The 144,179-nt window shown below is 42.8% G+C and overlaps 1 protein-coding gene across 1 annotated transcript; it reads left to right on the top strand.

Annotated features, from left to right (window-relative positions):
* Positions 1–42,777: 42,777 nt before the first annotated feature.
* On the top strand, positions 42,778–135,022 carry PICK1 (protein interacting with PRKCA 1). Its single transcript, XM_075182907.1, has 13 exons — positions 42,778–42,872; positions 48,804–48,866; positions 62,026–62,137; positions 72,090–72,218; positions 97,149–97,215; positions 97,326–97,415; positions 98,299–98,352; positions 101,470–101,532; positions 111,862–111,995; positions 114,889–114,981; positions 117,967–118,017; positions 123,269–123,413; positions 133,883–135,022. Exons 2-13 carry the CDS (start codon positions 48,826–48,828, stop codon positions 134,101–134,103), a joined length of 1,200 nt encoding a protein of 399 aa, XP_075039008.1. The 5' UTR covers positions 42,778–42,872; positions 48,804–48,825; the 3' UTR covers positions 134,104–135,022.
* The last annotated feature ends 9,157 nt before the right edge of the window (positions 135,023–144,179 follow it).

Below are 144,179 nucleotides of genomic sequence, written 5' to 3'. Positions count from 1 at the left end.
CTGGACAATTTCTCCTTTTGCCCAATCCATGATGGGGTTATGGCAGGATAGCCAAGGGTGGCCCAGAATTAAAGGAACCGATGGACATTCGATAAGGCGTAAGACTATGGATTCCGAATGGAGAGCGCCAACGTTCAACTGTAGTGGTGGGGTCTCCCAAGTAATCTTGCCTCCTGGCAATGGACTACCATCTAAGCCACATACCGTAATGGCAGATTGGAGTTTAATCCGCGGAATCCCAGCAGAGCGGGCAAACTCGATGTCAAGGAAGTTGCCAGCAGCTCCACTGTCAATGAAGGCTGATAGTTTCGTAGAACGAGCACTGAACGTGAGCTGTGCAGGGACCAATAGTGCATTTTTCTGGGAGACAATTTGTAGACCTAAGTGAACTCTCCCCTCGTTCCTTAGGCATGCTCGTTTCCCGACTTGTTTGGGCAAGAACGGGAGAAGTGGCCTCTTGCGCCACAATATAAACATAAGCCTTGTGACCGTCTCCTGTCTCTCTCCTCAGCGGAAAGACGGTATGCTCCCAATTGCATTGGTTCCTCACCATCCTGGGAGATAGGAACGAAGGCGGATGGAGGTGATGACGTTTCCTTTTCAGTTTTCCGCTCTTTATATCTCCTGTCAATTTTAATGGAGAGGTGCATCAGATCCTCCAGAGAGCTAGGAGACGGGTATTGCACTAGCGAATCTTTAATCTGTTCAGATAGGCCGACACGGAACTGACTACGTAAGTGTCACTCACCGGACTGTGAGTGCTTCTTCCCGGACTATTAGGAACCGTGGACGTCCTCTATCCTGAGGGACTGCGCATGCGCAGCCCTTTCCAAACCTTCAGTGTATGTTCCTTTAACTTAATTGGCAGATCAGGCAACCTCCCTATATTAAGCACCTGTGGTCAACACCACGTTGCCTGATCTTGGAGTCTCATTCCCCATGAGTCTCTGAAGGTGTTCCTGTGTTTCCTCGTTTATTCAGCCCAGCTGATTCCTGTGGTTTCCAAACCACTTCTACCTCTGTGGTTTCCAAACCACTTCTACTACTGTGGTTCCCATACCACTTCTACCATCTACTGTATCATCGTGACTGTGAGCTGATTCCTATCCGCTGCCTCCGTGCACTACAGTCTTCAAACCACTTCTCCTACTGTGGTTCCCATACCACTTCTACCATCTACTGTATCATCGTGACTGTGAGCTGATTCCTATCCGCTGCCTCCGTGCACTACAGTCTTCTAACCACTTCTACTCTACCATTTATTATTGGGACTGTTAGCTGATGCCTATCCGCTGCCTCTGTGCACTACAGTCTTCAACCTGCAACTCGTCTGTGTTTCATCATCGTGACTGCTAGCTGATTCCTATCCGCTGCCTCCGTGCACTACAGTCTTCAACCTGCAACTCGTCTGTGTTTCATCATCGTGACTGCTAGCTGATTCCTATCCGCTGCCTCCGTGCACTACAGTCTTCAACCTGCAACCCGTCTGTGTTTCATCGTGACTGTTTGGCTGATTCCTATCCGCTGCCTCTGTGCGCTTCAGTCTTCAGTCCTTGTCAACGCTCCCGTGTTTCCTTGAGTCTGCCTCCACTATTGCTACCCGCTATTCTCCGTGATCAACAGTGCCTGTTCAACTCTGCTCTCCCGTGTCCCATCGTTACTGCACCTGCTGGTTGCTATTGGCTACCTCCGTGTTCCCGCAGAGACCCGCTGCTGCTACTCCTCAGCACTACTCATCCATCTACTGCTGATCCGCTCTCCACGCTTTCCTGTGTTCCCTGCTGGTCTACCTACCCGTGCGCTGCACCTACTAGACCACCGCTTCACCCATCCAGGGACTTCGCATCCTGCCGGCCTCCTGCCGTTCAGGTATCTCTGCACTCCTGTCTGACTGCCTCCTGAACCACGGTATGCATACTTCTCATTGACTGTGCTGTGTATTGCATACCTTGCTGGACTGTGTTGGTTCTCCTCTGGAGTGTGCTATCCGCTGAGTCTATTGCCATCATTGACTGTGTTATCTTATGCTGGACTACTTCAAGAGACTTTCTATATTGGCAGTATTGTTCAGTCATCTATACATTTATATTGTGCATATCACTGTGGTTCAAAGTCAAGGTGCCCGTGTATATCTTGTGTTGCAGTCTCTCCCCGTGCACCTCCTCACATATATATTCAGTGGTACAACTTGCTGAAGGCAGACCACTGATCCCTGTTTCCTGTATCACCTGCTCCAGTATCCTCTCACATAGCAGTGGTACAACTTGCTAACGCAGACCACTGACTCCCCGGATACCTCCACTTGGATTCCATTCCTTCACTCAGACAGCGGTACAACTTGCTATCCGCAGACCGCTGACTCTCATCACCTCCTCGTTTCTGTTGGACATTCCTCCTCACTATAGCAGTGGTACAACTTGCTACCGCAGACCACTGACTACCTTCACGTGTCCTTTGTCCATACAGTTCCTCGTGTATTACTACCTCCATATTGCCAGTGCTGCTAGTCATAGACTTTCCTGAGCATCTCATCATCTGCTATTTCCTGTTCCGTGATCACCCTGCTACCAGAGTACCATATTACCACCTATACTGCTCTGGTAAGCCTATCACCTGGTGATCCCTGGGTAAAGACTCCTAGTGCCCGTGACAGTAAGATCAGGCAATGACAGACCCAGATACGGAACCTACCGCTAAAGAGATGCTGCAGCATCTGGTCAGCCGTGTGGAGCAACAGGATGCTCGCCAACAGCTGTTACTTCAATGTTACCAATCATTAACCTCCCAAGGAACATCTGGACAGACTGTTACAGCTAATATTGAAGCTCCTGTGCTTTCCTCCGTTTCCCCAGTGCCATCCCAGGTGTCTACAGCTCCTACGCTTCACCTGCCTACTCCGTCAAAATATGACGGGGACCCCAAAACTTGTAGAGGTTTCCTTAACCAATGTTCAGTCCATTTTGAACTCCAACCTCAAAATTTTGCTACCCATCGTTCCAGAGTGGCCTATCTTATCTCATTGTTTTCGGGACAAGCCCTGGCTTGGGCCTCCCCCCTGTGGGAAAGAAACGATCCAATTCTACAAGATAGTGCCAAATTCATTTCCACGTTCCGAAGTGTGTTCGATGAACCAGGTCGTGTGACCTCCGCTGCTTCCAGCATTCTTCGTTTGCGACAAGGCTCCCATACAGTAGGACAGTATGTCATTCAATTTAGGATCTTAGCCTCTGAACTTCAGTGGAACACTGAAGCATTAGTTGCCGCCTTCTGGCAGGGGCTCTCCGATAAAATTAAAGATGCACTGACTACCCAAGAGCTTCCTTCGTCACTAGAAGATTTGATCTCTCTTTGCCATCGTGTAGATATGAGATTTCGTGAAAGAGAGTCTGAGAAAACAACAGCTGTCAAAGCACCTCTTCGTTTAAACCCTCAATTTCGTCCAGCTCCATCCTCTGTGATTCCCATGGAGATAGGACGTTCTAAATTATCTTCAGAGGAAAGGAAACGAAGAGTAAAGAATAGACTCTGTATCTATTGTGCTGATTCCACGCATATGCTCAGCTCTTGCCCTAAGAGATCGGGAAATGCCAGGCCCTAACTAGTTCTGGAGAGGTGAAGTTAGGGTCCCTGGAGTCCTCTCCATTGTCTATGAAATCTAAAGTCTGCGCTTTTGATGTTACGATTTCCTTTGCTACCAAATCCTTTGAGTCACAGGCATTGATTGATTCCGGAGCAGCAGGAAATTTCATTTCTAAATCACTAGTGAATCAATGGTCCCTACCAGTGATCACTTTAAAAACACCCATTACTGTGACGGCTATAGATGGATCACGCCTCATCAATGGTCTCATCACCCAGAGTACGTCTCCAGTAACCCTTCAGATTGGTGTACTACACCATGAAGAAATTTCGTTTTTAATTCTTCCAGTTACGACAAGTCCGATTGTCTTAGGCCTTCCATGGCTTCAATGTCACTCTCCCCAGATTGACTGGCGCACCCCTCAAGTTACGTCTTGGGGGTCTGAATGTCACCATCGTTGTCTCTCTCAAGTTATTCCTCTTAAAGTACAGCAATCTTCCATCTCATCTTCCTCCCCGGGACTCCCTCCTCAGTATGCTTCATTTGCCGATGTGTTTGATAAAGCTCAGTCTGAACGTCTTCCTCCTCATCGTTCTTGGGATTGTCCGATCGACCTTCTACCTGGCAAGACTCCTCCCAGGGGTCGGGTCTATCCTCTCTCGTTACCTGAAACTCAAGCCACATCTGAGTACATACAGGAGAATCTCCAGCGTGGGTTCATTCGACCTTCCACCTCTCCCGCTGGAGCCGGGTTCTTCTTCGTCAAAAAGAAGGATGGATCATTACGCCCTTGTATAGATTTTCGTGGACTCAACGCCATTACTATCAAGAATCGGTATCCCATTCCGCTGATCACTGAGCTATTTGATCGCATCAAGGGAGCTCGGATATTTACTAAGTTGGATCTTCGTGGTGCCTACAATTTAATTAGAATCCGTTCCGGTGACGAATGGAAGACCGCGTTTAACACCAGAGATGGGCATTACGAATATTTAGTAATGCCCTTCGGGCTGTGTAATGCCCCCGCGGTTTTCCAGGGTTTCATCAATGAGATCTTTCGGGACTTATTATATGTATGTGTCGTTGTCTACCTGGACGACATATTGATCTTCTCACAGGACCTGCCTTCTCATCACCAACATGTGGCAGAAGTCCTCTCCAGACTACGGAAAAACTCGTTGTTCTGTAAATTGGAAAAATGTTCATTCGAGTTACCCCAGATTCCATTCTTGGGGTATATAGTTTCCGGAGTTGGCCTGAAGATGGATCCAGACAAAGTAAATGCTGTACTACATTGGCCTCAGCCAACTACTCTTCGTGCCATCCAGCGTTTTTTAGGTTTTGCCAATTACTATAGACGCTTCATTCAAGACTTTTCATCCATTGCATCTCCCATTGTGGCCCTAACTCGGAAAGGGGCTAATACTAAGCAATGGTCATCTGAGGCTCTCCAAGCCTTTCAAATCCTCAAAGAGTCCTTCTCGTCTGCTCCCATTCTGCGACAACCTGATGTGACACTCCCCTTCTTCCTAGAAGTAGATGCCTCTAATGTGGGCTTAGGAGCTATTCTCTCCCAACGCTCGGAGCAACAAAAATTACATCCTTGTGCCTTCTACTCTCGGGGTCTTCTGCCCGCAGAGAAAAACTATACTATCGGGGACAAGGAGTTGCTGGCCATCAAAGCTGCATTAGAGGAATGGAGATACTTGTTGGAAGGAGCTCGCCATCCGGTGACGATCTTCACGGATCATAAGAACTTGTCATATTTGCAATCTGCTCAATGCTTGAACCCTCGTCAAGCAAGATGGTCTCTTTTCTTTTCCCGTTTTGAATTAATTATAACCTTCAAACCAGCTGCTAAGAACAAGAAAGCTGACGCTCTATCTCGAGCTTTTGTGACGTCCTCTGATGTAGAAGAGGTTCCCAACCATGCTATTCTAGACCCCAAATGTATTTCTCTGGCTGCTTCATCCACCAAAATGCTACCATTTGGGAAGACCCTTGTGCCTCCTACTCTGAGGAGGAAAATCCTTTCGTGGTTCCATGCCTCTCGTTTTTCTGGACACGCCGGTGAACACAAGACCTTTGAGATTCTCTCTCGTAGTTACTGGTGGCCTTCAATGAGGAGAGACGTCAAAGAGTTTGTTGCTTCCTGTGATTTATGTTCTCAGTTCAAATCCTCCCGCAGAACTCCAGCAGGGTTGCTGCGACCACTACCCATTCCGTCCAAGCCTTGGACCCATATTAGTATGGATTTCGTTACTGATTTGCCACCAAGTAAGAATCACAATACTATTTGGGTAGTGGTAGACAGATTTTCGAAGATGGCTCATTTCGTCCCTCTGTCCGGTTTACCTTCCTCGTCTACTCTGGCTGAACATTTCATTAAAGAAATCTTCCGCATCCATGGATGTCCGTCTGAGATTGTGTCAGATAGAGGAGTACAATTCGTTTCCAGATTCTGGCGGGCCCTTTGTAAAACCTTGGGCATACGATTAGCACTCTCATCGTCTTACCATCCGCAATCTAACGGACAAACGGAACGAGTCAATCAAGATCTTGAGACTTTTATTAGGATGTTCTCTTCAGCCAACCAAGACAACTGGGTAGAATTGCTCCCTTGGGCTGAATTCGCCCATAACAACATGTACCATGAGTCATCATCCAAAACTCCATTCTTTGTGGTCTACGGTCACCATCCGTCTTTTCCGGAATTTCCTGCCCTCCCGCCCACCCAAGTTCCTGCTGTGGAGACTGCTTGTCAGACCTTCAAAAATATCTGGTCTCAGGTCAAAACCTGTTTAAAGAAGACATCTAACAAATATAAGTCTTTCGCAGATAAGAAGAGGCGGGCTATTCCACCACTAAAAATTGGAGATCGTGTCTGGTTATCTACCAAAAATATTCGTTTGAAGGTTCCATCTATGAAATTCGCCCCTCGTTTTATTGGTCCATATAGGATCATTCAAGTTATCAATCCAGTATGTGTTAAACTTCTTCTTCCTAAGAATCTTCGGATCTCCAATGCCTTCCATGTGTCCTTGCTCAAACCTCTCATCATCAACCGTTTCTCGACTCCTCCCTCAGCACCGCAGCCAGTTCAAGTTCATCAGGAGGAGGATTTCGAGATTACTGAGGTATTGGATGCAAAAATTTCGCGAGGAGTCCTCCGTTTCCTCGTTCATTGGAAGGGCTTTGGTCCTGAAGAGCGTTCATGGATCAAAGCTGAAGATCTTAATGCTCCTGCCCTTCTGAAGAAGTTTTATTCCAAAAATCCGGACAAGCCCGGTTCCAGGCGTTCTGTGCCCACCTTTAAAAGGGGGGGTACTGTCACTCACCGGACTGTGAGTGCTTCTTCCCGGACTATTAGGAACCGTGGACGTCCTCTATCCTGAGGGACTGCGCATGCGCAGCCCTTTCCAAACCTTCAGTGTATGTTCCTTTAACTTAATTGGCAGATCAGGCAACCTCCCTATATTAAGCACCTGTGGTCAACACCACGTTGCCTGATCTTGGAGTCTCATTCCCCATGAGTCTCTGAAGGTGTTCCTGTGTTTCCTCGTTTATTCAGCCCAGCTGATTCCTGTGGTTTCCAAACCACTTCTACCTCTGTGGTTTCCAAACCACTTCTACTACTGTGGTTCCCATACCACTTCTACCATCTACTGTATCATCGTGACTGTGAGCTGATTCCTATCCGCTGCCTCCGTGCACTACAGTCTTCAAACCACTTCTCCTACTGTGGTTCCCATACCACTTCTACCATCTACTGTATCATCGTGACTGTGAGCTGATTCCTATCCGCTGCCTCCGTGCACTACAGTCTTCTAACCACTTCTACTCTACCATTTATTATTGGGACTGTTAGCTGATGCCTATCCGCTGCCTCCGTGCACTACAGTCTTCAACCTGCAACTCGTCTGTGTTTCATCATCGTGACTGCTAGCTGATTCCTATCCGCTGCCTCCGTGCACTACAGTCTTCAACCTGCAACTCGTCTGTGTTTCATCATCGTGACTGCTAGCTGATTCCTATCCGCTGCCTCCGTGCACTACAGTCTTCAACCTGCAACCCGTCTGTGTTTCATCGTGACTGTTTGGCTGATTCCTATCCGCTGCCTCTGTGCGCTTCAGTCTTCAGTCCTTGTCAACGCTCCCGTGTTTCCTTGAGTCTGCCTCCACTATTGCTACCCGCTATTCTCCGTGATCAACAGTGCCTGTTCAACTCTGCTCTCCCGTGTCCCATCGTTACTGCACCTGCTGGTTGCTATTGGCTACCTCCGTGTTCCCGCAGAGACCCGCTGCTGCTACTCCTCAGCACTACTCATCCATCTACTGCTGATCCGCTCTCCACGCTTTCCTGTGTTCCCTGCTGGTCTACCTACCCGTGCGCTGCACCTACTAGACCACCGCTTCACCCATCCAGGGACTTCGCATCCTGCCGGCCTCCTGCCGTTCAGGTATCTCTGCACTCCTGTCTGACTGCCTCCTGAACCACGGTATGCATACTTCTCATTGACTGTGCTGTGTATTGCATACCTTGCTGGACTGTGTTGGTTCTCCTCTGGAGTGTGCTATCCGCTGAGTCTATTGCCATCATTGACTGTGTTATCTTATGCTGGACTACTTCAAGAGACTTTCTATATTGGCAGTATTGTTCAGTCATCTATACATTTATATTGTGCATATCACTGTGGTTCAAAGTCAAGGTGCCCGTGTATATCTTGTGTTGCAGTCTCTCCCCGTGCACCTCCTCACATATATATTCAGTGGTACAACTTGCTGAAGGCAGACCACTGATCCCTGTTTCCTGTATCACCTGCTCCAGTATCCTCTCACATAGCAGTGGTACAACTTGCTAACGCAGACCACTGACTCCCCGGATACCTCCACTTGGATTCCATTCCTTCACTCAGACAGCGGTACAACTTGCTATCCGCAGACCGCTGACTCTCATCACCTCCTCGTTTCTGTTGGACATTCCTCCTCACTATAGCAGTGGTACAACTTGCTACCGCAGACCACTGACTACCTTCACGTGTCCTTTGTCCATACAGTTCCTCGTGTATTACTACCTCCATATTGCCAGTGCTGCTAGTCATAGACTTTCCTGAGCATCTCATCATCTGCTATTTCCTGTTCCGTGATCACCCTGCTACCAGAGTACCATATTACCACCTATACTGCTCTGGTAAGCCTATCACCTGGTGATCCCTGGGTAAAGACTCCTAGTGCCCGTGACAGTAAGGCAGGGTCGTTCCATCCACTGTCAGGTGACCATCTACGGAATTCCGCGCAGTATTCTTCTGCCGACCGTCTGCCTTGTTTCAAGGACCGTAGGTGAGCTTCCGCGGAGGCCACTCGATCCGGGTCATCATACAGTAAACCCAATGCCTCAAAGAAGGAGTCTACGGACTGCATGGCCGGACTGGTCTGTGGCAAAGAAAACGCCCAAGACTGGGGGTCACCCTGTAGAAGGGAAATAATAATCCCAACTCGTTGCTGCTCTGAACCGGAGGAGCGGGGTCTCATCCGAAAATAGAGCTTGCAGCTCTCCCTGAAGTTCCGAAACAAGGTTCTATTTCCGGAGAACTGATCCGGTAAATTCATTTTGGGCTCACAGATGGGATCTGGAGGAGATTGTGAAGCTTTTGTGGCTTCTTCTTGAACAGACATACGCTCAGCCAATCCCTGCATCATCTGATACAAAGACTCAACATGGCCTGCTAGGGTTTGTGCCGGAGACGGTGTGGATCCACTTGCATCCATCCTAATCTTGTCTCCGTGAGTGGGCCGGTTATAATGTTAGGAACCCCTCCAGCCGGCACAACACAACCCGGAGTCTACTCTGCCAGTCAGGTGTTCACTGGAGCCCCTGATGGTGGGGACAGACTGGGCTGCAGACTGACAGAGGGTCGTGAAGTGTGTACCGGCTGGGGAGAACCCAGGCAAGAAGAGTCAGGTCCACGCAGAGGTCAAAGGCCGGCAGCAGGTAACAGTAATGATGAACAAGCTGAGGTCAGAGGTCACAGGCAAAGTAGCAGAACGGGTAAACAAGCCAAGGATCAGGGTCACAGGAAACACAAGCGAAGTCCAATACGAAGCCAAGGGTCATACACGGGAAGTCAAACGTAGATACAGGATACAGGAACTGGAACAAGCAGGTCAGCAGACTGGAGCACAGAAGCTATAACCGGCAATGAGGCAGCAGACCTCATTGCCTTAAATACCCAGCTGAACCAATCACAGGTTGAACACACTCCTGCAGGTTAATAGCGCAGTCACTAATAGAGCCAATCAGGGCTTGCCCCTGGCCTGCACAGTTGCAGGCTAATGCCTGTAATTGCCTCCTATAATCTGCCCCTATTAATTAGCCCACAGGCTGTAGAATCGCTGCGCCCGGCTTCCTCCTATTGCCGGGACGCAGCTCTGAAGCGTCTGCTGGTTGCCCCGGCAACGGCCGGGTTATGGCCGGAAATGACGTCCCGGTCGCCATGGCGACGGCCGGGACGCGGGTAAGTGAGTCGCGGCGGCTGGGCACTGCCGCGGCTCGTAACAGTAACTACATACTTCTGTAGAAATATATCAACATATTCCAAGACGTGTGATGTTAATGAGTCAATCCCGGCGATAATAGGCCGTATGGGCGAGTTGATAAGACTCTTGTGTATTTTTGGTAGAAAATTAAAGAGACAGTTTCGTAGTTGTTTAAAATGCCTTGGTCCTTTCTTACAAAATAGATTACAAGGAAGGGAAGCGCACTGCAGGATAAAATAGGTCAGCAGCGGAATATCAGGGAAGTCCAACCTGTAAACATATAAATACACAGAAATATTCTGCGCTAGACCTAAATACTGATTATTGATTGATTGGTATGATTGAGGGGAGCATGTGTCGTGAAAGATACTTTTTATAATGGTTCTAAGCACATAAATACATGAAAATACAATGTGAACAATAAAAAGTATATATTTGTACACAAATAATTGCTGTAAAAACACATTGATTGCTGTAAAACCAATTCAAGTATTCTAGCAGTCTTATAAGAAATAAAAGTGTTACATAAAATTTAACTATCCCGCCGATAAGGGCGGCGGGATAGTCGTGCTCAACAAACAGGACTACATTACAGTAGCTACTGATATTCTGAATGACTCCACAACATACATTAAACTCAATACAGACCCCACCATCAGTTTTCAACAATCACTTACGAAATTATTTAAATCTGGGTTAGAACAGGGAATTCTCACGAACAAAGAATTTGATTTCCTATCCATTCCACATCCCACCATCCCAGTTTTCTATTATTTACCAAAGATACACAAAAACGCCACCCAACCTCCAGGTAGACCCATCATCTCAGGGATCAACTCTATCACATCCAACTTGTCACAATATATTGATCACTTTCTGCAACCATACGTCAAATTACAGAAATCCTGGGGGGGGCGTGGCTTGGCGGCCATTCGAGCTGGACGTGTTGGGAGTGAGCTCCTGCTCCAACGTGTAGTGTACCCCTCGGTGCTTCGAGTTGGGGGTGCGCTCATCAGCTGTGTTCGGACGGAGCTGCACCGGGGAGAACCTGGGCTGCATTTTGAGCCCTCGGACGCCTGTGGACCTGTCGTGTAGCCGAGTGTCGGGAGTGCGGCCTGGATCTCCACGTGGCTATCAAGGAGCCTCCACCACATCCCCACCCCCCATCCTAAGGTTGAACATCACAAGCGGGTCCATACATATCCGGATCTGGGGCTTACCTATTTGGCGGGCATCCAATCGTCCCCGCTTGTCAGGACCCCTCTTGGCGGGGCAGCTTAGCGGACGCGGCAGCCTGTCAGCCACAAGCGGACGGAGAGCTCCTTCTGCACACAGGATTGTGTCTGGAGGTACGGAGGAGAGATTGTGGGTGGTTGCGGCGGCGCCGCTGGGAGTCCCCAACGTCAATCAGTGGTCTGGATTAAAAGGGGCAGCCCCGGCCCCCCCCCTGCATACTAGCACTCAAATGCTCGTTGCAGCACAAAACAGATCCCTCAGCTGCTGACACTTTGGCCTCACTGACGCCGCGAGACACCAAAATAAGGTACAAGCTGTTTGTATGTCTGGGATGCCTGAAGGAGAGAAGTTGGCTTCCTACAGATAGAAGGGCTGTAATATAGAACCCTTACAGAAAGGAGTAATCACCTGCTAAATACCAGGCTACATCCAGTGGAAATATTTCTGTTCAGATTTAACGTGTAACAGACCTGGATTGAGTCTTTCTGATGTAGCAACACTGACATCCGGTGGCAGACTCTCGCTACTACACTACATTATTCAACCTAAGTTTACAAAGTCAACTAGTATATAAATTCTGCCCTTGGGAAGCTGGCTCTTTGGCCAGAATAGGGCCGCACTGGACACATGGTAATATTCCTTTAAACAGACCACGGATCGCGTCCTGCGAGATGGCCGCCTAGACCAATCATGAGGAGGGGTGAATAGCGGCAGTCTTACCTCAACATTATGTACTACCTGCAATGAGTATTATACCTTGAACAAATTGCTGAACACACATAGAATCGTCTTGATGGGCAAAGACCGTAAAAACTCAGCTAAGAAAAATCAAGGAAAATCCCAAGAGACCCCTCAACGTTCTGACCTTCGCTCATATTTAAAAACCCCTGTGGCCACGGAAGAACCAGAAATGGCATCTCCTTCCGTTGCTTCTGGATCAACATCACCTGACCCACGACAGGACGAAACACGTCGCCAGAAGGGGACTGGGATAACAGAGCAACCTGATTTGTCACAAGTCTTAAGGATGCTTAAGTCCCTCCCAACTAAGCAAGAGCTACCCTCTAAAAAAGACTTTGAAGCGTTAGAAGCAAAATTACAAGAGATTGTACACCAAGAAGTGGTCACACTGCAAGCAGATATCGCCCACCTTGGCCATCGATTGGTTGCACTCGAGGAACACAAAGAAAAAGGTGATGAACGTGTTACAGCTCTAGAAAAGACGGTGGCGGAGCAGGCAAAGGCCTTGCAGGGATTCCAGCAAAAGATGGACGATCTAGACAATCGAGGTCGCCGTAATAATTTGCAGATACGGGGTTTGCCAGAAGACGTCCCCCCACAGGGCCTTATTGATGCTTTGACAAAGATGTTTAATGAGGTCCTAGAATTACCATCCGACAATATAATCGTATTTGACAGGGCGCATAGAGCATTACGCCCAAGGGGGTCCCCAACGGAAAGGCCTAGAGATGTTATATGCCGTCTCCACTATTACACACAGAAGGATGAAATCGTCCGCAAGCTAAGGGGTCTCCAAGGAGTGGAATTCAACGGTCAGGAAATCCACATATTCCAAGATCTATCTTGGCAAACCCTACAATTTCGGAGGTTACTTAAACCTCTTACGGAGGAGCTCCGGAAAAAATCGATTAAATACAGATGGGGCTTCCCGCTCCAACTGCAAGTTACACATGAAGGGAAACTGACGGTCCTCAGGATTCCACCAGACTTGCCAGACTTCTGTACCACTCTGAACATTCCTTTAATCACTCTAGCTGAATGGCAGGAGTCCCATCAACGTTTGTATCCGGTAATGGAGTCCCAACACAATGATAGGTTCCAATTTCCAAGTAGATCCAAGCAGTCACCCCAAAAGCGTCTGAATCAGCAGGCACAAGGGAACACTTGAATACGCACAAATGAGTGCGAGACTTCACCCTTAGGAGGAGAACCTCTCATAAGACCCAACTAAAGACCTGCTACCGTGAATAGCTTCCCTTGGGCGTGAATATTCCTATCCTACCTTTGCCTACTTTATCCCCTTCATCTCTGATATGCTATTTACAACTGCTAGTGTTCAATATAGATCTGCCTAGCTCATCAATATTTTTCTAAAAGTTTTTCTATAGATTTCTAAGGTTATAGTGTTATAATGTTTTCCAATATTATAATGTTCAAGTATTTTCGATTAGCTGTGTGTTCATGCATAGTTGTTTGTTGTTCTCTTTACAAAAATTGAATATGTTAGTACATATAAGTAACAGAGGTCCTACACCTCCCTGGAAGATAGGGACCTGGGCTGAGAATACCCGGGACCCTGCTGAGGACGAGATGCGGACCATCTATCTATGTATGTTTGATTGTCGCTGTTTACTGCCCTCCTCAGGGCTCCAAGACCGAGTGCTATATTCCGGACCATGTTTGGATCACGATCCTATATGGTATGCCGGAACGGTCTTACAAAATTGCCAATGATTAGTAGCTCTTTGCTGATACTGATACTTCAGTCTAAGCACTTATGGCTTCCTGACCCTCTTCCCTCCCCCCTCATTCCTACTTTCTTCAATTCCCCCCCACTACAATTCACCTATGGGTTCATACACACTTTCCCCTTGTGGTGGTACACAGGTAAATACCTAGAACTGCTTGGTAATGGTGGGTAGACTTAAATGCGTTACCCTTAACGTTAAGGGTCTAAATGTCCCGGAAAAGCGGTCCCGTTTATTGCGCGACCTTATGGCCAAAAAAATTGACGTAGCCTTTTTACAGGAAACTCATTTCAAGCAAGGTTCTGCTCCTAGGTTGAGCAACCGCCAATTCCCACATGTCTTTATGAGCAACAATGCGGAAAATAAGTCCCTGGGAGTGGCAATTCTCATGTCCAGTTGTTTGCCTGTTCAGGACATAGACACACATACATTACAGGAAGGCAGAGGTTTGGTAGTGACATGTATGATATCCACCCAAATGTATACCTTTGTTAATATTTATGGTCCGAACTCTAATCAACCTGTATTTCTAGAAAAGCTTCTGGACAAAGTGGAATCGATAAAGAAGGGCATCACTGTAATAGGCGGAGATTTCAACTGGGTTCTACATCCTCCGACGGACTCATCTTCGGGATCCGCTAGACTGGCCGGTAAGCTGTATCGAAGGGTGAGACGTACTATGCACGAACACCAGCTGGTTGACGCGTGGCGTCTTAAACATCCCACAGACCGTGACTATACTTTCTTCTCGCACCCACATAACACGTATTCGAGACTGGACTATTTCTTCCTTACCCATAACCATTTGCCCCTGATTTCAGAGGTAGCTATAGGCCAGATCACATGGTCAGATCATGCGCCGGTGTACCTGACGCTCTCTATTTCTAAGACAGTTAAGAGACCTTTCACCTGGAGACTAAACGAACTCCTAATTCAAGAAGCGCATAACAAGACAATGATAGAAGAGGCCATCACGGATTATGTCCAAACCAACGACACACCCGACATTTCGAAGATTTCCTTATGGGAAGCTCATAAATGCGTTATACGGGGTAAACTTATTCAAATGGGTGCGGTTAGAAAGCGAGAAAAAATTGCCCATAGGGACTCGCTCCTAGAAAAAATAAAGACACTTGAAACGCGTCACAAATCAGACCTGGATCCCTCTGTTATGACAGAACTGACAGAAACCAGGAAGGCCTTAAATCAACTAATGTCAGATAAAATTAAATATGACCTCTGTAGATGTCAGAACCAATTTTATCAGTGGGGAGATAAGCCAGGGAAGCTTCTGGCCCGTGCTCTGCGCAAACAGAGAGCTCAACTATATGTTCCCCAGATCAAGACAGACGCAGGGTCCACACTAGTTCACACTTCTGATATCGCTGGGGCGTTCCGGGACTATAACACCAAGCTTTATAATCTGTTTGACACATCTAACACATCTAGCCTCCCGACCAAACAGACCCGCATAGCAGAATACCTTGAACGCATAGATTTTCCCACGCTAGATGAGGATTCTGTACAACTGTTAGAAGAACCCTTTACGACTGAGGAACTAGAGGAGGCGATCAAGACGACGCCATCAGGGAAGAGCCCGGGGCCGGACGGTTTTACCACTCTTTACTACAAAACTTTCAAAACACAATTAGTACCTCTTTTGCTCCAGGCCTTTAACTCTGTCTCTGCCCAGAAACACTTTTCCCCTCAAACACTAGCTGCCCAGATTACCGTATTGCCAAAAGAAGGGAAAGATCCAGCTTCATGTGCTAGTTATAGACCCATCTCTCTACTTAATGGGGACATTAAACTTTACGCTAAACTGATTGCAAATAGATTAAAACCATATCTGACCCAAATCATTCATTCTGATCAGGTGGGGTTTGTTCCGGGAAGGGAGGCAAGGGACAATACCACTAAGATAATTAATTTGGTACAATACGCACACACCGCCAACATCCCTACGGTTTTACTATCCACAGATGCCGAAAAGGCGTTTGATAGAGTGGACTGGGAATTTATGAGGGGGGTCCTTAGTCACCTGGGTTTAGGCCCTTTGAGTATGGCCTGAATAGAGGCTTTATATATGAAACCAACGGCAAGAGTCCGGGTTAACGGGGAACTATCAGAACCCATTGTAATATCCAACGGTACCAGACAGGGATGCCCCTTGTCTCCGTTGATCTTTATCTTGTGTATGGAAGCATTGGCTCGATCCATCCGGGCAAACCCTGATATCTCTGGTCTACGGTTAGAAGACAAAAGCTTTAAATTGGCGCTTTTCGCGGATGACCTCCTGGCAATCCTCACTAATCCTGTGGTTTCAATTCCTAACTTAGTGTCAGAATTTCAGCAGTTTGGCGAGCTGTCTGGCTTTAAAATAAACTATTCAAAATCGGTAGCACTCAACATCTCTGCGCCCGAGACAGTGGTTGAAGGCCTGAAGCCAGCATTCTCATTCACGTGGCATTCCTCACGACTTAAATATCTGGGGGTGTTTATCAATAAGGATAACAAAAAGATTTTTGAGGACAATTTTATCCCCATCACCAATACAATTAGTAGAGACCTGAAAAACTGGTGTCCAAAAGAGTTACGTCGCAGGCAAGGCCCTTAAGTTCTCATCATGGCTACACTCACTCCCTAAAATCATCCACCCGACTGTTTCGCCAACCCTAGCTAGATGGGCCAAATTACGCGTGGCTCCTCATATTTCCTCACGACACTCGCCTTTGACCCCGATATTTGACAATCCAGAGTTTCCTCCAGGACTTACTAGACAGACATTCAGATGTTGGATTGGGGCAGGACTCCGCAGGGCTGGCCAGCTGGTGGACGCGTCTTGGGTCTTACCCTTCACCATTCTCCAAGCTAAATGGGAACTACCAAATGCGGAGATTTGGCGATATATACAGCTCCGCCATTTTCTGGGGTCTTCGGAGGTCCGAGAGTCGGTGGGGAGGTCGCTTACCCAGTTTGAATCTATATGTACCACTGCATTATATCCTAATCATACTTTGTCTCTCATTTACAGTATTCTCATTGAACATGCTTATAACAAACAACCTACCTTCATTAGAGAGTGGGAAAGGGCTTGCACGATTCCTGAGCAAGATTGGAAAAATATCCTCTTACGCACTCAGTCAAGCTCGGTCAGTGTACGGGTGGTGGAGACACAATATAAAATTTTGACTAGGTGGTATAGATGCCCCAACCTGCTGGCTAAAATGGTGCCTGGGATGTCAAACTTGTGTTGGCGATGTATGTCAGCACCAGGTACTCCGTTGCATATATGGTGGGAGTGCATAGCTCTTAGAACTTTTTGGGACGCAGTTCTTTTGATTTCAAAAGAAATAATGGGCGTTGAACCACCTAATTGCCCCAAATACTGGTTATTGAATCTTAATAAATTGACCATCTCAAAATATAAAAAATCAACAATTAAAAACCTTAGCAGCGCGGCAAAGGCAAAGATCCCGGTGCATTGGAGATCACAGAATATTCCTACCATCAAAGAATGGTTTGCCCGTCTAGAATCTTACAGAATAATGGATGACATACTCTATTCATCAAGAGACAAATATAGGGAGTATTACTATATATGGTTCAAGTGGCTTGAATTTAAGGATTCGCCACTATATTCTCAGTGGAATAGGTGAACCCCCCCCCCCTTTTCCCCTCTCTCTCATCTCTGATCTATCCCTCCTTCCCTGTCCGTATTCCTCTTGACCTTTCCCCCATCCCCACATGATGTATTATAGTATACTAAATGGTACTTTGTTTTTTTTATACTGGTGCAATGACACACCTCATTTGTGTAACTGTTTCTTTATATGCAATGTTTATTAATGACTTTAATGCATCGTTCAATGCAAAACAGATATATTTGTAAAAGCTGTTTAATTTTCTTTTCAATAAAAAAAAAGAATTAAAAAAAAAAAAAATACAGAAATCCTATATTCGCGACACTACTCATATTCTCAATATTCTGACCAGTGTGGAGTGGAGTGATGATCTTTGGCTCATTACCAGCGACGTCACTTCCCTCTACACAGTCATTGCTCACCACCAGGGATTACAAAGCATCGAACATTTCCTTTCGAATGATCCTACTATACAACCACTACAAGCCTGTTTCATTTTAGACAGTATACAATTCATACTCAATCACAACTACTTCTGGTTCCAAGATACCTTTTACTTACAGACCACAGGTACAGCTATGGGGACCAGGTTTGCCCCAAGCTACGCTAATCTGTTTATGAGCAGGTGGGAGGACCAGTACATATGGTCGAACCACCAGCATGGGGCAAACCTGGTCCTGTGGCATAGATACATTGATGATATCGTCGCCATTTGGAGAGGCGATGAGACATCGCTCAATTACTTTCTGCAAGAGCTGAACACTAACCCATTCAATCTCAAATTCACTACCAAATATAGTCGCACAGAAGTAGAATTTTTAGACCTACTCATTTTCATACAAGATAATCACTTAGAAACCAAAACATATCAGAAACCAGTTGACGTGAACAGTTACATCCTTGCCACAAGCAATCACCATCCACAATGGCTGGACAATATCTCTTTTGGTCAATTCACAAGAATACGCAGGAACTGTTCACAACTCTGTCATTTTGTCGAACAGGGACAACAACTTAAACAGCAATTTCTAGACAAGAACTATTCATTAGACACCGTTGAAACTGCATACACTCAAGCTGAAGCTAGAGATAGACTATCTTTGTTACAACCAAAGAGTCTTCATACCAGTACAACACAACATGAAAAAATATGGTTTATTACAAATTACAACAATAAAGCATTTAAAATTCAGAAAATCATTAATTCACACTGGAATATACTCAAACAAGATCCCGAACTGCCCCAAATCCTTCCACCAAAACCTAGCATTATATTTAGGAAGGCTCCTGACCTCTGGAAGAAGCTGGTTCACAACCACCTTCCCCCAAGAACCATGATACAAACAACCCTAACTTCACAACCACAGAATACCGGATTCTATAGTTGTGGTAAATGCATAGCATGTAAGACATGTGGCATGAGAAGCACAAAATCAGTCTGCAACTTTCAATCCATCAACACCAAACAAACTTACAAAATTAAGGACTTCATAACCTGCGATACTAAAGAGGTAGTATATTTACTCCAATGTCCATGCCCATTATAGTATGTGGGACGAACAATTCGACCACTCAAAACTAGATTAGCAGAACATGTACGTAATATCAAACGGAGCCTACATACCCACAGCGTATCACATCACTTTCATCTCAAACATAACAGTGATCCATCCCTACTAACTTTTATGGCGATTTCCAAGATCAAGAAGAATTGGAGAGGTGGACACCTCACCAAAATTATCAACAAAGAAGAACACCAATGGATTTTTGAGTTAGATACACAGACTCCGAAAGGCCTGAATATCGAGTTCGATGTATGTAGTTGTCTGTGATTGACATCACGTACGGCAAGGTCAGATACGCACGGTGCTGGCACACCACCCAGTCCATGCCCGATCTCATTCCGAACTCGGAAGCGATACTGGGTGGGCCTGACAAGTACTCAATATGCGAATGTTGGGGAATATCAGGTCTAGCACGGTGCGTAATCTGGAGAGTTGATCTCCCTACCCAGTGATGGAAAGCAGACACATACTGACAACCAGACCGATGTTTATACGCTTTTGTGGTATCTTCACACAACATAATTGACCAATGATAAACCAAAGTCACTCACAATGCTATCATTACAGTATACCATAGACTATCAAGTGGCTATGTTAACCTAACGGTAACCTAAGTTCAGTGACAACACCACCCACTATACCACATGAGGTCATTAGAACTAGGACATATAAGTGACCATCAGGATATATATATGTACCCCAGATCATTACACTGGTATTATTCATTATAATTTCCAGTTTGCCTTTCCTTTCACAATGATTAGACAGTAAATACATGGTCCTTGGACCTATCCTCTCTACAAGTTTTATTAACCAAGTTAACAACAGTATCAACAGTAACTTCACTCCCTATGCGTCCCCAATAACTATTCACCCCCACGTCAAAATGTATCCAATAAATGTTAAATGTTGTAAAATGCTGATTGTGTTAAATGTTGATTGTGTATCATACATGATGTTTAGTATTTACTTTTATTCACTGCTTTTATAATGCATTAACGTATTGACTCATTAAGAATCCTGTATATATTTACCACTATATATAGGACAACCATTTTTTACTGTAATTTACATTTATATGCCTCATCACAAGTCAATGTACGTAACCATATATAGCACAAGAAGATATTATATTGTCTCACAGATATGTTTTATCTGCTACAAATCCGGGATAACCTGCCAATCATCGTCACATCGATTATAAAAGGCACACCTCCACACATATACCAACTACAGCCTTGAAAAAGTCACTCCTGTGACGAAACGCGTCGGACAATCACGAGCTACATCCAGTCTCTCCACATCCGGTTTGTCATATCCGGTAGCAGTGCGCTCCAAGGTGGAACGCACGCCAATAGTACACTGAGCGGTTGGATCACCGTCCCTCCGCAGACCTCCGCGATAGTGTACTATGTACTAGTACCATCTATACCCCCTACTAATGACATTCACCCGCAGATAAGGACGACATCTGGACCCGTCTGGACTCGTCAATTCACCTCTGAACGCTGCCAAGCGCAAGTATACTGGTCGGTATATTGATCAGTTTTCCATTCTATAATAGCCAGGACAAGCTGGACTGCATAAATATCAGGACTTTAGTTATATCTACCGCATTTGGACTATCTAGCTTCTAGTATTATTGGGTTACACATCAGTGTACCCTTACGGATGGAATACTTAAATTTTATGTAACACTTTTATTTCTTATAAGACTGCTAGAATACTTGAATTGGTTTTACAGCAATCAATGTGTTTTTACAGCAATTATTTGTGTACAAATATATACTTTTTATTGTTCACCTTGTATTTTCATGTATTTATGTGCTTAGAACCATTATAAAAAGTATCTTTCACGACACATGCTCCCCTCAATCATACCAATCAATCAATAATCAGTATTTAGGTCTAGCGCAGAATATTTCTGTGTATTTACCTTCTTACAAAATGCCTCTTTAATGTTACCTTTCTTGTGAATTTATTAATATCAATATATAATTTTAAAAAAAAATTGTGGGAGCAAAGGACAACCCTTTGTTAAGAACAGATATTTCTGGGTCGATTAGTACATGGTTAGATAGATTGAATATACCATTTCGTTTTAGTCTATCATTCCCCTTTACACATGTCTCCTTTTTTGGAATTTTGTTGCCACCTCGCTTTCCTCTACTTATATCTGCGTTTGAAAGGAGAAGCTACCCTTATATTTTCCCTGAGTGGGTGTTTGATGTTTTCTCGTATTAGTGGGTCCCAGATGGTGTTATGACCTGAAGATAATGGAAGGTCGACAATAAAGTCCATAGACAGATGGCTCCAAGGTCTGCTTGGAATCGCCAAGGGTAACAGTTGACCAGAAGGACGATTTCTAGAAGATTTATTTTTTGCACAATCTGGGCAGGCGCGTACATAGTTTTCCACATCAGAAGATATGGTGGGCCACCAAAGCCAACGGGAGAGTATTTCAATGGTTCTATGGATTCCGGGATGACCTGCTGAGCGATTGTCGTGGCATTCGATGAGCACAGACTTCCTCAGATGAATCGGGACAAACAATTTATTAGCGGGTGTCTGAGCTGGAGCAATTCTCTGGAAGTGGTGGAGTGTGGCCCCAAGGTCCTGGGTTAGACCAATATGAATGGAGGTCGAGGAAACAATAGGTTGCGGGTCAGGAGGCTGAGGATGGCATGCCAAAAAACTGAGACAGAGAATCAGCCTTGGTATTCTTAGAACCTGGATGGTAAGTGATGAGAAAGTTGAACCGGGTGAAAAACAAAGCCCAGCAGGCCTGCCGAGGATTTAGAGTTTTGGCGGTCTGAATGTACTGAAGGTTTTTGTGGTCAGTGAAGATGCTTATAACATGAGTTGCTCCTTCTAACCAATGTCGCCATTCTTCGAGGGCCCACTTGATGGCCAATAACTCTTGATTTCCAACATCGTAGTTATTTTCAGCAGATGAGAATTTCCTGGACAGATATGCGCATGGGTGCAATTTCTTGCTTTGATGGTCTCTTTGAGAGAGAACGGCGCCTCCTACTACAACTGAGGCGTCTACTTCTACAATGAACGGAAGATCTGGGTCTGGGTGCCTGAGAACGGGTGCAGATGTGAAGGCGGCTTTAAGGGCAGAAAAGCTCGCCAGCGCCTCTGAAGACCAATTAGCCGGGTCTGCTCCCTTCCAGGTGAGAGCAGTAATGGGAGCCACCAGGGAAGAAAATGAGCGTATAAACCTCCGATAGTAGTTGGCGAAGCCAAGGAACCTTTGGATTGCCTTGAGGTTAGTAGGAAGAACCCAGTCTTGGATTGCTTGGACTTTAGTGGGGTCCATGGAGAAACCAGATAAAGAAATGATGTATCCTAAGAAGGCCACTCTGGGGACTTCGAACCCGCACTTCTCCAATTTCGCATAGAGGTGGTGTTGACGTAACTTCTCCAGAACTTCCCGAACCTGTTGGCTGTGCTGGGACAAGGACTGAGAGTAAATTAAAATGTCATCCAAATAAACCACAACAGTCTTACCTAGGAATTCTCGCAAGACGTCATTGATTAAATCTTGGAAGACTGCCGGGGCATTACACAATCGGAATGGCATCACTAAATATTCATAATGCCCAGAGAGGGTATTAAAGGCCATCTTCCATTTGTCTCCCTGTCTGTTGCGGATGAGATTATAAGCACCCCACAGGTCAATCTTAGAGAAGATGGCAGACTTGAGCTAGTCAAAGAGAACAGAGATCAAGAGCAGCGGGTAAGTGTTTTTGACTGTGATTTTATTCAGGTCACGATAGTAGATGCAGGGTCTCAGGCTGCAGTCTTTTTTGGCACCGAAGAAACATCAAGCACCTACAGGGGATTTGGAGGGATGGATAAATCCTTTCTTTAGATTCTCCTCCACGTACTGTTCCATAGCTTGAGTTTCTGGGGCAGACAAAGAATACAGACGCCCTTTGGGCAATTTAGAACAAGGCAAAAGATCGATAGCGCAGTCATAGTCCCAATGAGGCGGGAGAGAGTCAGCCTTCTGTTTATAGAACACGTCACTGAAGTCCTGGTAAGGTGCAGGCATTCTGGTGCATTCCGGACTAGGCTGCAGAGTTCTGAGAGGCAGGGTTAAACAAGATGTAGAGCATTCTGGACTCCAACGGATGATCTCCCCTCTTTTCCAATCAAGGGGATTATGACTTTGCAGCCATGGATACCCCAGAATCAAAGGAGCGGTGGGATAGGTGATCGGGAAGAACGTGCGCTCTTCAGTATGGAGAGTGCCTACTGTCGAGGTCAGCAAATTGGCTAAAGTCATTTCAATTAATATTGAGAAAACTTGATTGTCTTTGTCTGAAATTATGCGTAGAGCACGCTACGGCATGGAAGGGCGTATCCAGCCGCAACACGTGGCAATAACAGTTTTTACACTTTTGTATACATTCGCACAAACACACACATTTGTAAATAGTACATATTAATCGTAGTGGCAACACATAGTTATTTATGTCAAAATATAGTAGTGTTTATATGTAATATTATAAGTTATATGCATATTAGTGATACATATGGTTCAGGTTAAAGGAAACGTTTCATGTCTGATATATTGATCCCCTTTACATCAGCAGCTGTCTGGTGCATTCGGCGAAGAGATCGCACATTGCATACTCTAGTTATTGATGTTAGGGAATAAACCTTTAATATGATGCTGACTGTAAAATGCTAATGGACTGGTTGTAATTGGAGTTGTGGCGGGAAGAACAGAGCTCATCCCCTGGAGAGATGACCCCCACCTCTGGATTCCTTAGATTGAACCAACCTATGATCGGCAACCCATTGGACCTTCCTGAAGTCTGGACCAATAGAAGCAAGCCATACCATCTGCATTTTTTCACTGTATTTCTGTTTGCATATAAGCAGGAGCTTTTCATCCAGTGATCAGACATCTTGTCCACAGACTTCAGGACTGAATGACTGTTCACTGGATCCAGAGCGCCTGCGATAAGTAACGGCTGTACTTATTATTATTTCGCTTATATGCTACTTTTTGAGAATAAATATTTGTGCGTTGGAAACACAAATCGAGATTCGACAATCGTTATTGGATAGTGACAAAACGTGCATAACAATTTGGGGGCTCGCGGTGGATTTTTCGTTGCCGGACGAAACGCAAGACCAACGGATTTCGGTTCCCCAACAAAGAGTGGAGACGCGTCATATACGGGTAAGAACGCAATGTGTTCAAAACCTGAATATTACTCTGTGTTGTGAAACCGAATGTCCGTTTTGCGTTATCTAAAAAGCGCTAACTTGAATCTAGGGACAAAAGAGAAAACTTTCTTTTTATTGTCATATTGTGTTTTAACTGTATTGCATTGCTTAGCGTATGTGTACTTCCTGCTTTGCGTATGTGAACTTCCGGTAGCTTTGCCACGTGGTTAAACAATCAGTTTGATAGTTTGTTATAATTACATAGTATAATTACTTGGTAAAACCTCTGAAAATATATTACTGTTGATTGGGAAAGTTATTTTCTGCGCAGAACACTAAGGTGTATGTTAATTTTGAAGTGAAAGTTGGTTTACTGTTGAAAAGACAGGGATATCGGTTGCCGTCTGACGAGGCGGGCTGGACAACCGAGGTTAAGTATACACGGCAGGTATATTGGCAGCAAAAGCACTGTTAAAAGAGGCTTTTGAAACTTTCTTCCTAATAATAATCTCAAGGTTTAGCGCTAATTACTAACGCTAAGCGGCGTGATCAGACCGCATGGTTTATTGTGCAACCGTGCTTGTGACTTGGGTTGAACGGCTGGAGGAATTACTCTGGTAAGGTGGGTAAACTCCGATGCTACCAGTTCAGTAATATACTCAACAGATTTTGTGGTGGAGCAAGGGTATCGAGGAGCTGATAGCCCTGTGGCCCACAGTGATATTTCTGGATTAGGAGGTGTGTGTGGGCGTAGCCTGTGAAACCGTCCACAAATAAATAAATAGATTCTCTAGTTGGTTCTGTTTGAAAGGAGAACAGGTAAAAAGGCCCTGTTTGTGTAGCGTTGAGAAATAGGTTGTTTTCACAATGGGTGCGAAGCAAACGCTAGAGATGGTTGATGTTGTGCTGCCTAAGGAAGGTCCGCTGGGTTCGGCGAGGTACCTTATGTTTAAGAAGTGTGATGCATACGCCACGGCGTATTGCGACACGTGGGTCAAGATGACCAAGGATTGTGTTAGGCCTTTCCCAACAATAGGAAGTTTTAATTCAGAGGTACTGCATAATGTAAAAGATAAAGTTGGTTGATTAAGTCAACAAAAGTGAGAAATAAACATAATGATTGTTTAAAATTGTGGAAAATGGAAGGCAACACGTGGCAGAGCAGCGAGTGCACAGCGAAAGTAGGTGTGGCAAAAAGCACGCGCACAGCGGAAGTGGCTGTTGAGAAGCGTGGGGAACTCAGTGCAAGCGCGCCCCCGCCACCCTATGTGGCGGGAGGAGTAAGTACAGCCATTATTAAAAATGAAAAAAAAAGAAATTGCTAAGTTATATCCTGTTTTAAGTCAGTTTAAAGCAAGTGTTTCTGAAGAAGAGGATGAACCCACTGTAATTTCAGCCATTGCCCATGCTGTTAATATGCTAGAGGTTCAGCGTAAGTATGGAAAGGGGGGAATGGCTGAGATAGGTAAGAGTAGTGTGACCACTAGGAGAGATAACATCCAAAGTACTGAAGTAGTTAATCCTGAAGATAGTGAACCGGTGGGTACGTATCCAGTCCGCACAATATCAGTTCCCAATGGGAAGGCGGATAAGGATTGTGTAGTTCCTTTAAGAAATGTTACAATGCATTTTCCCTGGACTAGACCAGAATTACGTTCCATTATGACTGAATTCCCAGATCCTAGAAAAGAGTTGGCTAAGTGTCAGAAGTTTGTTAAAGACTTAGGAAATGCACACGAACCAACCAATAAAGATTAGCGTGTAGTGTTGAGGGTGTGTCTTCCTCCCAATACTAACATACAACAATTTATTAAAGATTGTTCGTTGGAGGAAGACGACACCTTGACAGATGAGATTAATCAAGAGAATATAGAACAAATTGTCAGACATTTAGCCATCTTTATTCCAGTAGTAGTAAATTGGAGTAAGATTTTCACCATAAAACAAAAAGATAGTGAAACTGCAGCTGACTATTTTGCTAGAGTTCTTACATCAATTACACAGTTTACTGGGATATCAGATATAAAGGAGAATCCACATCATAGGGAAGTAGCTGTGATGGATGGTTTCAAGGAAAATCTAAAGACAAGGGTACAAACCTCAACACCAGGTTGGAGGAGCAGCATGGTAGATTCTCTCAGAGAGATTTCCGTGGAACACGACAAAAATATCTTTAGAAAGAGGGAAGAAAAGAGTGACAGGTTGATCATGGTAAGTATTCAGGCTTTAGAGGGAATGCACACACAACCACCAACATACCACACATACAACCCAAGTAATAAGGTAGTGGTATGTTTTCGCTGTCATAAAGAGGGACACATAAGGAGATTCTGTCCAGAAGCAAGAAAAGAAACACCAAGGGGGGATCACATAGATACCAACCAAGGAGAAACACACATAGGCAAGAGAACACACAGCTACCCGCACATGTTATAGCAACAAATATTGCTCGGGAAAATGATAGCCAGCGCTAGGGGTCAGGTCATACCTGTAGTCTACAGCCAGTGAGGTTAACTGAGAGTCTGAGAGAAGAACCAACAATGATAGTTGACATAGCTGGTAGGAAACAAACTTTTCTTGTAGATACAGGGGCGGCCAGATCTGTGATAACCTCTCCTTTTAATCTACAGGTGACCAGTAAAACTATTCCAGCTATGGGGGTAACGGGAATAGTGTTACATTATCCTTTAACTAAACCCACAGAAGTTACTATCGGGCCCCTGCATACTAAGCATTCGTTTCTCTTAGCTGCAGCAGCTCCTACTAACTTGCTAGGGAGAGACTTGTTATGTAAATTGGGTTGTGTCATATACTGTACCCCAGATGGTGTGTTCTTAGATATACCAAAGAAGGTCGCGCATGAGGTACAGGATATATTGGACACCCCTCAAAGGTTAATGTTACACTCTACCGTTATAGAACAAAGTCCATCTCAAGTAAAGGGGATGTTGCTGGAAATACCGGGTTCCCTATGGACCAGAGATGGACAGGACACTGGATTAATGGCAAACGTAGCTCCTGTGATGGTAAATCTAAAAAGTGGTAGGATAGCTCCAAAAATCCCACAGTATCCATTAAAACCGGAGGTGGAACTAGGGGTATATCCTGTTATTGAGAGGCTGTTGCAACAAGGGATGTCCCATTTTCCCTGTGAAGAAAAGTGGGGGGAGGGGCTATAGATTAGTCCAGGACTTACGGGGAATTAATACAGTTGTTGAGAGCCAATTCCCCGTAGTGCCCAATCCAGCTGTCATCCTCATGCAGATTCCACCGTCTGCTAGTCATTTTACTGTCATTGATCTATGTTCTGCTTTCTTCTCAGTCCCTCTTCACCCTGACTGCCAATACCTTTTTGCATTCTCCTACCGGGGGATGCAATATACATGGACCAGACATCCCCAGGGGTTCATTGACAGCCCCAGTATTTTCTCTCAAGCTTTACATGACTGTTTACAAACTTTCCAGCCTAGCAATGGGTCTGTTCTAATTCAATATGTGGATGATTTGTTGCTGTGCTCTGATTCTTTTATGTCATGTTTACATGATACTAAATTGTTGTTGCTCCATCTCTCAAAAACAGGGCACAAAGTGGCAAAGGACAAGTTACAGCCATGTTAGACTAAGGTCAAATACTTAGGACATTGTCTCACCCAGGGGCTAAGACATTTGACGGCCGACAAAATTGAGGCTATACAACACATGACTCTGCCGCAGAGCCAGAAGCAAATTCATACCTTCTTGGGGATGTGTGGATACTGTAGATCCTGGATCCCAGGTTTTTCTATTCTGGCATTACCATTGCAGGAACTAGTCTCTTCCTCGAAACCAGAATGTGTCGTACACACAGAAGAGTCAGAGCAAGCGTTCTTTAATCTTAAAGATAGTCTGACTAGAGCACCTGTATTGGGAATACCTGATTATGAAAAGCCTTTTGAGCTATACTGTACGGAAGCTGATGGTTGTGCAGCAGGTGTCCCCACACAGAAACATGGTGACGTTAGCAGACCGGTAGCATACTACAGTGCACAACTGGACACTGTGGCAAGATCACTCCCAACATGTCTCAGAAGTGTAGCAGCAACAGCTCTTCTGGTAAGAGCGAGGACGTAGTATTAGGACATAACTCAACTGTCTATACACCCCATGCTGTATCAGCTCTGTTAAATTCAGCTCATAATAGACATGTTTCTTCAGCTAGATTCACAAAGTGGGAACTAGCTCTGATGGCACCCTCAAACATCACCATCACACGATGTAGCACCTTAAATCCAGCTACATACCTTCCATATGTGTCTCTAGAGACACAAAGGGTTGGAGGTGAGGAGACACTGGGTGATGAGTTTGGCAAGAGTACTGAAACGCATGACTGTATGGAATACCTGAACCAGACCTTTACTGCGAGGCCCGACATACGTGACACCCCCTTAGAAAATGTAGATTTTACGTTTTATACAGACGGGAGTTGTCATAGACAGACAGAGTTGGGAGAACTATGTACTGGTTACGCTGTTGTAGATGATCAGGATGTTGTAGAAGCTGAACCCCTTGGCCCACCTCACTCAGCCCAGGTGGCGGAACTAGTAGCATTAAGGAGAGCTTGTGAGTTGGCAAAAGGTAAATCAGCTAATATATATACTGACTCTGGGTATGACTTCGGGGTAGTGCACGATTTTGGGGCCCTTTTGCGTCTTAGAAACTTTACGACAGCAGCAGGCACGCCAGTGGCACACTCACAACACATAAAAGGACTTTTGACAGCGATACAGTTACCCAGGACGGTAGCCGTCATAAAGTGTAAAGCCCATACCTCTGCAGAAAACCCTGTGCTGCTAAATGGGCAGCAGGGCAACCTATGATTGTATCGACCGAGACTATGATGGTTTTTCAAACATTAAACATGCAGAAATTAATTGAAATGCAAGATTTGTGTTCCCTGCAGGAAAAGGCAGTCTGGAAGGCAAAGGGATGTGGTCAAGAGTCCTCAGGACTCTGGAGGGATGGACAAGGTAAGCCTGTAGCTCCCCGAACATACTATCCAAGCCTGGCTGAAGCAGCACACGGTCTGACTCACCTGGGTAAAGAAGGTATGTGCAAACTGGTGAGAGCATACTGGTGTGCTCCTGGATTTTCCTCTCAGGCTGGTAAGAAAGCAATGTCATGTCTTACTTGTTTGAGGAAAAATGTCGGGAAAACTATTCCAACTGAGCCATCCCACATCCCTCCTACAGACGGACCTTTTCAGGTAATACAAATTGACTTTATCCAATTACCACCTTGCAGGAATCTAAAGTATGTTTTAGTATGTATTGATGTGTTTTCCAGTTGGGTAGAAGCATATATGGCAGCCACTAATACTGCTGTGTTCACTGCAAAGAAAATTGTACAAGAGTTTGTGTGTAGGTTCAGTATCCCTAGAATCATTGAAAGTGATAAGGGTACCCACTTTACTAGTGATATCTTCCAAAATATGTGTAAGCTCATGGGAATCAGTAGCAGATTAAACACCCCTTACTGACCACAAGCCAGTGGTAAGGTGGAAAGAGTAAATGGTACTATTAAGAACAAGCTTGGTAAGGTAATGGCTGAAACTGGGTTAGCGTGGCCTGAAGCTTTGCCACTAGTCCTCCATAGCATCCGAACCACTCCTAGACCTCTTCTTAATCTGTCCCCATTTGAGATACTGTTCGGCCGACAACCTCATTTGATCATGAGTCCGCAAGACGACTTAAAGTGTAATAATGAAGTGACTGTACAATATCTTATCAAAATGAGCAGACAGCTAAAACAACAACAAAAACTCAAAATGCTGTCACCTGGTATGCCAGAAATGAACTGTCATGATGTTGAACCTGGGGACTATGTTATGATCCGCAATTTATTACGCTCAGGTTGTTTAACAGACCGTTGTGAAGGCCCGTACCAAGTGCTGCTGACCATACCACATCACTGAAGGCTGCAGAGAGAGACACTTGGGTCCATTCCACCCACTGCAGGAGAGTCCGTAACCCAGAGAAAGTGCAAGATAAAACTGAAACCGACGACATAGATTTGTCACTTGTGAGTCTGTTCCGGGAGACCTAAAGCCTGCAGTCGAGACACCTGAACCAGAGACGTTGCCCCAGAGCTATCTTTCCAGAGATGGAGTGGCGGTTTTTGTTTTTCTTTTGTTCCAGGATTTTCCTTGTTTTTACTTTTTCTAGGACATTCTATTTTTGTGAAGGAGGATGGAGGACGGAGGAGGGTTCTGGTAGTGATGCGGATGAGATGGAGGCAGAGGAAAAGTTATTAGAATACTCAGAGCAGTCCATTATCAAGCTTGGTCCAGGGGTTATGAAAAGGTCTGCTAGCTCAGGAACTTGGAGGCAGTGTGAGGGGCTATTGTCTGATAAGTATTGTATCTGCAAGTTCTGCGACTCCCTCGTTGAAGAGAGATGCATCCAGCGATGTCAGTCCACCAGTAATCTGAAGGTGGGCGGGCATCCTTTGGAGGATTATCACTCCCTGGTGGGTAAGGTGCTAAACCAAACCGAGTGCTGGGTGTGCTCTCATGTGCCACAGGGGCAGCATAATATAGGACTAGTGCCATTTTCTCTAAACATATCCGAAGTACTCAAATTGAGGGGTGGGAGGCCCATAGACGGGAGGTACAATAACACTAGGTCCCCTAGTCTGACGCTTCGACAATACTCCGTAGACAGATCTTTGCTGTGTCTAAATATCTCTCATGCAAAACGTCTGGAGAATTGGGAAGCTGACCCATCAGATCAGACAATGGCTCGCCACACTCATTTTAGAGGGAGACTCACAAGGTCACCAATAGGCAGGAATGTTGATGGAAGTCACAAATTAGGGCGTATAACCAAACATAAGGTATCCATTGGAAAAGTCTCTATAGATCATTGTAAGAATGTCATCCATGCGGACACGTGTCTCGATCAAATGAAGAAACGGGGCATGGGTAGTTTTATCAAAACTCTGTGTGATATAATTAATGGGCATACCGTTCCTTATGTTCTCCCTGATGATGTGTATTTTGTTTGTGGAAGGAAAGCTTATTCCTGGGTGACTCCAAGTTCCAAGGGTTTGTGCTTCTTAGCTAAACTGGTTCCTGAAATCATGACCATTACTCATGAAGAAATGGTTGGTATTCACAAGACTACATCACCACCATACATACACACACAGTATGAACACCGTGGCAAGAGAAATATGATTCCTGATGAGGAACCCATAGCTACAAAATTGATTAGTGAAACTGCTGGTTTTCAAGTTATGGTTGCTCCAGATCTCACTAGGACCGCTCGGAGAACATTAAACTTTAAATATATCCAAGACCTAGCTAAATTAATAGATAATATCACCGAGATGTATGATGACACTTTCAGGTATACTGGAAGGGAGCTACAAGCGTACAAGAAGGAGTTGGTGCAACATAAGCTGGTGCTAAATTATCTCACCTCTATTACTGGTGGGTACTGTGTCACACTGGTCACCCAGTTCGGTGTCAAATGTTGCACGTACATCACCAATAATACAGATGACCCTAAGGAGATTATAGACCGGAAGATGGATGAAATTCTGCAACTGAAATAGGAATTTCGAAAGAACCATAACTCTTCGTTATATGAGGTCGGGGAAAGGGTGGCAGGCTGGTTCTCGTGGTTGAACAATGTGAAATGGTTCTCCGGTCTGGGGGAGTGGGTACAGGAAATGGTTGCTAGTGTAGGTAAGCTCCTTCTCTTTATACTGGGTGTCATCTTAGCGATTGGTTTATGTGTCAAATGTGTTCCTACTGTGTTGAAGTGTGGAAAATGGTCTCCTAGGAGTAACACTGAGAAAGAGACTGAAAGGGTGGTACCAGATACAGAGATCATTGTCTGTGAAGAAGTACTGTATAATCCTGAACTTGAAACGGTGATTGGGTGATAGTTTATTACACTATCAAAGGGTGGTGCTGTCGAAGTCAGCAAATTGGATAAAGTCATTACAATTAAAATCGAGCAAACTTGGTTGTCTTTGTCTGAAAAGATGCATACGGTACGCTACAGCGTAAAAGGGCACGCTACGGCGTAAAAGGACGTACGCATCTGCAACACGTGGCAGCAACAGTATTTAGCCTTTTACATACATTCGCACAAACACGCATACTTGTAAAATAGTACACATTAATGGTAGTTGCAACACATACTAATTTATGTCGAAATGTAGTATTTATGTTATATATTATAAGTTATATGCACATTAGTGAAATATATGGAACAGGTTGAAGGAATCATATCATGTGTGGTATCATAATAAACCTCTTAACATTTGCTACTGTTTGGTTCACTCTGCGGAGGAATCGCAGAGTGCATACACAAGTTATGAATGATAGGGAATTATGAACTACTTAAGACTAAGGAATCTTGGCGGGAAGAGCAGAGCTTACCCCCTGGAGAGATGACCCCCTCCTATGGATTCCTTAGGATGAACTAGCCAATGATTGACAACCCCTTGGACCTTCCTGAAACCTGGACCAATAGAAGCAAGCTATACCATCTTCATTGTTTTACTGTATTCCTGTGTGCATATAAGCAGCAGCCTCTCATCTAGTGTTCAGACATCTTGTCCCCAGACTTCAGGATTGAATGACTGTACACTGGATCCAGAGCGCCTGCGATAAGTAACGGCTGTACTTATTATCACTTCGCTTGAATATATTATACTATTTATTGCAAATAAATCTTTGTGCGTTGGAAACACAAATCGAGGTTCGACAATCGTTATTGGTTAGCGACAATACGCACTTAACAAGGGAGAGCAGAATCTGACACAAACCAGGTGAGTACAGATGCAGGGACAGCAAAAGTGGAGCTGCTGGGCAGGGAGTAGAGGAGTCAGGAAGTGGCCGTAAAGCAGGAGGGGACAAACAATAACTGCAGTGGAGGCCAAACAGTGCGTGGATGGACGGATCTCAGGGGTGCAACGGGCAGGAAAAATGATCCAAAGCAGGGAGGAGCATGTGGAAGACCGTCAGAGGCAGGCAGGAACTGAGGAGTGGGAATAGGCAACGGAGTCCGGACCAGGAGGCATCAGGAAGCTGGAACAGGAGACCGAATCAGGAGAAGTAAAGAGGCATTAGGACTAGAGGAACATTCCGAATTGAAAGTGGGCCAGAGCCACCTCCTGAAGTAGGAGGTTATGGCGGCGGAGGGAAGCCAGAGCAGGAACAGCAGGTGGCATCAACCAGGAAACAGCAAGCAACAACGAGGCATATGGAGCCAGGGACAGCTGGAGGCAGCATGACCAAGCCCAGTGAGAAGCCTAGTCAGAGACAGCAGGAACGGGGGTTATGGAGACCAGCTGGATAGTAGGCCCAAGCTGCAGCCTGTAGTAGGTGGAAGTTGCGGCGGCTGGGAGTCAGGTCGGGCAGGGTAAGAGGAGGACGTGCCCATGGATGAGGCATACGAAGTCAGTGGTAGGCAGCGTGTTGAGGCATCTCCAGATGAGAAATTTGGAACCCAGATGGATATCCAAGAGGGGCTCCAGCGGAGAGCTCAACCGACACATCTGCACACGTGTTGGCACATATCTGAAACAGAGGTTATCATCTCCCTTCAAATCTCCCCACAATCTGCTTTGCTCTTCACATCTAATCTTTTTAGTAGAACTGTCACTTCCACAATATTGCTGAAAATACGTCCTTTTTAACCCAAGATGAATCTAGTTCCTCTATTTTCTCATAATCTCCTATCTCAACTACTGCAACCTTCTCTTATATGGCATTCCCCTAACCTATCTTTCTCCGCCTCACTCTGTCCTAAATGTTACTGCAATAGTTCCCCTCTCCTGAGGTCCACATCTGGTGCACCACTCTACATATCTCTACCCTGGCTCCCCATACCTTCCAAACTCCAATTCAGAGAACTCAAACCTCGCCTACAAAGCCTTCCACAACATCATCCCTCCAGTCTCAAAACTTTTCGTGAAATAATCTCTCTTACACCCTCTTAGATCTGCTTCTGACCTGTGCTTCTACTCTGACAACTAGTTTTCTCACTACAGTCTACAAGACTTCCTCTGCAGCTACCAGCCATAAACAATTTTACACTATTTTGCCTATTCCCCTTTATATACATATATATATATATATACACCCCACAGCCACTTTGTTAGGAACATAAGATGTTGAAAACATTCCTTAGATTCTGGTTCATGTTGATAATAGCATCATGTAGTTGCTACAGAATTGTTGGAACATGCATGCTGTGAATCTCCCAGTCCACCACATCCCAAAGATGCTCTATTGGACTGAGATCTGTTGACTGTGAAGGCCATTAGAGTGCATTATAAATCAAAGCTTCCGAGCCGGGAAGAAATACTGCTGGGGGCCTCAAGAGAAGATCCCAACTCGAAGCATGGGGAAGCCTATTTAAAATGGACAGTATTGCCTCTGTCCTCCTATCAAGTGCACATGCGCGAGTCAACTCATGCATGCATAGAGGGACCCTTCACTGGCCAGGTGAGCGGTAAGACTCTTCAAAGGGGCTGAGGGGCCAAAACTGTAGCTAGCCACCATAGCTAGATATGGATTGACACGAAATACTCAAGCAGCTGGAAGGGGGGCGGGGGGGGGGGGGCGCACTTCCCCCTTTCACACCAGGGGAATAAGAAAGCCAGTGAGAGACTTACTAGGAAAAACAAGTGGGGGAGGAAGGAAGGATATGGCCAAGTCCACGCCAATCCCAGCGGAACTCTAGCAGCTCAAAGCTGCATACCTGGGGCCACATCCAGCCCAGCCAGCGGGACATCAGCGCATATCGCATCGAGATAAGAGCTTGCACAGGGGGAATGCCGGTGCCACGTCTAGAACCGCAGCAAGAGACGAATAACGCCAAGTCCACGCCATTCCCAGCGGGACTCCAGCAGCTCAAAGATGCTCACCTGGGGCAACATCCTGCCCAGCCAGCGGGACATCATCGCATCGAGAGAAGAGCTCACAAAAGGGGAATGCCGGTGTTGTGTCCAGCACCACAGCAGGAGAAGAATAACGCTAACTCCACGCCAATCCCAGTGGGACTCCAGCAGCTCAAAGCCGCCCTCCAAGTGCCAAATCCAACACGGTCAGCGGTACAACAGCAGCAGCAGCTGACATCAGGGCCAGCACAGAAAAAAGACAAGAAATCTTTCACTACTACCAGCGCAGAGATGAGTGTCTCAGCAGGGACCTGTGAGTATTCTAATGATGATGCTAACATTAATAATATATATATGGGTGATCCCTGTAATGTACACGGAGCAGAGGACAGCTCAGGGTTAGATAGTTCTTGTGAATTGGATGGTGCAGCAGCATATAAGGCTTTTTAGGAGCAGTAGAGTGTGCTGAGGAGGGCCCGAAAGTTGCGTAGGTTAACAGGTCTTGGGATGGATGCAGCTATAAATCAATTGGGGTAGGCTTAGAAAATAAATAAATAAAAAACAATACAAAATCTACAGCTTTTGAACAGGCTGAGGTAACCTTAGGCTGCAATCTGGGCTCAATGACAGCTCATGTGCCAAAACAAACAAGGAGGGATATCGAGAAAGGCACATTTATAGATATATACTCCCGACAGAAGCAGGGCTAAAGAATAAGAGAAAAATTAGTGAAAGAGGAGTGGCGCAGACTAATGCATATGAAACGATGGATAATTGGCTAAGCGGGAAACTTGTCTACACAGGATGTTACTTAGAGGCTTTCCCAGGGATGGCTATGAGTAAGGTAAATTACACAAATTTTATTCTCTCAGTCTATAAGAGGATCCAGGGGACCGTCTAGAGAAAATACGTAGAGGCCTTTTGGCTGAAGTCGCAGGGTCAGAAACCAATTAAGTTTGGGTCAAGGGACATAGAGCTCAGGTTAAACACCCAAGGCAGCGATGCAGGCATGGCTGGACATGTATCCTAAGCTGTACGAAGCAGAGCTACTTTGTGCGGGATTTATGGAAGAGTTTAAAATGCTTGTTAGGAGGTCAGTTTCTCAAATAATAGCGAGTAAAAAGTCCATCAACACACAGACAACAGTGGTTAGAGATAAGAATGCAGAGAGGCTAGGAAGGTCACGCTAGTACAGTTGCAGTTTGCTTGCCGGGTGATTCCAATGGGCCACATATGGGTCATTCCACATCAGATCACCCAAAAAAACATGAAATGTCCACAACCCATCTCAGATTTTTTTGCGAATTTTTTAGTTAAGATAGAATGTCAAAGCAACTATTTCGGCCAAATATCTCGACTGACAATTAGTTGATTAAATATTGATTTTTCAATTTATTAAATAATTTACCTATCACAGTTTCTTTATCCAGTTTATTTGAAGTATCATGAGTGTTTATTAAAGAATCACCACAAAATTTGAACCTCTAAGGCAGGGTTGTCCAACCCTCGGCCTGCGGGACGCATGCCGCCCAGCACGCCTGTAAATGTGGCCCAGAAGGAGTTTTGGTTGTGGCAAGGGGGCAGAGTTCTTAATGGAAAAAAAAAATCCTGCAAAAAAAAAAAGAAAAGAAACTACTTACCTTGTGGTCACGTCAGCTGGTACTCCAGCTCCCTCCCTTGTCTCCTCCTCCATGCGGCGCTCGCAGTGAATGTCGGGCGTGATGTCATCACGCCTAACATCCATTGCGGAGCGCAGCACAGAGGAGACACCCGCGCGAAAAGAACAATCAGCAGCACAGAATTGGAGAAAAGAAGAGAAGAGGACAGGAGAACAAGCCGATTAAAAGGTAAGTTAAGGGGGATTTTTTTTATTATTTCAAGGGACGCCTACAAATGAATAAAAGTCACCTGCTCCTGGAGCATCATGGACCTTATCTCCCTGCTACCAGTTGCGCACGCAGGGGGGGTTTCTGAGTCTCTAGAAACCCCCCCCCCCTGCGCTAACTAAGTGGCCACTGTCCTATACAGCAGCCACGGCGCTGTCAAAGAAGCGTCCGCGGCATTGCTGTATTGTATACAGCACCGCCGCAGACGCTTCTTAGACAGTGCCGCGGCTGCTGTATAGGACAGCGCTGGCGAAACGGAGCTGCTGCGCATGCGTAGCTCTCTCTCTGGTTTTTTTTTTTTTGGGTCGGCGGGGGAAACCCCCCCCCCGACAATCCTCTGTGCGCCGCTGGCTACATACTTCTACTTGTATTACTAATGGGGTATTATATATTATCACTTTTTTTCTCATATATACATATATGTTAACTATGTTTTCTATGTTTTTTTGGATGATCAGCTATCGTTATTGTTAGTGTATTTTATGTGTGGCCCAAACCAACTCGTTGTCTGCCAATGTGGCCCAGGGAAGCTAAAAGGTTGGACACCCCTGCTCTAAGGTAACTCTTCCTCCCAAATCCAAAAATCCAGACCAATTTACTTTATCTGCCTCATGTTTTGCGTTACGGCAAAAACACCCGTTTTTCAAATAGAATAAAAATCACTAGGTTCAATTGACATTAGGGAACCCCTTACTACCACAAAAAAAATCAGCAGGGTACTCTGTTTCATAGTGGAGAAAAAAAATAATGAAGTTGATGTTCGATTACTGTTGTACCGCATACATAATTTACACATTGTTAAAAACCATACCAAAAAAGTGAACTAAACTGAGACAATGGGATAAAACTCCCATACAGGAAATGAAACAAACAGAAACTGATGGGAAGGGGATTCCCTTTAGAGAGACCAAAACTGAAACTTTCCAGAAAAAGAGAGAGGGAGGCACAGAAAGAGTCAATCATGGCAGCTGCTCATTTGGTAGTCTTTTAAATACGCCATATTACTATCTACTCAAAAACCATCGGATTACATAGCTGGGACCACTTTACAGATGAAGAAAAAGAACTTTTGATTCTGACAACTGAAGTTTAAAATGCAGTAACCAATGATCCTGAAACCTCAGTCTGCTACTATCATGAAAAGCTTCTGCTGCTAAGATATGAAGAATTTCAGAAAACATGCTGTAATCCTTTCTTGTCTCATAAAAAAAGGAGCCAGAAAAAGCTTAAAAGTTATGTTACTGAAGTGGACCAAAGAACATGGCGACTGTCAGCTTGTTGTATATTTTAGGTAAGATGATTGTGACACTTCAAACTGTGTAAGCCTGTACGTTATTAGCGATGCCCATGACCATGTAGCTATAACTGTGTATGCATTCATTACGGTAGTTATGCAACACTTTGCGAAACTATTGTCAAAATTGGAGTATGTTTACTACTTTAGTGATGGTGCTAGTGTACAATACAAGAACTGCAAAAACTTTTTTAACTTATGCTTCCATATAGATAACTTCAACATTTAAGCAGAATAAAATTTTTTGCCACATCGCATGGTAAGAGTCCATGTCATGGTATTGGAGGGACAGTTAAACGTCTAGCCACTAGCACCAGTCTGCAAGCAGTGGAAACCCATCACATCTTGACACCTTTGGACCTGGGCAAATGAAAATGTACATGGCATAAAGTTTTTTTTTACGTGTCACAAAACGAAATACAAGACTGCAAAACCAAGCTGCATAGCCGTCTAAAAACAGCAAACTCTGTGGCAGGAACACGTTCTCATCACAGATTTCGGCCTATTAGTAATGATGAGCTACACATATATCGATTGTCATCAGACGACATAAAGACAGGAGGAACCAAAGTTAGTGTCACTATGACCACCGTCACAAAAAATGTGGACAAAATTGATCTGCAATTTGGAACATACATAGCAGCAGGGTATGATAACATCTGGTACACTGGGTATAATGAGGAGGAACAAGATGTGTTGATAAACTTCATGAAACAACAGCAATAAACAAATGTGCTGTCCTGGCCTTCAAGAGACAAGTGTTTTGTTCCTTTTATTCACGTCCTCTGTGTAACGGAAGTGCCTACTATCCAAGGAAGTACTGGAATGCAGTATACACTTTCTGCTGACACTTTAAGGACAATTACAGACTGTTACAACAAGTTCCAAACAAGGGGAAAATAATGACATTGTTGACTCAACTTCAGTTAAGGACTTAAGTTATGTTAAATTTCATGGTTTCTTGTGTTAATTATGTATGCGGTACAACAGTAATTGAACATCAACTTCATTATTTTTTTTCTCCACTATGAAATATAGTACCCTGCTGATTTTTTTGTGGTAGTAATGTATACCTTTTTAAAACACCCCCCAAAAAATGGGATCCCTAATGTCAATTGAACCTAACATTTTTAATTCTATTTGAAAAAACTTGCTTTTTTGCTGTACCGCAAAACATGAGGCAGATAAAGTAATTTGGTTTGGATTTTTGGATTCGGGAGGAAGAGTTACCTTAGGGGTCCAAATGCTGTGGTGATTCCTTAATAAACACCCGCGATACTTCAAATAAACTGGATAAAGAAGCCGCGATTAGTAAATTATTTAATAAATTGAAAAATCAATATTTAATCAACTAATTGTCAGACAGTCAAGATATTTGGCAGAAATAGTTGTTTTGACATCCTCTCTTAACGATTTTTTTTTCGGAGAAATCTGAGATGGGCGGTGTGCGAAACGTACGTCGGGGTTTAGTGACGTCATTAGGACGCCACTCACACCCGACAACATAGACAGGCACTGATCTCTCGTCTCAAGTAAACGCTCCAACGCTTTACTAATGGCGCGTTTTGTGCGCTACATTGTTATTATATATACTTATATGCAAGGGGAAAGGGGGTCACTATAACTATATATGCAGTCCAAGGGAATAATAGGAATAAATCTATGGACTAAGCCCACGCGAGTAGCGCTATTACACGCTCATGCAATACTGAGGTTATGTGACATACCTATGACCCTGTGTGTTTGGGAGAAGTCTCCTTTGCGTTAGAGAGTGTGGGACTTATATGAGTAGTGATCAGAATGATATATTCAAGATAAAGTTATACAGCGCTTTATATATATTTGTCAGAGAAATCTATGACATATGTTTTCAGACTGCGTGATGTGATTCAATTAAATCTATAATACACAGCAATTGATGCTTATTGAGATCACTTCTTTATCTCTCAGAACTACTTTGGAGATTAGTTGTATCAGTATATACTACATCAAGAGATTTTGATGATTAATATCCTATTAGGAGATTAATAATGAAGGGAATTTTCTCTTGATGTCTTAAGAAGGATCCTTTTCCCTGTACTGTTCTCAGGTGTTTTTGTTTTAACACAACACATACACACAATTTACCATTTTTAATATTTCGCATTTTTAAATATTTACAATAAAAGTCAAGTTTTATATTTATATATAGAATTTATTTATAAGGGACTGGAGTGCCTCTTATGTTTTTTCTTTTCTCTCTTTATATGCTCTATGCTTAAAATTATTGAGAGTGCACTAATTTTGCCATAAATAAATAGATAACGAGTCCCACCTGTGTGCGACCACATCTCTATGTTACTTTGGGTGGTGGACAACCCTGGTTGAACTGACATGAAATGACCCATATGTTAAGAGGAGGCTGGAGAGAGCTACAACAGGATTCGCATTAGCAGCGAGATCATAATGGATCTGTTGGTATGGGATCATTTCCTACACGAGTTTAATTGGGTGCGTTTATGGCCGCAACAGAGCAGCCTAACCGTGAGCTGCAGCTGTTCACAGAAGCAGCAGGGGCAATAGTTTTTTTGAAGTATATATGCAGGGGGAATGGTGCGCACAATCATGACGAGACGAGTGCGTCGCTAGTGGTCTCACTAAGAGACTAGCTGTGCTGGAATTGTTTCCAATAGTGGTAGAGTTAGAAATTTGGGGTCCATATGTGGTGCCAGGCGGATTCTTCGATTTTCCCTGTGGCTCCAGTGGAATAATATCTCAAGGCCAGAGGGAGGGGAAGTCTTCCAGGTGCACGGGGGACACATCCCCTTTAACAAGGTTCCAGTTCACAGTGGTTTTAAGAGATGCGTGCAAGCCTTAGGTTGGGATGAAGTGATATTCAGGGCACACTCATTTACGATAGGCACGGCTAGATAAGCAGTGAGGGGCGATCTGTCAATTATATCAAGAGGCTGGGTGGCTGGAGGTCAGACAGTTACAAATCTTATGTCAGGCTGGTAAAGCGGAACAGCGGGTCAGCCTTCATTGTGCGTGAATGAGAAGTTTGTACCCGCGCGTCCACCAACCCAGAAAGACTTCTGGAGTGATGTTACATTTGTATGATCATATATCATCCCAAGACTGTCCTCGATAGGTGCGAGGAAGGGAGCGGGCATTGACGGAGCTGATAAGAGGATGAATTCAGCCATAAGTAGACTCATTTCTACGTGTGGCGGCATCAGCATACGGCATGAAGACATTAGCATGAAATGCATTGACTTTATAGAAGAGACAGGGTACAACTGTCAGAGGTCGCTCTAGACCTGTTCAATAACACGATACAGGAAGTGTGGGAGGTGTTGGGCGGTTGGTATCACAGCATGGTGGTGGGGGCTTCGGCCTCATGAAGAACACGCCCCAGAAATTCCAGGGGGGGGGCATGTTTGCGATGCCCAAATGGTGGACTGAACACGCCCCAGCAATTCCAGGGGGCGTGCTTGCGGTGCCCACATGGTGGGCAAAACACACACCCCAAAAGGTAGAGGAATTGGAAAAAGGAAAAAGAACCTTGCGCACTGCTTTCCCTGCATTTGTTGTTCATTTTAAATAAAACTGTGACAGGTATTTACGCCAACACCAGCCTGTGTATTTTTATTTCAGAAAGAGTTTGTTTCTTTCTGCGGGATGCCAACAGGTAGACATATCCTCCCTTATCACAGCCAGCATTACTTAGCTACACCCATTACCTATTCTTGTTAAATTGGGTAACAGAAGATAATGAAATTTGAAAATCTTCAATATAATATTAGACCCTTGGCGCAGATTCAATTGTAGAAAAAAATCGCTGTGTAGTGTTCCAGAACTGGCGTGAGATACTATGCGGTGCTTTTTTAAGTGGAAAAAAGAGACGCGGGAAAAAGTGGCCGTAAAGTTACTTTTTACTGTATAAGAAGTAAAAATGCCCAGCATTGCGGCTAATTGAATTTGCACCTTAGTATTTCAATTTCTACATCAGTGTTATCATTTAGTTTGCAGAGCTAAACTTTATCATTACACTTTCCGGTCTCCCACTCTTCGACAACCAGACACTGGACTAGTTAATCATATCAATGTCAGGAACATTTGTAACTGCTTCTTCTGCCACAAACTCAGTTTAAGTGACACTTAGCAGACGGGAGCAACAAGTAGACATTCGGGGACAGAAGAGCAGGGGTGGTACTGTTTCGGAGGTAAATCATATTAGTCGGGACATAGGTGTGGAGAAGGGTTAATGTTTACAGCTGTGAATAGCACTCCAATGTATCGTTTACGACACCAGACTTTCTAGTTACCATGAAAGCGCACTCACTGGCAGGAAATGCGCAAATAACCTGGTTCAATAGGACCCATGAAGAGTATAATACAGGGGACATCTAAATTAATCACGATTAGTCGCGCACATGCGCAAACAAATCTTCGTGCCACAGCGCTTTTTGATGACGCTAAACTATAAGATGCATGCGCACATGTGATGGAAACATTCGCGTCACCTGTAGACTCTGACGAAGCCAAACACCGTAGACGCATGCGCGGTCTTTATGGTGAGTACCGTCAGGTGTCGGTATTCGTTCTTGAGTACCAGCAGTAAAGAACAAATCAAATAAGGCTACTTATCCGGTGTATGTGTGATTTGAAATATTAGTAAACATTTGCCGTTTAGGAAGACAATGGGAAACATTTTAATTCCTATTGAGCGTAGATGTGCATTATTGACTGCTTCTCTGCTGTTGTAATTTATGTTATTGTAGTCATAAGATTTGGTGCTCTGAGTCACGTTTTTTGGTGCTTTTTTACCCTATAAAAGAACTAACACGGATATCGTAATGTTCGGTTTCTAACGTTTGAAATCATTTGTCGGAGATAATGCTGTTGGGCAAATACATGATGTATACACCTTGCATACAATGACACGCCCAACAAATATCCTCTCAACGTAACATGCACACTGAATGTGGTGATACAGGTGTGGATAGATTAATTCAAGATCCAGTCTGTCAAATATTTGAGCTTGCAGGATATTTTAAGGAACTAAGGTAGGTATGCAGCTATTGACATCATTAGAAGTGACTCAAAAAAAGATAGGCACCAGTAACAGTTGTTTCGATACTTTGTTCACATGTCTCCTGAGAGCTGTCCAGTCCTATTTTAGTCTTTTCCTTTAATAAATATTATTATAAATATGCAAAGTATTAAGTGATATAGTCAGCAATCAAGAAGATGGTCACTGCTGTTTGTTAAAATTAAAAACTTATGTTAGAGCCAAGATGGTCAACCAATAGATTGCAATCTACAAGTAGATCATACCGCGTTAGCTGGTCCCTTTTTAAAGCTAAACTTACTTGGTTGCACATAGTGAAAATCATTTGCTGAGATGAAAATGTGTAATGGGATCAGGGCCGGATTAACCCTAGGGCTAACTGGGCTATAGCCCAGGGGCCTCGGGCATCCAGGGGGCCCTTCAAAGTCCTCAGCAGCATTATTGATCGGTCTGGGGACAGGGGCGCCCCCATCCCGATCAATGCTGCTGAGCACTGTCAGTGCAGTCCTCAGTCCCCGTCGCCGCTCAGTAATCTGCTTACTGAGGAGATTTCGCGAGATCCCTGAATGGGATTGACATTATGCACTTCCCCCACGCACTGTCCATTTATACCAGATGTGTTGAGCATGTATTCTGCCTGTTGAGTACGTTTTATCCTCTTGCACCAGTGCGCTAACCCAATTTAACCCGACAGAATCATCTCCCTCACCTCAGAACGTTCAGTAGAGATGCCTATTTTGTGTCCCCGCTGCTGACTGCCAGAGATTCATGGCAATATAGAAGGCCCCACTTAATCTGAAACACTCCTCTTGACCCCCAGCCCACCGACTGCTGGCACGACAGGACTGTACCCTGCACCTAACGCCAAGAGCCACATCTATTAAACCCCATACACTCTTGCTCCTGAGGCGTTGCCTAGCAATTACCAAAGGTGATCTGCCCTCTTGAGCCTTTCAGACAGCATGTCGGCACTCATTTTGGAGCCCCCAGTGCACAATGCATTGGTTTCTGCGATTGGGGATACAGGCTGTGTCTGTACTACACTGCTCATTGGTGCAGAAAGGTGAGCTTTTTAACTTGTGTCCTCCCCTGACTTGCACACCCAAGAATATGCAAAGCAGTTTTGCTTAAAATTTATTATCAAACATCAATTAACAACAACAGATAGATATGGTCTAGTTTGCAAGGGTAGAGACATAATGTTAGAAGGAGACTATATTCCTATATGGAGATGGTTGTTAGAGAACCATAATTTTACAATCCAAAAACATATTATGGAGATAACAAGAACAATTTAAGATAAGTTTAAATCCCAATTGCTGGAGCAGTATGAGGTTTTGATGGGAGGTGGGGACTAAGTGAGATCAGTAAATGTTTCTTTAGATGTTAGCCAACTGAGCAATGTAGCTGGGAACAGTAAACTTCTCATGGGCTGGAGCGATTAAGTCCTCCATGTTCATATAGAAATTTATTCTGCTGATCCACTTTTGCAACAAGTGTTTGTTTCAGCAGCATTTTATTATATGTGGAAATAGGAATTATGGTATGAATACTATGCCAGAAGCACGGGTCCAGTGGGACTTCAGTGCCACGCATTTGTGCTGATGCACTAAGGACATTTTGCCAGAAGGAAGTTATATGCGTACATTCCCACCAAACTCGAAATGAGGTACAAGTTGCAGAGTGGCATCTCCAACAAGTGAGATTCCTCTAGAGCGGGATAGTGGTGCACCCCATTAGAGTCCACCAGCTGACCATCCCTCAGAGAGCCTCCAGTACACCAGGTTTTAAGTGACTGAGAGTGCAACCCAGGTGGAAACTTTGTGTGATGGATATTAGAGGAGAAACAATGGATGAGATTAATGCGCGTGTTCTGAGCTAGTGTTCCTATTGTCAGGTTATGTACAAAAGGGATGTCTTGCGACCATGGGCCAATATATCGTGGTGTGGTGACAAAACAATTTTCTGTGTTCACCCACTGCTTGGAAATAGCGTTTCTGATCCACAACTCTATTTATCATGATTGCATAATAGTAACTAAGAAACCAAGAGAGTTGGGCCCCTTCTTAAACATGGCTTGTTTGGTATGGAAAGATGGCTATTTAACATATGAACTGTTCAAATGCTGTCTGGACAGTGTCTGTGCTCCACTAAACAAACTGGTCTTTATATTTTTGAGTAGTAATGTCTATGACTTTGATTCCATAATGCGTTAAACTGCTCATGGTTTTTAGTTCATATTGCATATTTATAAATAATGGTTATGTATTTTCATAAATTTTTATTGGTTCGTTTATCATTTAACTTTTCCTATAATTAATAAAATATAATTTAAAACTTAACAAGGAGATCAATGAATCTACTTAGAGCAGATTATTATAATTATATATTTTTAATCAAATAACTTGTTCCTTCTACTATGCGAAAGGTATTCCACACTGTTGCTAGCAAATCCTCCTTTTGTATTTTAATATATATCAAATCCTGTGTACTAGAAGCATTTATACTTGGTCACCCAAAACCTAAAAGTTTGTTTTAGGTGGAGTCCATTGTTTTAAGCTTAAGAACAGTTTTTCTTACCTGGGGAGCAAAGTTTGATTTATTATTAGTCAAGATGTGGAAGCTGCTTATACTCTCAACCAGAGTCCACGCAATAAGCAGGAGCCTGATTTGTTAAGGATCTTAACTTGAGAAACTTCTTATTTCAGTCTCCTGGACAAAACCATGTTACAATGCAAGGGGTGTAAATTAATATTCTGTTTTGCACATAAGTTAAATACTGACTGTTTTTTCATGTAGCACACAAATACTTGATAGCTTATTTGTACACTGAAATTTAAAGTTGATATTTGTGTGCTACATGAAAAAACAGCCAGTATTTAACTTATGTGCAAAACAAAATACTAATTTGCACCCCTTGCATTGTAACATGGTTTAGTCCAGGAGACTGAAATAAGAAGTTTCTCAAGTTAAGATCCTTAATGAATCAGGCCCCAGGTACTTATCTTTTAAAAGTCAGAGACCTGTCTTATGGTTGGTAATCTCCTTTCAATGATCAAACTGCAGAGTGGTAGTAAGAACCTTAAAAGGGCTGGGTCCCCTTCCCACCACATATATCCCAGCCCCTATAATGGGTTACACCTTGTCCCTCCCTTGCCACATACTGTTGGTGGGCCTGACAAATCGAGAACTCGGGCAACAAAGAATAAAGTAGGAAGCTATAAACCAAAAAGTTAGTTTAAAGTCAAATAGTGGAAAAGACCAGTTGCTATCTTAGCAATGAGCAGTGGATGGAGCTGAAGATTAGAGTGCTTGATTTAAAATTCTAAAGGGGAATGATCACTAAAATGCCTATTTGTTTGTCTACAATAAAATATTATTGAAAGTGAATTTCCGTAGAAAACCTTACATTTTTTTTTTTGTATGCTCTATTATATTTAGAAGGAAAGTGCACCCATTATTGTTCTTTATTATTTATCAAAGCCAGTGTATTACTATGCTAAATAATGGACCTGAATTATCTGAAGTGTTTTTTACTTTGAGGCGATGTTTGTGTTCTAATAACATGGTTTTTAAACATTTAGGGCTCACTCACACCTATCTGCTGTGAATATAATTTCAACCACCAGAAAAAAATAAGATGGATGGTTTCTTATGGGCTTATTCCCACCATTTAATTCCAAAGTTTGTATGCCACATTTAAAAGTAAAAAAAATTATATCATGACCTGATTGTTATCAGTACAAAGTATTGTATTGCTAAAAGTGCAATGCATGAAAAGCATGCTTTCATTTTTACTAATGTTCCCTGTTAACATGTAAATGAGCCCTCATAAATGCTCAAATATGTATGTTTGTAAATAAGGCTACCTGTTAGGATACCTGCTACTATGTAGCTTCCAAGTGCTGTCTCACCTGTGTTGTTTAAATGATTCCATAGGTTGCTTATGGAAATCGGCAACCTCTGAGGCAGTAAGCTGGTAGACACTCCCATTTACAGCTGCTGCCTGGGTAGGTCTACAGGCTTGCTGTCTCATGGACCCCTATGGTCCCAGTAGGAACCTGTAGAAATGTTTTTCAATCAGACAACAGTTAGAAGCTACATGGCAGTTAAAGTATTGTAGACCTGTACATCATTTATAAAGATGCACGTTTGGGTGTTTCTAGATATTTAAACAAAATTGTTGTTTTTTTTGTTTTTTGTTTTTTTTTTCTTCAAATAAGTGTATTCATAGACATGTATATGACATGCATTGCAATTTGATCTTTTTTGTACTATCAGCAGCTTTGTGACGTTAATCCACTCAGAGCTGTTGCTTAAATATAGTTGTTAAACGTGTCACAATATTCATAAATGAAGCAAAATACGCTGTCAAATCTTAGCCCTTGCTGCATTGTTTTACTAGTATTTTTACCCCCTCTATAAAAAAAGCACAAAGTATATAGCATCAATTATACAATGGTCACAAGGCTGCTGTCTGATGTTTTTAGTGTTTGTAGTAGAGGGGGTGGATATATTAATAAGTCAATGCTACAGGGGCCTAGACTGAACAGTTTGTTTTGCTTCATATGTCATCACCATTTATTTATATAGCGCCAGCAAATTCCGTAGAGCAATTGGGAACGTACACTGTAATAAAACAATACTGGATAATCAAGACAGGCAGAGAGGTAAGAGGACCCTGGTTGCAAGCTTACAATCTATGGAATATATGAATATTTTTTTATTTTATTTTTTTTGTTTTATTTAGTTCTCCTTTAATATGTGAAATGTTGAACATTTTTGCCTGAGCTCGCTTTGTCTAGCTGGTGAAAAGCAACTGTCTGTCTGCATTGTTTCAATCACAGTTCTAAGTTGCATGCACAATTTAAAGAATAATTCCAATTTTAGTTACTCCTACACCTACACCCTTTCTGCTTGTTTACATAATCTGTAAGGGTCCCTGTTATGGAACCCATTGTCTTAAGTATTTATAAAAATTGGTCCTCCACAAAGGAGGGTCACATGTGGAGTAGACCAGCATATTGCTATGATGTCCTTGCCACAGTCATAACACCACTTTATTCCTCCATGGCAATGGTCTTGGAGTACTAATGATTAGCATCCTATAGCAATGGAATTATGGTGCATGAATTGGCACCTACATAGTAATCTTCTGTGACCTAATCAAAAGCAGGCCCTACTTTGTGGGGGCCACTATCCTGTATCAACCCTAACTGTACAGAAGATTGGGACCCTACATTTCAAGCAGGTCAGGAAAAGAGGTGGGGGATAATTGTTAAATTTCCCATCCAAAAAATGGAATTATCCTATACCATTAGTAATGTCTTTATGGTATATAAAATGCATACAGTGATTATTTGATCAAGGTGAGGTTGTTATCTACATAGGTCTATCTAACCTTCTCAAACATTTGTATGTTTTTCTTCTACAGAAAGACTGACTAACGCATTGAGATGTTTTCAGAGTTGGACTATGATCTTGACGAAGACAAACTGTGAGTAGTGCACAAATAATTAAATTACTATTCATGTTAATTCTTATTTTTAGGGGGGGTCCACCTGCTCGTACCTTTCCTGAATCCTTACCTATATTCAGGACTCTATATTGCTGGTAATTTAATTCCTTCCAGTCGTCCTCAGAGGAGCTCCATTGAATCTGTTCATATGGACAAGGCATATAGTAATACTTTGTAAAGCTTTGGATAGTGGTCAGTTTTGAGCTTCAGTTACTAGTTGGGTCTCGAGGAAGGTCCACTCACTTATTTGCGACATGGTGGAAGGATATGATAAGTAAAGGCTGTCCAAAAGTGGATAACCTTTTTAAAAAGGATCTAGAACAAAGTTTGATTTCTGTAATCCGCTGACCTCTAAATATGGCGGTTAGTGTATAAAATACATCTTCAATGTGGTGGCTATTGTATAAAGCAGATCTCTAATTTGGTGTCAAGTGATTAAAACAAACCTCAAATCTGTTGTGTATCTGCCATGTTATTACTTCATTTCTCGCCAACTCAAACTCAGTCTTTCAGAAACTGATTTAATAATATTCCCACCCAAAAACGGAAGCTTCCTGCCTAACCTTTCCATTTCTGTTGATAACATGACCAGAAATCCCACCCGCAAGCTCGCTGCCTAGCTGTAATCCTTGACTTACAACTATCCTTTGTTTTCCACATCAGCTCTATATCTAAATCATGTTACATACATCTAAAAAACATTTCCATAATACACACATATCTCGCACAAGACACTGCAAAAACCTTAATTCATGCACTCATCATCTCCTGCATCGACTATTGCAATTTCCTCCCTACTGGTCTTCCCAAAATCAGACTTGAGCTCAATCAATCTATCTTGCACGTAGCAGCTAGATTGATTTTCCTTGCAAACCATTCTTCCTCTGCTCAGCCACTCTGTTAGCCTCTACATTGGTTGCCTGTTCTTTAACGAATCCAATATAAAATTCTTCAAATAACATACAAGACCGTCAGCAAAATTGCATCAACATACATCTCCTCGCTTGTCTAAAAATATCTCCCAACTCGACACCTCCGTTCTGCACAAGATATGTGTCTCTCTTCCACTCTCATCACATCCTCCAATACCCAGTTACATGACTTTTTTTGGGCTGTACCAACTTTGTAGAATTCCCTCCCTCGCACAATAAGACTTTCCTCTAGTCTTGAAACCTTTAAGGGTTCTCTGAAAACCCACCTTTTCAAAAAAATCTTATGATATCCCTCAACCACCCTCTTTCTTTATCCCCCTAAGTTACTCTATTACCACCCTCTACACAGCTAACACAAGACAACAACCCTCTGACCAACATTGCTGTGTACTGATCACACAGTTCACTCAATACTTTTTACCTTTGCATTCTAGCTGGTCCATTGTGCAATATGATGTAGCACGTTCCCTTGTGTTTCAAACTCCCATTGTCCCACAGATTGTATGCTTGCGAGCAGGACCCTCTTACCTCTCTGTCTGTCTGTATTACCCAGTATTGTTTTATTAATGTTTGTTCCCAATTGTAAAGCGCTACGGAATTTGCTGGCGCTATATAAATAAATGATGATTTTATGACACACCAATGTTAAAATATTGCAGAAAATAAAAACACATAGCAGCATGATTAACACCTACAGTCATGACCAAAAGTTTTGAAAATGACACAACTTTTGGGGGGGCACTGTTACCATGGGTTGTGACAAAGTGGAGGTGGAGTTGGCACCTAACAGGTTAACTTTGTTAATGTATCAAAGCTGACAAACCCCTCCCCTCTGCAACCCCCTGTACCTTTTCCAGTCTTGGTTAAGTGCCCAAAGGAGTTGGGCTTACTTTTATGGCAGGAAGAAATTATTCTATTTTTTTCTCCTAAAATGTAACCTAATTTTTGCAGCAGTGTGCTGTTTTAGCTGGCAAAGCACACTTAGACAGTGCCAATACAGATATATTGTGCACAGATGATAATGTCTGGATGGTAAATGGCAAAAAGCAACAGAATAAAAATTGGTAATATCTGGTAGAACTATATAGCAACATCTGATCCAGATGATATGGAAAATAAAAACATGGAAACACTAATGGATGATCCTATTAGATAGCCAGCCGTAAAATTCGCTATTAATAGCAGTAGAAGCTAAATATTGGTTGATTGAACAGAGAGGCAGATAGTGAGATACAAAGCGAACGCCGACGCGCGTTTCGCTTGTATGCTTTGTCAGGGCAAGACGAGCAATATAGGATTGGCCGTTATTACTGCCGATCATCCCCATAAGATCGTATCTCTGCCTCTTTTGAAATGATGTCCAATGATACCCTTTGATAGGCGGAACTTTAATAGGATAGCCAGATACTGCCGTCGATCATCCTTACAAGCCTGAACACCTGATTGGCTTGCTCATAATGACGCTTACACGGGGGCTTGGCTCTGATGATTTAAATAACCAGTTAATACCATTGCTCGTCTTGCCCTGACAAAGCATACAAGCGAAACGCGCGTCGGCTTTCGCTTTGTATCTCACTATCTGGCTCTCTGTTCAATCAACCAATATTTAGCTTCTAGTGCTATTAATAGCGAATTTTACGGCTGGCTACCTAATAGGATCAACCATTATATCGCCGTTACAGCCGATTTCGGAGCTAGCCTGCAATATAATCAAGCCTAGATAGCTAACTATTTACCAGCAGGACGATTAGATTTAGGCACAATATACACTGATCCTAGATAGCACTACTACAGGCACAGCTGCCATATTAGCTAGTTTTGTAATTAGGTGCTTTTCAATGTTATCTCAAGGAATAAAGACTGCCTAGAATTTTGAGATTATTATAGAAACATTGATACTACCTATTAAATTTGATACAATGTATTATCTATTTACATAGATGATTTTGAATGGATCAGGATATAGCAGAGAATATGATCCTAGTTAATTCTGATATATGATAGTAACAGTGGCAGATTTTAATACACAAATAACGGTGCTTAAATTTATACAGTGAGATAGCAAAAGTGCCTGCAGCTGGGACTGCATTTTATCTCACATTGCACTTATTTTCATTTTTTAGTTTTTATATTTTCGCTCAATGTATGGAACAAGTTATTTTTAATAAAAACTAATAAAAGGTATTCTTTTAGATATAATTTGCACATCCTGGAGTGCCTCTATATATACTTTTCTTTCTTTCACTTTTTCCCTTATACTACATATAAGTAATAGGGAGCACCCTCCAGAAAAATATATACATACAAAAATATCTGGAATAAACTGCATAGTCAGTAATATTGAGGATGTATGATAGAAAAACTTATTTATTGACTTAGTGCGGCTATTTCTTTACAATCACAATGGCAAATGTGCCAAAAATTACTATGATCCCTTCCGATAGGATTCAATGATTAAACATCCAGGATTTAGCAAGATATACTGCATATAGTTACCGTTTAACATACTGTCTCCTCCTGGTCTCCAGCGTGTTCCAGCAGAGAGTGATCTCGTCCTTTAGAAGGAAGACAGTATGCTGCCGTAAGTTGAGTCCGAAACCTCCGGAGTTAACTGATCAAATTGTGGATAAGGTCTGGGATGTAATCTAAATGATGTTGGAGATATAATGCACATGGACCTGTACTGTAGCCACAAAACACAAGCTGCACGGAGCAGTGTCGGCTAATCCCATCTAACGCGTTTGATCACCTAAGGGTGATTTCATCAGAGGTAATGACATTACCTCTGATGAAATCACCCTTAGGTGATCAAACGAGTTCCTATTCCAGAAATACGTGTAGCACTATCCATTAGTGTTTCCATGTTTTTATTTTCCATATCATCTGGATCAGATGTTGCTATATAGTTCTACCAGATATTACCAACTTTTATTCTGTTGCTTTTTGCCATTTACCATCCAGACATTATCATCTGTGCACAATATATTTGTATTGGCATTCAACATTGCTTGTAGTTCTATTTGTTGATATTATATTGTTATTTATTCATTTGATCATTATCTACGTGATGTGGTTTATTAAATAAACATATATTTTTTTCATATTTATCCTACATATTTTTGAGTGGTTAGTTGGTTTTGTTTTCCAGCGCTGTTATTTGTCTTATGTCTGGTGAGACCCCACAGGTCTGTACAGCTGCAGGTCTAAAACCACCATCACTCTTTTGAAGGTCCTCATTCCATTGCGCCAGGAGTTTGGTTTGTTTGTCTTTTGGATTTTAGCTGCTGACAGGCTGCTAAAACACCTGGTTACCAGCGCTGCCAAAAGAGCACCGATTAAATCGGAGCGTCAGGGGCTGAAATATCGGATTATACCAACTCCCCTCCTCAACAAAGGAGTTGGAGAGGAGTACTTGTTCAATAAGAAAAACGGCCACTAGAAATCTGCTAATAGCGACTGCTACATAATATAAATGCAACAAATCACCCTCTTTAACAGCAGAAAACTTGAGGAGGAGCAGGAAAAAGGACAGAGTCCCCCCCCCCCCCCCCCCCTCCCCTTCCCCCTCAGGTCTGAAGCAGGTGGACTGTTCCAAGAGCGCTAAACACTGCCTGGGAAAGGAGCTGCAGACATTCTCTGAGACACTGAATTGCTGACAGACCTCTCCTGTGCCATAAGAATCTTAGCCTGTTTGGAAGGCTAAGTACCACTTTTCTTATTTCTCTATACTATAGAAAGGGCTATATTGAAATACAGTTGTTGTTTCAATAGCATTTTTTTAATAAAATTTAGAATACTAATTGTATAACACATAGTCTTTGCAAGAGATACTAATTTTTGACTCATAGATTAGTTAGTATCTTTCTGTTTGCTTGTGAGTGATTGCCTGCATTTTATTCTTTTACTGTTCTACTATTCCCTTAAAAAAATGTCTGATAAGGGAAAGGCACCTCGCGCAAAATATTATACGTGTTTAGAGCTCTCCCATTTGGCCTTTTGACAGCACCGAGTGTTTACAAATATAATGGTAGTAATGACAGCCTGTCTTGATTCCAGATTAGTGCAAATAGTGCCCTATCTGAATGATCTGCCCGTAAAAGCCTCCTCAGCTCTCCAGCTGAATCAGCACCTGGTCCTCACTATCAGGACCCTGGAGACGCACGGATGGCTCATAAATCGAGAAAAGTCACAATTGATTCAATGCCAAAAAAGGACCTTTCTGGGATTAATCATGGACACAACAAACAAAAGGTTTTCATTTCGGAGGACAAATCTCAATCCCTGAGGAACCTGAATGCTCGGGTTATGACCTGCCGCAGACCGTCGGTCCACTTGTTCATGCGTCTTTTAGGAAAGATGGTATTGACTTTCGAGACCATTCCATATGCTCGGCTGCAGTCGAGCTGCTTCCAATGGGACCTCTTGAGGAAGTGGTCAGAATCCCATCTGGGATTGGAGAGACAGTTGATACAATTGTAACCAGAGGCGATGCTTCCCTCAGATAGTGGACAGTCCAAGACAATCTGACAGTGGGGAGGTCCTTTTCCCCATGGGTCTGGATCTTAGTAACCACAGAGCCCAGCCTGACAGGATGGGGGGCTGTGGTACTTCAGTTACAGCTTCAGAGACTCTGGACCGTTCGGAATGCTTCATTCCCCATCAACATTCTGGAGCTAAAAGCCATGCTAATGGCCTCAGAGAGTGCCCAGGCGATACTTCACGGACACCCAGTCCGTCTGCAGTCCGACAATGCAAAGGCAGTGTCTTATGTCAACAGACGGGGGGCACCAGGAGTGCGGGGGGCAATGAGGGTGGCTGCTCAGATCTTGACCTGGGCAGAGAACCACGTCCCCACAATATCAGCAATTTTTATCCCAGGAATCCAAAACTGGGAAGCAGACTTTCTCAGCTGGCATGCAATATTGCCTGGAGAATCCCATCTCAACAGGATGGTGCCTCAGTTTTACTTTCTAGAAAGAGACCCCTTGGCCGTGGCCTTTGAAGTAATGACGATGCCATGGGACTTCAGGTTGGGATACCTGTTTCCTCCCATCCTTATGATTCTCAGAGTTCTTTGACGAGTGAAGCAAGGGGGACGGCCAGTCATTTTAGTGGCTCCCTCTTGGCCAAGGCGTTTTTTACGCAGAAATTCTGAGGCTATTGGTAGGTCATAGTGTGAAATTACCTCTTCGAGAATTACCTCTTCAAGGACCATTCACACATCAGGAATTGCCTTGGCTCAATTTAACGGCATGGTTGTTGAGGCCAGCCTGTGGAGGTCCAGAAGGTTCCCTCCACGAGTAGTGAACACCCACCTTTTGGGCTAGAAAACCAGTTTCGGCACGTATTTACCACTGCATCTGGAAAACCTACATCAGATAGTGTAAAAACCGACCATGGCACGCGGCTGCCTTTCGTGTTCCAAGGGTTCTGGCTTTTCTCCAGGGTGGCTTAGATGCGGGCCTTCGTTTAGGCTCTCTGAAAGTACAGATATCGTCCCTTTCGGTATATTTTCACCTGCACCTGGCAGACATGCCGGATGTCAGGACCTTCTTGTAAGGAGTCCTACATATCCAGTCTCCATATGTTCCTCCAATGGCCCCCTGGGATGTTAATTTGGTGCTAAATATGCTTCAAGGGCCTCCTTTCAAATCATTACGCACCACAGAATTAAGGTTTTTGACTATGAATGTTGTATTTCTACCAGCTATTGCATCGGCTTGTAGAGTTTCAGAATAGGGCGCTCTCTCATGTCGTGAACCATATCTTTCACAATGATATGGCAGTTCTTAGAACAGTTCCCGCTTTCCTACCAAAGGTGGTGTCCAGCTTTCATGTGAACCAAGAAATAGTGGTTCCGGTATTTAAGAGTGGCCCCACAGTCTTCAGGGACAGGTTTCATTGAGTCTATGGATGTGGTCAGGGCTCTAAGAATTTGTCAGGAGAACATCAATAATTTTCTGCACAGATTCGTTATTTGTTTTGTTTGACTCCTCTAAACAAGGATGGGCGGCCTCTAAGCAATCGATTGTTAGGTGGCTCAGTGTCGGACTGGGGCATGAGGGGCCCACCGGGGAACTGCAACACTAGGGGCCCACCAGAGGGGGTGTGGTCAGCCATCATAGAGGCGGGACCTGACACTAGAGGGGAAGTGGTCAGTCCGCGAAGAACAGCTAGCACCTTGGTGTAGTATATAAAGCATAGAGTGTGTGAATAAAGAATACACAGTCTTGACCTGCGTATTTCCCTTCTGCTATTTATCACTATGCTGTAGCATTGTGTGTGCAACTTTCTTTATAAAGCCTAAGTTCCAGCTCAGCATTAACACAATTAAATAAAAATAATGTTGCCTGTCGGACAGGAAGTCATTGACTAAGACTCAGACTCTCACAAAAGCAAATCAGTGGATGTTAGCCTAATAATGTATGGATTTATTTTATTAATTCAATGGGGAAAAAGTTAATGAAGTCTTAAAATTAGAGACCTGCTTAGTCCTATAGCAATATGCAAAATCATATTCCCTGTAAATATATATATTTGCGAAATGTGCTAAACATACTTGCATGACAAAATGTTTCTTAGCTGACAACTGTAGAATTTGCATTCATTTCTAACAGTGTAACTGAGATTTTCTGTTTTGGAATAATAAATGCCCAAGCACGTTGCATAACATACCTCTAACAGAATTTAGGATCTCAAATAAATTACTACTGGTTTCTAATGATGGGTCAACTGAAATCCGTTAGCTGCATTTTACAAAATAAAAAGGAAAAGCGAAAAAGAAATAGGAGGAGTAGTTTCACTGCAATGAAATAAGATTATCGTGTCCGGACAGGCAGGGTGCAGACCTCTGCCCCGTACCCAGAATCCTCCTAGGGAATAATCAATCACCAGCTCCCAGGTACAAGGGAGAGAAGATGCCCCCTAATGCAAAACATCCCCAGGCAGTCGGAGCTATATGATTCTAAACAACACCCGAGGGCATAAAACAAAAAGCAGATGTGTTTTCTAACATTCTGCATTCTCAATTTATTTAATACAGTAAGCAATATCCATTCTCCTCCTCATCGAGCCAGTCCTATGACAAACCGAAATACATTATGAAGTACATTAGGCAGCATACAGTCTACTTGGTAACTGGGCACTAAGCAAATACACCTGATAGTTGTAGCGCTATGCAGAGCTGTAACTAGAGATTTTAGTGCCCTGGGCGAGAGAGAGCAATGGCGCCCCCCCCCCCCCCCCAACCCAACCCGATCTTGTTAGGTGTAGGTTGCCTTTCTCTGCCGTGACAAACGCTCTATATTGCGCCCTGGGAGGTCACACTGCCCTAATTACAGCCCAATGTGTATAATTAATAAACACAAAACAAGAAAAGATTCTAACAATAATTAATATTAGCTATTACAATAGCAAGCCTGCACAACCAGTGGCTCATCTCTATGACTGTTCCACAAGTGTATCACATCCTGTAATTACAAGTGTATTTTATTATAATGGGACAGTCCCGTAATTAGCACTCTATGCTTGTCCCGCGGGTGGGTACATTGGAGGAGGGAAAATGCTAATGGGCAGACTAGCGCTTTACAAAATCAGGGTTATCGCTGTCAATAAACCTTTGATGTTTAAAGTGAAAAGAAAAAACTATCTTGGGCAAAAACTCAAATTTTTACTGGTAATGGGCCTTTTCATGTGGAGTTTTTAGGTTCTCGTGGGTTATCTCCCACAATCCCAGAACATACTGGTAGGTTAATTGGCTGCTATCAAATTTACCATAGTCTCTCTCTCTCTCTGTCTGTCTGTGTGTGGGTATGTTAGGGAATTTAGACTGTAAGCTCCATTGGGGCTGGGACAGATGTGAGTTCTCTGTAAAGCGCTGCGGAATTAGTGGCGCTGTATAAATAAATGGTGATGATGAATTGTAGAACTCTTATTTTATTCAAGTGTATGAACAGAAAATACTTTATATAGGTTACTTAAGTCATTTCTTAGAACCCCTCATGTGTTTGGAGAAAGAGCAACACTGTGCAGACATGACACAGTAGATAAGTTTTAGTGGCTGCTGCTGTACAGCATGTTTTGATGATGAGACTGGCCATATCCTAGTTTGTAAGTGGGACAGACTGCTCCATTTCACATGGTCTTCCCATACTGACTGCAGAGGTCAGGTCTCAGTGTCATGAATCTCCTGAATTGCAGAGCTATATATCTGCCTAGAACAAAGTAAAGGTATTTAACAGTGACCTCTCTTCCACGCTTCATAAGTCAGACACTGGCATTCTCTGCTTGCATTATAGCGTTATTGGTCATTAACATGATAATGGATGGGTTACCTCTCACTGCCAATCTTGTCTGGAGAAGAAGTTGCAAGATACGAGTCCATGTAAGAACTAAGAAAAGTACACATACACCCAGAAAAGGAGGGGGGAGAGGAAAGACCAAGAAGAGACATGGTGATAGATAAATAAAGACAGACAGGCAGACACACGGTAAGGGAGAAGTGGAAACAGACAGCAGAAAAGCAGTGGCAGGAGCCGTGCACAATGTAGAGGAGGAGCTGAGAGGTCAGGGGGCGCCTGTGTGACGAGTGGTCGCATGCTGCTTCTATACAGAAACAGGCAGCATGCGGCCACATATACAGAGATACGGGGGCAATCCTGATTGTGAACAGCTGAGTAAACGCATAGTTGTGTACAGCAAAGAATGGGCGGCCGTTGCGCCCCCCCCTCGGCGGCCGCACCACCCTCGTTACTGCCCTGGCGCTATGAGACCCACCTAAAAGAAGAGAAGCGTTCTGTGCCGGGCAGTGCAGCTCTGTTGTGCCAAGGTTCTGTGGCAGTGATCAGTACACTGTAAGACTGGTTTTCTCTCTTGACTATAACTTCCGCCTCTGTTTTATATCACTGGTGTTCTCTTCCTCTGTCTACCTCACACGGGGACTGTCCACTTGCATATTGCTGACTAGGGAGGGGGCGATCGCAAGCAGCTCGGACGCCGGTGAGGACCTCCAGGTAATCTCCGCCCACGGGGAAAGGGGGTGTGGCCATAAGGTAGCCGGGCCTACCAGTGATTTAACCGGTAGCCCGCTGGTCCAGTCCGACGCTGAGGTGGCTTACTTCTACTATTTAGCACGCTTATGTCAGTGCTAACAGACCTGTGCCAGATCGTATTGTAGCCCATTCAGTGGGGGCGTCCTGGGCTGCATGAAATGGGGCCTCAGCTGACCAGTTGTGCAGAGCAGCCATGTCGTCCTCTGTCCATACTTTTACTAAATTTTATCAATTCAATCTGTTTGCGCCAGCAGACACGGCCTTTGCAGTAGTGCTCTACGTGCTGGGCTGTTAGAGCGGTCCCTTCCTTAAGGGGGCTGCTTTAGTACGTCCCCATGGTAGCAGTGTTTTTTTATACTTATGATAAATCCGTTTCTCTGATTCCATCTGGGGACACTGTGTTCCCTCCCTTCTGCTCTTCTGCTGTGTGGTCTCTGTTTGGTTGGGGCTTTATACCTGGAATGGAGAAGCAACAGGAGGTTGCAGAGAGAAGGGGATTGTCAGCTTTGATACATTAACAAAGTTAACCTGTTGGGTGCCAACTCCACCTCCACTCTCACAACCCATGGTAGCAGTGTCCCCCAGATGGAATCCGAGAAACGGATTTATCGTAAGTATAAAAACCCTCTTTTTTCACAAAGTCTGCTTCCGCAGTTTTTATGATGGCAATTTGCAAATACTCCAGAATGTCATGAAGAGTGAACAGATGACTTGTAATTAAGTCCCTCTTTGCCATGATGATGAACTTTTATCCCAAAAACATTTCCACTGCATTTCAGCCCTGCCACAAATTGACCAGCTGACATCAGGTCAGTGATCCTCTCGTTAACACAGGTGAGCGTGTTGACGAGGACTAGGCTGGAGATCACTCTGTCATGCTGTTTGAGTTAGAATAACATCATCCTCATCACCATTTATATAGCGCCACTAATTCCGCAGACTGGAAGCTTTAAAAGGAGGGTGGTGCTTGAAATCCTTGTTCTTCTTCTGTTAACCATGGTTATCTGCAAGGACACACGTGCAGTCATTATTGCTTTGCACAAAAAAGGCTTTACAGGCAAGGATCTTGCTGTTAGTAAGATTGCACTTAAATCAACCATTTATCGGATCATCAAGAACTTCAAGGAGAGAGGTTCAATAGTTGTAAAGATGGCTTCAGGGAGCCCAAGAACGTCCAGCAAGTGCCAGGACTGTCTCCTAAAGTTGATTCAGCTATGGGATCGGAGCACCACCAGTGCAGAGCTTGCTCAGGAATGGCAGCAGGCAGGTGTGAGTGCATATGCACGCACAGTGAGGCAAACACTTTTGGTGGATGGCCTAGTGTCAAGAAGGACGGCAAATAAGCCACTTCTCTCCAGGAACAACACCAGGGACAGACTGATATTCTGCAAAACGTACAGGGATAGGACTGGGGTAAAGTAATTTTCTCTGATGAATCCACTTTCAGATTATTTGGGGCATCTGGAAAAACGCTTGCCTGGAGAAGGAAAGGTGAGCACTACCATCAGTCCTGTATCATGCCAACAGTAAAACATATTGAGACCATTCATGTGGGGGGTTGCTTCTCAGCCAAGGGAGTGGGTTCACTCACAATTTTGCCTAAGAACACAGCCATGAATAATAAATGGTACCTAAGCATCCTCCAAGAGCAACTTCTCCCAACCATCCAAGAACAGTTTGGTGACAAACAATGCCTTTTCTAGCATGATGGAGCACCTTGCCATAAGGCAAAAGTGATAACTAAGTGGCTCTGGGATCAAGTCATTGAAATTTTGGGTCCATGGCCAGGAAACTCCCCAGACCTTAATCCCATTGAGAGCTTGTGGTCAATCCTCAGGAGGTGGGTGGATAAACAAAAACCCACAGATTCTGACAAACTCCAAGCATTGATTAGGCAAGAATGGGCGGCCATCAGTCAGTATGTGGTCCAGAAGTTGATTGACAGCCTGCCAGGGTGAATTGCAGAGGTCTTCAAAAAGATGGTTCAACACTGCAAATTTTGACTCTTTGCATAAATTTAATGTAATTGTCAATAAAAGCCTTTGACACTTATGAAATACTTGTAATTTTACTTCAGTAAAAGCAACATCTGACAAAAAAGGTCTAAAAACACTGAAGTAGCAAACTTTGTGAAAACCAATACTTCTGTCATTCTCAAAACTTTTTGCCATGACTATATATGAAATATAGCCTCCACTATTTAAATTACTCCATAAATAGCAGGGATTAATGGAGTTCATTCTTAATCACAATTGTTTCATGTTTAACACTGCTCACAAATTATGGGTTTAGCCTTGGCTACTGTGTTTTTGTAGTGGTGTTTAGATTCCTGCAACTAGATTTGTGTAGCATGCCTGCATTTAGCAGGCAACCAACAGTAGGCATCTCAATGCTATCACTTAATATCTCAAATTTATTGAGTGCAGTTTGGGCAGTTTTTATCTTTTATAAATTAAATTGTTTAAATTATAAGGATTTCCATGGATTAGGTAAAAACTCGGAATGAGTCAGCTTCCTGCAGCGCCCCCTGCCTCTGGAACAGAGTAGTCTTCCACTAAAGTTAAGAATGATGATTATTAAAATTACACATCAATATTGGAGGTTATTAAATGGTTTCTTCTGTTCCATTTTGTATTGTCCAAACAGTCCTTACTTAGGGGCTATGTGTTTTGATAACAAATTTGCATACATTCAATACATTAGACTTCTAAGAGATCACATGAACCAGGCTATTAATGGAAACAAGAAGGGATGATATACTAAAAGAAAAGGAGGATGCTGTTGGTAGCAAAAAACTGCATGTTTCAGTTATATAGTTTAATAGGGATTACTTAAAAATGTGTTTTAAAACATTGGTGAATTGTTATAGTGGTGACTATTAAAGACATTGTAGTTTTTAGGCTCAAGTTTTGCAAAAAGGGCACCTAATTTGGAAGTATATTAGCAAGAAATATAGAAACCTACCTCCTAATATTAGCTAGGACACCCATGCAGCCATGGAATATTTAAATGTGTTAATTGTCCAGAATAATATGTTTTGAAAGAAAACGTAGTAACACTAAAAATACAAACATTACAGACTTAAATCAAAAGTTTTTCCTCTGACTATAAGATTTGTATATCTGTTCAGTCTCAAGCTACCAGTTTTTCTTCTAGCGGGATACCAACAGTCCCAGGTACAGTGTCTTTAAAGAAAGACTCACAGAATGTAATTGGGATCAGCATCGGAGGAGGAGCTCAGCACTGTCCTTGCCTTTACATTGTGCAGGTTAGTTTTTGAGTTATGTCTGTTTACTTATCTAATGATTTATTTTTTCCATTTCCTTTGATGCTCAGTAGTAGCTTAACCTCTATTTTCCCTACATCACCAGTACATTTTAAACACTATTTCATCAGCATGGCTTATTGATATGGCGCCACAGATTCGGTAAAGTCTGACATAATCATATAAAAATGACAAACGTGAAAACAGTGTACATAATAATAGGAACGTAGATACAGTTGGAACAGAATAAGACATTACCAGGACACATAAGGAGGAGAGTGGACAGACATAGGGTAGGAGGTCCTGCTCATGAGAGCTTACATAGAGGGAGGAGTTAGTGAGAGTGTTGGAGCACAGGGGCCTTTAAGCTTAGAGGTACAGGTGTGTAGCAGAGGAAGTTGAGGCTGAGCAGTTACAGGAGGGTGGGTTGAAGTGGTGATAGGGTGTAGGATATTGGGCAGGGAGAATGGGAAAGAAGGGGGACAGTGGAGGATAGAAGGAAGGGTGTGGATAGTCATGGAAAGCAATCGGTGTATAATGAGTTGAAGTACATGGTAAAACAGATTAATAACAAGAGTAGACAAAATACAATAAAAGACAGTGTTATGCAACTACATTTTGGTGGAAGGCTGTGGGTCCCAGATCAGACCTGGGATTTGTCTAAAAATTGGCTCAAAACTTTCAGGAAATCTCCCCGGGCACAAATAGAGGGGTAACGATGCCAAATTTCAGTCCAGATGGGGTGGGTGGAGGTGAATGTGGGGCCAGAGTAGTTTGTTCTCTGGCCTCTATCCCTGTCACCCATGAGGTGGACACTGTGCCTTGATGGAGCAGTGGTCGCTTTAATAGGAAATTCCACCCAAAACTGAAAATTCAATTCTGGGATGAATATCCTAAATTAAACCCCATTCCAGAAAATCATTTACCTGGAATAACTTTCACACAATCTGGCTGGTCCCTGACATCTGGTGTGCAATCAGTGCTGCTTGCTTGCGCTCAGTGGCAGCATGTTGTAGGTTGTCAGCATGCTGCCTGTATGAAAGAAGACTGGCTTGGCAATTTTTTTGATGGGTTACTGAGGGCCACCCGTATATCGTACAAGGTCACTTTTATCAGAATTGTAAGTTTATCATCATCAACATTTATTTATATAGCGCCAGCCAATTCCGTAGCGCTTTACAATTGGAAACAAACATTAATAAAACAATACTGGGTAATACATACAGAAAGAGAGGTAAGAGAACCCTGCTTGCAAGCTTAAAATCTGTGGGACAATGGGAGTTTGAAACACAGGATCATGTGCTACATCATATTGCATGCTGGACCAGCTAGAATGCAAAGGTAAAAGTATTGAGTGGGCTGTGTGTATACCAATGTTGATCAGAGGATTGTTGTCTTGTGTTAGCTGTGTAGAGGGTGGTAATAGGGGAGATTAAGATGGTGGTTTGAGGAATATCATAAGTTTGTCTGAAGAGGTGGGTTTTCAGAGAACGCTTGAAGGTTTGGAGACTAGAGGAAAATTTTACTGAGGGAAGGAATTCCACAAATTAGGTGCAGCCCGAAAAAAGTCAAGCCGTTCTTTCTCTGCTGAGCCCCTCTGTCAGTCTCTACGTTGGTTGCCTGTATTTCAACGAATCCAATATAAAATTCTTCTACTAACATACAAGGCAGTCAACAAAATTGCACCGACATACATTTCCTCATTTGTATCAAAATATCTCCCAGAATCTCCGTTCTTCACAAGATCTACGTCTCCCTTCCACTCTCAACAACCCTCTGACCAATATTGCCACACACACAGCCCACTCAATACATTTACCTTTGCATTCTAGCTGGTCCATTGTGAAATATAATGTAGCACATGCCCTTGTGTTTCTAACTCCCATTGTCCTATAGATTGTAAGCTTGCAAGCAGGGTTCTCTTACCTCTCTGTTTGTATGTATTACCCAGTATTGTCTTATTAATGTTTGTTCCCAATTGTAAAACGCAACGGAAGTTGCTGGCGCTATATAAATAAATGTTGATGATTGGGGACAGGCCAAGGTCGTGGGTCATTTTAAATGACAAAAAAAATAGATCAAAATGGTGCATTGTATCTACCGGCTAAAATGTTATCTAAAATGTACTCAAAAGTTAAAGTTCTAATAGAGCCCAATTATAAATAAATAATAATAAGGTATTAGCGACACCCAATTCTTGATCTGAAACGCAGTTGTGTAACCCTACTGCTAAGGGCAAACAAGAAATAGAAATAAAGACAGCGCTAGATCTGATCAAGAAAAAACACACACGATGCCTGTGACTGGATCACTTATAAATAACTTAAGGTATAAATTTATTTAAAGGAAATAGCATAGGGCGCTTATTTTTATAATTGCACATGCACTTATTTTTGATATTGTTTATATTTTGGTAAGGGAAATATTTCATTTCTGAGACCAGGGGGAGAAAATTTTTTTTTTTTGGAAAGCATTTTGTATATCTTGGTGTAAGGAAATGTCTTGTTTGGGGTTTATAACTTTTCCTGGGGAATTCTTTTCTCTGGAAGAAACGTGTGTTCTGCAACTGTTGGAAGAAAGAACTCATGCTAATTAGACCTTTTGATGTGTGAGGGTCATAGGAAGATGTAATGAGACTTGCTATCCACTTTAAGATGTAGGACATCACAGATAAGCGTAAATATTGTTAGCTTTGCAATGCATGTAAATCCATGTTCCTTATGACCTGACCATTGATACCTTTTTAATAAGTGGAACTGTCCTTGTCAGGGCACTTGAAAGAAATAAAACATCACTCTCTGCTTCAAAACCCTGCTTGACAACTTCTTCAATATTGCTTTAATCCTGTGACCTGCAGATTAGACCGTAAATCTAATCGGTTCCCGGCTGTTTCTGAGGTTGGACCCAGCTCTCCAGTACCACTGCTCTGCCGCTACCCAGCATCTGGCCAGTGTGATAGGCCAGGGGGATCCATCCACAGCACCGTGATCCATAGTAAGCAGTCAGGGGTACCAGCACAGGAGTACACTAGCAGTGACAGTTACCCAGAAGGAACGTGGTTCTGGGCGCCATTAAGGAGCCCAGTGGTGGCAGCAGGCTCCTCCTACTGTGACAGGAGGGACATATTCGCAATAACGAAAGGGGACGGTGGCAAAGTAAGCCCAGCCAGTTCCCAGCAACAACAGACAGGGTGGCATAGGCGGTCCATCCTGTCACAATGCCGAGAAGTAAAATACAAATATAGCAATTTATTTAATGCACACTATATAGACATTTCAGTGTAAATTCTTCAAACCGTTATATCTCATGACAATAAAAATGCAAAACTAGGTCTTATAAAATAAAATCGGCATTAAATACCATATGCCTTAATCAAATAGTTGTTAATAGATCAACCAAATCAGCTATTACAATGGTCAACAGCATTTTTGCTGCCCAAAATGTTAGTTGTTTTAGGACCTGTTTTTGGTGCCGATTCCAAATATGTAATCCGATTTCCCAGATTGGCTACAGTTTGGGATATGAGGGGTCATGCAAATTCGTCAAAAACTGATGATTTAGCGTGATCACATGTATATAATCATAAATAATACATAGGTAATTGCACAAAATTGTATTTTTTTCTGAAGCACACACAAAATTCCTTACAATAATTACAACTAATAAGTTAGAAAATGCCTTGCATGGCAAATATTCAATCATCAATTTTCTTATACCTTTCAATAACGCTGCCTGTAGGATTTTCTTTTGTACTGTAACTTAGAACAGTCATGCTGGAAGTTCCAGCAGTAGTCCGTCATCATATGTATGGCCCAATTGCCTTGGTATCTCTCCTCCACCTTGATGTCCTGGTGAAACCGCTCCCCTTGTTCTTCACTAAAATCGCCAAGGTTGTGTCGGAATTTGTCTAAGTGGCTATGCAGGAAGTACACCTTCTCTTTTGTACGGTATTTTCACAATTTTCACATTGTCTTTCAGAAAGTTCTCCTTCAGTCTGGAAGCTAAAAGTTCAGATGCTTGCTTTGAAATATTAAATCTCGTACCAGGTTATTCAGTTCCTCCTGAGAAAGAGGCTGAGGTGTTGAGGTACATCCTTCAAATTAATTTCCACTGTTGTCCCCTACAGCAGTAACAAAGTCATTCATGTCTTCATCATCTGAACATGATGGCAGGGTGGTAAACATTGGCACAGGAACATCTTCCCCATGCGGTATAGGTCTTCTGGCTGATTCCAAGTCAGGGTAATCATACTTGAGCTTATTATACCGATTAAAACCTTGAACGTTGAAAGCACAGAAATAAGTCATTATAGTGATTTTTTGGCTCTCTCCAAACCATGGGCACACCAAAGCTTAAGCTTTTCAATTTACCATTCTTCCAGTGTCGTATGTCCTCTACACATGTTTTGCAAACCTTATGTGGTGCCCATGCCTTGTACTGGTCTCCTAATTTGATCCCAGAATATGCCAAATAAACTTGTTTCACAAAGTTGGTGATGAGTTTTCTTTGTTTCACAAGAATGTAGCAGAATACGTCTGGGTCATTCAAACAGCTTTTAGGGGAGGAATTCATTTTTTCTGGAAAAAAAAGACATTATTTATATGTTTGACCAAAGTGTAATAAGCTGCACACCATGTTATGTTAAAGGAAATCTTCATTTAAAAAGACAACCCAAAAAATATCCACCTATGGATATTGGCAGCAACGGAAATGTTGCGTTACACTTTAGCACTTAGCTTCTAGAATAGTACCTCGCGTATCTTGAGAACCGTAGCGAATTGCGAAAAACGGATTACATTTCTGAAATCTGCACCACAAATCCATTTAAAGCTCCTGGGTGGCAGAAAAAAAGTTAAAATTTGTTGATCAGTGTAATATTAAGAGCTCATTAAAAAGTCACTGCACAGAATAGATGGTAATAGAAGCCCAAAGAAAACAACAGTTGTGCCAAAAGTCCATATACCAGGCTCTGGAGCATAAGATGATAATCATATATAATTGGAACAAACTTACAGTTATTGATGTAAAGGAAACCGCTATGGTCACATATTGATCAGACACTGAGGGATTAACCCGTTGAACTGTTGATGAATTTCGTAACCCCCTGCTGTGATTGATGCTCTTCCCGCGGAAATTTGACCAACAGCTGGAACACTGCAGGATATGAGGGGATCCAATCCAGAGAGATACCGTAGTCTGCCCACTAGCGTAGTTCAATATGTGAACACTTGCCACTGATGTTCCTCCAATCTGTTATAGCTCTATTACAAGTCTCCAAAATCTGTTTCAAAGGTCCACCACTTGTTAGAGCTTCATCAAATGAATCTGTGCAGTGAGATAAATGTGCATGCTGGTACTTCTAGTCCTAATGTGTTTCTTTGCCGTCTCAGCAATTTCTTTAGAGGAAATCTATATCCTATAGCCATATAGCTGTTGATAATATGAAAAACCCACAGGGAGTATCCTTTTATACTAAAATCTGATTACAAGCAAGTTCAGCTGTGTGCATGAAATTGCATATGACAAAATAGGAAAACTTTCAATGAACAAACTTACTATCAACATTTAAAAAACTTTTCAGCATCGTGTATATAATCTTAAATTAAAATAAACATAAATAACAGTATAAATGAATATCCCACTAACAATAAGTCCCAGCATGCCATATCATCCAAATTGAAAAATGTAATAATTAGACAACTATGTATTCAGCTGTCCTCAGTTGTAGCATAATTCAAAGTATAAATGTATCTGCACAATCTTAAAAATCACTGTAAACTCAGAAAAATGTTAAATACTATATATATATATATATATATATATATATATATATATATATATATATATATATATATATATATATATAATCTCCTTTATTAGTGTCATTTCTACTATTTTTTTCTGCTCAACTCCTTTCATCAAAGGGATGACCTATATACCAGGTTTTTTATAGACTAAATTAGTTTCTAATAGACCTACTAACATGACTCCCATATGTATATAACTGGATCACGCACATCAAATAAGAGGTATACCTTTAGCAATCATTAAGAGGCCCAACATAATTAGACCACAACAGTATGTCTCCATATATTAGATAATAATCAATATTAATGGTTCACCATCCCTTTCCAGGCTTACAATAAACCATTTAATTCTAAATTTTCTTTTAGTCCACGAGGACTTAGTGTGTTTAATAAATGTATCTAATTGATTTCTTGTTTACAGAGCTTCTTAAACCTATCCCCCTTCTAAATGTAAGTTTGATATGCTCAATCCCCAAGACTGCAAGAGATTGGGGGTTAGAATCATGAACTTCAACAAAGTTTCGTGAAGCACTATGTAAAGTGGACTTCGTAACAATATTTTGTCTGTGTTCTAGAAACCGGATTCTTAATGATCTTACGGTTCTCCCCACATACAACTTATTGCAGTCACATTTCAGTGTATATACCACATAGTTGGTGTTACAGTTTATTTTTGTATAAGGATGTACATATTATTCCATCAGAGGTTTTAGAATTTTTGTTTTATATATGTGGCTGCACGTGAGACATCTCATCCCTCCACATCTATAACACCCAGTGGGTTTTTGTAAAAAAAATCCACATAACACTCCATCTGAAGTACTTCCCAAATCCACTTCGTCATGCAAGAGACTGGGAGCTAGCAAGTTCTTTATATTGCAATTCTTCTTGAAAATGATTTTTGTTTTTTTTGGGTAAGATATTTCTAAGAGTTGGATCTTGTTGGAGTATCGAACAATTCTTTCTGATAATTTTGACTCATGAACTTTTATTATATTTAGATACAAATACCTGATTAAATACCTCCTTAGTATCTTGTTGCTGGAATATCCAACTACCAGAGAGACTGTTTAATGGAAGAATTCTCCTAGGGTAGATCCTTCCATTGCCTACCTGTCTAAAACCACTAATAAAGCAGTGCTGGGAGCAGCCTCACTCTGGGACTGTACTGATAAGAAGTGTGGTTTTGTTGGGGGAGTTTTCTCCTTTGATCTGCACATGCAACAACGGACTGATTTTGTCTGTATCCTGGGTAAACAAGGCTATTCTAATATGGTCAACAGTTGGCCATTGGTCTCCAGGAATATAGGCCTACAGCTGAAAGTATTAGTTGAACACTTTCAGGACGCTTCTTATTTTTAACTTTGGTATCTTTGAAAGCAGATTTCTATCAATTCCAGGTTTTCATTATAGTGGCCAGGCATTGCTTGAGGTTACGATCCTGGGCAGCAGATGCAGTATCTAAGTGAACACTGGCGTCCTTACCATTTGACGGTATCCCATTTTTGGTTCAGAGCTGGAGCCGATCGTTAATGTAGTTATCCAACAGCACTACTAATCGGAATCAACCAAGGTTCAGGTCCTTTCTCCTTTTGGGAGGATGAGTCTTTCATTCTGAATAAGGCAAATTCTTTTCTGCTCATATGGGAAGTATCTTTTCTCCGAGGCATGCAATTGATAGGGAGAAGTCATTGGTTTTCACAACCTATTCCTTTCAGACCGCTTTGGTGAGAGCTCCTCAGGTCCAGGTCCACGCTTCAGCTGGGCAGGCAGATCATCACTTTGTCCATGACCACACATCAGTCGCTCACGTGGTCGCTGATAATCTAACAAAAGGTCAGTGCTTTCCAGAGCTGGGAGTGGACCTTCATCACCACGAATGTCAGTCTGTCCAGGTGGGGAGCAGTCATAGGTCCTCTTCTGTTCCAGGGCCTCTGGTCTCACCAGGAGTCCTTAGATCATTCTTAACACAAGGACATTGATGGGCACTAAGGGTGCTGTAATACGGTCAGGGGGTATTACTGGTTGAACCCTGAATGTCCAATCGGATAATACCACAGGGATGGCCTACCTCAGATGAGAACATGCAGTGCCATGGTCATGAGGGCGATGGTGTGTTTCCTGTCCTGCATGGATTACCATGTTCCAGTGATATGCGCCACATCCCAGGGAAACTGATTACTTCAGCCGAAAAGGTATCCACTTGGGTGAATGGTCTGTTCAGATAGAGGTGTTTGCTCAGCTGCGTTCAGCCAGAGATGGATCTTGGGAATTGCGTCTGAACTTCAGAGTTCCTCAATTTTGTCCTCAATTAAAATTCAGAGTTCCCATGGCGAGTTACACAAGATGCCAGGACAATCCAGTGCAAGTTTTGGTGGGTGTATCTGTTCCCGCCAATTTCCATGCTTCCGCAGGTGTTAAACTAAAAAGAAAACAGGTGGCTTCTATTCTAGTATCTGGATTGTTCACACATGACATGGTATTCCGACATCCTAGGGATGGCCGTAGGTCCGTCTTACCGGTTGCTGCTTCTTCCCAATCTTCTGACTGAGGTTCCTCTTTGGTGCCTCTCTCTTTAAGTTGTCTGGTTTTGACAGTGTGGCTACTGAAACCATGATCTTTAAGACCAGGGGGTAAATGTATCAATCTGCGGGTTCTTCAACACCCGCGTGTTCAGCCTCTTCCGCGATTAAATTTCAAGCGGCGCTGCATTGTAAAGGGTTAACTTCCCTTTACAATGCAGCGCCGCTTGAAATTTAATCGCAGAAGAGGCTGAACACGCGGGTGTTAAAGAACCCGCAGATTGATACATTTACCCCCAGAAGTTTTTCGCACAAGGTTGTGCAGACTGATCAAGGTGAGGAATCGGTCATCTTCTGTAGTTTTACTATGTGTATGGAAAGCCTAGCTTTAATGGTGTGAAGGTCAGTTTTCACAAATTGCGGTTTAGTCTTTCCCGCTTGTTGTTTTTCCTACGGAGGGTTTTAACAAGGGTCTTCGTCACTCTTGTTTTGAAGATGCAGTTTTCAGCATTAACAAATTTCTTTCAGCGCATGTTAGTATTAATGAGATATGCAGACCTTCCTACACGGGGTTCTACATTTTCAGCCCCCTTTGTACATCCTGTAGAGCTTTGGTATTTCAATTTAGTGCTCAGGGTTCTTACTGCATAATTTTGTTAATATTGCAAATACCACTGGTTTCGCGGTCCTTAGTGATTGCTGCCTACTGTTAGATTGACGCACAATCAAACCCAAACATGAATAAGCAAGTAGCGCTATCTCATAGTCCCAGGCAAAGTTCCACATCCAATATGATATCAGGAAACATTCCAATAACCATTCTCTCTGTATGATCGTCTCTTCCAAATAAATACAAAAACTTTGTAGGGTACATTTTCTAATTTACTTTTTTTTTAATGTGATTCTTTCTTCTTACTGTTTGTGTTACTACTGTAACATTTACGATGAAAGCCTCAAGTTTTCCATGTGTTTCTTTTCTCACAACATTTTTCTTTAAAACCCATCTTCGGCTCTGATCCTTCAAATTTGGCCACACACTTGACTTGAGTGACCAGATCTGCCTGATTCTGGGCTCCTTTTAGAATTCCACACATCTTTTTTCCTTAGTAAAACCCCTCCCCAGCTATCAAATGTAAGAGAAGGGTCCGATGTCCATGACTCGGCATAATCTCGCCCTTTCTGACACCTACAGTCCCACGAAGCTGGAGTCTCCTGAAGTTGTAGATACTTATTGTTGACACGACATGTCCATTCAGTCAACAACTGGCATTTATAGGATTTTATCTTCAAACTCTAGGCATGTCTCCTGGCTTATTAATAGACATTTCTTTATTCACAGTATCCCTGTTTCCTTTTGGTGATAACATCCACCTTTCCCTATCACTCATTTTGTCCTGCATAATCTACTTTTACCTGTATTCATATTAGATTCCATAGATTTTATTGCAATAACTTCTACGCTAAATGTTGCAGTCTCCTCTTTTGCATGTAACCAAATCATGTCTTATCGCTGCCTACAATTTTTCTCTCTCAGCTATTGTTATTTGTAGCCCTTTTTAACTTGTATTTACTATTAGACAGCTGCTATTGTTTGTATTAACTGTTGTTTTTTACTTCTTCCTGCAGGTATTTGACAACACTCCTGCTGCACTGGATGGTACCATTGCAGCTGGGGATGAAATCACTGGTGTGAATGGGAGGTCAGTGAAAGGAAAAACAAAAGTGGAGGTGGCCAAAATGATCCAGCATGTTAAGGTGAGGTACATTTATTAAAATGTCTTTAAATATGTACACAAGTTTTTGCTGGATTACATTGTAACCAGAGACAGACATTATCCTTTATTTATATAGCACCAATATATTCCCAAGTGTTATATAATAAGGGAGACAAGTTGATCATACATGGTAAACATACAATGAAACTGAACATAATAAGTCCCTGCTCACTAGAGCTTACACTATTATTGATTAGCAACCTGATACATTTCACGAGCAGCCCTCTAACCGGCAAGTGAGATGCACATTATGCTCCAAGAGAGAGAATAACAACCTACGATAAAAAAAAGTGTTAGAAACAATAAAAAAAAAAATCTGCAAATGAAGCCAGAAGACACTGGGGGACGTAGGTGATGGTTCAGAGGGCTGCATGTGGCCCATCCTTAGCAGATTGGAGAGCAATGAGAGAAATATATAGCAATGATATTTAAAGAGTTTTCCTTGTGAACTCTTTAGCAAACCTAACAAATGGGTTAACTCCATAGTCAACTGAGTAGAGACGGGGAACCCTCTACACTCTGATATAGTATAGGTATATAGTGTGACTCCTCCTGGTGTCTCTTTCCTGACTCTCAGGTGAGTAAGCACTGTGTAAGTATAGTGTAGTAGTTTATTGTTTCATCTCTATTTGTGGACTTTCCTTTTTCCGCGAGATGCACCCCTGGGAGTGCATGAATGGTCAGGGGTAGCTCCACTGGGGATGCTAGTTGCTACAATGGCAAACGTGGGGCCTGCCTTCTGCGCCTCCTTCTGGTGGGCGTTGGGAGGGATGGAGGCTCATGACTCCACTTCTGGCATTAGGCCTAAAACAGCATGGGGAAACCATGGAACTGTTTTCTGCTCCCTGCATCTTCCAGGAGTACTGTCTGTGGAATATTCTGCTCTTATGGTGCCTGATCCCACTCTCAAAAAGCTGAAGAGCACTCACTTTAGCTAAGTTCTTTACTTAGCTTTCTACATTTCTATTAGTCAGTTATTCTTTCTTCTCGGAACGATTTCAGAGCCTTTTGAAGGAAGACTAAAGTTTGACACATGGTCCACAAACATGGCGATGAATCTTGCTGCTTCAAGTCTGGGAAGTGAGTTAAAGGAGAGGTGATTATTCTTGGGGACTTTAATATGACTACTGTAATAAGTTAGATCAATACCCGTCATCCCTTCTCACAAATCCCACCTTTTGTAAGATAGTTCCACCTTTGTACGATACTTTGAGAGTCAAGGAACCAATGACCAAAGACTATATACATTTTTCTTCAAATGTCCATAACACCTACTCTAGGATCTACATGATCCTCGGTCATGACCTAACTATGAAACTGCTTAAAGTCTAAATATACCCTTTGATCTGGTCGAATCGTGCCCCAATTTGTGCAGATCTCTCTGGTATTTCCTCTCATTCTTTTTCTCCCACATAGAGATTAGATGAGTCACTCCTTCATAGTGCTATGGTTACCTTCCAAATTCAGTCTGGTGAATGAATATTTTCAACTAAACTAGCTCCCTGATGGTTTTGTGGGAAGCACATAAAGCAGTAATAAGGGGGACATCTCATCAACATTTAGATATAAGAAGGATAAATTGTCCAAACAAACCTCCCTTTCTATGCAGCTGCACGACTTAGGGGTAAATGTATCAATGTCCGATTTTTGCAAATCCAGCGATTTTCTCGGGAGAGTTGAAACTCGCAGATGTATGAAGCTGAGATTTCATGTAAAATCGAGATGTACTTCTGTCAAAATCGCTATTTGCAAAATCGATAGAGATCAAACTCCAGACTCTTTGCTACTCCAGCTATACAAGTCTCAAATGTATGAAGCTGCGATTAAGCAAACTCAGAAGCGTTTGCTTTCAAACAGCCAGATGCAACACGCTGCTTGCTAACAGCGTGTTGTATAAACACATCACTGTTACACTGTTCTGCAATAAAGCCGAAGCTCCGGCAGCAGTAAAAACTGTAAAAGATTAAAGTATAAAAAAACACAGACGCCATTTTGTTTTGTGGAACTACAAGTCACAGCCAGCCAGGGTGCCATAAATAGTGTGGGCATGCGGCTACTTGTAAAACTACAAGCACCAGCATACCCACTCCGTAGGGAATCCAGCCCAGCGCTAAACAGCCTGGGGTTGGATGTCATTATGGGAGGGGGACCCCTGCCACGTGTCCCCCTGCTATAGTGCCACCAACCCCGGCTGGTTTGCCTACTGCTGGTTCCGTGAAAATCTGGACGACCCCCACGCAAATTTTTCCCCTATTTTCATGGGACCAGCAGTAGTCTGCCAGCACTAGGATTAATACTGAATAGAGGGGGTACCCCACGGTTTTTTCTGTTAAATTTATTTTTTTATTTTAAACTTTCATCTATTTTTTACAGTTTAGACAGCTGCCGGAGCTCGACAGTGTAACAGTGATGTGTTTATAGAACACGCTGCTACAGCACAGGAGTGTTTTACATCGCAGCAAAGCGGCAGAGGTGACCAGCGATTTTGAAGATCGGGGTAAAAATCACGGCTTTATACATTTGATGAGGTTTGGACTAAAATTGCGGGTTAACACCTGCGATTTTCCACAATTTTAACACGCTGAAAAAAATCTGACCTTGATACATTTATCCCTTAGAATTACAACATAAATTTTAGAGCCAATAATTCTTGAAAACCTAAATAGGGTTCGAACCGAATTGAACCTCTCTCTCCCCGACCAAACAGCTAAGAGATAAAAATGGTGAAATCAGACTTTTTTACGAGAAAGATAAAATGGACAAAATTCTGGCCACCAGATTATGAGCAAAAAGATCGCAAAATATAATCCTAAAAATAAGAAACTCTAACGGAGACTTGTCATATGATCCCAAAAAACATCATAATGGTTCCAGTCCTACTATTCTAAAGTGTATGATCTACAAGACCCTCAACACTTCACCACTCCCTCAGAAGATATTACTTCCCATTTCATCCCGCACAACAACATAATGATGAAATCTCAACAGAAGAGTTTAAATCCGGGCCTAGATGACTTCTCCACAGCTTATTATGTGACATGTGATAATATCCTGATTCCCCCCATCTCCACTCTAACTCCTGTGCTGTTCTACAGGGTGCCCCTTTCCTAAAATATATCCTGGAAGCTAGAATAGTGGTCATACACAAAGAGGGTAAAGATCCTTATGACTGTGGGAGCTACATACTTATTTCATTGCTTAATAATGATATTGAACTTTGTAGCTCTGTTTGGCCATAATCCTCCCCGCATTGACCCACTATGACCAAGTAAGATAAATTCCAGGGTGTTAGGGAGAACAGCATTAGATCTTATACACTTTATCCCTAGACAGTGAGAAAAACTCCTGATAGAATATCTTGAAAATTCATGTTCCAAACACTACAGGCCTTTAACTTCACTTTTTCACAGGTATTGCTGATCTTTATGCTTCTCCCACAGCAAGGGTGATGGTCAATGGCCCCCTATCAGATATTGTTCCAATTTCCAGTGGGATTAGACAAGGTTGACCCTGATCTTCTCTGGTCTTCGCCTTGGCAATGGAACCACATGCTGCATCAATTAAAAGCTCGGATTCCACGGAGGAGGGGGATCCGCTATATAAAATATCCTTGTTAACAGATATCACTATCCCATCCCCAAATCTCTATACATGCCTTTTACTGTCTAATAGATATATGGTAGTCTTTCTGGTTATAAAATAAACGTTTATAAATCGAAGGCCATGCTGCCTCATATCCTACAGCATATCAAAGATAAGTGCCAAAACTGCGAAAGAAAATACCTGGGAATATTTATCTCCTCTTCTTACAAATATCTCTTTCAGGAGAACCCCTCAACTGATTGCTAGAATAAAATCTGACCTCAGTATTGGAGGAAATGCATGGTTACATGGCTGGGGATGATAATTGCGATAAAAATTACTTATTCCGAAACTGCTAAATCTTGTTCAGACTTTACTGGTCAAGGTCCCTAAAACAACTTTAAAAGAGTTGCAATCTATCTTCTATAAATTCGTTTTGGAATGATAAACCCCCTAGAACTGCTATGTCTGTACTCAAAAACCAATGAACAGGGGTGGTAGAGGTTTGATATTAAGCTATACTATCTTGCTTTGTATCTGAGCCAAATAGCAGCAACATGTGTCCCACCTAATACAATTGCATTGGTGGAAACTACATGTATTAAGGTAAATAACCTTGCTGCTTCTATCTGGGGTTTATCTAAAAAACATAGGCAACCTCAACTAAACTCTCTTCAATTCTGCAAGAATTTTCCCCCAGGACGCTCCACCTTTCAGTATAAGTAATGGATTCAGGCCAGTATAAAAGTTACTTATGATCTTAAGATACAAAATAATTGGGCCTCTTTAGATGATATTCCTCAGCAAATACCCCTCATGAAGACCCCTATTTTAATTTTTCTCATGTTAGCATTTTCTCCCCTCCTTTACCACTACAGATTTCTTAAGAGATCTAACCTCATGTGAAACAATTTGTCTAAAGACCCAATAAGAAAAGGTCTGATCTTTATGATTTACAATCTGCTTATAGAGGTTTCCTTTGACTCTTGGAGTCGACACGAGAGGGAATGGGAGAAGGATCTTGAACCACCCCCTGATGTCACAGTTGCTGGCAAAACTAGGGAACCTTCCTTCATATATGGTGGACTTGCCCCCATATTGTACCATTCTGGTATAGAGTACACTCCTATTATTAACTCAATATATGCTGCTTAACTCAAATAGCCAAAAATTGGAAGCAACAAGAACCCCCTTGAAGCAAAGCTTTTGAAAATTTAAGCTAGCATATCGCGTGCACATCATTATATACGAACTAAATTTCACACCATATGTGCCCTCTAGTTTTTTTTAAGAGAAAACCGCTGTAGGCAGCGCCTGCCAGTGGGCCAGCTCCTCCTCGAGTAAAACATGGGTATTTCACTATTCGCATATTGTAGAAGCTGTCTCGGGACACCTCTATATATGCCTTCCAGATATGTTAGTTACCTTAAAACCGGGGGATGGGGAGTATATGGAAATCAATGTCGATCTGAATATGCCCCAATATGGTGGAGTCAAGTATAGGGGCGGCTCCAAATATTGCCGGGTAATAGTTCATCTTTGAGTATAAACCAATTTGTTGTAAATGCCAAGGTCACATAGAGTAGGCAAGCAAGTCCAAAGTGTGAGATCAGTGCTGATATGGTGCTCAGAAATTATTAGTCTCACAGATGCTTTCATCTGCCCATATGTTAGGGTAAAAAGCAGGAAAAATTAAATCTGGGTGGAGCGGTGCCAGGATGCTTAATGTTGCAGAAACTTAACACCTAAAGCCCTATACAGGATTTATTCTTCCGAAGTCCCTTCTGTTTGTACTGCCGTAGTGTTGAATACCGTAATGGTTGTCAGGCTAACTGAGTGGTGCTGACTGTGACTTCATCCGTACTGCGAATGCAGGTGTTGGTTGATAGTACTGTTCCTTCGTTAGGCACCGATACTGGAGCACAGTCAAGGATCGGTGAGCAGATGAGCCGTAGAATTAGCGTGTTATGTTATCCAACACAATTTACTTTCAGGCTTCCTCAGGGATATAGATGGTTTGCGAGGGTGAGAAAAGGTTTATAAATGCACCCTTTTACGATGCTCCTCTGTGATTGGTTAGTTCAAAAGAGGTTTACAATAAGCTCCAGCTGGGACTGACAGTTAATGCAGCTAATGGGACTGGTGATGTTTATATTGGATGGTGGATCTTATACCAACCCATCCATTCGGTCAGTTAAGTGATTGACAGATTTTGTGGCCAATGGAACGAGCCTAACGTCCATGTTTAAACAAAGTATTCACACAAATCGCTGTTAACACAGTGTGATTCTATTACAATACCATAATTCAAGGCACAAATAAAATATGCAGTGCATGTTATCTGTTGTTTCCTATTAGTATATTGCAAAATAGGCAGCTATGTATTGGTGTGAATAGTGCAGCACCCAAATGGATAAACCCCTTGTATCGTGGGATAAGTTGGCCAAAGGTTCTAGAGATGTTTGGAGAACTATATCAGGGACTTGTAAAAAGTCGATATTGAAAACTTCAGGTGTTAGGGTCTTCATGTTGAAAATCCATTTGGATTCTTCCTAGGAGATATGTTTTTTGTAAGCATCCCCCCCTCCAGGGCTTATAGACCTTTCTAATGCCCATAACATTAAGTAAAGAGGGATCTTGTGTGTGGTGGGTGGAAAAATGTTCTTACATGCTGTTGCAATCTTTACTTATAAATAACTTTATTGTATTAGTAATAGAATTGAAAATTTGTATTTACTGAATCAGCATCTCGGATATATTTTTTTAATGATTAATACTGCCCCAAGGGGACTATTTATGTTGTACATGTTTTTTACCTTGTTTTCCCTACATGTTTTAGAGCTGTATTAGACTACAACTTTCAATAATTGATCATTTTTATTATTGGTACAGAACCTCAACTTTTTCCCTGTTTTTTGGGGTTTGTTTTTTTATATTTAATCGAATATTGAGGAAACAATTATGTTGATTATTGTAACGTGTTTACTGCTATATTGTACTGATCAGTTTCCTCAATACGGTTAAAAAAACAAAAAAACAGTCCAGCGTCTTGTCTTGAACCGTTCCTGGGTGCATTTTGAAGTGTGTTTGGGGTCATTGTCAAAGGTCATGTGTCTTCCAGCAGGACAGGCACCCAGTGTTCTTTAGATGTAGTTTGCCAATCTCTATTCTGGTTTTCCTGTTTTTGTGGCTCACAAATGGTTTACATCTTGTGGTGAACCCTCTATATTCACTCTTGTGAAGTCTTCTCTTGATTGTTGACTTTGACACATATACACCTACCTCCTGGAGAGTGTTCTTGATTTGACCAATTGTTGTAAAGGGGTTTTTCTTCACCAGGGAAAAAATTCTTCTGTCATCCACCACAGTTATTTTCCGTGGTCTTCCGGGTCTTTTGGTGTTGCTGAGCTCTCCGGTGTGTTCTTTCTTTTTAAGAATGTTCCAAACAGTTGATTTGGCCACACCTAATGTTTTTGCTATCTCTCTGATGGGTTTGTTTTGATTTTTCAGCCTAATGATGATGGCTTGCTTCACTGATAGTGACAGCTCTTTGGATCTCATATTGAGAGTCGACAGCAACAGATTCCAAATGCAAATGTCACACCTAGAATCAACTCCAGACCTTTTACCTGCTTAATTGATAATGAAATAACGAGGGAGTAGCCCACACATGTCCATGAAAAAGCAATTTATTTATTTTTTTAAATCGGGTAAAATTTTATTGCATTTTTCTTTTTTTTTTTTTTTTTCTTTAATAACAACATTTTAAACAACAAAAAAGCCCATAACATTGGACTTTATCCCCAATTATAACCCACACAGTGTTACAGGTATTATCAAGTAACCATACATAATAGTATCACAAAAGAAAAAACATTGACATTCAGATATACAAGCCAAGGTATGTACACCTCCCACCATTTCAAGATGCAATGAAATAATATTACAGTTTTGATAATACAGAATATAATCGTTGACCTTAATGACTCAACAATAGGCGGCTGGATGTCTGCCCCAAGCATTCATTAGGAGAGCTCCACCTCCCTCAACCCTTCTATAACATATGGGGATATCCTCCACCTATACCATATTCTTTCATACTTATCCACTAGTTTCCTGCTGGTGTACATGAACCTTTCATGGCCGACTGTATCGTTAACAAGGTCGATCCAGCTACTCAAAGTCGGGCCTTCAGGTGCCATCCATTTTCTAGCTATCACCACCTTTGCCAACATAAGTAACGTGTTGATAAGCAGTCTAATAAGTCTACGGGTTTTTTTTGTTTAAGCCCAAACCGAATATAGAGAGTTTTGGAGTCAAGGCCACCACTCCCACCTCCAGTCTTTTAATACCATTCTCCACCTTTCCCCAAAAGGATGAAACCAGCGGACATTCCCAGAGCATATGCCAAAAATCTCCTTTTTCACTCTTACACTTGGGACACAACACCCTCTGACCCCCACTAAACTTAGAAAGCCGAAGAGGGGTGAGATACGCTCTGTGTAACAGAAAAAACTGGACCTGGCGAAATCTGACTGATGCAGTGACCTCTTTCGGGCTACACAACACCATATCCCATGCCTTGTCACTAAGTCTCCCCAAATTCTCCTCCCACCTGCATCGCAGCTCCGGCAAGCCCCCTTCACCAGATCCTTCCACCAATATTGAATACAAAAAAGAGATTTGCCGTCTTTGGTCCAACCTGGACAGTTGCACCCTTAAGGAGTCTGCACTAAAGCTTGGGGCAGCTCCCCGGAACTGCGAGGCCAAAGCATGTCTTAACTGCAAGTATCTATAAAAGTAACCCCTAGGTAGCTCATATAACCTCTGAAGTTACTCAAATGAATATAATACCCCATTTTCATACAGTTGCCCAATCTGTATTATATTGTAGAATCGCCAGGCTCCAGCTCCCTCCATCCTAATCATTTCTCCAAAATCCAAGTTATCCCAGACTGGAGTGCACGGATCTAAATCCAATCCACCCCCAATCTGGGCTGACAGTCGCCAAACCTTCATGGCCTGAATTCACAAGGGGGGGGGTCCCTCCCAACCTTTCTTCCAGCTAGAAGAAACTGCACACGTGTATGATTAGATCCTGTCTCAGAGACTAAAAAGTCATGCAAATCTACACCCAACCGCGACCGGAACCATACCTCAATATGCGTTAACTGGGAAGCAAAATAATAAAGCCGTAGATTCGGCAAAGCCAAACCCCCCCGACCCTCGAGAACGATATAAAGTAGTAAGCTTAACTCTTGCTCTCCTGCCTGCCCACACCAAAGAAGCCATGAGACGTTCAATGTATCGAAATGTGCTATGAGGAATATACACCGGTGACTGCTGCAAAACGTACAAAAACTTTGGTTGGATTATCATTTTGACCAGGTTAATTCTACCTGTGACCGACAGTGGCAGCTGCTTCCATACCCCAATCCGGCTCCTAAGATAGTCAATCTGAGGTTGGACATTACGCTGGATATATTGACCCATATCACTAGATATCCAGATACCAAGATATTTAAATACCGGGATCCATTTAAGAGGAGTCTGCAAAACTTGACCCATAGGGCAAGCACCCTTAATCGGAGTTACACTAGATTTGTCCCAATTAATCAAAAGCCCCGAGTACCTGCCAAACACTGAGACCACACTGAGTAAAGTTGGCAGCGATTTATCAGGATATGACAAAAAGAGCAGCATATCATCTGCATAAAGGGCAATCTTGTCCGTCCTGCAGCCCATCCTCAATCCAGTAATATCTGACTGCATTCTAATCATACATGCCAACTGCTCTATGGCCAAGGCAAATAGAGTGGGGGACAAAGGGCACCCCTGTCTGGTACCTCTTCCCATAACAAATTGACGGGACACAAAGCCATTTACACAGACTCTAGCTGTAGGGGAGGAGTATAGCAGTCGAACCCATTGAATAAAAACCGGACCAAACCCAAATTTGAACAGCACCGCCCACAGATACCTCCACTCCACAGAGTCAAAGGCCCTAGCAGCATCTAACGACACCACCACCGCCTCCTCCTCCACCGGGTGGGGCAACTGCAGATGGCAAAAAAGCCTACGCAGATTTATAGCCGTAGATTTCCCCGGCATAAAACCAGTTTGGTCAGGATGTACAATCTCACTAATTACCCGATTTTAAACGTGTCGCCAAAATTTTTGCCAAAATCTTAATATCTGTTGTCAATAGCGATATAGGTCTGTATGATTCTGGAATCAAGGGATCCTTTCCCGATTTAGGGATAAGAACTATAAGGGCTTCAGACATAGACGGAGACACACATCCCTGATCTCTAAAGCTTGTAAACATATCTTTCAAGCGAGGCACAAAGAACCCCAGGTGCTTCTTATACAACTCTATGGGTATCCCATCTATGCCCGGAGCCCTGCCATTTGGAAACGAGGCTATCGCAGCTACAATCTCCTTCTCAGTAATTGACAGGTCCAAACTTTCTCTACCATCTGCGCTCAATTTAGGTAAAGAAACAGCCGCCAGATACGTGTCTAAGTCTGAGTACTCGGCTCTTGACACATAAGCATCTTTAAAATATACATAGAAAACATCACTGATCTCTTCGGTCAAGGTATGCACAACACCCAAAGTATCTGTAATCCCCGCCACTACAGCCGCCGCCCTTTCTGACCTTGCTAAATACGCTAAAAACCTTCTACATTTATCCTCTTCAAAGTATTGAGTATGTTTAGCAAATAACAGCTTACGCCTTGATTTATCTAACAAATAATCCGACCATTCTCTCTGTACCGCTAGCCAAGCCATCCTATCAGAAGCCACACGAGAAGAGAGGTACACCTCCTCTAACCGCACAACCTCTTTTTCCAATTTATCACCTCTCAACCTAGACTCTCTTTTGAAACAATTAATACTTCTAATTAAGGAACCTCTTAAAAAAGCCTTGAATGAATCCCAGACAAAAGGTGTGGCTGCTGTGTCCACATTGGTAGCAAAATACTCTTCCCATTGGGAGTCCGAGGTATTTCCATCCTGCAACAATGTCAACCAAAAGGGATTAAGTCTCCAAAATGCTTGACCTCTAGAAACATTAAGTTTGACTGTTAATACCAACGGAGAATGATCTGAAATCCCCCTTGGTAAATATGCAGCATCCGAGACAGCCGGCAATAACTCCTTTGATACAAGTCCTAAATCAATTCGGGAGAAAGCATTATATGAAGTGGAATAGCAGGAGAAACAGACCTCCCCCGGATGTCTCAGACGCCACACATCCACCAAACCCATCTCTTCCAACAGATCAGCGAATTTCGTTTTTTTAGCATGTGTAGTATCCCCCACCTCCCTCCACCTATCAACATTGGAATCCAACACATTATTGAAATCCCCACAGCAAATCACAGGAGTGTCCGGGGAGAGAGAGACAAAATCACTACATTTTTTTTAAAACCTCACTACTATACGGGGGGGGGGGGGGGGGACATAGACTGACAATAAGTTTATACGCTTGGAATCAAAAATGCCCCTTACAAAAACATATCTACCTAATGGGTCCGACTCCACCATTTCCAAAATAAAGTTTACTTTTTTACGTATAAGGAGAGATACCCCTCTAGAATGACCCGTATGAGTAGCATGGTATACCCATCCAACCCACGGTTTTTTAAGGGCCAACACTTTACATCCCACTAAATGTGTTTCAGTTAGACATATAACATCCGCTTCATACTTTTTTAATTGGGATATGACCAAAGACCGTTTAATTTTATCATTTAGACCACGAACATTCCAAGTCAGGATTTTAATAGACCCCCTATTCATTTTTCCAGTCGCCATAACACAAGGGAATACACATAAGACATTTCTGCATAAGAATCAACCCCCTCCAACCCAGGCAGACACCCAGCCACCAGTCAACCATATTAGCATATACCAAAATAGTCAGTCTCATCATCTGAAAATATTTGCATAGAGATAAAATACCAAACCTGTCACTGCATTGAAAAACCCTACCCCACCCTACCCTATTCAAACAGCCGCCCTCCCCGTATATCCATCCCCAACTTAGACATACCTGGATCCCCTTATAACTATCCCGCATCCCCTTAAACAGCACACACAACTATCTCCACGTACTTATGGAAAAATACCCGTATGCAACGAAAAAAAGGGAGGGAGGTCGCGACCCTTTAAGCAAGGGAAGCCCCCCAACCCACAAGTTCACCCCAGTACTCCTCCAACCCTCCATACCCACCCAGACCCTTAGCACCTACTGTAGGATCCAACAATCTCAAACAATATCACCCCATAACTGACATTTTCAAAAGGATCCAAATAACTACAATATTAACCAAAGTATTTCAGTCATATATAGTCAGAAATCAAAGTGATATATATTGACAGAGCATATCTCAAACATTATGACTATCAAAGGCACACAGTCTTGGTATCATCTCAGTTCAGGAGACCAATACATCACCAAGAGTATCTTCAGTCCGGACGAAGACCACTTGGAGCTCTCCTATCCAACCAGTGAGTCGCCTCAGATGAAGATCCAAAGAAAAGGGTAGTTCCATCCGCAATCACTCTTAATCTTGCCGGGAAAAGCATAGCATATGGCAGTTGCATTTCACGAAGACGACGCTTCACCTGAATAAATTGAGCTCTGCTTTTTTGTACATCCACCTAGAAATCAGGATATACAGCAACTCTCTGATTTTGGTACATCAGTGGGCCCTTAATCCGAGCCAGGCGCAGAATAGCATCCCGATCCTTATAATGCAACATCTTGGCAATAAATGTGCGCGGCTGTGCACCAGGAGGCGGTCTTTGAGTCGGAATCCGGTGCGCCCTTTCCACCGCAAACTGGGCCGTGAACTCCTCTCTGCCGAACAGCTGGATCATCCAATTCTCCAAGAATGTCTCCGGAGCATCTCCCTCTGCCTTTTCAGGGAGACCTACCAGTCGAATATTACTGCGTCTGAGGCGGCCCTCCATATCTGACATCTTCTGTTTAACTGACACCATCTGAGCCTCCAAACAAGCAATTTTCTGTGGCAAAGGGACTGTAGTATCTTCAAGTATAGAGATGCGGGCCTCCGTCTCTGACACTCGCTTTTGAATTTTCTGAAAATCCTGCCGCATCAATGACAAATCAACCTGCACCTCTCCAATTTTATCCATTACCTTCTTTTCAGAGGCAGCGATGGCTTCCAGGAGCTCCTGAAGAGTAGAATCAGCAGGTGTGTCTGCATCTTTAGAAGACTGGGGTACTTGCAACTCAGATGCAGGAGCTCCACCTGTGGCTGTAGCAGGATTAGAACGAGCATATTTCTCCAGCCTGCTAGCAGCAGTATTACTTGTAGAGTGCTTACCCATATTAGCACCTGCTACACACAGATTGCTACAGATGCACTGTTATGATGTATTATACAAGTCCACTGTAGTGAATGCTCAATAAAGACACCACCTGCACGCAGATAATTCACAGAGGGAAAAAAGTCACCAGGCAGCTTCAGATGACACTGTATATAATCTCCTTACTGTGCCACAGATAAAAATCTCAATGCTTTTAACAGGCACCACTGTAGAACAGGAATGTGACCGCTATGCCTCCAATACAGAGTGACTGCATATATTCTGTTCTCCCCCGACACTACCTTTCAAGATGGCGCCGCACCTCTCTTCCCGGCGGGAACACCCGGGGACCGACACTCTGCTCTTCACTTTACCCCAGCAGCCAGATGACCTCCCTCCACACGGCTCGCTCACACAGGGCAGGTAATTAATAACTCGCAGCGCCTTCACCGACCCAGGAACTCCTTCCCCGCCAGCGCGCTCAGGCTCATCCACGCTCCGGACACCAACACTGACTGTATCTCTCCCGAACCTCCAACAGAGACACCAGCTGGACCAGGACAGGCAGGGGCAGTTCTTACACCAAATTATCCCCGTTAGAAGGAGCCGGTAACACAGCAGGATATCGCTACAGGATATTTAGGCTGGAGAGCTTCAGTCAGCACAGCCTACTCCATGCTCCGTCAAGCCACGTCCCATGAAAAAGCTTTTTAGTCGATTGTCCCATTACTTTTGGTCCCTTAAAAAGTGGGAGGCACATATAGAAACCGTTGTAATTCCTACACCGTTCACCTGATTTGGATGTAAATACCCTCAAATTAAAGCTGAAAGTCTGCAGGTAAAGCACATCTTGTTAGCTTCATTTCAAATCCATTGTGGTGGTGTATAGAGCCCAAAATATGAGAATTGTGTCAATGTCCCAATATTTATGGCGTTGACTGTATGTAAAGTGGGCTTTATCCCAGAAGGAATTTAGTTTCTTCAGGGGTGTTTTGGTAAACTCCTGTGTGTCTCGTTCTCTTAGCTGTGGGGCCCTCCTAGGTCTCCTACCATATAACCCCCTTTCATTGATTTGGCGACAGTTTGTGTGATTTGAAACTGTACCATGTGACTGAAGGTCAGCTTGAATCTTTTTGGCATTTGATCGAGGTGCTTTCTTCACCATTTCAACAACCCTGCGCTGCAGTCTGAGATTAAGTTTCCTCAATCCAGAGAGGTTGGATACAATTTCATGTTCCTTAAAATTCCTAATAACATTGCATATGTTGGAAACTGGAACATCAAGTTGTCTGGGGTTCAATTTATGGACTTGAGATTGTCCATGCTTGGCTACAATCTTGTTTGACCTCTTCAGACAATGCTCTGGGTTTCTTTCTTCCATGTTTATTGCAGTACACACAGTGACACAAAATAGAAGAATGAGTAATTTTCTCTATTCAAGCTCATTTAATGAATGTATGTATATATGTGATATATGTGTATAATGCAACAATTTAAACATTCTTGGTTATTAGGGAGTAATAAAAAAATAGTGGAAACTAGATGTGCTAAGTGGTTCTTATCTGCCCTCAAATTCTAGGCTTCTGAATTTGATAACTTAAATATTTTGTTTTTAAACACTTTATAATTTTTGGTATACAATACACCAATATTCCGCATAAACATAAGCGGGCAAACATAAGTGATACCTCCGAAGTTAAATCAAGAAATTTACACTATTCTGGAACAAATGAATTCACACATAGTTTCCAGGTGAGTTAAGGGTCTCGTAATATCAGGTTTAGGGAGGGAGTCAACATAGTGTCTCACTTGAAGATAAGCAAATGGGTTAATATTTGGGAAGCCAAATTTCTCTTGCAACAGCGACATTGGTTAACATTAATCAGTGTGCAAAATGTAACCCACCAACCTGATGTCCTTCTCCCGCCAGAGCTTAAACCGAGAGAGGCATTGCCCTGGGATTAAGGCAGGATTGTCCCAGAGAGGTGTTATGGGGTAGGGATTGCAGGTAGTCTCAAAATGGAGCTTAAAATAGTCCCAAATCCGACAGGTGAAAAGTGCGATGTCAATGATAAAGGCCTATTGGCCGCTGGGACCCCTAAAACTGATCCCAAAGAAGGAATTATGACAACAGGAGGACTCCAGGTTAATCCACCAATGGCCTTTACTTAATGTAAACCAGGCCACAGCTTGGTTCAGATGGGTAGCAATATAATATAGATGGCTGTCCGGGAAGCACCTGCCGCCGCTAACCATCTCTCTGCGCATAGTCGAGAAGCTACTGCAGGGGAGTTTATGCTGCCAAATGAATTGAGAGAACCAACAGTGTAATTGGATCAGGGTGGACCTGCGTACTTGCATCGGAAGAGTCTGAAAGAGGTAGAGCAGACAGGCAGGATATTCATCTTGAAGGCAACTATCCTACCCAGCTAGGAGATGATTAGTTTTTGCCACCTGAACAGATCTGCCTTAATTATTTTAATTATAGAGGGGAACTTTTCCATGTTTAAAGAATCATACTGGGAGGTAATAAAGATTCCAAGATATTATTTTATTTTGTAATGTTGCCACGTAAATTTCAATTGCTCTTGAGGAGACCCAGGGTCGAGGGGTGTACATGAAGCGTAAGCGCTTCAGTCTTGGAGAGGTTTATCTTATAGCCAGAGAGGAGACCATAAGCTGTAAGGATGGTGAGTGAGGTGTGGGGTGGAGGGGGAAAAAGTCAAAGTGAGCAGGATGTGTCATCTGCAAGCAGGCTAAGCTTGTATTCTTCAGAACCGCTAGTAATACCTTTTTAACATCTGAAGTGAAACAAATTTTCTGTCATCCTATCTGGGGGACACTGCTATTATGGGTTGTATGAGGGGAGCTAGGAGTTGGCAATCAAACAGTTAATTATTTGTTTAACCTACAGACTGACTCCTCCCCTCTGCAACCCCCTGCATCCTCAGTGTAATTTGAGTGCCCAAGGAGTTGGGCTGAATCTCTTGCAGCATTTTTTTACAGACTTAGAGAAATTTCTTTTATTTTCATTTATTTTATCTTTCTTTACTTAAGATTAGGTGCAGTTGCAGCAGCTGCTACTTACTGGGGCTGTGTTGGAGACACATTTCCTCACAGGATCCCTGCTGCTGCATTGCCAGAGTACAGACGGTTCTGGTACTACAGATAACTATAAGAGGTGACAGGAGGCTGACCAGCACTTCTAGTAGGCATAGAGCGCGGCAATACCGATGCAGGACACCATTTTTAGGACGGTACCAACTTCCCTGGTAATGAGATGGAGAATTGGACCGCACACTTTCACGGATGGGTTAAAGGGCGCTGTGGGCTTATATATAGAAGCCAGCGCATCCGCCAGAGAGACCGTTAGGCTGCTTGATAATAAGGGAAGCACGCCATAACGGATATTTGAGAAACAAGGAGCAGCATAAAGGGAGGACACCCCTACAGAAACTGGTGACTTGGTGTGTCTTTGTAAAGTGCAGGAAAATGGCAGTTGCCTGTTATCAGCTACAGTGGCAAACTGTTCATTCTCCATGCTGCACACAGACCTCTTCTCCCAATGCACAGCGGGTCCTGGGTCATACAGGAGAGCTAAGTACCTTTCTCATCCTAAAAGACTGTTTTTTTGTTTTGACAGCCATGTATATATTATTTTAGAGATGTATGTGCTGCTAGATTACAGGGGTTTATAAACGCTATATACAGGTCACACACACATATAATGTAACCTTAGGTTGCTTAGAGTATATACTGGGACTTTACATATATATATATGTCTATATTTAAAAACAGGGATACTCTGCACTCTCCACATGCATGATTAGTGCTGTACTTACTACTTTTCTATATAAAAAACAAAATGTTGGTTCCACATACTGCAATATATGTTAAGCTGACCAACTCATGCCAAGGTCCTAAGGTTACTTACTCAGAGTATACGCTGAGACTCTACATATACATGTGAAAATATCATAAATAAAATCAAGTAGAGGGTGCGGTCTTCTCCAGAAAAACCCGGGTTCTGGGTTTTGGAATAGGGGGTGCGCAGGCCGTGGTCTCTTACTGAGTCGTATAGCGAGGTACAAGATGGGTAGTCAGGTAAGCCGGTTCGGTAACATGCTGGCAACGTAGTAGTGCAGGGGAAATCCAGAAAAATGGTCAATGTGGCCGGTTCAGCATCTATCAGGAGATATCAGTGCAGAGGGGGAAGTCAATTAGAATGGTCAGACAGGCCGGGTCGGTAACTGGTAATGCAAAGGGAGGATCCCAGAAGAATAGTCAGACAAGCCGGGTCAAATGGGAACACAGAGGAGCGGAGAGTAGTCAAACAAGCCAATCCAAGGAAACACACTGGAACGTTGGAGCAAGGAAAACCTGATACTCTGGCACCAGCATGTTGTCAGTCTGTCCAAAATACTACTGGCAGCCAATGATATGCCGGCGGTGTGTTGTCATCGGCCAGTGATCCAAGTAAAGTTCCGTTGCCTGGCAACTGGAAGCACCTGCACAGAAGGGCCGACAGTTCAGCCGGAAGTAGAGCGTCTGGTGTTTGGCAACCAGACGCGGTGGGGGAGGTAGAAGGCGGCCTTCCCAGAAGGAGCGGAGGGCCGGCACCTGACACCTGGCAGGAGTGGGCAATAACCTCCAAAAAAAAAGATATCTGTTCTCATTCCAATGCTGGCCCGAAATCTCAGATGAGTGAAACAAGGAGTCTACCTGTGATCCTGGTGGTTCCACATTGGCCATGTCGGATCTGGTTTGCAGACATTCTGCGACTGGCAAGTGAGCAAGGGCGTGTCTACTGCTTTACGACAAACTGCTACTAAAGGGCCGGTTTCAGTTCCATGACCTTTAGCATGGCTATTGAAGCCAGCCTTAGTGTCCATAGTGTTTATGTGGATAAACCTTTGGCTCAGCTATGTTGTGAGCTAGGAAGCAGGCTTCTGGCTGCATTTATCACCGAGTGTGGTGTATGTACATTAGGTGGTGCGAGCATCACTCTTGCCACACAAAGTCTTTTGACTTTGTAGTCTCTTGGCCTTTGTCCAAGGTGGTTTGTCCACGGGTCTTAGACTCGGCTCTATGAGAGTCCATGTATTGGCCCTCTGTCTATTTCCAGAAGCAAATTGCGGGGGCTGCCAGAAGGGAAGATTTTTCTTCAGTGGGTCTTCATATCTAGCCGCCTTGCGTTCCGCCCACAGCTCCCTGGGATCTGCTAACTATGCTTCAGAGCGCAGTCTTTGAACCATTGAGCATGGCCAAGTTCAGGTTGCTCACGTGGAATGTGAATTTCTCTTGGTCATAGCATCTCCATGGAGAGTGTCTGAACTTTCTTGCCGCTTTCCCATGATAGGGCTGTTCTGAGGATGGCTTCTTATTTCCAACCTAAGGTGGTTTCAGATTTCACCTAAATCAGGAGATCGTAGTCCTGGTTTTCCAGGTGCAGGATGGATCTTTGGACTTACAATCTGAGGAATCCTTGAATGTTGTTCATGCCCTTCGCATGATAACGAACTTCGGATATTCGCAGGACAGATTCCCTCTTTGTGGTATTGCAGGCTTAAAAGAGGGGTTGGCTGGCTACTGAGCAGACCATCGCCAGGTGTATCACATCCAGCATTAGGCAGTCCTATGTCACGACAGACCGGCCTGTGCCTAGCCATATTGCCGCCCATTCCATCCACACAGTGGGTGCTACTTCGGCTGCACGAAATAGAGTTTCAGAGGATCAGCTTTGAGGAGCAGCCACCTGATCCTCTGTACATACATTTACTAAGTTTAAGGTTTTTGCGTCCTCTGATGCCAGTTTTGGCCGCAGTGTTTTGCGTGCCGGGTTATCAGAGTGGTCTCTCCCTTAGGGGGCTGCTTTAGAGCATCCCCATGGTAGCAGTGTCCCCCAGATAGGATGAAAGAGAGGAAGATTTTTTTTTGTTTTGTTTTGTTTTTTTTTAAAGTACGTTGTATTAATAGTAACATCTTATCTTTAACAAAATTCTCAAAAGGTACATTAACAAGTACTTGTACATATAAAGATAGACACAATGTACAGCTTTTTCTCACCATGCTTTTACAGTGTAAATTTGACTGCATGTTGATCTTGTAGCGTGAAGATGTTTTTTATTTTGAACAAAACAGAGAGAAAAATAATAGAAAGAAGAGAAGGGGGGGATAAGTAAGGATGATGGGCAAGAAACAAGGGGGAAGAGAATTAGAGGGGTTAGGGGTAAGGAATTCACACCTTTAACAAGAAGTCAAATCCATTCATTTCAATAAAGGATCAGTCTCTACTAGAATTAAAGCAGGGGTTGATTATGGTATGAAGCCCATGGAGACCAGACTTTATGGAAAGACACGGAGGAGCCCCTCAGCACACTGGTGATATGCTCCATTTGGTAAGTATGCCAAACCCGACCGCAGACCATTTGGAGAGTAGAGGGTGTGGGATTCTTCCAGGAAGCAGGTAGCCGCGCTGATTATGTGCCGGAGGAGCTTATATGCATGTGTAGGGATGTCCGGGAGAGGCAAGGGCAATAATACATGCTTGGGGTTGGAGGGTATGGGAGTGTCGAGTACCGCTGTAGCTAGTGGGAGAACCGCTGTCCAGTACGAGCGTATTCTGGGAGAGCTCCACCAGTTATGCATAAAGGCGCCAACTTGGCCACAATTTCTCCAACATGTGGTACCATCTATGGAGCAATTTATGGGCATTTTTTTTGATGCAGACATTTATGGAAGAACGAGCTGTCCACTCATAAATGTCTGACCATTCTTCCGTTCTCTAGAGAATTTCCCAGGTCCGTCTCCCACTGCGTCTGGAATCGGTCCTTAACCTCTGTGGAGGTGGGGAGTAATGCATTGTATAGTGTGGAATTGAGACCTTTTGAAGATGCTCCAGAAAGGCATAGATTCTCAAACACAGTGGGAGGCCTAGATGATAATTGAGCCTTGACCTTTTGGTGGTAGTGTCTAATCTGTAGGAATTGGTGGAACTGTCCCATCACAAGCCCGCACCGGCCTGCTAAGTCTGAGAACTGAAGAAATGTTTGGGTCCTAGTAATATGATTTAGTAGCAGTATTCAACCCTCTACTGCCCACTTTGTGTGCATAGGGCGTGCAAGACCAGGCGTAAAGGCTGGGTTTATCCAAAGGGGTATCATTATCGAAGGTGCGGGAGACAGAGTTGCCATTCTATTACATTGGGACCAGATTGAGAGAGAGAGGGCTATTACTGGATGAGTTCGAGCGGGGGCTGGGCGCTGAGCAGCTGGAAGCCAAAGAGCAGAGCAAATAGGCGAGCCTCCCAGGAGATCAGATTCTATATCAACCCAGACCCTAGTTCCAAGCGGAGAGTGCCATTGGACACATTGAGCTAAACGTGCCGCGTAGTAATAATTCCGGAGGTTGGGGATGCCGAGGCCACCTGCCATGGGGGGGCGTTTCAGAATACGAGCAGAGATCCTGGGTCTTCTGTTTGACCAGATAAATCGTCTTACAGAGGCTTGCAGCATTTTTAGGACATAGGGGGGAATTCTAATAGACAGGGTGTGAAAAAGGTAAAGCAGTCTAGGAAGCAAGTTCATCTTCACTGATGTAATCCGGCCCACCCAAGATATCATAAGTTTGTCCCAGGAGACCATGTCTTTTTTAAGAGAAGCTATAAGCTGGGGGTAGATTGCCCGGTAGAGACTTTCTACCTTTCTGGCAAGTCTAATATCCAGGTATTTAATACACTCGGAATTCCAATGAAAGGGTAAGTTTAGTTCCAGGAGCTGCTTTAGCTTAGGGGAGATATTGAGATCCAGGATATCTGTCTTAGCCGTATTGATCTTAAAATTCGATACCATGGAGTAATTGTCAAGTTCTTGGAATAAGTTGGGTAGCGATGTTAGGGGATTAGTGATGGTGAGGAGGATATTATCCGCGTAAAGTGCTATCTTATAAGTGCTGGATGATAGTTGTATGCCGGAGATGTCAGGGTTCTGATATATTTTCACGGCTAGAGGCTCTATGATTAATGCGAATAAGAGGGGGGAGAGGGGGCATCCCTGCCTGGTCCCATTTTGAATCTGAAAGGCTGATGAGGAGCACCCGTTCACCTGGACAGAAGCAGTCGGATTGGCATACAAAGCAGAGACCCCTTCGATAAAGCAGTCTTTGAAACCATAGGCTGCGAGGACTTTTATCATAAAGGGCCAGCCAACGCGGTCAAATGCCTTTTCAGCATCAAGGGACATGAGGAGGGAGGGCAACTTACACTCGTTAATATGTTGAATGAGGTCTATGGTCCGCCTGGTATTGTCTGCTGCCTGCCGGCATGGGACAAATCCGACCTGATCGGGGTGTTATAATTTCGGGAGCACAGCATTCACCCTAATCGCAAGGACTTTGGCATATATTTTTAGGTCCACATTAAGTAAAGAGATGGGGCGGAAGCTACTACAGAGGGATGATCTTTGCCCTCTTTCGGAATAACAGTAATCCGGGCTCGGGTTGTGGCTATGTCAAAGGGGGTCCCATCAAGGATGGCATTAAACCATGTGGTTAGCTTTGGACTAAGGATTCCTGCAAATTTTTTGTAGTACTTGGCAGGGAGTCCATCCGGACCCGGGGCAGAGGCTATCTTCATGCTGCGTAGGGCTGTAGTAGTTTCTTCAGCTGTTGTGTCAGAACTGAGAAACTGGATCTCGGAGTCTGATAGTCGCGGGAGATGGCAGGATTGCAGGTACGCATTTATTTTGTCGTCTAGGTCAGGGGGTGGCGGGTCTGATTCATTCAAATTATATAGTGATGAATAGTATGTCTGGAATTCCTTCAATATAGAGTTTGGATTGTATGTCAGTTGCCCTTGGGAATTTTTAATAGATGAAATCGCATTGCGGGTGCGCTTTTGGCGGAGTTTCCGGGCTAGTAGGGAATCTGCCTTGTCGCCTTTTTCGTAAAAAAAGTTGCTGGGTCCATTTGAGGGCACGGGCTGTTTTTTTTTTTTTTTTGGATAAGACAGCATTGAGCTGGCCCCTGACTATCATTAGTTCCCTCAGATGTGACTGATCTAATGAACCCTGATGCTGAGTGAGTAGAGAGAGAAGTCTGGCTTCCAGTGCACATATCTGCTCTCGTTCCTCTTTACGCCGGGAGGCTGCGATACTAATAAGACGTCCACGTAATGTGGCCTTGTGTGCCTCCCAAATTGTGGACAGGGATATGTCAGGAGTTTCATATAGAGCAAAGAATTCATTAAGCGCCTCCGCTATTTCCAGACATGCCGCAGGGTTAAGTAAGAGCGTATCATCCAACCGCCACTTTGAGCTTCGCTTAGGAAGGTCTGCAACGTCCAATTGAAGAGACACTCCCATGTGGTCTGTCCAGGCAAACGGGTGAACCTCAGCTCTGTGAATCTTAGGGGCCAGCCGAGTGTCAATCAGAAAATAGTCTGTTCGGGTGTATATGTTATGGGGGTGAGAATAGAAAGTATATCCCCTGTCCGTACCATTAATCACCCGCCACCCATCCAGGAGGGAATGCTCTTTAAGTAACGCGGCAAAGCAATTAGCCTACCGAACGAAGTGCGCTTGGGGCTGAGATGAGGGCATGGTCATCGGTGTCCTATCAAGAGAGGAGTCTAGAATCATATTAAAGTCGCCCCCATAAGCAAGTGGCCTTCGGGAGGAAGATTTTTATACTTACGATAAATCCTTCTGGGGGACACTGCGTTCCCTCTCTTTTTGCCTTCTGCTCTTTTCTCAGTTGTCTTACCCTTCCATGGGGCTTTATAAATACACTGAGAATGCAGGGGGTTGCAGAGGGGAGGAGCCAGTCTGTAGGTTATACAAATAATTAACTGTTTGAGTGCCAACTCCTAGCTCCCCTCATGCAACCCATGGTAGCAGTGTCCCCCAGATAGGATGAAAGAGAAAAGGATTTATCGTAAGTATACAAATCCTCCTTTGCCCGCCAAGGGCTCAATCACCAGAGCAAAGATTATGGGTGACAAAGGGACAGCCCTGACGAGTGCCATTGGTGATTGAGATCAAGGATGAGTACTGGAAGAGGGACCTGAATCAGTGCCTGGTTTCTCTTGAGAAAAGTACCATCGAAGCCAAATTTCCTAAGAGTTTCCAGAATAAAGGGCCAACTGATTCGGTCAAAGGCCTTCCCTGCATCCAGAGAGAGCACCAAGGCCAGTGTTCTGGCCAAGTTGATATAATGGATAAGGCTAATGGTTCTTCTGGTATTATCCCGTGCCTGATGCTTCGGTATAAATCTCACCTGATCTTTATGGATCAGATGGGATAACAGAATTGAGGCACCGAGCAAGGGCTTTCTCATAGATCTTGATGTCTGTGTTCAATAGTGAAATGGGCCTGTAATGGGCACAGTCTGACGGGTCTTTGCCCTCCTTTGGAATAACAATTCTACGTGCAGCCAAGGCTTATTTGGAGAAGGAGCCTCCCTTTAGTATATCATCATTGAACAAGTCAACAAGATAAGGTGAAAGAAGTTTGTTAAATGTCTTGTAGTATGTGGCTGTGAAACCGTTGGGGCTTGGAGCTCTGTTAGCTTTCAAGTTTTTGAATTGTGAAATCTACCCCTAATTGGTCGAGAGCATCTGCCAAGAGCCTGGGTAAGCGGCAATCGGAGAGAGGAAGCGTTTAGAATTCTCTACCAAGGTTTAGGAGGGGTCACCTGGCTTTGAGATATTATAGAGTTTGCTATAAAAACTCCTCCTAAATTCTTCTGTAATCTGATTTGGGTCTTGTGTGAGACTACCTGAGTGACATTTGATACGAAGTACATTACTTTAGGAGAGTTTAGGTATTAGCTGGGACTCCAACAGCCTGTCTGCCTTGGCGCCCTTTTCATAAAAACTTTGGTTTAGATATTTCAACGCAGTTTCAGCTCTCGCAGAATGCAAAAGGTTTAACTCCCCTCTTGCTGCTGCAAGTTTAGAACAGTCTTCCGGTAGGCCCGAAGCTTTGTGGGCTCTGTCTAGGCTAGCTACGCGTCTGGAGGCCTGAAGAAATTGGAGTCCACTTTTTTTTAGCGTATGCCGCCGCCCTAATCAGACTACCACAGCTCGCAGCCTTGTGGGCATCCCAGAGGAGCATAGTGGTGATAAGAAGGGTCAGCATTTGTCTTGCAATAGTGGCTAAATTCCTGTGTCTAACTGATTTAAGGTGAGGGTTAAGTAGGACCCTATCATTTAGGCACCGAGTAAATTGCTTTCTCCCCGTCTGTGGGCCCACAATGTCCACGGTAGCTGGGCCATGGTCTGACCATGTGCTTGGGAGGATATCCACATCAATGATATGTTGAGATAATTCAACACACAGGAAGACCATGTCAAAGCGCGTGTGCACGCTGTGGACCCGAGAGTAAAAGGTAATGTTTTTCTAACTCGCCATGCACCAAATAACAGATGTTGGGAAAACGAGACCCCCAAGGCTTTAGAGTCGGTATTTACAAAATGACTGGAGGAATGGGGAGGAGGAGTGGATCTGTCCAGGTTGTTATCAAGGGTAGCGTTAAAGTGAAATTCCATAGGCAAAAAGTTTCACGTCCAATTTAAGGCCATGTGAAAAAGTGTTTGGACATGCTAACACTTGTAGTACTATAAGCTCCAGCATACCCATGGCTGCCAGGGCATGCTGACACTTGGAGAATCACTGGAAAAACAAGTCCGTGCCATGGTGGCCCTATCTTTCAACTTCCAGGACTAAAATGATCTGCTGCTAACGTCTTGTTGCCAGATATCACAAGATACCTTCAGAGGTCTTGTGGAATCCATGCATTGATATGTGAGATCTGTTTTGTTGTCACGAGGGGGACATACGCAATATTAGGCAATGTTGTGGCTGATCTGTATGTATGCATACACTGCGTTCAACAATTAATTTTCTGTCTGATCATCTTTAGAAAATTACAATGAAAGTGAATTAATGACAATTCTATGTGTAAGTTCAATATTATCTTCACTAGGGAGAAGTGACTATTCACTACAACAAGCTACAAGCTGATCCTAAGCAGGGGAGGACTTTGGATATTGGTAAGATTTTAACATTTTTTTTTTACTTTTTTATTTCTAAAAAACCCTGTATTGTCTTTGTGTTTGGTTGGTCTGTGTGTCTCAGTTGTTGCCTTTGTGGTTTTATGCAGTACTGAAGAAAGTGAAGCATCGTCTGGTGGAGAACCTGAGTTCAGGCACTGCGGATGCTCTTGGTTTAAGTCGTGCCATCCTGTGCAATGGTAATGCTGCTACATTTGAAGGAAACTCTCAAATTGCCAGTTAATTACTTGAGCGATGAGCCAAAGTTAGTCTACTTAATGTGTTAATCTGGTGTTTGACACTACTCCTATACCACAATTACTAGGAAGTTAAAAGCACAGAGAACATTACTAGCTGGAGTTTAATAGACACAGGTGATAGTCATTCCTCTACATGAGACAAACTGCAAAAAAGCAAACCTCCTTTCACTTTGGATCATGCTTCATGAGACATTTCCTCTAGCTTCATGCCATGATTGTCATTATTGTTCTAAATGTTTATTAGTCAACAATTGAATATTACATTACTCATTGGATAACCCATCCAAGAGAAGTGTTCACTTTTGTTTATTCCATTGCTTTTTTTTTTTTTTGTTCTCTCCCAGAATAGTAACCCCCCCCCCCCAAAAAAAAACCAAAAAAAAACAAACCCAAATGGTCATGATGTGGGAAAACGGATTGGGTGAAAATAAAGATAATTAAGCATCACTTATGTAACCAAATAATCAGTCCACTGTCCTGGATGATGGATCAGGCCATGAGACAGCCCAGTCATTGTGAGTAAGCTATAACTTTTAAAAAGTACCTCCAATTTGCTTGGATAGGCATTAAAAGTTGTAACTGTAATAACACTGCTGCACTGTTTCATTGTAGGGATTCATGCCTTGTGGACACAATGATATTTGGTTCAGGATAGTATCATCTGTATTTGCTGGTCGCTTTGTCTTTTTCTTTCATGTGAGCTCACTTATTTTTCTATGCTGTTTTGGTTAACAAAAAAAGATTTTGCAAGCGGGCTCCATTGTTTTGGAAATGTTTTGATGAGATCTTACTTGAAATATATACCTAATGTTCCTTGTCACAGATGGCCTGGTGAAAAAACTGGAAGAGCTTGAAAAAACAGCAGAATTTTATAGAGGTAAATTTCGATCATGAATGTTGGCAGGCATAGATTATACTGCATGTTAAAGTCCTTTCTTGCTGTTTTGATTAGTACGACTGACGCATTGTAATTGCAAGTGCATCCTTATTTCTGCTACTTTTTTTTTTTTTTTTTTTAACTTTATTATGAAAGTAAAAACAAGTACAAACTGAAACCAGGAACAAATCACAGGGTGTGTAAAGATAAACAAGGAAGACGAAAAGGGTAGTAAAGTGACAATCTCAACAGTAAACCAGAAACTTGTCAACCGATAAAATACCACTACATTCGTTCACATAATATTTGCAATGTTTTCTTTATTGTAGGACAGGGAGGGGAGAGGGGGAACTACTGGTCATCACCGATAGAAAGCATTTCCTCAAAAACAAACAAACAAAAAAAAGTAAGAAAAAATGTCACACGCCGGGCATTCGACTTCTATAACCGAAGCCCGGCACACTTACCTGACCGCTGCGCTCCGTCTCGGCTGTCCGCCATCTATGCGCAGATCTCTTTATATCCTCTGCTCCCCATTCATTGGTTACTCAATCTGGCTCCAAATTTAAAAGGCACTTTCCCCTGCAGCTCAGTGCCTATCTAGTACCTACCTTCTAGGTACTAGACGTGGCTCCATTTCTCCTGCTGGCTGTTTTCTCTCTTTGGATTATATCCTGCAGTACCTGTTGTCCGCTCAGCTGACTCTTCTTCATTCCTGCAGTAACCTGTTGTCTGCAGAGCTAACACTTCTCCGTGAACTTTGCCACCATTCAGTATTAACCTGCTGACCGCAGAGCTGACACTTATGTGTTCTACGCCACCACTGCAGTGGTAACCTGCTGTGCTTAAACGGATTCACTTCTCCGCATTCCCCTATGGATCGCGCCTGATACTCCCAGTAAGGGCCGCGACCTGCGGTGCAGATGTAACTAAGACCAAACCACCTTGCGGCGGTCCCTGGTGAATACCTTCTGCCCGTTAGACTCCGCGCCTTGCTGGAAGTAGTGCTAATTTGCGCAGATCCAAACCTACAGAACCGTGACAAGGGGTTTGAGGGATAGAGAAAATTAAAGGAAAAGCCAGGGCACCCAAATTTGGTGGAATTTATTGTCTCTGTCATGTAAATGATCGGTAATTTTTTCCTTCTGGGCAGTGAACCAGATATAGGACTTCAAAGCAGAAAAGCGGGAAAAGATATGAGAACATAATACATAAGAAACTCCATCATAATAATATCACAAACTGAAGTAAACAAGTAGCAATACTACAAGGTGCAATAAGAACAATATGCGTTAGCAACATGCATGTAGCTACATCAGGACCCATCTTCTCCTTCGTGATGAGCAGGTTCCGCAGACAGGAGAGAGAGATTAGCTGTGGGAGATATAAATGGAGAACAAATAGAACAACAATACAGCAAACAAGGTATGAGGATGAGGTAAAGAAAGCGGCTGCAATCGTCCTGTTCTCGGCACAGGTAGTCTGTCGCAGAAGAAGTCTCTGGGTAGGCTACAGAGAACAATGTATACAATCTAGATAGGGAGGCAGCCTGTCCCCAGAAAAGCAGTCACAGGAGCAAGGGAAAAATAACTTGGGGATTCTCGTGGAGGGCTTATGGGTAAAAGATGAAGGATGTCAAGACACCTGCTGCCCTAACACTAGGGGGAGGCCTCCGGTCTGTGGATAAAGTCAGCTATCACAACTAAAGCGTGCTGCCAAGGGCGCAGCCTTCATCCAGATGACGGTACATGCAAAGCAGTGTGGGCCCAAAAAATGTTCAGGGGTTTACAGAGTGTGATTTAAAGAGTTTTGGGACTGTAGACAAGTCTATCCTTTGAGTTCTCTGCGCTTGTGGTGTGGAAGTGCCAGGAGCAGCATTGCTTTTGAGGTCAGAGGCAGGAGGAAGTCGAGGGGTGAGCCTAATGTAACAGAGGAGGTTGTGGGCTTCATCCAATAATTTAGCCATAAGTTGTTTTGATACCAGAGGAAAAGGCGGAAGAAGAATCCACAGTGGTACCGTATGTTGTGCTCTAGGAGGACCAAAGTCACAGGTTTGAGCTCTCACCTCCTTGCCAGGGTAGTAGGGGAGAGAGCTCAGAAAATTTGGAGGGTATTACCCTCAAAAGTCAGGGTTTGCCTCTATATGAGGAGCTCAAATATTCCCAGCAGTGTAAAACATTACAGCAGGAATGGATGTACTGCAGGCTCCTAGATAGTTCCACTGTCAGAGGAAAATGGTGAAGAGCCTGTCTGGCACAGAGTTGAACAGGGAGCTAGAGTGTAGGGTTACAGATGGTGCTGTCAGCATCTTCCAGTGGACAGTTATTTGGTAGTCCAGACCAGTGTAATTAATGAAGCAGTGACAGGGCTGGTTGACAAGTCTCTCCAGGGAGTGATGTAAGTTCTGGAGGCCACTAGCAGGAGTGCTACATGTAACACATATGGGGCTCACTATGCACCAGGTAGTTGCCTGATCGTGGAAAGAGGTGAGGCCAATATCGAGATGGGGGACTTTCAATGTAGTGACTGTGGAGGGTAACCATGGCCGATGCGGCTGCAGACAGAGTGCTCCAACACAAACAATGGGGTCACCAGACAGGCTGCCGACTCTCACCTGTGCCAGGAAGCATCCGGTCCAGGTAAGAGGTGATCCGCAGTCATAGAGCGTATGCTTCGTGATGGCTGCCAGGCCCAGAGTTGCAGGGCCAGTAATTCGGGGAAGTCCACTGACCGAAGGTGGGCCACAGATCACAAGACACCACGATGTGTCTTCATTTTTCTGCACTTGTCTGAAATATTTTTTTTATTTGTTTAAAAACTTTTGTATATTGAATCTAAGGAGGTATTCTATAAATGGGCACAGACGGCAGTATTTATTTGAAACCCATAGACTTTATTTTAGTGTACTGAGCAAATAGGAAGGCAGCACTCGCTTATACCTATAACAAAAGAAGTTCTTATTTGCACAGAATAAATTGTATCCATATGTTAACATTAAAAGTAAAATTAAAGATAGTAAGTAAGACTCTAATCCTCTAGATTATGATTACCTATCTTGTTTGCAATATCTATCCCTACACTCATACAGCTGGTTTTTTTTTTCGTTTTTTTCCCAAGGTATGATGGAACACACCAAACGTCTCTTGAGAGCATTCTTTGAACTTTCTCAAACACACAGAGGTAATGATTATTTTTACACTAACACTGTATATAATTGATATAAGCTATTGAGTAGTATTTTTTTTTTAATGTAAAGAAGTCCTTTTACTTTTAGCCAATATCTTATAAGGGTTTATTGATTTGTGTTAAACAATGTCCTACTGTGATTAACAAACCCTTGAGCAAGAGGGTTTTTTTTTTTAAATATGTTTGATGCCCACCGGAAGCAGTCCAGGACCTGACTGTCTGAGAGCCAATTCAGCAGCCAATGAGCTGTTGCTGAAAGTTTAGACAGTACTTCCCTCCCACTTGAATCTACATCTCTACTTGTTGAAATCTGTCTCCATTTCAGAGAACATTAAAAGCCATCATTGTATTAGCATAATTATGATGGACTTTAAGACTGTGGCAAAGACATTTGTTGAGTAACTGAGGCCGTACAGTTTTCTAGACTTGTACATCATTCATGCCTTTGAAAACTTGAAATCTCTTCCACAGATACAGTGGAACTAATCTTGCTTGAGCTTCCGTCACATTGATTATTTCACCTGTATGAGAAGTATGTTAAATTAATGTGAATTTAGAAAGAAGCGACATTGTGTACACAAATGTTTATCCTAACCAGGACTCTTGAGTGCTTCTTTAAGTTGTTTAATTGTGGAGTTGAAAGGTGTGAAAGTTTGCAGTCAAGCTGGCAACAAGATATTCAATGTAGTTGAATTGCCATCCCCCCACCCTCTTAAGTCTGCCATGACTTAATTGTAACCGTTGATGTGTGTGACCTTTTTCTCTCCCGGCTGTCCTCCATTCGTTTCCAACTGCTTTTTTTCTGTCTCGACCCCTTATTTCACCTTCTTCTACCCAAGGCTCTGTTGTTGCCCTCCTGCTCTTTTCCCTGTTCACTTCTTGGTGACCTCATCAGCTCTTTTGACCTCCAATACCATCCTAATGCTGATGACACCCTGACCACTCCCCCTCTCTTGTGTGTCTAGTTGTCTTTTTTTTGCTGTCTCCTTTTGGATGTCCCAGTGCTTCCTTAAACTTAATAGTACTAAAACTGAACTCATCGTATTCCAATGTCCCTTCCCTTTTCTCTGTCCATTGATGACATTATCTTTTCCTCTTGTCTCAGAATTTCACTGCCTGGGAGTAATCCTTACTTCTATTTCTTTCACTCCTCCCCACATTTAATCCCTCTCCCAATCTTGCTGCATCCATCTTTGAAACATCTCCAGGATCAGATGGTTTTCCAACCTTCGCACTACAAAGACTGTCATCTACTCGCTTGGCATCCCTCGCTTGGAATGCTGCAAACTTCTCCTCTCTGGTCTGTCTTTTTCCGGCCTCTCACCACTTAGTCTATCCTCAGTGCCGATGTTTGTTCATATTTCTCTATTGTTACTTTGCATTTCCTTTCCTTCTCTGCCAGTCGCTACGATGAACTGGACTCTATAAGGAGAAGGGAGCGAAACTCCTCACCCAATCCTCTCCCTCTTAAATCTCCAACTTTCCTTACACCCTCTCCATTCTGCTAATGCCTCTCCTCTTCACACATTACCTTCTCTCACTCTCGCCTCCAAGACATCTCCCGTACTGCTCCCAACCCCTGAAACTCATTCCCTTTACCAATTAGGCTCTCCACTATCCTCCAACGCTTCAAACGGCCTTTCATAAAAGCTTTCCTCCTTATTCACCCTAACGCCCCCGTCCCCTTACACTGACCCATCTCCTCTGTGTCAACCCGTGTATTTGTCCCTGCCCCTCTAGATTGTAAGCTCATGTGAGCAGGGCCTTCTTCCTTCGTCTTTTTCCTCCTTTCATTACCTTTGCCACCTATACACCTCCTGCACTCTCTCCCTGGGTTATCGGCCCTTGGTCTCTAAACCTCACTAGTCCCCTTACCTTGAGTCAGTGGCTCTGATCCTGTTAGCTGCAGTCATATTCCTGGCCACTGGCTCATATTGCACTGATTTGCTCCCTATTTTGTCCCATACTTCTCCTGCCTCTTTCTTCAAGTTGTAGTGAGCTGCTACACCTGCTTTGTACCTCATTGCAGCTTGTTTGGCTAGTCGCTATGTTGTGTATTGTACTGTTGTGTACTAGAGTACTAAGTCTAGATTGTATTGCATATCTTTGTATTTTACTAGTATTAAAATAATCTAAAATCAGGGCTAAAATTAATTGAAACCCATTAAATTATGCAAATCTTTTGGTACTAGGTGGCACCAGGCATTCAGTTATGTTTTCCATACTGCCACTTCTAAATTATAACTTCAACCTCTGAGTATGACTATATACAATATACTGTACTAAAGGTTTGCCAGGTTTGCCCAGTTTACAAGATGGTGCAAAAACTGTGAAAACGGTAGATAGAGAAAAAAGAAAAGAGATTTATTGTTGTTTGCATACTTTGACTTGGGGGTATGAATTACCAATGCTTTTAGAGTAAGTTGCTAACCATTATACCACTCAGAACATATGGAATCACCATGCAACTAATAGTAGTAGTCGTCATCTTGGTAGTATCACCTTTCTCCCAATAGGACTGAAAGCTCTTAACATTCTTGCATAGGGCGAGGCAACCATCTTGGACACGCTCAGCTGCTATTCTATGGCATACTTCACATCGGTTGTGATTGGTTTGAATTTTTTTTTCAATTGGTATGCTGAGGTGTAGAAAACCTGAAAGATCTGTAGGAGGAATAGAATGTATGTGCGTTTAGGATGTACAATACGGCCTGCTATCGCTAATCCATTGCCTGAATGTTTTCTGTAACAATAGCACTACAGGTACTACTTTTTCAGGAGTACATAAATCTGGGCAATATTGTAGCTTGTGTCAATGAACGCTAAATTTGGCACTAATCAGGCTCTGATTATCAAATAGGCTTTTGGGCGACGCAACATTTTTGAGGGTGCAAAATTGATACAAGGAAAGGTATAAACTGTAATTCATTTTGAAATGTAACAGAATAGTTGTGCTCCAAAGAAAAATGCATTAAAGTTTTAATCTTTATGCATTCCAATGGTAAAGTCTGAAGACAATGGGCCTGATTCATTAAACAAAGTAAAGCAAATTAAAGAAGTGACTCTGCACCTTGGCAAAGCCATGTTGCATCGGAAGGGAGGCAAATTTAAAATGTGGGGACAGATTTATAGCTTGGGTAAGGCATATCCTAGATCAACTTTAAATTTTTGTGAAAAAATAAAGCTATCTAGTATTTGTGTGCAACATGAAAAAGCAGCCAATATTTTTTCTTACGTGCAAAATATCAAACTAATTTGCACTCGCAAGATCGGTCAGGCTCCCTGCCAATTCCATTCTCCAAGATGAAGCCTATTTGATAATCAGATCCTGATTAGTGCCAAATTTAGCGTTCATTCTCCAAGATGCAAGATTCCACTAATACTCTGTGCAGCAGTGAATTATTAAAGCAGTGAGCTGCAGCTCCATTTTTTTTATTTTTTTTTAAATTTTTATTTTTGGAAGGTCAAATAACAAACAAAACCGATATGCAGTGTCAGCAAGAAAAAAAAAACACATCACATAAAACATGATATAAAATCAACAGAATATAAAAAAATCAGTGCAAAGAGGTCAAATTACGTGTATAAAGAATGACCAAAAATTTTTTTTTTTAAAAGATGTAAGGGAGAGAGCGAAATGCCGCGAAAGAGGAGGGCATAACGCAGGGAGAGAGGAGAAGAGAGACTAGAACAGAGCAGAAAAGGAAAGGAAGAAAGGGGTTCTCAAAAAGAGGACGGATATATGTAGGTGTAAAGTCAAGTGAAAGGGGAGTAAGCCTGAAAAAACGAGAGCCATGGGCTCCATACCTTAGTGAACGATCTTGATGTCCTATTGATGATGCTGGTCATGTATTCCAGGCGCTGAACCTGCCAAACTCTGTTAATAACAGCCTGAAGCGAAGGTGGAGATTGCTGCCTCCAGTCTGCTGCAATTTGGCAGGTAGCTGCCGTCAGGATGTGCCTAGCTAACTTGTTTTGGTGTCGAGTCGCCGCTGGTGCTCCCAAGGGCAAAAGAAAAAATTTAGGCTCTAATGGTATTGCTATCTGGAGAATCGATTGGATCAGGTGTTTAATCTCGGCCCAAAAGTTTGATAATTTGGGACAAGTCCACCATATATGGATAAAGTTACCCTCGTGGGAGCACCCGCGCCAACAGCGATCAGAAGAGTCTGGAAGAATTTTATGAATCCGGGAGGGAACGTAGTACCAGCGGTACAATACCTTATAGACATTCTCTTTTATTTTAACGCAGATTGAGCTGGAGGCAGCATTCTCATATATCTCCGACCATTCCTCGCTCAAAAGAACTTCACCAAGGTCACGTTCCCAGGCCAGTTCATGCGAAACTCTAAGGTCTGAGGAAGGTGGGGCGAGTTCATAATATAATGTTGAAATAAGGCCTTTCGTGGAGGACTGACGGAGACAAAGATGTTCAAATGTGGTAAGGGGACGGGAGGAGAGGCGAGTTTTGGCAGTATGGTGAAAATGGCGGAGCTGGAGGAATTGGTAGAATAATTTAGTGGGAATATTTAATTGCGATTGGATGTCAGAAAATGAGGGGAACACAGCCGTAGAGGTGAGATCGTTTAAGAAACGGACCCCTTGTGAGGTCCACGAGGAGAATGCTTTAGGAGTAAGGCCTGGAGCGAAGTCTGAGGAGTTAAACAAAGGAATTAGGGGAGAGGGATGGGGGGAGAGGCCAGATTTCTGAGAGCATGAGTCCCAGACCGCCAGGGAATGTGTAATGACCGGATAAAGGGAGACACGTTTTGGTCGACGAGCCCGTGGGAGCCATAGGAGAGTAGATAGGGAAAGCATACCCAGACTCTCAGCCTCGATCTCGACCCAGACCCTGGAGGGAGTTAAACTACACCACAGAACGCATTGAGCAAGCTGAGCGGAGAGGTAATAGCGTCGAAAATCAGGGATTCCCAGTCCCCCTCCCCGCGGGGCTCTCTGTAAAAGCTTGAAACGGACTCGGGGGCGCTTACCTGCCCAGATGAATTTAGATACATGGAAATGGAGAAACTTGAAAACGTAGGGGGGGACCCGGATGGGAAGGGTTTGAAAAAGGTAGAGGAGTCTAGGGAGTATGTTCATCTTGACCGCATTAATACGACCTATCCAGGAGATGTATAATTGCGACCACGAAACAAGATCCGACTTAATTTGAGCAAGGATGCGAGGGAAGTTGGCCTGAAAAAGCTGGTGAAGTTGCTTAGTCAAGTATACCCCAAGGTACTTGAGTTTTTGAAGCCGCCAGTTAAATGGGAAGGAACTTTCTAAAGACACCTTGTCTGCTGAGGAAACATAAAAGTCTAAGACTTCTGTCTTGTCAGTGTTAACTTTATATCCTGAGAAGTGGCCGTAGAGATTTAATTCGTCTACAAGAGGAGGAACGGAAAGATTTGGGTGAGCAATAGTTAACAGGACGTCATCCGCATATAATGCTATCTTATGAAAAGAGCTACCCACCGGGATGCCTAGTATCTGCTGGTTAGCCCGGATTCTAGCTGCTAATGGCTCTATGATAAGGGCAAAAATGAGCGGGGAGAGGGGGCAGCCCTGCCGTGTGCCATTGGAAATAGTGAAGGGGACCGAGGTCAGACCATTTGCAGAGACTGTGGCCGATGGGGAGCGGTACAAGGCTGAGATGGCAGTCATAAATTTTCCAGAGAAACCCATCGCTCCCAGCACCCCAACCATAAACGACCAGGAGATGCGGTCGAACGCCTTCTCAGCATCTAATGACATAAGGAGGGAGGGGAGCTTACCCCTGTGAATTGTATGGATCAGGTCGATTGTTCTCCTAGTGTTGTCCGGGGCTTGACGCCCTGGGATAAATCCCACCTGGTCGAGATGGATGAGGGAAGGGAGGAGGGGAAGAGCTGCAGCTCCATTAACAACCAGATGAAGCTTGTGCATTACATCTAGGTAAACTGCATTATTAATGATTTCCTGCTGGTGATCAAGTGCTAACACTTGTGGCTAGTTACCACAGGCTTCTGTAAATGGCTCCCTGGATCCAGTAAACTGCAATTTATTTAACCTGACTTCTTTGAACCTATGCTTCTGGATTATATCTTTGTGGATTAATTTACTATCGTATGACCCTGGCTCTGGACAACAAACCTTTTAAGCTCTTTATTCCTTGGCAAAGGTTAACCACTATTCTCAACTCCATTAAGTATTTGGCGTTTTTTTTTTTAACATTGGTTGCCTTACTCATTCCAATGTGGACATTGCAGTACATATAAGCACGGTGATGTCGGGACTAAAACAGTTAACAATGGAGCGATGCACCATAGCATGGCATGCCTCCTCATACCCAAAGGAGTATTAACTATTGATTTTCAACAGTTTTCCACCTCTATTCAAAACCTTCTCTCCCCAATTTGTACATTCTTCTCCCCTGATAGGGCAGTATCTCCTTTTCACCAAACCCTAGCAACTGCCCTTGATCAAGTGGCTCCAGCAACTATTTATGCTCCGCGTAGACTTCATTGTCAACCATGGCACACTAAAGTACCACAAAATCTACAAAAACTTTCTGTTAAAGTAGAACGTCACTGGCGTAAATCTTGTACCTCTAATGATTTCATCACATACCCTGCTATCTACCACTACTATAGAAATGCTCTGGACACTGCAAAACAAACATGCTTCTAATCTCTCATCTATGCTCAGGCTTCTAACCCCAAACACCTTTTCAACTATTTAAATCTCTTCTAAACCCTCCCACCACAAACCCTCCGACTACCATCATTGCCCAGAATCTTGCTTCCTATTTCAAGGACAAAATTGATAAAATCAGTCTTCAAATAGTATCGTCTCCCTCGACAAGCAAGCCGCTCAATTCCTTTGTAGCACCCTCTGATACTCTCTTCATTTGATCCCACAAATGAGGAAGAAGTTTCTACTCTCTTATCTTCCTACTCTACCTCCTGTCCTCTTAATCACATACCCTCTTCTAATTCTCCTGGATCTCTCTGCTGCATTTGACACTGTTGACCACTCTCCTCATACAAACGCTACAATCCCTAGGTCTTGAATGCACTGTCCTATCCTGGTTCTCATCCTACCTATCTAATCGCTCTTTCAGTGTTAATTTCTCTGGATCCACCTCTGCTCCACTTCCTTTATCAATTGGAATACCACAGGGCTCAGTCCTAGGTCCTCTGCTATTCTCTATCTACACCACTTCTCTTTGAAAACTAATAAGCTCCTTTGGATTTCAGTATCATCTCTGCGGATTATAAACAAATCTATCTATCCTCTCCTGATCACTCACCATCTGTTTTGTCTTGCGTTACTGACTTGCGTCTCTCTGCCATTTCATCTTGGATGTCCTCTCATCAATTTACCTTTCAAAAGTAGAATTAATAATCCCACCCAAAAACAGAAGCTTCCTGCCTGACATTTGTATGTCTGTTGATAACATGACCATAAATCCCACCCCGCAAGCTCGCTGCCTATGGTGTAATTCTTGACAGCTATCTTTTGTTCCCCACATCGACTCTCTATCTAAATCATGTTACATACATCTAAAGAACATTTCCAGAATATGCACATATCTCACGCAAGACACTGAAAAAATCTTAATTCATGCACTCATCTCCCACATCGACTATTGCAATTCCCTCCTTACTGGTTGTCCAAAAATCAGACTCGAACCCCAATAATCCATTTTGCACGCATCGGCTACATTGATTTTCCTTGCAAACCGTTCTTCCTCTGCATAGCCACTCTGTCAGTCTCTACATTGGTTGCCTGTTTTTCAACAAATACAATATAAAATTCTTCTACGAACATACAAGGCCATCAACAAAATTGCTCTGACATACATCTCCACACTTGTCTCAAAATATCTCCCAATTCGACACCTCCGTTCTGCACAAGATCTGCGTCCTCTTTTACACTCATCACATCCTCCCATTCCTGGTTACAGGGCTTTTTCGGGCTGCGCCCACTTTTTGGAATTCCCTCCCTCGCACAATTAGACTTTCCAAACCTTCAAGCGTTTTCTGCCTGCTGCAAAGTTTAAGGCACAACCTGTTGCTTCTTGAGCCAACCCTCTGATTATCTCCCAGAAGTCTAGTGCTGTCTAGCCATTACCCTCTGCAGTGTTTCAGGTTCCTGTGAAGATCTCGTTTTTATATTATATTGTTTTAAAGAATATTGTGACTCTTGATTAGAGTGTAGGTAATGATAGTACAAAGTCACTACTTTTGGCTGCATACAGTTTGTAATGGAGTGCAGAAGGAGCAAGTGTGTTTGTGAGTAGGTGTTCTTTTATACACTACTGACAGAGTTAAATACCAGACCTGGTCAGACCAGTTCTGCTTGACCAGCTATAGATTGATGAGCTCATGTGGGTGTCAGTCGAATAATTGGATGAAGTTGTTCTAAATCAATAAAGTATTGTTTGTAATAGTTTCACCTGCAATTCAATTAGTACACTAAATCATGTCAGGGTTAATTACGGAATCGCATGGACAAACCGAGCAAATACACTTACACTCACTTCTATATTTGTAAATAGTTCACATTTAATACATTTCCAACTCGCATTATTTTATTAAGAATAAGAGATTATTTATACAAAGATAAGCTTACATTAAAGATATTTATGGTTCAGGTTCCAAGAAATGTATGGTGTTTGGTCTTATATTAATCTACATTTTATCAGCAGGAATCTGGTATCGTTGGAGAAACAATCGCACATATAGTAGTCGCTAGATTAGTATAAGATTCTCAAAAGTACTCTGTTAATGGGTTGGTTTAAACCAGTTTTATTGTGGGAAGACACCTATGCAGCTTTTGGGAGTGAATTGCCCCCACCTTTGGAAAGGCATCATTTGAATTGACCTATGGACCCGCATGGTACTGGAATGACTTGACCCCTGGACCAATGAAGAAAGATCTTAGTGTTATCTTTGTATACATTGGCTTGAAAAAATCAGTAATGATGTCACAAACTGCATATAAACAGGCACTGAACAAGCAACAGTTTTTCCTTTTACCAACACAGACTTTAGGACTGATGACTGTTCCTGGCTCCAGGGCGACTGCGTAATGTATCTGTTATACTTTATTGTATTTTGTTATACTTTTGCTATATTTAGCTATTAAATCTCTTATCTGTTGGAACCACATTAATCGCATCAGGCAATCTTTATTGGGGACGATGGAAACGGATATAACATGGGTATGGCAGATCCAGGTTAAAATGTGTGTATATATGGTTTCCTTTATAAAGCCCACTATGTTTTCGCTTACATAAGAGTCTGAGGCCTCTATTGAGTGGTATTGGGTAATACAAAGTCTGTGCCTTTTGTCAGAAATTGCAGATGTAAATGGCTATTAATGAAGCACGGTTATATAAAGTTTCAGTGTGAAAATTTAGTATTCACTGCTCTCAGGGCTATACACTATTCCTCATAAGCTCTATTGTACAGCATTTTCAGCAAAAGGTTTTCTCTGGTCTCAATGTATTTGCTGCTCTCTGCAGCAATGGCCGCTGTCCTGGTTAGAGACGTTGTGCACCAAATGTAAGTATTTCTCTGTTGGGGAGATCCTAGGTATGTTTCCCTACCTTCTCTTAGTGTGGGATTTGAAGGTTGGCCAGTGCAGTTCAGATCAATTGTAGGCATCCAAACAGTCCAATTTTTGCACCTCTAGTGCATGGTGAAGCACTGAAGGAGTCTGTCTTCCTTATCACTCCCCAGTAGAGTCTCAGGTCCTGATGTTATTGCCTGATTATAGGGGGCTGCACTGATAAGAGGGGCTATCTTTTTTTTCTATTACTTGGCCATGCAAGGGATCCACTGCACACGAGAAATGAGCCAGTCTTCTGCCAGGCAGGCAGATAGGTAGGAGAGAAAAAGTGCAGAATACGACAGGAAAAGGAAAACTAAACGAATTTTGGACAGGAGACCAGGAGACATGCAGCTTAGTCCATACTATGCCAAGCTACGTATTGTGAAAATATTTATCTTATAAGCTTCTTTACAAAGTGTGCACCCACTAAGTAGAATTTCTCACTTTGCGGAAAACTATGAAGATAACACCATAAGTTCCCTGTAGTTGCCTTAAAGAAGTAACTGTTTCAGCATTGTTCCACTAATAATTGAGTTTTCTAGAATATTTGTAGTCGAATGAACTTTTTGAAAATAGTATATTTTCTGTGTAAGTTTGTATTTTGCATTTTTAAATTTTCATTTGGTAAATTAATACCATTGAGGATTTCAGTATCCCAAAAATATAAATGAATGATCTGTAAATACGTGACATTTTAAGCAAAGCCTTTTCTTGTTCCCCTAGCCTTTGGAGATGTGTTCTCTGTCATTGGTGTGAGGGAGCCCCAACCTGCAGCAAGTGAAGCATTTGTCAAATTCGCCGATGCACATCGTAGCATTGAAAAGTTTGGGATTAACCTTTTGAAAACTATAAAACCGGTGAGTGATCAATTTACAATAAATTTCTGTCTCCTTTTGTGTTCAAAAATCAGGATTTATTTAATTGTGAATATGGATGAAGGTAATATTTTCATTTCAATATTTAATTTTGAATGAAGTACTAAACGATTACAATTTTTGAATCCTTGTATGTCAATTCTTAGGTAAAATCTTGCATAGACTGAAATGCCTAAGAAAATCTTCTTTTAGGACTTGTATGACTTTTAGTGGCATTCCAAATGTCTAAAGTTGTGCAACCCATATCTTGGTTTTCCCAGGACAGTACTGTTGTTTGTTTTTTGTTTTGTTTTGTTTCCTCCTTCATGCATTTGAACTTTAGTTCGCTAATGGCCTGTCCTTTCAGTACTCTTGTAGAGCATGTGGAGGGAGAGATGGTGAGTAAACTACAAAGGCACAGAGTTTGTGGAGTGATAAACTTTCAACAACTGATTCTGAAGGAGTCTTTTTTGTATAATATGTAATTCTCAAGGCATGGAGAAAAGCATCATCTAGAATGTTTAATTTAGACAATGTGGAGATTTTGCTCAAGCATATATGCAAATATTGAAGAAGCTCTTAAATCCTTTTTTGAAGATCACAATAAATAGAGTAAACTTTTTCCTGTACATCAAGAAATGAAAAAACTTATTCATAAGGAATTGGCACAGGTGAACAAGCACTAATCTAACTTATGTATCCATTCAGTGATGAAGAGACTCAGGAATCGAACTTGATCCCAAAAGTAGATTAACCTGTAGTACAGGGAACTGTACTACTACTAACTGTAATGTAGGCCAGGGAACTTCGATTGTTGGTAGAGACACTTTATATAGATGTATGAAGCCAACTTGGGGTAAATCTAGCCTCTTGCCACAAGATAGAAGATCTTGGTACATCTACACTTTCTCAACTCCTAAGCACTTCAAGGATATGAAGTCATAAGCCAGGGAGACAAAATGTCAGTCAGAATTTTCCTGCTACACCTAAAATTTTTAGCATTCAGAATTAAAGGAGAGGACAGCACTATGACTATTGTCAGGATCAGGCCCCATTGACATCTGTAGGAATCAGATTCCCACAGAGCAGCTCAAGTTCTCTACAAGAACATGGTTGGATGAGGCAAAATGACATCACAAGAAATAAAGTTTCTGGGGTTGCAGATAAATACCTTACAGAACAAAGTTTCTGTCAGAGGAGCAGTTTATCAAGATCTAGTCCCTCGGTCATCACCATCACTATAGGGATCATTTCCTGGGCAAGGTGGCATATTCAGAGGCTCCAATTGGAACTTCTAAAGCAGTGGAATCACAGATTTCTCTTAATCATGCCACCACCCTGTCAAGTACCACCAGGAAGTCTCTCTGTGTCGAAGCCCAAAATTAGAGGCAAGAGGAGTGTCGTTTCGAGCAACGCAATAGATAATACCTCTCGAAACAGATCTCCTGCACAAATGCCCATTTTTTCATCCATATCCAGTGTGGTAACTTTAACAGCATGGCATTTGAGTGGGTGCTGCTTAGGTGTACGGGAGTCTCGGAGCAAGTAATTTACACACTTTTGCAAGCAAGAAAAAAGAAAATTTAGATTCAATAAAAGTGCAGCAACTATTCCATGGATGCACATCTTCCTTCTGAATGGTCTTGCCTTATTGTTTGTTTCCTTCAAGTAGTGAAGAGGATCCTTTAGGTTCTATGTCTGGACAGCACGGTGGCTAAGTGGTTAGCACTTCTGCCTTACAGCACTGGGGTCATGAGTTCATTTCCCGACCATGGCCTTTTCTGTGAGGAGTTTGTATGTTCTCCCCGTGTTTGCATGGGTTTCCTCCGGGTGCTCCGGTTTCCTCTCACACTCCAAAAACATACTGGTGGATTAATTGGCTGCTATCAAATTGACCCTAGTCTGTCTGTCTCTGTCTGTGTGTGTGTGTGTTAGGGAATTTAAACTGTAAGCCCCAATGGGGCAGAGACTGATGTGAGTGAGTTCTCTGTACAGCGCTGTGGAATTAGTGGCGCTATATAAATAAATGGTGGTGATGATGTCTGACCATTTTGCACCTCTGCAATATGTTTCTCTAAAATGGAAGATTTTAAAGGTGGTATTTCTGGTCGCAACACTTCTGCTCACAGAGTTAGATTGCAAGCATTGCGGTGCAGGGGACCCTTTCTGAATATATATGCAGATAACATGGTACTTGGAGGCATACTGGCAATAGTAGTATCTACATTTCACATTAATCAGAAAGTAAAGTACACTGATTTGACTAGGTAAGGGCAATTGGCATTCATTTATCCAGGACAAAATGATTTAGAACATAGAACAACTCTTTGTGGTTCCCACAGAACCTCTAAAAGGTTACACCCCTTCTAAACAAGATATTTCCATGTGGATCAGTGAAGTAATTATTCGGTAGAGGAGGAATGGACATGAGGTGCCAGAGATCCCACTCAATATGGGCACTAGCAACATCTTGGGCAAGGGAGGCTCAGGCTTCAATGACAGAGCTTTGCAAAGCAGCTGGATGTACATCTCTCTATACCTTTGCTAGTCATTATTATCTAGATATCTTATCCTCCAGTGATTCTCAGTTTGGGAGACATGTTCTCTATGCAACCATTAAATAAATTATGATGAAGCAGGATCTGTTTTTTGTTGTTTTTTTAATTGAGAGACTTGGGATGTTTGATGAATATTCTAAGAAATATTCCAGTGAGCAGTTTGGAAAATAAACAATTCATAAGTAAATGGCTTATATGAAAAAACTTGGGAAAGGTTAGATGACTTAATTTATCCTTTTCTACAAAATGTTAAATATGAAAAATTTCAGTTGCACTTAATTTCCTTGCTTATTTTGTGACTTTTTTTGATTTTCCTAATAGTACCTTTCTGCCAACAGATGCTGAATGATTTAAATACCTACCTTAATAAAGCCATTCCTGACACTAAATTAACTATCCGAAAATACCTTGATGTGAAGTTTGAATATTTGGTAAGTAGGCCATTGCTCTCTCATTGATGTGTTTTGGGCCATTTTTATTTAGCTGTAGTAGGAAGGAGGGGACCAGTTAGAACTTGTTCTTGACATTAATGCCTCCCATGCAGCTTTCTGTAACCGTGTTCAAAGCTACGCTTCTGCATGTGCTGGAAACCCTTGTCCCCTTTGTAGGAGTGCAGGTAAAATGGCACAGTGTTAGACTGCTGAACATATGGAAAGTATTAGTGCCGTAAGCCAGTTCTAAATGGTTCCCAGCTGCTGAAGTACTTGGGGTACAATGTTTTAATAAACATTTTGTGGGGATGCTACAGATTAGTATATTGTGGGAGCACATAGGCTGGTATAATCTAAAGGCATGTGGCTGAATATTATTTATGTTCGCAGGTTGGTATACTATGTGTGGGTGAACAGAGATGATACAATGCATAGTGGCCACAAAGCTTATATAATTTGCTTGACATATGTAAAGTGAGGGAACATGGCTGATAAATTAGGAGTGTATTCCCAAAGTTAAAAACCAAAAAATGGAATGAGGAACGTTGGACATTACCATCACTCTCGCTCACTGTCCTGTAAATAACTTGCTCTGCATTGCCAAGTTAACTGTTTATTATTTAATTAGTAGATGCCTGGTCTTTGTATATTTTTTGTTTTTCATGTATTATGTAATGTGTTCTAGATTGTTGCTCTCTTGTTGTATATCACTGTAAATGTCATGTACTGCACTGCAAACCTTTTTATAAGGGCCTTATGAATAAGAAAATAATACACTAAAGCTGGCCACACATGTTACAATCCGATCATTAATTCCAGAATTGCTAAAGAATAGGATGTTTGTGAATGACAATCATTGTAGATTTTGCTCCCAAAATACTTTCCTGATCAATTGGGTTTTTCTACTTTGTTTTAATATTAGTTACTGACTTGGGTTCCATATATTGTGGTCATCAAAATGAACATCCTCCCTAAACTCTTGTACCTGTGACAGACCCTTCCAATACTCTGAAATACTCTGCCAAAGCTCTTAAAAAAAAAATATCCAAAAATCTCTTTATAGTTTATATGGACAGGTAGTGTCAACCAAGAGTATGAATGCAAATTATGTGCAAAGACCATAAAGACGGGGATTGGGAGTCCCCAACATGCTGAATACTATCAAGCAACACATATGGCCCAATGTTCTTTGGTACTCGCCCCTTCATCATAGGGTATGGACAACAATAGAGGCAGACCTGATAAACTTATTGTTCCCATGCTCTCTACTGTGGAGTAAACCCCAGAGCTAAACTGCAGTATTTAAATGAAACCCTACTGTAATGTTCTCACCCTCAGTCTGGGACTGCTGCACCCAAATAAGATCTCATCACACCTTAAAAGTTTCCATATGGAATAACACAGCTTTCACCTGCAGGATTGAACCACAGGGAATTTTATAGCTGGATGACTCATTTCCACTGGATTTAGCGCCTGTACGATATTTCCCTGAATTTTTAGAGCTCCGTACTTGGTTTTCATTACTCCATAGTGCCTTTTGGCACTATGGAGTAATAAAGTGTTTGATTTGCAAATACTGAAAAACAATGTGTAAACCAGATCACTTCTGAACTTTGCTCCCTCTTAGAATCGCTGTGTCGATACAGACCTTCATCCAAAGGTTTGATCTCTACGCTTTATCAGTTAATGCGAAGACACAATGAACAACAAAAAAATATGCTTGAAGTATCCTGCGAGAGGGACACATGACAGGCTGTAGACGCATAAGAGTGTTCTAAGATTAGAGCTCAAGCCAAAAGCTTAATATCCATAAGAATTAAAATTCATATAAACTATTCTTTAGATGGTATTGGGTCCCAACAAGCCTCCATTCTATATTTCTAGCTCCACAAATCTTTGTTGTAAATCATGTGGCCAAAGGGGCACACTGCAGCACTTATAGTTGTTCTGTCATAAAATAAGTCTGGAAAAGGTTCATGATCTCATTCAGTCCATTGCTAGTACGAAGATCCCTGACTCCTCTCTTTACTCCCTTCTGACCAGGCCAATCGCACACTTTCCACAGCTAAGTGCCAAATTATTTTATACTGGAAATCTACAAATTTTCGCTGTCTCAATAATATCTGATCAACTTACCATGTGGAACTCATTGCGGCTATATTACATAATACTCCCAATAGTTCGGAGAACTTGGATTCCCTGGACTGACTATTTCGAGGCCAAACCCGTATTGACTGTTTGAACCTCCTTTTCTCACTATCCTTTTGTAAACACAGTAACTCTTACATTCCTAACCCTCCTTTCCCTTACCTAGCACTTTCCGCAACACTGTGGGGAAAAATAGAGAACAATTACCCACCTACAACATGATCAGGGTCACCTCTTGTAATTTGTTTTAATAATTTGCACTTTATGTATGGATATTTACCTAAGTGTGTGTGTGTGTGTGTGTGTGTTTGTCTCTATATAGATGGGTTGGGTACTAAACCCCGATGCTGGCAACCCTGACAGGTCTCACAGTGACATCTTCAGTACGAATCCTCAGACATCTACGTCATTTTGTGCTGCCACCCTGTTCATTCATCGCATTTACTCCAAGTCAGTATAGTAAACGGTCATGGAGAAGAATAGGTTGGGCTCTTGAGGATTTGTAGTGAAGATGTTGCGGTGAGTCTTGTCTGGGTTGCAAGCATCGTGAATAAGATTACCACCAATACAGATATAGATATCTCTCTTTATTTTTTACTTTAAATTTTGGCTTAACAGCACTTGTGGCTTGTATTTTAACCCATTCATTGTTTACACTGTCCTTAACCTGTATCTTTTTTTTCTACCCTACCTTCTCCCCTCAAATTATATACATTCATGTTTGTTTATAATCCTATTACTGTGTTACTATATTATTATTGGAAAACCATAAAGACTTCTCCAAAAAAATTCTAGTATTAAATTATAGTATTTTCAATTTTAATGGTTTTTTTTTAGTCATACTGTTTGAAAGTGAAAGAGATGGATGATGAGGAATACAGCAGCATAGTAAGTATAATCATAATTATAATTATCAGTATGCCTTATGTATAGTTAACATATTTTATAGCTTGTGATATAAATGAACATAAAATAAAATGGAGCTGAAATGAATATAGACTAAGGTTTTCATTTTGGAGGCTTTTTTGTTTATTTTTTTTTATTTTTTTTAACCCTTTTACTGCAAAGCATGCTTACTTCATAGTCCTTAAAATCTCAGAGTTCCACAGAACTCTATATTGTATTGTAAATGATCTCTTCCACTAGATGGGGGATACCTCTAGAGGTACGTGCTGACACTTCATACATTTGGTATGTCACACATAAGTTACTCGTCCAAGGCAGCACACATTAGTGGGCTAATTCTACCTTCTCCAGAGTCAGGACATATAAGAAGACACACCTTGAAGTTCTACCCTCTTCTTTTTTTTTTTTTTCCTGTACTTTTAGTCTAGATTGAGATATTTGTTCTGTTGTGCTCAATAGCAGCAACCCTATATCAGGAGGAGCAGTAGGAATAGAATTGCAATCTTGAAGGTGGCAGTACCTCGAGCCAGAGAGAAGGTGGTGTGTCCGGCCTTCGTCTCAGAGAGCAACTCTCTAGTGGCCATTTACAGGTTTTAAGACGTCTGAACCGGCAACTCGGGAGCATGCAAGTGTGACGTGTATAACAAAAGCTCAGGGAATTCTTGAGTGCTGGTTAGCCCATGCAAGTGCAGGTGGAGAAAAAAGCAGGAAGGACTCCTGAGACTTCAGTTTAAACAGTGTTGAGCGGTTGGAGAGATTCAGCAGTGCATTAAGCCACAACAGAAATGGAGTAAAAGCAGTCTCAAACATTGAATGCAGTGTTAAGCCCTGGAAACTTTATGCTTACGTTGGGTTTTTCTGTGCTATAAATGAGGGTACCTTCCTATTTATACATATTGTCTTAGGTCAGCTGACCATAAGGAAAAGGCTACTACAGAAAGTGCAGACAAGCCAGCCAAAAACGAGACATACTAAATTGCCCAATAAGTGGTAAAGCACTTCCTGAAGAATACACTGAAAAATACTATACTGTGAGTGGCACCAACACTGTTGTATGTAAGCTACTTACTAGTCACATAAAACTGCAACTAGATGTTTGATATTTAATATTTACATAATATTAGTTTTATTTGGCTCACAGGAACTCTGTGTCCAACCATTGGTTAAAACCTGGCTAAGACTAAATTACTTACGTTTTGACTGTTTCTAAATTCTTGTGCTCTATCCATTATGTTTTGAGATAGCTAGCGTTGTGTTCTTAGCTACAGATGTGTCCAATACTAAAATACGGCACGGGTCGTAAATGCTAAAACTTTTTGGAATATCTTTAAGCTTATATCAATATCTATAAATAATACCCAACAACAAACTTCTCACATTCTTCTGTGATATCTCGGACATCTCAACTGGGTGACTGGAGGCTGAACAGGTGGGCAATTATCATACGTACAGGAGTTATGTCTGCTGTGTAAATGAAGGAAGCTTATGACTTGTTGTGTAGTGTAATATAATCTTTGTGGGACATTCTCGTAAGATGTTTGGCCAATATGAAGAATACTTGATATAAATTGTGTTTTGGTGAGAAGGTCGTAAATGCTCGTTTACATTCACACAGGCATTTTGGTACTGACCTCAGAGTGAAAGGCGATAGTGGGGGCACCTCAAGCATGCTTAAAATGTCCTGTAAAGCTAAAAGATTTGTTCTCTTTTGGGACTCCATTTCATGTTGAGAAGTGTTCCAGAATATTCAAGCTCTCTCAGGAGACATAAATCTGATTAGTGATGAGTGAACCATTTTTCTGTTTAATCATTTTTATTTAAAAAAAAAACCATATTGTACAATAATTTTTGTTAATTGTTTTGCAGCTTAGGCATTGTGGATTTAATCTCTGTATTAAACCACACTTAATAAGTTTATGTCTGTCTTCTTACAAATTCTTGTGTTGGGACTTAACTTGATAATAGTAATGCTACATTTGGATTATTATAACTCTGATAATAGGAGGTTGTGAGAGAGTAGTTGCGATACAGCTGGGAAAAAATCAAAGGTTTTCTAAGCAAGAGTTTCAGCTTTTGAACCAAACCTAGGTGGTGGCAGATTGATCAGGCAAAAGGTACTGTGTGAGATAAACAGAACATTTTAATCTTTTTTAAATGGACCAGATGGCTATTTTTGATTAACCCTGTGTCACACACATGTCACACAGGCTGATGAGTGCTGGATTGTGACACGTGGCAGAGCTTATACAATGGACGAATGTAGCTCTAGCAGAAACCTTTGTAAAGGAGGAGTTAAAACAAATGAGACCCAAGAGGACTTGATTGGAAATTAGCGAGGACCATGATTTGGAAACGGGAGAAATTCAGAGTCCAGTCAGACGTATCAGAGGCCTCTGACGGAGGCTCAGTTGCTGTGTATGAAGAATGTCTCTTTAATTCAGACTAGGTACATGATTTATTAAAATGTATCTGTAAACTGATGTAAGTCATGAGAAAAATATAGCACCCACAAGATGTACCGATTCAAGAGTCAAAAATCCAATTGCATTCTAAACAAACTAGTGAAGAGGGTAATTGTGGAGCAATAGAAACACACAGAGAAGAATGTTTGTTTAATAATGACAAATTGAGTCACATGTATTCTTTTGAGATAGAACATACACAAATTTGGGATGAATATCCTAAATCTGTAGCCAGAATATCAAAAAAGACAACCATTCCTTTATTAGATGCAAATACAGTTAATAATGGAATGGATATTTTAACTGATCTGTATTTATTGTTTTATCCTGTAATGCTATGTTCTGTTTCACTTTATGCTCTCTGTACAGCTATACAGACCCTTTGTGGCACCATATAAATATAGGATAATACATTGATTTTCAGCAAGCATTTAAAGTTCAAATGCCTATCAGGCTATCAATGTCCCCAAGGACCTTTATGAATGTTCTCGTAGTATTCATGGCACAATTAGGAGAGTAATGTATATTCCTTTGGCCATACTTGCATATATTGGCAACGTCCAGAGAATGAGCATTAAATGTCAGTGAGAATGTTGCAGGTTTTGAAAGACTATGGATGGCTAATAAATGGAAGAGTCCATTACTTCCAACCCAGAACATAAAATTCCTGGCCATACGGTTAGACATAGTAGGGAAATAAATTGAGACAGCAAGTTCTACAATTAAGAACAAGGCAATGGATACCAGCTGAGAACTGTCAGAGTGCTGAAACTGATTGCGGTGCAACAGAAGTTATACCATGGGCCAGATTACACATGAAACACTTATAGGAGTGTTTTTTTTGTTTTTTTTGTTTGTTTTTTTTACTAAATGGAACGGGGTAGATGAAGATCCATCAAATAAGGCTGATTAGGGAAGTCAGACGTGACTTATGACTTACTGTGCTGGTCCACAGAAAACCACTTGGAGAGATGAACTTTTTTTTTTTACAATAGAGACACAGTATATTTTCCCAAGTTCCAGTGATGCCAGAAGTAGTAAGACAAATAAGGAAATACAAGGTGACGGTGAGAAGTCCCTCCTTGTTGATAAAGGATGACTTGGTTCCCACAAATACTACATCTGGTGACAAATCTTTGTATCTACCAGTGAGACCAGGGGGTAAAATTATCAATATGCGGGTTCTTCAACACCTGTGTGTTCAGCCTCTTCCGCGATTAAATTTCAAGCGGCGCTGCATTGTAAAGGGAAGTTAACCCTTTACAATGCAGCGCCACTTGAAATTTAATCGCGGAAGAGGCTGAACACGCTGGTGTTTAAGAACCCGCATATTGATACATTTACCCCCTGATCTTTTGAGATGAGGGAAGATATTCCATCCAAACCCAGGGTTTTTCTAGTTGATGGCCTGGCTGCTGAATGGATTCTCTTGAAGCAACAGAGTTTTGTACGAAAAAGTGATTGTGAACAATTCTCATGCTCTCACGACCGATTCATGGCCTTTAATAATGTTACAAAATGGTGCGAATTGAGAAATATACTGGTAAACATCCATACATGAGTAACATTCTGAATTTCATCCAAGAGGGGTTTAATAGAGGGCTAGCAGTAAATACCTTCAAGTTACAAATTGCCATATAGTAAGAAAACTAGCAACGAAACATGTACATAGGAAGTTTAATTCAGGCAGCAACCAACTGTAACCATCTTTGGACCCGAACCTTGTGCTAGAAGTCTGAACAGAAACACCATTTGAACCCCTGGGAGAGACACCTTTTGAAACTTCTCACATGGAAGGTGTCATTCTTGGTAGCGATCACATGAGCAAGAAAAATTTCGGAATTGCAGGCATTATGGGTGGAGGAACCATTTTTAAAAATCATCAACATCCTCACCATTAATTTATATAGCGCCACTGATTTTGCAGCGCTGTACAGAGAACTCATTCACATCAGTCCCTGCCCCATTGGAGCTTACAGTCTAAATTCCCTAACATACACAGACAGACAGAGAGAGAGAGACTAGGGTCAATTTGATAGCAGCCAATTAACCTACCAGTATGTTTTTGGCGTGTGGGAGGAAACTGGAGCACCCGGAGGAAACCCACGCAAACATGGGGAGAACATACAAACTCCCCACAGATAAGGCCATGGTCTGCAATTAATGACCCCAGTGCTGTGAGGCAGAAGTGGCCACTTGGCCACCGTTGTATTCAGGGCCAATTCGGCATTCCTAGTAATGTTGTTTCACAGTTTCATATAAATCAAGAAATAGTTCTCCCTTCTTTAGGCCCAAGGCCAAAAGTGAAGAAAGAGAGCAGAAATTCTACAACCTTGATATGACAGCCATAGGAATCTACCTACACAGGACAAAAGTACACAAGCGAATGAAGCCGTTGTTTTTGCTGATGAAAGGGACAAGCAGCCACAAAGGCATCCATTGCAAGATGAATGAGATCATGTTTACAACAAGCCTATAAGTTTAAATATATTGCTTGTGAAAACAAGATACATCCTTAGATACCTTCCAGGTATGTGTTCTTTTCTTGTCCTGACTCTGGAAAAGGAGGATTTAACCCACTGATGTGTGCTGTCATGGAAACCTGATAATCTGGTACATAATCCTCCATTTACTAAGTACATTTAGGTGCAATTAGAATGTTTTCACAGAACCGTTTAGTACTTTTAATGAAAAGAAGCAAACCAAGGGTTATGCTGAAATATAACAAAAACACTTTCCTGTTCGCTGTGCAAATAATGTCTGTTTTTCAGGCACTGGGAGAACCTTTGTATCGTGTTAGTACTGGAAATTATGAGTATCGGTTAATCTTGCGCTGTCGTCAGGAAGCGCGCACTCGTTTCGCTAAGATGAGAAAAGATGTTTTGGAAAAGATAGAGCTCCTAGATCAGAAACATGGTAAGTGTATGAATTAATATCCGACATGATTGGCTCTGAAATGAGAACTAGGGATACCGCTTGATGTAGCAAGTTAGAATATCCCTGAATTCCAGGGCATCTGTTACCACAATGAAGAAGTGGCTAGTATGTGAAATAAAGTTATGAAGGTATTACTTTCAAACTGCTGGTATTCGCAAAAATGAGCAGTCAAGGATGACTAATAATAATAATTTATAATTATTTATAAGGCGCCTTATAGATTCCAAAGCACCCGAAACAGAGGCAAGTAACAAATAGATGAGTGTAGTAATGCTATGGGGGCACTCGCACGAAGTGCAGCAAAATACATGACGGGACGTACAAGGGAGTCACAGCGGACAGACATGGGACAATGGGTAGAAAGGACCCTGCCTGCGAGAGCTTGCATTCTAGAGGGAGGAGTGGTGAGAGACGGTAGGATCAACTGGAAGAAAGAAGGTGATGGATAGAATGGTTAGGTGGTGGTAGGATAGGCAAACTTAAAAAGGTGAGTTTTATTTAGTGAGCGTTTCAAGGACTGAAGGTTGGGGGAGAATCAAGTGAGATGGAGTAGAGAGTTCCAAAGAATGGAGGCAGTATGGTGGAAGTCTTGGAGGTGAGCATGGGAGGAGGTAGTTAGTGGTGAATTGAGGCAGAGCGGAGTGGCCGGGTAGCTATGTACCTCGAGACAACTTCAGAGATGTAAGGGGGAGAAGCGTTGGTAATGGTTTGTAAGTGAGGGTAAGTAGCTGTAACTGAATTCTGAAACTGATAGGTAGCCAATGAAGGAATTTGCACAGAAGAGTAGCGGAATAGGTGTAGCAGGAGAGGAAGATGAGCCTAGCCGTAGCATTCTGTATGGATTGAAGGCCAAAAATGTGAGATTCAGGAAGGCCAGTGAGAAGGAGGTGGCAATAGTCAAGAAGAGAAATGATGAGTGAATGGACCAGGATTTTGGTTGCTTCCAGAGAGAGCCAAGGACGGATATTTGTAATGTTACGGAGAAGGAATTGACAGGATTTAGTGAGGGACTGGATATAGGGGGTAAAGCTAAGGACTGAGTCAGGGGAGACTCCAAGACAGCAGGCTTGGGTGACAGGAGAGAGAGCGATGTTGTCAACTAAGATAGAGATATTGGAAGGCACAGCAACATTGGCAGAAGGAAAGATGATGAGCCTAGATTTGGAGATGTTGAGTTTCAGGAAGTACTGTGACATGCATGTAGTTACCGCAGAGAGACAGCTAGATACATGGGTTAGAAAGCCGGGAGAGAAATCAGGGGAGGAAAGATAAATTTGCGTGTCATCAGCATAGAGGTGGTATTGGAGACCAAATGATTGAATGAGTTCACTAAGTAAGGTGGTGTAGAGAGAGAAGAGCTGAGGGCCAAAGACAGAGCCGTGTGGGACTCAATAGAAAGGGGAAGGCATGGGGGGGTGTTGAAAGCAGACATGCTAAAAGAACGGCAAGAGAGATAGGAGGCAAACCAGGAGGAGGCTGTTTCGCGAATATATAGGGAGTGAAGGGTGGTGAAGAGAATAATCGACTGTGTCAAAAGCAGCAGAGAGGTCGAGGAGGACGAGAAGGGAAAAGTGATCTTTGGACTTAGTTGAGAGTAAGTTGTTTGTTACTTTAGTGAGGGCAGTTTTGGTTGAGTGAATAGGATGGAAACCAGACTGGAGAGGGTCAAGAAGAGAGAAAGTTGGTCAAACGATTGAAGACAAGTTGTTTGAGAATTTTAGAAGCAAAAGGAAGCATAGTGGGGCAATAGTTGGAGAGAGAGAATGAATCAAGGAAAGATTTCTTGAGAATAGGGGAGTTGAGAGCATGCTTGAAGACCGAGGGGAAGATACCAGTGGAGATAGAGAGGTTAAAGATGTGAGAAACGTGAGGTTAAACAGCTGAGCAAGGTGACAACAGGCATTGAGAGAGAGAGAGCACGGATAGAGAGGACAGGTTGTAGACAAAGAGAAGGAGAGGATCTCTCTGGCACAGTTACAGGAGGGTAGGAGCCAAGACAAAGGAGGTATGGCAGAGTGAGTGATGGAGTGAACCGGTGGGGGGAGGTAAGTCTGACAAGAACAGATATCAATGTGGATACACTCAATTTTGTCTTTTGAAGTAAGTGACGAAGTCAAAAGCTGTGATGGACAAGGGGGGAGGATACAGTAGAGAGTTAATGGTAGCAAAGTGATGTCTGGGTTTATTGGACAGGGAGGAGATGAGGGATGTGAAATAGGTTTGTTTGGCTAGAAAGAGGGCGTAATAGGAGGAAAGGATTAATTTATAATGGGTGAAGTCAGCAATGGAGCAGGATTTCATCCATTGGCGTTCAGAGGAGCAGGAGCACTTTTGGAGGAGACAAGGAAGAGGGTAGTGCCAGGTTTTGGGTTTAGATTGGTGGGGACGAAGAAGGGGTGGGTGGCGGCGGCTGCTGTAGTATCAAGAGCAACAGACAGCGTGCAGTTGTAGAGAGCGACCGCAGCATTGGGGCATGATATGGAAGAAATGGTAACGAGTAAGGGTTCAAGGGGGGATGCAAAGATGATAGGGTCAATGCTGTTGATGGGAACGCAGTATGCGAGCAACTTTGGGTGGGAGACAGGGGTCAAGGGGTTAGGTGAGGATAAAGGAAAGGAGATTGTGGTCAGAGACGGGAAAGACTGATTTGGAGAAGTTGGAGAAGGCACAGAGATGGGAGAACACTAGGTCCAGGGAGTGACCATCACCGTGGGTGGTGGAAGTTGTTCAGTGGGAGAGTCCATAGGAGGAAATGAGAGTTAGGAGGCAGAGGTAGTAATAGGAGAGTCGGTAGGGATGTTAAACTCCCCAATAATAATAGTGGGAAGCTCAAAAGAGAGGAAATGGGGAAAGTCAGGCAGCAAAGTTATCAAGAAATTGGGAGGAAGGGCCAGGGAGGCGATGGATAACAGCAACACGAAGGTGAAGAGGAGGAAAGAGTGAACATCAAAGGAGAAGGGGAGGGAGGGTTCAGGGAAATAACACCGAAGATGTAGCCAGGACACAGTAGGACACCTACACCACCTTCTTGGCGGTCCCCAGGACAGACAGTATGGGAGGAAGAGAGACCCCCGTGGGAGAGTGCAGAACGGTTAGCAGTATCAGAGGGGGAGATCCACTTTCAGTAAGGGCCAGAAGACCAAAGGAATGGGAGAGGAAGACGTCCTGAATGGGAGTGAGTTTGTTGCAGACAGATCTTGTGTTCCAGAGTGCGCAGGACAGGGGAAGGTGAGGAAAGATGGGAATAAGGTTGGCGGGATTGGATGTTCGAGGGGGACATATGTGGTGGAAGGGGGAGCGATAGTGGATAGATGGGATAGGCTTGAGTCTGTAGTATGGAGTAATGATGTGGGGAGCCATGTGGGGAAGTAGGTGGAAGTGATGATTGGAGAGTAATAAGGTAAAGGAGATGTGTTAATTGAGACCTTGCAGAGTCATGAAATAGGAGAGTGGGCCAATGTCCAGTCCAGATCCAGTTCGAACTCTTACAACTCATCATATTAGTGATGGATGAAAGGCAAAGCCTTGAGTGGGCTATAGAATACAATGCATTAATTAGATAAGAGACTGAAACAGCTGTTACAGGGGGAGGGAATGGCTGAGCAATTAGAACAGCATGCTGGTTCTACAGAGGGGATGATGCAGGGAAATAAACTGACAGATAAAACAAATTTTCTTGAGGCGCGAAAGAAAAATGCTCATAGTTCAAAACAGAGTTCTAGAGATGTGAAGCTTGCAGCCCCCTCCACTGCAAGTGTATTCTTTGCTATACAAGATTGTGTCTGCTCAATACATATTTGTTACAAATTTATACAGAGGCCAGTGTGTGACTAAACCCCCAAAAATAGCACATTACAAAGACAGTCAAAAATGATTTAACAATAAATTAAAAATCAAGTAACAGAAAGCACCTCAGATTTGTAGGATTATGACTTTCTGTAGCAGTGGTATTGGTTAACATGTTCTTCTACTTTTATCTCCGTTATAACATCGCATTAAGCTATTTAAATTCACTTGTAGCTAAACACACTTGGTAATGCAGCCACACTGACTTACAGCCATAGTACACTAATCAGTGGTTAAACACATCTGATCACTGACAAATGGCATACATCACCACATACCAAACAATGTGCCAAAAGCACACTTTTATATAATTGTTTGTTTTTTTTAAAAGCTAAATATCTGCTTAACAATCCCTGATTTGTGTGTATTTATCTGCTGTAATGTACAGGGACTTTTCTTTTCTTTTATCTTATCCTAAGCACTATGGAAACATTAGAAGTTCCAATGTATTAAATGAAACTCTACTCTAACTCTAGAAATGGATGTTTATTGCACACAAGTAAATATTTTGTGGTCCTACATACCCTAAGTTGGAGGTGCCTGTTATATCTTATCTGTTATGCACTGCTAAATGATTTGTCATAATCTTTAAGCGTTTCTTAATCATATATCACTATATAGTTGCTACATAGACCACTGCAAAGCTTTTACTTACTGTTAATATCTATCAAGTACAAACAGAACAGATAAGATAATGTCCACAGAACATATTACTGTAGGGTTGCAGCACAGCACAGGTTTGAAACCACCATATGTTTTCATTCTCTTAACATCCTATGGAGGAAACTGGAGTCACAATGGGGTACAGAGGAGTGGCTCTTGAATATATATGTCTGCTGCCTATAATTTGCCGTTTCAATTAATTGCTTGTAGGAGATAGGATCGTGCCAAGAAACCTCACTCTTCCACTTCCGTGTGCCAACCCCCATCTCAGATTCTTGCTGATTATGTCCCAGTGGTGGAGGAATATTCTTCTTCTTCACAGGGAGTTGAAGCCCTAGTTCGCTGTGATCCCGGGCCCAGGAGCAGCTACTCGGCTGTCATTGCTGGCCTGCTAGGGACCAGAATTTCGGCCTCTGTTGTAGAGGCCCTCCATATTTTCTGGTTGGGGGCTTGGCAAGAAGAAGCAGAATCTAAAAAGGCTCCAGAGCTAGACTATCTTGTCTCTGTTGCCATAAGGTTAGAGAGCTCTCTTGTCCCTTCAAGTACTCCCAGGCCCCCCCCCCCCTCCCCTTTTTGAAGTCCAGAGCCCAAGCCTCTAGGGCTCAATCTTAAGGAGATTGAGAAGACTAGCAGAAAGGGAATCATCCATGGGCAGCCAAGCACCCACCCTCCAAGCATGCTGATAACCAAACAGTATGACGGGCTGGATGCCCACCTGTTCCTGTACCAGGACAAGTGGATCACATCTTTGGATGCTTGGGTCAGTGCATCACTGGGTCTCCCCTACACAAATTTTTTACCACAAGCTCACCAAGGGAAACTACAAAAAGAATTGCCCTCCGGAAGGTCATTCTGATTCTCCCTTTCTGGAAAGGGAAAGAGGAAGGAGTTTCTATTTCAATCTTTTTTTATCCAGAAACTGGACGGGTCCTTCAGACTAATCCTAAATCTAAAGTTCTACAAGTTTTAAGGTGGAGTCCCTGGGATCTGTAATCGACAGTATGCTGCAGGGTGAGTTCATGGTTTCCATGATCATCATGGATGCCTACCTGTACATTCTGACCTGTGAGTTGCACCAGTGCCTCCTTAGGATTGCTGTACATTCATGGCACTTCCAGTTCAAGGGGCACACTTTTCGGATTGTCATCAGCCCAGAGTGTCTTTACCAAGTTTATCATGGTTACCTTGCTATGGACCAGGGGAATAAATGTGATCAGATACCTGGCAACCTTCTGGGGCTTCTGGCCAGTTCCCCGATATTACTTCTCAAGCATGTCAGAGATGGCCAGGATTCTGGAGTTGCACAGATTGTGATGGTACCAGATTGGTTTTGAACATCAAGAAATCCAGAGGATGGTTTTTCATGGGGTTACTCTTCTACACTCTCCTACAGGTGTCTTTACCGAAGGACAAAATTGTCACGCTTCTGGCAATAAAGTACCTCTTGACCAAGAAGAGGGTGTCTGTCGACTGTTGCATGAGAGATCTGGACAAGATGGTCTCCTCTACCGAGGAAGTGCTCTTCACTCAGTTACAATTGAGGGAGTTCCAGGACTAACTCATCTCAAAGTGGAACAAGTCCCATTTACAGCTGACCTCTCAATGCCTTGCTCTGACTTCCAGAGTGCACCAGTGCCTGCAGTGGGTGCTGAAGAGAAGCAATCTCGCCAGCGGATGTACGTTCACCATATGGAATTTGATCCATCTTACCACGGATGCCAGCCTCGAAGGGATGGGGAGCAATTATCCTCCCAGCAGCGCTTCCAGGGTCGGTGGACGCCAGAGCAGTCCAAGCTCCCGATCAATGTACTGGAGCTGAGGAAAGTGGTACAGAAGGTGTCGTAGGAAAAGCAATAAAGGTGCAATCGACAACGCCAGGGCAGTGGCATATCTGAACTATCAAGGACTCCCCAGGCTATGAGAAAGATGGCTCGCATCATGAAGTCTTCAAGCCACCATAGCCGTGTTCTTACATGGGTGGACAACAGGGAGGCTGCCATCTTGGCACCTAGTGAGTTCAGCAAGGGAAGTTGTCACCCACCTGAAAGTCTTTCAACAGCTGCTGAATCTGTAGGGACAGCTGGATGTTGATCTGATGGTGTCTCCGCTAAACCAGTGGTTAAAGTGGAAATTTAGAAGTGTTGGTATGGAAACTTGAAGTAACTGGATGGAAGCCTAGGGGCTTAGCATCATTTAATATTTTTTATGTGTCCTCTTTATTCCATCACTTCGGCTCTGTGTCTGTCTCTTTCTCCCTCATGTCTTTGTGTTCCCACATCTCTCGCACGTCTCCTTTTTTTTACTTACTTTTCTCTTCATATGTCTTGTTCATCTTTCCATAATATTCCTTATGTGTTTCTTAACCTTTTTCTTGTGTCATCCCTGTGTCCCTTCTCTTCTCCATTATCTGATTCCTTTTTTCTGTCAACTCTCTGCATGCCTCCCTGTGTTCATCCCAGATAACCGCTCCTCTCCCTCTTTACTTGCTCCCTTCTGTGGCTCTGCCGCATGCTTCCCTCACTGTCTTATGCACCCTCTCTACATATACCTGTTTCTGCTCCTATTTTTATTGGGCATACATGATCAGATGGATTTGAAATGTATTTATATTTTATTAGCTTTCATAATGCTGACCTTTGCAAATCTATTTGTCATTACCTAATGGTTAAATTTAAATTTATGAGCTGGTCAATATTAAAAATATATATATAAACCCGCTTGGTTTAAACAGCTTTGTGACATACTATACCTACTGTATGTAGGTTACCTGGTTAATAGATCCAGTCCACTTGTGCCACAGCCAGGGCTCATCTATACCGTCCTGCAGACAGGTGAGTACAGTATGTGATATTCACTTGTAGCCCTGACCAGTGGGACAAAGTGGGGTGAAGACCAGCCCACTTCAAGCACTGGCTAAACCACAAGGTGTTGGAGTACTGAGCCAGATTCAGAGACTCTGGGGCATTGTTTGCAGACGGCATGGTGTTTCCTTGGTTCTTTCCTCTAATCTACCTCTTCCTTCCAGTAGCCATGCTCTCGAAGGTCCTAAAGAAGATCAAAAGAGTAGACATCCATGCAATACTTGTGGACCTGGTCTTGCCCAGGAGGTCTTGGTACTCCACAATGATCGGAATCCTGGATGCTCCTTCATGGAAACTTGTGTTAGGACCAAACCTAAAGGTCCGTTCCAGCATTAACATTTAGCACAGCTATCTTTAACAGGGTGACTATTGAGACTGCTATCCTGTAAGCAAAAGGACTCTTAGACAACGTGCTGCAGTCTATGCTGAGGGTAAGTCTCCACCAAGATTATTTGGAAGGCATACATTTTCTGGTGCGAGCAGAAGAGGTTCCATTTTTTTTTTTTAAGATTCATATCATCTCTCCTTTCTACAGGGGAGCTTGGACTGGAGCCTCTGTTTTCTGAAGGTCCAGGTGTCTGTTTTGCCTTGGGTCCAAACTTTCCTGCAGGGAGTGCAGCATGTACAGCCTCCCTACGTCTCTCCGGTGGTCCCCTGGGACCTTACTCTAGCGCTAAGGGTGCTACAACAGCTTCCTTTTGAGCCTCTGGAGATTGAGGATTTAAAGCATTTGTTCTGGGAAACGGCTTTTTCTCCTGGCGATCTCTGCAGCTTGCATGCTCTCAGACTTGAATACCTTGTCTTGCAGATATCGCTTTCTAGTGTTCCACTAGGATAGGGCAGTGCTCAGGACAAAGCTGTCGTTCCAACCGAAGGTAGTTTTCTGGTCCCACTTGAACCACGACATTGTGGTACTGGATTTTCATCAAGATAGCTTTTTGGCTGGGGATAGCCTGTTAGATGGGCTGCATATGGTGCGTGACTTGTAGATATACATTTAGAGAACCAAGGAGGTCTGCCGTTCTAATGTTATATTGTTTCTGTATGATGCACAGAGGAGAGGGCTAGCCTGCCTCAAAACAAACTATTGCTAGGTGGATTAAGTCTGTGATTTCTCAGGCTCACACCAGCGTGGGTCATCCTAAATGCTTATTCTACCCGCTCTGTGGGTACCTCCTGGGCATCACTGGTGGGTGCTTGCACTAAGCAGCTGTGCAGGGCTTCCACGTAATCGTCTGTGCACACTTGAACCAATAGAATTCGGAAAGACACTTTTGCATCGAGGCGTGCTACTTTTGGTTGCAAGGTTCTGCGTACTGTCAAGGAGTGTTCCCTCCCTTACGGACAGCTTTAGGATGACCCAATTGTGACTCCAGTGTCCCCCATAGGATGTTAGAGAATATGGTATTTTTGGTACATACGTAAAAACCTTTTCTCATAATCACTTATATTCATACTCCCTCCCGCTCACTGCGATCGTCCAACGATCGTCGCCTCTCTTCCCCTCTGATTACCTCCTCTCACGCACGTATCCAAGACTTCTCCCGCGCCGCTCCCCTCCATTGGAACAAGCTCCCCCGCTCCATCAGAACTTCCCCTAATCTGTCCTCTTTCAAACGCACATTAAAAACCCACCTTTTCCTTAAAGCCTTCCAGTCTCATGCCTAAACTCCCACCGGTCGGCTACCTCTCTTTCTCATCCCTTCTTCCCTTCTCCCCTTCCTCGACTCCGTCTCCGTTTCTCCCGTCTCTCCGTCTCATCCATGTGTCTGTCTGTCTTCCCCTCCCTTTAGATTGTTCGCTCCTTTGAGCAGGGCTCTCCTACCTTCTGTTTCCATCACTTTTAACTGCGCTCTCCAGCTACTCAGCTCACCTCCTCTCAGTCCCTCTGCCCTCTGTCTCCTCTCGCTTCTCTCCGCTCCCCTCAGTGACTCTCAACCTGTCATCCGTGCCCATCCTCTTGGGCCATAGTTACCTGCCTATACTCACTTTTCCCCTCCCTCCCTCTGTTTCATGCTGTGCCTGAGCCCCCAGAGTGCTTACTGTTACTTGTACTGTGCTGTTTCACCTTGTACTGTGCCATTGTTTGTCCTTGTACGGCGCTACGGATACTTTGTGGCGCCCTATAAATAAAAATTAATAATAATAATAATCCATGGGGGATGGTTTACGCCCCTTTTGTTCTGTTTTCCTGTGCTTAATGTTTCAGTTCAGGTTGTGTAATAGACCTATTCTCCTCCCTCTTTCGCTCTATTGGTTATTTCACTTGTTGCGCTTATTTTGAGGGCTTTTTTAACTTAAACTGAATATTATAGCTAATTGAGGTATAGAGGGAGAGTTGCTTGCTATTCAAGAATCTTTTTAAAATGCCAGAGCTTCACACCATATCAATACCACATTGTGACTCCAGTGTTCCCCATGGATTACGAGAAAAGGATTTTACGCTTGTACCAAAAATCCTATTTATTTTTATTTAATTTTTAAGTATTGTCTATAAAAAAGTAACTGCTTGATTACACAGAATAAATAATGGTGAGTTGTGAAGCACAAAACAAAACCGACAATGGTAATAATAAATGTATGTAAATAACAGATGTTACTGAATTTTGTAAAAATGTAATGGTTTCATATAAGCAGATATGCTTTCAGTAGAATATGTTATGGAAGCAGCCTTAATTATATTTTTTCAGAACTCTGGAATTGCGGTGGGGTTAAGAATTTCCAATAATTTTGCATGCTACTGCATAAAGGCATTGAATAGTTCTGTATTTGATGTATGTGCTATGCAATGAATCGGACGTTAAATTACCATCACATATTAATAAACGCAAAAACCTAATCTCTTTAGACTTTGCAATGGTAGTTTTACTATTCTATATCAACCATTTATAATAGCAGTTCAGTGACCTCATATTTTATATGTGAAATGTAACTGAGATGTGGAGAACTGTAGGGGTTTGTTGTTCATGATATGACCTAACTAATCGCCCCTTCTAATAGAGAAATGCCAATGTTGTATTCTAATTAAATATGTGTATTAAAATGTGATCTTAAACTGTGTCCTTCTTTCTCTTCAAGTCCAAGATATTGTGTTCCAGCTTCAGCGCTTTGTCTCTGCAATGTCTAAATATGATGACCAGTGCTATGAAGTCCTGAAAGGGGCAGATATATTCCCAATTGAAGTGGATCTGGCCCACACAACGCTTGCTTATGGTCAATGTGATGTATTTACTGATGATGAAGAAGACTTGAAGAAGAGGAAGGAGGAACAAGGGCAGAAACTGATTGATGATGAATAGTCATCCGCATAAAAAAAGATGTGTTCTTGTTTAGTTTGAATGCAATTTTATTTAAGATACAACTTTTACAAATATGTAAAAACAAATAAAAATAAACCACAATGACCTGGAAGTCTGCATTGTTCAAAATGCTTCACACATTACGTTATGTTTTTATTGACTATGTATATATGACATATGGTGGTGGATATTAAAAGGGTCTTTATGTTACTGATAACTGGGGGTTTATGTATTGCATTAAAACATATTCTTAGTAGATACAATGAGCAGCAGAAATACTCACATCTTGTATAAGCTTTAGTAGTATTCTATGTGGAAGCAAACATTGGCATGTAGACATTTCAATTATGGTGCTCAGTACCCTGTCTTTCCATATGGTGTCTTACAAACAGCTGTGAGCAGGCTAGTGTGGGCCTTCCAGAAAGGGCATCATGCAAAAAGAGGGGGTATTACTTAGTTGGATTTGTCATCATGATATAAAGGGGGTGTCTATATATTGGTTGTGACTTCAAACAAATAAGGGGCACCTTTTTCATAAACTTCTATACTAAATATTGATTCCAGCATTGCATTGGAGGCCATGTTTTGCATTCTCTGCTGTGCATTCGTTAAATCAAGAATACCTTTCTTATGATGTTATAGCCAAGTGTATTTTATACTGGATATTTGGGGGATGGGCTTGACTTTCTTTGGGCATTACTATTATTCCTTTGATGTATTTTTTTCTTTGTAAAGGTAAATGGAATAATACATTTAAATGGTCATTTTAATGTATTCTACCCATGGGGAATTTTAAACAACTATGCCACAAATTGGTATTTTTGTAAGTTGGAGCCATAGCTGAAAACTAACGTATGTTGCTTACAAAAGGTCTGATGAGGTTCTATGCTCCTGAAATAAAGTTATGCTTGCAAATTTTTGTGTGTAGTGTTTATTTTAGGTATGACTGTATCTAGAAAAATAATACTACAAAGACATTCATTTTAAACTGCTGGTTTTTTTGCTGACATTCACTTGACCTTGGTACAAAGAAAAATAACTTTACTAGTTTTCCACTAACAGACATTCAACCATTTTTAGTTTCTTTTTTGCCAAGGAATTTGGTTAAACACACCCCAAAATATTACAGCAGCTTTAGGATATAACACATGAAACTTTATTTATTGCCTGAGAATGTTAAATGACCCAAGATGTATGATGCTCCTTTTTAGCTCTAAAAGGCAATTTTTTTTTTCCATTATCCTATAAAAGCCCAATGGTGCCAAAAAACAATTCTTCCAATGTATTTTATAAAGGAACATCATGATTATTTTTGCCTGGGTTTTTTTTGTGCTTTTTTTTTTTTTTTTTTTTAAATAATTATTATTATTATTATTATTATTATTTTTTTTCCTGTATTCACTGAAATATGCTACAAAGTAATGTAAATTGTATTAAATTAATGGAGATGTCCAGTGAGGGCGTATTATGCCCACCTGTGAATACTAAGCATGCAGGGTCGTGATTAATCTCTTGGTGTAAATCATATCGCCCCACCCACTTGACGAGGCGAATACAGTCACTACGTCACAATCCACATCTTCTGTTCATACTTCTCCTACTACTTCTCTTTTCCTATTTTGGTATTAAACACACAAATTTCAGGTAGCTCAGCTGTTGGTGGCCACATTTTTAAAGAGAAACTTAACATAAACATTACTTCAAATAATTTATGCACTATTAAAAGGTCCTTGCGTTATTGTATTTTTTCTTTAAGTACAAAAATGTTTATCCTTTCACATTATTTTTGGCTGCCCTTACAATGGTTTAGCCCCCTACTCAGCTGAGTATAGACAGAAAAAAAGAAACACCTGAAGGGTATATAAGGTGACTCTTCCATAACCATGTCTTTTTTTTTTTTTTTCCTTTTTGTTTCCGCTAAGTAAGGAGTAGTGTAGGAGGAATCTTTGATTCAAGAGCATTGGACAAAAGGGATAGAACCCAAATTGATGAGGATATTGAGAACGAGAGGGCCAGCCCATCTACCTATGGATCAGTTAGCTCTGTGGTAGATTTTAATTCTATGTCTGATAGTGATTCAGGAGAAATTGAAGGAGATCCAAGGGTGTCCTCTTTATCCTCAAATGTATCAATAAATGTATGTGTATGGATGATACACCTATACCTATTGCACTACAAGCCACTCTCTAGCCTATCATGTAAAACACAGGATTTTTTATACATAAGGTTATAAAGGATCTAATTCCTAAAGAGTGGCAATCATTGGATAAATACCAACCTAATATGAAGAGTCTAAACCATATGCATCGCTTTTAGGATGAGAATGCGTCTAAATAGACTCTGCTACCTAAAATTGATTCAGCTAGGACAAGCCTATTATGAAGAGCCACGATTCCATTAGATGACGGTGGTCCATTGAAAGATCACATGGATTGAAAAATGGAGAACTGTTTCAGGCATTGGACCAAATCTGTTATAACAAAGCCTCAGTCTCTAGAGGTTTTAGACTATGGGCTAGTACCTTAAATACAAATATTTAAGGAAAGATCAGTAGACAATATCTACTAAAAGATGTAGAAATTATGCAAAATATTGATTTCATTTGTGAAGCCTCACTGGATATTGGAGTTTTTTTCTTCTAAAAACATGACTTCATGATGGCAAGAAGAGCTCTCTGGCTATGCCTGTCGGCGGCAGACCTGCAATCGAAATATAGTCTGGCAAGGTACATTTGAAGGTACATTTCTTTTTGGTGAGAAACTGGATGCTATGTTTCAGAAGTCTGCTGTAGTTAGGTCTAATCTTCTACATCAAGATAGAAGAGGAAGACGTTTTCCTCTAGACAGCAGTTTAAAGAAGTTTATACTTACAGACCTGGGAAACAATGATCAAGGTAGTTTGACAACCATTCTATACAGTCTTTTCAGAGTGTAAAAGAGACAAGGTCAACAGAAAACGCAATTACTTTCTTTGAGTCCAACCTCTGTTCCTGTAGGGGGCAGAATTGTATACTTTGCAGCGGTTTGGAAACTTGCCACTCAGGATGAGTAGGTACAAGATAATGTCAGCAAAGGCTACAGTATAGATTTTCATCATCTACCCCAAGAGAACAACATTGTCATGTCCCGAAATCCATCTTCCTTCCTTGAGTTACAGGCCTTAAAAGAAAGCCTTCAGAACCTGTTGAAAGCTAAAGACATTGGGTCGGATTCATTAGTGATCTTATCTTGTGCGAAAGTTGCGATGCGTATTTTAAGAACAAACTGGGAGATAAGAAAGTAGACATTCAACAAGTGACGGAAGTTAAGATACACACCCACCTTAACTCATTTACGCAACGGGAAATAAGATGCAACGGATCTTAAGCAGTCAGTTCATCTTAAGATCATAACACGTAACGGTAAATATGGGAGATGCAAAGGGTTTGTTCAAAAGTTTTAAAACACAATTGGAGTGTATTGTGCTGAACTGTTATTACCTAATTATTCATTTTAACACTTGCATGCTTATATAACCTGGGACAAATGACTTTGAAGTGTTAATGAGCTAAATGAATACACCTTTTTATTCACCTACATGAAAGATTGTGTAATGTGTTTGATTTGAACCGAGAATGTAGGTGCGCTGTTGGGTGGCCGGCAGCGCTATTCCTTGTTTACCTCACCTGTCAGGCTGGAAAAAGCTGAGGTAGTTAATCTGCTAAAGACTTACTTGGTTGATGTCAAAAGCAGGCACTGTGTTGAGCAGCTGCAGCCCATTTATGAGGCTCAGTATTGGCTTAGTGTTTGAGGCTGCAGGACCTAGCAGCTACCTGGATAAGTGCACTATGGACCAGGAGCCCGCCCCAAAAAAGCTGAAGGAACCCCAAGGTAAGCCCTTAAAAAGGGGTTTTTGGTTACTCTTAAGTTACTTAGTTTCTTTTTTCTATTGTCTACAATACCTCTGTGAAGCTTGTGCAGGGAAAAAGGAAATATAAACTCGTGTATGAATCGTGTATGTGCAGCTTGTGATGGCAGTTTACCGAAATATTGTACTGATCCGTTGTGTGTGTCATGCACCCCGGAAATAGTAGAGGAGCCTGGCCCCCCTGAACAATTTAAGCAGTTCTTTTCATGGATGGTTAAAACGAAGCAAGAGTTTCAGGCCCCAGAAGAGAGAACAATAAGGGATAGGATCCCTATAGCAGAAGATATGGAGGAAATGATGCGAAGTGAAAGAGGATCCCAGGATGTTTAAATTTGATACTATGAATGTTGTACTTAGGCATATTAACAAATCTTAGGTATTGAAGAGCCAGCAGTACCAATCAAACCTCAGGATGCATTGTGTTCAGAGCACCAAGTAAAGTCTAGAGTGTTCCATACGCATAAGGTGGTTAAAGACTTGATTGCTAAAGAATGTCTGGCTTTAGACAAGAGTAATCCTAATATGGAGAGACTGAATCGTATGTACCCTTTTCAGGATGAAGACGTGCTGAAATGGTGTTCTGTGCCTAAGGTGGATTCAGCCATAGCTGGCTTATCCTCAAAGACCACTCTCCCGTGAGATGATGGGGTCCATTAAAAGATGCTATGGATAGGGAATGGAGACTTCCTTCAGGAAATTACACATCTCAGGCATAACTCTAAAGTCTGGGATAGCCATGGCTTTGGTATCTAGAGCCCTGAGGCTGTGGATCAGTACTCTACATACAGATATTGAGGATAAGATAAATAGATTGTATCTTCTTAAATCCATAGAGTTTATGCAGAAAAGCATTGATTTTCTGTGTGAAGCTTCATTGGATACAATTGTTTTTTCTTCCACGAGCATGAACTCGGCGATTGTAGCAAGAAGGGCACTCTGGCTACGTCCGTGGGCAGCAAATCATCAATCTAAAAGCCGTCTGACAACACTTCCTTATAAAGGCAGTTTCTTGTTTGGTGATAAACTGGATAATCTAATGCAGAGACTTGCAAGTGGCAATGCCAATCGTCTACCACAGGACAGAAAGGCGAGACGTTTTCTTTCTTATTCTCCAAAACAACAGTTCAAGGAGGCCCGTGCTTATCAGCCAGGGAGACAATATTCTAGGCATCACAAGTTTATTCAGTCAATCAGTCTTTCGCAGGTGCCTTCAGGACAGTGCTAGATTTAAGGGTTCTCAACTGCTATGTGCGAGCAAGACATTTCCGGATGGAATCTGTCAACACAATTCTCAAGGCGGTGGAAATAGGAGATTTTCTGATGGCAATAGACTTAGAAGATGCATATTTCCATATTCCAATCACACCTCATCACCAGCAGTTTCTGAGATTTTGCATTCAAAGACGTCACTTCCAGTTCACTTGTCTCCCGTTTTGCCTTTTCACGTCTCTAAGAACATTCACCAAGGTCCTTATAGTTCTCATAGCGGCACTCAGGGAAAGAGGAGTGACTTTGTGGCCGTCCTTACCACAGACGCCAGTTCAGTAGGCTGGGGTGTTCACATGCAAGCCATAGTCACACAGGGCACTTGGCAAGACAAAGAGAGATTTCTTCAGGGAAACATCTTGGAGATGAGAGCGGTCTGGCGCGAGATCCAGTACTTCCAGCCCTACCTACGAACCAAGCATATACGAGTGTTCTCCGACAACAGGACGGTGGTATTATTATTATCTTTGACTTATAAGGCGCCACAAAGGGTCCGCAGCACCGTACGTTACATATACAGAAAACAGAACCAAGACACAACATGATACACAAATATATACAAACACAGGTGCATGGCTAATGCAAATCAGATTATATCTGACAAATAGTGAAAGGGATGGTAGAAATCAGCAGGAAGAATGCCGAAGCTTAATAAAACAGGTAAAACAGGGCTAGCGAAGCAGGCCAAAAGGTACAGAGGGTGAAGGAACAGTAGAAGGAGCACACAAGGAAAGAGGGCCCTGCTCATGAGAGCTAACAACCTAAAGGGAAGGGGGAGACACAAAAAAGGGTGGTACTAACTAGGGGAGAGAGCCAGGACAAGAGAGTTAGGAGGACTGATAGACTTGAATAAAGAAATGAGTCTTAAGGGCACGCTTGAAGCCTTTGAGAGTAGATGCTAACCTGAAGATCGTTCCACAGCAGGGGAGCAGCCCGGGCAAAGTCCTGAAGACGAGAGTGAGAGGAGGTGATCAGTGAAGTAGTGAGGCGGCGGTCAGAGGCAGAGCGGAGGGGGCAGGAAGGAGTGTAGGTAGAGATGAGATTGGAGATGTAGGGAGGGGAAGATTGACTAAGAGCTTTAAAGGTGAGGGTGAGGAGTTTAAATTTAATTCTGTAGGGTATGGGGAGCCAATGTAAGACTGTTGGAGGGAGACCGCAGAGATAGAGCGGCGGGAGTGAAAAATGAGGCGGGCAGCAGCATTGAGGAAAGACTTAAGAGGATCAAGGCGAGAATCAGGTAGGCCAGAGAGAAGGTTACAGTAGTCAAGGCGAGAGATAATAAGTGAGTGAACAAGGGTTTTCGTGGCTTCCGGGGTGAGAAAGGGACGTATCTTAGAAGTATTCCGAAGGTGGAAGTAACAGGATTTAGAGAGGGACAGAATGTGAGGCGTAAATGAGAGGGAGGAATCAAGGATGGCCCCAAGGCATCGGACTTGGGGGACAGAAACGAGGGTAGTGTTATTAACAGAAATAGAGAGGGGGGGGAGGTGGGAGAGTCCTGGCAGGGGGGAAGACTATAAGCTCGGTCTTGGAAATATTGAGTTTAAGGAAGCGTTGGGACATCCAAGATTAGATGGTCGAGAGACAGGAGGAGACACGAGACAGAAGGGAAGGGGAGAGGTCAGGGGATGAAAGATAGATTTGGGTATCATCAGCATAGAGGTGGTACTGGAGGCCAAAAGAGTGGATGAGGACACCAAGGGAGGAGGTGTAGAGGGAGAAAAGCAGGGGGCCAAGAACGGAGCCTTGAACCCCAACGGGTAGGGGAAGAGGGGGTGATGTAGAATCATGAGTAGAGACTGAGAAGGAGCGGTTGGTGAGGTAAGAGGAAAACCAGGAGATGACAGTGATACATAGGCCTAAAGATTTGAGAGTTTGCAAAAGGAGTGCGTGGTCAACGGTATCGAAGGCAGCAGAGAGGTCAAGAAGGATAAGAAGGGAGTAGTGCCTATTGGATTTAGCGAGAAGGTCATTAGTGACCTTAGTGAGGGCAGTTTCAGTGGAGTGGAGGGGGCGAAAACCAGATTGGAGCGGGTCAAGTAGTGAGGGAGAGGAAAGAAAGAAGGTGAGACGGTTGTAGACAAACCCGTTCAAGGAGTTTGGAGGCAAAAGGGAGGAGCGAAATAGGGCGGTAATTAGAGAGAGAGACGGGATCAAGGGACGGTTTATTAACTATAGGGGAGACGAGCATGTTTAAAAGAGAAGGGGAAGATTCCAGAGGAGAGGTTGAGGAGGTGTGCAAGGTGGGAGCAGGCTTCGGGAGAGAGGGAGCGGAGGAGGTGGGAGGGGATTGGGTCCTGTGTGCAAGTGGAAGGGGGAGAGGAAGAGAGAAGGGTATGGACTTCATCTGCAGATACCGGAGTGAAGGAAGAGAAGGAGGGTGAGCTAGCTGGAAGGGAGGGGAGAAAGGAGATAGCAGCAGCAGAGGAGGGTGAGAAGGGGGACAGAATGGGCATGAAGGGGGGAGAGGGTGGGGTAAGAAGGGACTGCTGGGAGATGTAATGACGTATAGACTCAATCTTGGAGAAGTGGGTAGCAAAGTCAACAGCGGAGAGTGTGGTGGGGAGTGGGGGAGGGGGAGGGGAGAGGAGGGAGTTGAAGGTGGCAAAATGCCGACGGGGGTTGGAGGATTGGGAAGAAATGAGAGCTTTGAAGAAAGATTGTTTAGAGAGGGAAAGGGCCGAACTATAAGAGGCAAGCATGAACTTGAAGTGGAGGAAGTCAGCATGAGTGCGTGACTTTCTCCATAGCCGTTCTGCACTGCGGGAGCATTTTTGAAGATAGCGGGTAAGTTTTGTGGCGGGGACCGACGAAGCTTGACGGTGACAGCTGGGGCGACAGAGTCAAGTGCAGCGGTAAGAGTGCGATTGTAGAAGGAGACAGCCTTATCGGGGCAAGAAAGAGTGGTGATGGGGGAGAGGAGCAAGCCCAGGGAGGAGGAGAAACTGGTAGGATCAACTGTGTCAAGATTACGCCTAGTGAGAGTAACCTTGGGGGCCGGGGACGATGAGAGGGGTGGAGAGATGCTAAAAGAGAGGAGATGGTTGTCTGAGAGAGGAAAAGGTGAATTAATGAGGTCAGAGACAGTACCGAGGTGTGAAAAAAACAGATCTAGGGAGTGGCCACTGCGGTGGGAGGGAGAGGAGGTCCATTGAGAGAGACCAAGGGAGGAGGAGAGGGAGAGAAGTTTGGAGGCAGCAGGGTCTGAGGGATTATCTATAGGGATATTAAAATCCCCCAAGATCAGGGAGGGAAGGTCAGAGGAGAGAAAGTGAGGGAGCCAGGTGGCAAAGTGATCAAGAAATTGGGAGACAGGACCAGGAGGACGGTAGATAACAGCAACACGAAGGTGGACTAGGTGGAATAGGCAGATAGAGTGTACCTCAAAGGAGGAAAAAGAGGGAGGGTTCAGGGGGAAGAAGCCAAAAAGAACAGCAAGAGGAGAGAAGTATGCCGACGCCACCACCTTGCCGTTCCCCAGGTCTGGGTGTGTGGGAGAAGGACAAGCCCCCGAAAGAGAGAGCAGCAGGAGAGGTAGTGTCCTCGGGGGATAGCCAGGTTTCAGTGATGACAGGCAGGTTGAAGGATCTAGACATAAAGAGATCATGGATAGAGGTCAATTTGTTACAGACTGATCTGGCATTCCAGAGACCACAGGATAGTGGAAGAGAGGGAAAAGGAGAGATGTGGATGAGATTGTTGGGGTTGTTCGTCTGCAAGGGTGAGTATGATATGGAGCGAGGGGAATGACAGGAAGAGAGGGTTGGAATTGGACGAGACACAGAAATAAGAGGGGATTTGTCAGCAGACAGGAGATGAGGGGCAGGGGAGCAAGAGGTGGGGGAGGAGTGGAGATGGGGCAGATAAGGGGGTTTATGAATGGGAGAGGCAGAGGGTAGAAGTGACGTGAGGGAGAATATAAGCTGGGGGGAAAGAGAGGGAGGAGGTAGGTAGGTAGGAGCAGATTGACACTGAGAAAAGAGCAGCGAAGGGGACAAGAGGGAAAGGGTGTGAGTGGGGAAAGGGAGGAGAGAGGAAAAGATGTAAGAGGGGGCAGCATGTTAGATCAGGGGCCCAGAGGCACAGAAGAGATGAGAGGAGTGAAATAGGGAGGGGGATGGGAAGTGAGAGGGGGGAGTGAGGAGGAGGAAGAATCTGGAAAGTTTGGACATGGGAAACAGGGGGATAGAGGGAGAGGACAGAAGTGAGAGAGGAGTAAATCATGATAAAGCTAGAGAAGGTGTGGAATAGACAGTTGAAAGAAATCAGAAATCAAGAATGGTAAGAGCTTACAAGTGTAGTGAGGAAATGGTGAGAGTACAAGAGGTGAATAAAAGGAATGCAAAGGAAGAAGGAGAGAAAAGAGGAAGAAGAGATGTAAAGTATGAGTCAGGGAATAAGAATGTGACCACTTTCATGAGTTAACCCCCACTAATCACACACACACTACAAACAAAGTAATAAAAGTCTTAAACAAACAAATAGAGTGTAACCATACCATATAAACTACAATAACTGCACAATTGATCTTTTAGAGATAGCTTGCGCAGGGTAGAATGAGATATTTACCATATAAACTACAATATCTGCACAATTGATCTTTTAGAGATAGCTTGAGCAGGTTAGAATGAAATATTTACCATATAAACTACAATATCTGCACAATTGATCTTTTAGAGATAGCTTGAGCAGGGTAGAATGAGATATTTACCATATAAACTACAATAGCCTTCATAAACAAGCAAGGTGGTACCAAGAGCAGGCCAATGTTGGCTGAAATAACTGCATTAATCGAAGGGGCAGAGACAAAGCTAAAATCTCTCTCAGCCCTTCATGTAGCAGGCAAAGACAACGTAGTGGCGGACTACTTAAGAAGACACCAAGTCCACCCAGGAGAGGGGAAA

The sequence above is a fragment of the Mixophyes fleayi genome, chromosome 8 (genome assembly GCF_038048845.1).
Source record: "Mixophyes fleayi isolate aMixFle1 chromosome 8, aMixFle1.hap1, whole genome shotgun sequence".
NCBI classification, from domain to species: Eukaryota; Metazoa; Chordata; class Amphibia; order Anura; family Limnodynastidae; genus Mixophyes; species Mixophyes fleayi.
The sequence above is the reverse complement of the archived record's forward strand: the minus strand, read 5'-3'. Positions and strand labels throughout refer to the sequence as shown.

Coding starts and splice junctions, on each gene's coding strand:
- PICK1 (XM_075182907.1), top strand. CDS start 48,826: ATGTTTTCAGAGTTGGACTATGATCTTGACGAAGACAAACT. Junction 48,867..62,025: donor GATCTTGACGAAGACAAACT/GTGAGTAGTGCA, acceptor TTTTTCTTCTAG/CGGGATACCAACAGTCCCAG. Junction 118,018..123,268: donor ATGAGGAATACAGCAGCATA/GTAAGTATAATC, acceptor TCTGTTTTTCAG/GCACTGGGAGAACCTTTGTA.